The 123,809-nt window shown below is 33.1% G+C and overlaps 1 protein-coding gene across 7 annotated transcripts; it reads right to left on the reverse strand.

The window, feature by feature from the left end:
- Nucleotides 1-64,710: 64,710 nt before the first annotated feature.
- On the reverse strand, nucleotides 64,711-113,200 carry LOC143249527 (uncharacterized). 7 transcript variants are annotated; one of them, XM_076499532.1, is made up of 5 exons: nucleotides 112,572-113,200; nucleotides 111,990-112,199; nucleotides 98,520-98,609; nucleotides 87,765-87,839; nucleotides 77,789-77,933 (listed from the first exon to the last, which is right to left on the reverse strand). In XM_076499532.1, the coding sequence occupies exons 1-5, from the start codon at nucleotides 112,792-112,794 to the stop codon at nucleotides 77,797-77,799; spliced, it is 735 nt and encodes a 244-aa protein (XP_076355647.1). In that variant the 5' UTR covers nucleotides 112,795-113,200; the 3' UTR covers nucleotides 77,789-77,796. The 7 variants fall into 7 exon arrangements, 6 of the variants coding, with proteins under 6 accessions (XP_076355646.1, XP_076355647.1, XP_076355643.1 ...); XM_076499528.1 differs by having other exon boundaries at nucleotides 111,990-113,199; XR_013027817.1 differs by lacking the exon at nucleotides 87,765-87,839 and adding an exon at nucleotides 80,446-80,529 and having other exon boundaries at nucleotides 77,816-77,933; nucleotides 111,990-113,196.
- Nucleotides 113,201-123,809: the final 10,609 nt, after the last annotated feature.

Here is a 123,809-nt window from a genome sequence, read left to right on the forward strand (position 1 = left end):
AGGATGTAATTTCACCTCCCATGCTCACCAAATCAACTTTTATTCAAAATGCATGTGTTTTCTTCCACGAAAGCACTTAAATTTAATGTACAGGCCAGATGTGAAACTATTTCACGCGAATATTTTTTTCCTATTTAGCTAAAGATTGATTATCTTAATCCTCAACTGATGTACTTGATTCATTTAAGTTTGGGCAGTAACGAGCTGACTGTCATTAACTTCAGACACTGTCATTTTACGCCGTGCTAAATATCAGGTCGAGAATGACTGGATAACGGAATCTAAAACAGTGCAACATAAAGTTGTATAGAAACTGTAAGTCGTCCCTGGGGACTTAAGTTATCCACACACTTTTTCTCCTGAGTAAGTTGAGCCACTTAGAGGTCTTGCGCTTTTAATTGGATTTGTTTAATGTATAATTTATGTTTCTAATGATGCCAGAGCAACGTACGTTAAATGGCTCCTTCCAGTGCTTCGGAAAAAGGGCGTGTCAAACGAGTGCTTAATGAAACTTTGTACATTACATGCCGCCCTTTTAGAATTTAGCCAACAAAGAAAAGTTATGATTTTTTGATATTGTTAAACTTACTGATAATAATAATTCTCTTAAACCAACCTGCTTGGAAAGGTATGACAACGAGTTTACATATATAAAAAGAAAAACAACTGTTAATGGTTTCGTAATTTACCAAGAACTTTTTGAAGTTTTGTAAGCTCCAGTTGATTTTAAAAATATCAAACCTTATGCTTAGTTTTAAAATGCAATAAGCTCCTAGAAGAGATAGTACTTAGAAAGAAATTATAACACCTTGAAAACGACTCCAAGCGTGATTTAATCGTTAGGATATCTGACTGTGGATGTGCTGGTTCACGTTCCATTAACAGAAACATATAACGCTTTGTACATTGTAACCAAGAGAATCTTATGAGTTCAATGCTCAAATTCCATTATTCGGTCATACAAGAGTAGCTGAAGATCAGGATGTGAGTGATGTTGACTACTAGTTACACTTTATTCTAGTTTATCACGTCATGATTAGGGAGAGCTAACACAAGTAACCCATGAGTAGCTTTCTTCAAATATCCGATAACACATCAACCACGAAGACAAATTAGTCTAAAAATAAAATAACAAGGAGTTTATATTTAGATACATACAATTAAGTTTCATAAATACATATAGAACGATAAAGCACTATTTTAATGTCATACAAATTTTAAAAAGTAATTTAGCTTCAGCTCCTTTAGTTTCTGCTCACTTGGAAAGTAAATTTTTTTTATTAAGTACACATTTTCCAGTATATTAAGATAAGGATTGTTTTTTATCTTTTATAAAACACAATGCATTTAAACAGATGTCTAGTAAGAACTCAACATTTATTTTTATTTTTGAGTATCTATTTAATAATATGTTTAGTACAAAACACACTAATGTATTGTAAAGCACAAGTTAATTCATGCAATCTTTGTTTTTATCAGATGTCCAGCCCCCCGATGAAACAGCCGTAAGTTAACTGACTAATTACGATTCCTCACAGAGGACACAGCATATAGCCCAATGTAGCGTTGCTCTGAAACAAACAACAGCTGACGCGTATAATTCCCAGAATAGTTTTATATCTATTTTATGTCTATAAACTAAAAAGGATAAAGAAACCTCCCCAGGAGAAACCTAATTAGTTTTCTTTAATTTTTTTCCTTCTTTCATTTAAAGATATCTTGTTTGGAGACTGTTCTTCAAGACTTAGTAGATGGTGATATTTTTTTAATATTTCAAGTGGATTATAATTCTTGTATACCTCTTCAGACAGGCTGTCTTACGACAAACATTCAAAGTCGTACTTGGAAGATCTTTTGTTAATGAGTGATTTGCCAAATATTGTGTTCCAAAAAGTGTCATACAAGAAAGAGAATCACCCAAATAGCCATGTCTCAAAGGTACCATGTTAAACCTTTGATCATAAGACCTCGGGTTTGATTTCTATACCATCCCATTATAAACATAGCAGTTTTTATCAGGGTTACATCTGATAACAGAGTTAGCAGTTATAACGTAGCATTAAAATTTGTACTGTTGGCTTAGAATAGATTAATATTCATATTTTGAACTTGCATGGCACGTTGTGCGACAAAAAGGCTTAGCGGCCATCTAGAGACCCATAAAACTTAGCCATAGTCATTTCTAACTTAATACCTCTGATCAAAGTGCAAGTAACCAGTCAGCAGTGTCCGTCACCTATGGGTCTATTCTTAACCTAATAGCGAGATTGACTTTATGATTTACAATATTTCTCGCAGCTGAGTATGTGGATCTTATTTAACTGTCTATCGTGTCTCAAACCTTGAACATTTCGATTTGCAGCTCTTACTCTAAAAAGAAACATATTTTGTGGTGTGTATCCGTAAGCTGGCGATGAGTCATCAAATGTATTTCAGAATTAAATTTGGAAGCTAATTAAATATGTTAGTCTGTAAATTACATCAACTGCACGCGCGAAAAAGCAAACAAAAACAACAGCAAACTTCAATTTTCTGCAGAAAATATTAATTTAAACTAAGCTGTTTTAAAACCAGCTTTACGCTGGCGATTATACTATTTTCGAATATTTCGAGGTAAATCTTGTTCAGCTCTACAAACAAAGTTAAGGGTACAAGGTTTTACTGATACTTTATATAAACACAGCACATTTTAAATAACTTAGAAGGATAGAGTGACTCCTGATAAGTGAGTAGGATGGTATTACACTGCTGTGACACTATACAGAATCACACACTTCGCGAAATCTAGGCTACAGCTGTTCCATATGCTGTAAAGCTACTATTCGTACGTTTCTGAACAGATATAAACACTCTTAGGTCATAAAAAATACTAGCTTCAAGTACTGAAAGAAGTAAACAGCGAAAACACCGTAAAATCGCTATTTCTCTTGTTCTTGTAACTAAAGAGGCCAAACATATAGCGAACAAAAAAGATGGACTGGCAAAAAATAAAATTTCAATGATAGATATTAATCTGAACTAGAGATTAACAAATGACGAACATAAGACAACATTTTTAATGAATCATTTTAATGGTGAATGTTCCACACGACTACTATGTTAAAACAGCCTGCTCGAAGTTTTAGACACAGTTGCAAAATAGTGGTGGTCTAAAATCAATCATCTGTGTTAACAGCTTCTCATGGGTTTGTCCTTTACTACAAATTGTCTGGTTTTCATATCACCAATTTTATATTGCCCCTCCTTTATTGTAAAGTGGCTGCTTTTATACACTTAAATTTTTTGGATCAGATATATTCATTTTTATTAAGAAAAAAGTGAATTTACAGGTACCTTATTAAAACCATGAATTTGTTTTTGTAATGTTAGTAAAGTAATATGTTGATATGTTTCTTTCAACACGCCGCCTGGTTTAATAAATACATTTCTTCAAATAGGCATTTTTTTCTGTCGAAATTGTTTCAACATTATTATATTTGCACTAACACAAAACAATATTCAAACTCCTATGTATAATATATTTCGAACATAATACGTTCTTCTTCCCTCCACAAAAACTATTTTAAAAGAAACTCAAGGATTTTAAAGTTTGATGCTTTTTACAAAAACGTATTTTTTCAAAAATATTTTCCCAAGAGTAGAAGTTGAAACATTATCTACAAGTTTATCCATTTTTTGAGAGAAAAATGTTTTGGAATAACTACTAAAGTGCTATTAATAAAAATAACAAAACATGACAACGCCTTATATATCACATCAAATTTTATATTCGGATATATTAATAAAATCACACAACAAACACTGCAAGCAGAACTAAAAGCAAATACTGTAAATAATACGCGAGTGTCTTGTATAATCACTAATATGATACTTGTTTTGGAAATAAGTTTATCTGTTTAGTCTGAAATTACAATACCTTTTTTTCTTTCCTGTATCTAATATTCATCGATATGTTGTATGACCAAGTTCTTCAAGAAAGAAAAATCTTTAACAGATCCCATTTCACATATTGAGGTACTTACGACAATATTTTGATTTCTTTGTTTTTCCTTCTGTTTCATTTTGAAATTACACCAGTTGTTGGACTTTTCGTAAGGTAATATGAAACAAGTTATTTTGTTATCTAGATATATTTATATATTTTAATTTGCATCGTATGTTTATGTGAATTATATATTAAATTGATGAAATACCTTCAAGTTCTAAGTTTCAGTTATATATCAGTCTTTCGGTCTTCTATCTTGTTATTTATTTAAACAACTATTTGCTGATTGCAGTTACTTGGTTTGTTTGTTTATTTTTTGATTTTGCACAAAGCTACTCGAGGGCTATCTGTGCTAGCCGTCCCTAATTTAGCAGTGTAAGACTAGAGGGAAGGCAACTTGTCATCACCACCCACCGCCAACTCTTGGGCTACTCTTTTACCAACAAATAGTGGGATTGACTGTAATATTATAATGCCCCGACGGCTGAAAGGGCGAGCATGTTTGGTGCAACCGGGATTCGAACCCGCGACCCTCGGATTACGAGTCGAACGCCTTAACACGCTTGGCCATGTCGGGCCCACAGTTAGTTGGCGAAAGATAAGTACTCTTAAGGAAATGTAATTATAAAACATATTAATACAACTAAGTAGACGATACCAGACAGACCGGTTGGGTGATAAGTCGGCATCTTGTGTCCCATTATGATAACAGTCTTCCTTTAACAATGAAAATATTGAAATTACCCTCTACGTATCCACATTGCAGTCCTTTTAGTACAGTTCCAATAATGTAATATGAATCATAAACTCCGCCCTAACCACTGGTGTAACCTTAATGTAAATTCCATTAAACTCTAAGCTAATTTTTTTAAATCACGTGTAACCATATAAATTCTGGTAATCCGACTAAGTATTACAAATTTACGTGTGCTGTCTGACAATTGTACTTTAAATGTACAGAATTAAATAACGACGTTTTAAATTTATAGTAAACTAAAATGTAAAGGGCTCGGCGTGGCCAGGTGGTTAGGGTACTTGACTTATAATCCAAGGGTCGTGGGTTCGAATCCCCTTCATACCAAATATGCTCACCCTTTCAGCCGTAAGGGTGTTATAAGGTGAAGGTCTATTCCACTATTCAGTGGTAAAAGAGTAGTCCAAGAATTGGCGGTGGGTGGGGATGACTAACTGCCTTCTCTCTAACCTTACACTGCTAAATTAGGGACGGTTAGCGCTGAAAGCCCTCCTGTAGCTACGCGCGAAATTAAAAAAGAAACAAACCAAATCAGAATTTTAAGGAACATCCAGAAGTACATCTTCGGCTTATTAATTGTTTTTAAATCCATATATTCGTTTCTAATATTGAAGTAGATTTTAACACACAAATATATGTCGTAAAGAGCATTAGCGTTAAACACAATAATAATTGTTAGTTCTGTACGTAAAAGCGCTGTTTGTTTACGCTGAGGCTTATCTTCTCTGAATCCTTTCCCTAAGTGAGTCTCTGTGGGCGCATAAAATCTAGTAACGATTAGCGAGTAAAATTCACAAAGATTTCTTTTATTTTGAAAGTCATAGTACTACATGAGTTTAAGAGTTTGAGATGTATTTTTTATTATGACCTCTACACTCAACGTATGCAGCACATTGATGGCTTTTAATATAATATAAATAATTTCTCATTTGATGCCTTTTCAGGATAATTATGGCAAAAATTTGTAATACATTTAATTAATAATTATACTACACTGTGTAACTTTAGAACACAAGTAACACAAAAATAAAACTAATTGTACGATCTTTATGATACATGACATTCTGCTAGAGGGCTAACTAATGTATGTTTGTTTGATTTTGAATTTCACGCAGAGCTACACGAGGGCTATCTGCGCTAGCCGTCCCTAATTTAGCAGTGTAAGGATAGAGGAAAAGCAGATAGTCATCACCAACTATTGGGCTACTCTTTTACCAACGAATAGTGGGATTGACTGTCACATTATAACACCTCCATGGCTGAAAGGGCGACCATGTTTGGTGCGACGGGATTCAAACCCGCGACCCTCGGATTACGAGTCGAATGCCTTATCCCATCTGGCCATGCCAGGTGATGAATGTTATCTTCATGACAGCAAAATACATTAGTTGTAAGTGACTTCAATGTAAATAAAGCTAGTCTGACAGCACTACCATGAATAGATAATAGCTTTTGCTGAAACGAAAATTTTTCTTCAGTCAATAGACGATGGTCTTTTTATATATTGATCCAAAATCAAATTCTTTATCAATAATTGCATATAGTTTGTTCGATGACAGAGCGAATATTAATAAAGTCAATAACATTAGAGGAATATACAAAATTGATGGCAGACTGAATGCAGACAGAAACAAGCATGTCAGGGACTTGACCTGTGCAGCAAGGATTCACCTTCCCGTAAGACGTCGATCTCAAACACACAGCAAATGTGATGAATCAGCATTAGAAGAAAAACGTAGCTGACGAGAGCCATATCGGATATTTGGAACTAATGTTTCGTAATCATACATCAATGAGCTTTTGATCCAATTAAAATAAAAATACTGCTCTGTTTAAAAGAAATACAAGACACTAGTGCATAGTGTAAATAATTCACTTATATTTCATATTGTCTGGATTAATGTATTTGACTAATTAAACATTTACCATTTAGTTGTAGCTTCTAATTGTTTCCCACTCACATAACAATGTATCATCTGTAATTTTAATTACTATTTCAATTACTGCACATAATCTCTGTTTTTTGTTTCCAAAGCCCCACAGTGTAAATTATATCGACATAATAACTAACTGATCATTTAAATATTTCCTTCCTGCTTGGCAATTTTTATAGTTCAAAAAGAAACGTCTGTGGCACATGGTGAGGATTATTCTATTCACTCGCGGAGTGAGCCAATATTGGCTAAGTCGTGTTTATTAACCTCAAAAATCAGTTCAATACCTCAGAAGTTACAAGTAAAGTTTAATCTCTTCCCAGCAAAATATTTTTCATTGAAATGGTGTATGAAATTCCCTGAAATTGCGCTGATCGATGGTAAGTTGTAGATCAAATAACAGAATGAGGTTTTTTTTTTTCTCACAGGTAAAAATTATAAAGTTTATTTATGATATTAGCCCTCCAGTGGCACAGCTGTATGTCTGCATACTAATACCGCTAAAAATCGGGTTTCGAAGCCCGTGATCGGCAGAGCACAGACAGCTTTGTGCTTAATTCTAAACAAAGAAACAACATTTACGATATTAATTCTACTGACTCTTTAGTAATATATGTGAAGTTGTTTCCACAGTACGTCAAATCAAATATACTCTTATAGCAGAAAACTTTCGTTGATGAGAGCAAGTTCATTTTTATTAACAATAAGTATGCACTTTTAAACTTCCAAGTTCGTTTATAAGTTATTAATATTTCAGCTTAACACATACACATGTAAAAACAGATAACTGTATTTCAAAAGTGACAGTCTTTCCAAGTACCCCCACTTGGCACAGCGGTATGTCTGTGGACATAGACTGCTATAAATAAGGCTTCGATACCCGTGGTAGACAGAGCACAGAGAGCTCTTTGTGTAGCTTTGTGCATAATACCATAACAAAAAATCTTTAAAAGTATCTCTAACAATTTAGTTTGAGACATAAAATACGTGTTAAAAGAAAATATTAAACTTTCTGTGTGCAAAACTTAGATGTTTCAAACTAAAACGTTGATATTTTGAATTAAAACATGCTTTCAAAATGAGAGCAAAATTATATTTAACTCCGTGTTATGACTCGAGATGTTTTAATTCATACCGTTTATTTCACGTTGGACGCTTGTAAATAATTAAGTTTGCGTTTCCGAATGGTTTCTTCCTCAAAGTGTAGTTTCGAAAACAAGAACATACTACATAAAATCTTACTGGCCCGGCATGGCCAGGTGGTTAGGGTTCTCGACTCATATTCCGAGAATCGCGGATTTGAATCCCCGTCGCACCAAACATGCTTGCCCTTTCAGCTGTGTGCGCTATAATGTGACGATCGATCCCACTATTTGGTAATAAAAAGTAGCCCAAGTTGTCAGTGGGTGGTGATGACTAGCTGTCTTCCCTCTAGTCTTACACTGCTAAATTAGGGACGGCTAGCGCAAATAGCTCTCGTGTGGCTTTGCGCGAAATTCAAAAGCAAACAAAGATCTTACAAAGACACACCTTACAGTATAACGTATGTCTTCAAAACGAATGCTGTTAATTTTTGTTGTATAACAAATTGATTCTTTATGGTCTATTGTTGAATTTCTCATTATATTTTCGTTCAACAGGGAATTGTAGCGCAAAACTATGTAAGGTTGTCATCTTTATGATTGACCGTTATAAGCCTAAAGCTATATGAACTCATCATAGTTTTGTCATATCACTCGGATACAGATCGGTTATAGAGCTGTAACATTACTGAAAAAGTAGAGCCCATAGCTAGTTTTAAATACTGATTGTCTATGCTTATAATAAAAAAAAGGATTACACAAATCAATATTGCTACTGTTATGGAAATTACATGCAACAGGCCTCGAAAGAAAAATCGTTACAATATACGCTCATAATACATAAAGTTCGGCCCGTATTTCTAATTATTCCTATTGCTCAGGTTGTACAACAAAGTATTTAAATTTTACCGTGAAGACAAGCTGAAAGAGCGAGCCTGTTTGGTGTAATGGGATTCGAATCCGTGACCCTCAGATTGAGAAACGAGCGCCTTAACCACCTGGCTACTTTCCTCTTATCGCTATGTTCACCATTTTCTACCAGTATGATAGGCTTACTAGTTGACATCGGCTTTTGTCATACAATTGGTATAGTAAAGCACTGTCTTTTGTAAACATAACTCTTGTGTTTCACACTTTAAAGAAGAGTGATAAAAAAACGTATCTTGATCAATGTAGAAGTTTTCAACTCGACGCTTTTTTTGATGAAACATTTTATGGGTTCTGCATCTTTGTGTTTACTCATTTGTAACTGAACATTTGATCTTGCTCATCTCTTTAGTCTTGTCTTTACTATCCGTGCATTATTTATGTCTTATCTGCCTTCCTAGACTTATGTTTACTGCTCGTGTATTTTTTAGTTTATCTATCTCCCTAGACTTATGTTTACTATCCGTGCATTATTTATATTTTATCTGCCTCCCTAGACTTTTGCTTACTATCCGTGCATTATTTTTATTTTATATGGACCCTAAACCTATATTTATTAACCGTGTATTATTTATTTTAAATATTTTTCTAAGATTTTCTACCTAAATTTAAACTAACTGAAAATAAATTAAAAATTACTTAGTAATACTGTTGACATCAAAATAACCCTTTCTATAATACATAATTCATTACTTTATTAACTTATCCTATCCGTGTAAGTAAGCACCAATTCAATCGTGCCTCAGTTTTAGGTTTTTTTGTTTGTTTTGAATTTCGCGCAAAGCTATCCGCGCTTATCATCTCTAAGTTAACAGCATAACACTAGAGGGAAGGCAACTTGTCATCACCACCCACCGCCAACTCTTGGGCTTCTATTTTACAAACAAATAGTGGGATTAACTGTCATATTCTAACGCTGTCACAGGTGAAAGGATGAGCATATTTGGTGTAATGGAGATTCGAACCCAGGATCCTCAGACTGCGAGTCGAGCGCCTTAACCGCCTGGCTATGTCGAGTCTCAATTTTGGGATTAATCCTCAGAAGTATCTTAATCAGCAAGTTACTTAGATTTTAAATATATTATTCATGAGATAAGCAATTTGCTTAAGAGGAAATTTTACCGATATTAGACACATTTCTATAAAATCCTTTCGAAAGATGTTTAACATTCTTTCAATGTGTAGAAAGAAAAATAAATGAATAATAAACCTAACGTATTTTTTAGTGGAACCATAAAAAGTAGCGACGACAAGACACTTTTTGCAATTAATGTTAAAGAAAAATGTATTTTAGAAAATTAAAGGTTGAGTTAAAAAAGTTTGAACATGCACATTAGTAAATCATGTGACAACCACAACTGATAAAAAATCGGTGTAGAACGGCATGTTTCTAAATACAGTTTACATTGTTTGGTATTTCGTAGGTAATGTGATGCAAACGAAAATTAAGCGCTTCTGAAAAGGGTTGGTAACAACCCCTTCCCATACAAAATATTCATATATTCAAATCATAAAGATGTGTCGAGATTGAGAATTTAGATTTACAAGATAGGATATCCCGTGCAGTTAGAATATGGATCAACTGGTAGCATCAGAACTATCCTGAAAGGGAATCGATGGAAAAAGTTCAAAAGCAGGAATGAAGCACGTGGTTTGATGATATTAAACAAACTGGAGATGTGAATTCTTAATCAGAAAAGCTGAATCAGGCATCAAGAAATATAGAAGAATAATAAATCACGTTTGTAGACCTAAGAATAAGGAAGGGCATCATTACTATTACATGTAACATTCCTATGTATCTTTTCCTTTTGGATTACCTTTTTGTTTTTTGTTTTTTTTAGAGCAAAGTCACATCAGACTATCTGCTGAGCCCACCGAGGGGAATCGAACCCCTGATTTTAGCGTTGTAAATCCGGAGACATACCTTTTTGTATCTGTCATTTAATTCTTTACAGAAAACTCTATGGGTTTAGTTTGTTTGTTTAAAATTTCGCACAAAGCTACTTGAGAGCTATCTGTGCTAGCCGTCCCTAATTCAGCAGTGTAAGACTAAATGGAAGGTAGCTAGTCATCACCACCCACCGCCAACTCTTGTGCTACTCTTCTACCAACGAATAGTGGGATTGACCGTCACATTATAACACCCCCACGGCTGGGAAGGCGAGCATGTTTGGTGCGACCGGGATTCGAACCCGCGCCCCTCGGATTACGAGTCGAACGCCTTAACACACTTGGCCATGCCGGGCCCTCTACGGGTTCATATAGTTAGAAACTGTTTATCGCTTTTTCAAGGTATACACTAATGCATGTTTTCCAAGACATTTTCAAATTTATAGCGTAAAGTTACAAACCTGTTTACAAACTATCACATATTTAACTTAATCATCTGAATTTAGCGAAAACTTCTCTATTTCGATTATTTTCATCATAACTGCACCTTTTGTTCACTTACGTGTATATACAATCTGTTTCATAGATAACTTTTTAAGTTACGTTGCAGATTTATAGAATAGCCCAAAATATATTTCTAACACATGCTATCGTATCCATTATCATTACACCTAATTTAATCCAACTATCTGCAGTATGGATTCACTAAGAACAGTGACTAGGTGGAAGCTATCTTACTACCAATCTGAATGAGCTAATTTCATCTATCCAAATATTTGAAACAACTATTTTTTCTTCTTCAGTATTCGAGCTCTTTTCATCTTCTCATTCACCATTAGCTAAATCTTTCCTTCCAGGGCTAGTCTGTTTTAATGAAAAACTCATTTTAGATTAGTATATGTTTATTTTTGGGAGATACAGTATCATTATTCTTCTATTGAGAATGCTTAAGAAGTCAGTTATTTAATCAAGCAATATATTTGACAAAATAACGGCTTATTTTTGAAATTGATAGTGTTAATTTGACATATTTCACTTTATTAAAGTTAAAAAAATATCCGTTTTTTGTTAAGCACAAAGCTATTCAATGGGTTATCAAAGCTACGCTCACTAAGGGTACCGAAACCCGATTTTTAGCATTATAGGCCCACAGACTTGCCGCTGAACCAGCGAAGGGAAATATCGATCTGCCGTTAAATTTTGTTCTATTCAGCGGAACTTCGCCAACTCATCTAGTGATGAACTGATAAACGTGGTAAACATTTTATGATGTTTTAAAAATCAAAAGACTGGTAATTTGTCAATAACAATATAAACTCTTTCTAGGGCTATTATTGTTTGATTACATGAAATTATAATTAAAGATACAGTCGTAAGAAGACATTGTTCTGGGAAACAAAACATATTGTTCTGAAATGGATCTTGGCCTTATAGGTAATGTACTGGACTATGGATCTAAGGCTACCATTGCCACCAAACAATGCGCTCCGCACTTTGAGTCGACAGAAGCGTTAGAATAGTGAAGGTCAAATCCTATTATTCAATTAGAGTAGATCAAACAGTTGCGGAGGGTGCTGTTGAATTTACCTTTCCTCTACTCTGTTAGTCCGAAGTTAGGGATGGCTCGAGTAGATGACTCTTGTTTAACATTATGCGCATACCCCAAGCAATAATCATATTATCCTGTAGGCATCGTTGAGTTAAATGCAATGTTGGGAGTAGTGTCACTTGCTCCAAGTAAACTTAAGAACAAAACATCATGCTTAAAGCATAGGTTACTTATATGTTTTAAAAGTTTGATATTTTTATAGGTTTTATATATAGATGTGTTCACACTGTGAGTTAAGTTGCTGCTCATCCTTTAGTATATTTTAAAGTTAGTGTTTTATTGGAAATTCATCGAGTACTATTTTATTTTACTTTTATTATCTATCACATTCTGATAAAACAATGTAATTTATTAGTGCTCTAATGTTATGTAACTGAAAAGTATGTTTGAGCTTTCATACGAACTATCCATTAATCTTGAACTTTTTGAAGTTAGATAAACTCCACACCATAATGTTTGTTTAACTTTATTTAGGTTTGTTTGTAATTCAACAAAACAGCTACACAGACGGTTATCTGTGCTGTGCTCACCACAGGTACTTAAACCCTATTTTTGAGGTTATAAGTCCACTGACATACCACTATGCTACTGAGAGGATTTATTTGAAAGTAATATTTTTCAATTTCTGTTTTTAATTTCATTTTAAAATAAATGGTATTTGCCTCACCGTTAGGAGCATTTTTAAATTAGATTCGGTTTACATCATTTTAGTAAGTTATTTTCTGACCAGTTTATTATTTATATTAAATTCCAGTCCACCCCTTTCCTCACGTATTTTAATGACAAGTTTCTGTACTTACAATGCTCTATGCTTTCGATGTTCAATTTCCCACAGTGTAAAAAGTTCAGATATTTAATTATGTAGTTTTACGCCACAAAACTAAAAACACCATCGAATTCGAATATCCATATAATGGTTTAATGTGTTGTTTTCTCTGTTAAAGTCTAGTGATCAGCTTCTCGGTGAACTGTCCTATATACTTTGTTTGTAATGCTTTCTGTCAGTTCAGAGAAAAATGTTTTCTAGAATCTTATAGATAGTATTTTTTCATCTTAAACTTCATGAAATTATTTTTTCTTGGTTTGGTTTGTTTTGAATTTTGCGCAAAGCTGCACGAGAGTTAATTTTACGCTAGCTGTCCATAATGTAGCAGTGTAAGACTATTATTATTATGTATACAGCGATTTATCTTCGCTTTAGGAAATCATTTTACAAATTGGTTTGTAGTTAAGTTATAAAATTAAAAAAAACAACAGAAACCAATTTTTTTTCTTAGTATGGGATCTGCTACACGTGGCCCGGCATGGCCAGGTGGGTAAAGGCGTTCAACACGTAATCTGAGGGTCGCGGATTCAAATCCCCGTCGCACCAAACATGTGCGCAGATAGCCCTCGAGTAGCTTCGCGCGAAATTAAAAAAAAAAAGAAACTGCTACACGTCATATAACAATAGGAAAAAATACAAAACTTATAGTTTAAAAATGACTTGAATTTCGCGCAAAAATACACGAGAGCTATCTGTGACAGCCATCCCTAATTTTGGAGTGTAAAACTAGAGGGAAGGCAACTAGTCATCCCCACGTACCACCAACTCTTAGGCTACTCTTTTACCAACAAGTAGTGGGATTAACCGTCATATTATAACGCCCCAAGGATGAAATAACAAGTAGATGTGATGGTGATTCGAACCCGCGACCCTCAGATTAGGATGATTAATGAACAAAAAGCAATAACTTTGAGAAGTAGTTAAAAATAGTCAAAATGAAGTAACTGATCGATCAAAGTTATTAATTACTAAATGCTTGCAAGCAATGAAGGTAATTGATCAGTAGCATAAATTATAATCCAAAATTATAAATTACAGAATTGTTTTCACTAAAACAAACAGAAGAGGGATAAAGAAATCACGAAAATGATTGGTACTGCTAAACCTAATCACTGTTTACAGCAAATCGTAAAGAAAATAATATATTCAAGTCCTTCTATTGAAACAGTAATTATATTAATGAATTCATAAACCACATATTGCAGTTAATTCTGCCGGTTGAAATGAAAGGAGACTACAGTTGTTTGGTAATTTCTAAACATTACATTTTTAGTAGCATTTTGCGTATTTGTATAATGCGTTTGCTCCAGAGCAAAGTCACATTAACCTATATGCTGCTCTCACCTCGGAAAATTGAACCCCGAATTTAGTGTTATAAATTTTGTAATTTCTGAGCCTCATACGGACTATTATGTTGGTACTGGTTGTTATTTAAAGCATATTTTTTACATGTAACTTACGATTTTTGTAGTAAATGACAAACATTTCGAGTTGTATTTTGTATGTTTTGTATATACAACACTTGTTTTTCTGTGAAATTAATTGTTAATAATAATTTAAAGTCTTTTCATTACTTTTAGAGAATTTTCATTCTTTTACGACTCCTCTCCACTTCTCCAATATTTTGTACATTTCTGGAGCTAGCCAATGTAGAAGGTCAACTTGGTTCACTTAAACCTCAACTTTTTTTAATAATTTTTTTGCTTTCCTGATGAAATTCATTGTTTTAGTTTTTATTTTGGTTTTGATCAGCTTTATTGAACGTAACAGTTAAATGCTTTTTTTTAATTTTCTTACTTTTATACTTGTTCTATTTATGGAATCGACAAAAACTAACAAATCAAAATAATCTACTGGTTAATTAGTGAACGTAATTTAAAGTATTGTACTTTATAACTGATTTAATTCATTGAATAGGAGTTTTAGACACTGTTTTCCTCAAGCGCGCGCGCGTGTGCTGATATATGTGTTTGTCAACAAAATTTCTCGAAAGTAGCTAAATAGATTCAGACGAAAGCTGGTATCCTTTTGAACTATGACCAAACTTAGAAGCATTTAGGTTTTGGAGGTCAAAAGCAAAGTTTGTGGTCACAAAAATAAAGAAAAATGTATTTGTTAAAATTGGGACAGGCTTTTCACATTATTTTAACTCAGTGAAAAATGATTACGTTTTAATAAAACTTGTTGGACATATATAGAATATTATTCATCATTGGTATGCAAAACATGGCTTAAATTGTTTGTGGCTGTTGATAACGACAAACATAGGGACATATTTTCTTGTAATCTAAGAGCCGAACATGATTAAACCTGCGTGATGGAGAAAAGTGCTCTACTGAGTGCCCCTCCAACTTCCTTTTTGTGTATTGGAATATAAAGCAAAATAAACAATACAATAAATTGATATTTTGTATAGGTACCTCTCATTTATGCTTTATTAAAATCGATTATAATTTCTTTAAGAAATAAACATTTATATTGTTATGATGAATTCGTTTATTACGATACTACTGTTTGTTTTGAATTTCGCGCAAAGCTACACGAAGACTATCTGCACTAGCCGTTCCTAATTTATCAGTGTAAGACTAGAGGGAAGGCAGCTGTTCATCACCACCCACCGCTAACTCTTCGACTACTTTTTACCAACAAATAGGGAGACGGACCATCACATTATAACGCTCCCACGGCTGAAAGGGCGAGCATGTTTGCTGTGACGGGGATTCGATCCCGCGACCCTCGGATTACGAATCGAGTGCGTCAACCACCTGGCCATACAAAACCCGAAACTAGTGGAATGTCTCATCATAAAATCCACAATACAAAGAAATGGTCTCCCGCTCCAGGTGGCTGATGACGCTAAAAATTGGGTTTCGATTTCTCGCAGAGACAAGAACACAGATAGTTCATTTGTATCTTTGTGCTTAACAACAAACAACAATAAAAATAGGGAAAAAGAAACTTTAACAATATTTGAGTAACATATTTGATAGAAATTATAATTGCCTTATGAACATTGAGACGTTTTTATCATTAATGCATTATCCACTGAATCAGAAAACCTTAACAAGAGATAACTAAAAGAATTATCAAATACGTTTTCTTCTTTGAAAGACGTTTACATGTTCAGTACAGAAAGTATATTGATTTTATACAATTAACGTATATTTACTGTAAGTTAATTACATTTTACATAACATTCATCAGCTGTCAGATCTCAACGATCTGCTTAGAACATATACGGCAATAACAAATAATTTTTTTTATTTAAATATTCGTAATGTGTAGTATTAAATAAAGAACTAGGCACAGAAGACTGTAAAAAATAATGTAACCAACTACCATATTTTAAATGATTTCTCACGATTAGGCTTTGTGATTTTCATAACTATTCAGAGAGAGATTAGCATTGTTAGAAATTAAATTATAAGCAGTCATCAGAATTCACGAACCTGATATATCTATGAAATTCACAATTCATATTTAATTTATAGAATTAAATAAAAAGTTTCTTTAGTAAGTAAAACTACTTGAAACCCATAAAATGGAAAAAATCAAGCAAGCATAAACTTGCCTATAACAGTTTAATCAGATTCTTAAAACAGGAAATTACGTGATAAAGTAAATGATGTAACTCATTACATAATGTAATTATTACATTTAAAAAGTTAATAATGAAGAGGTTTATTTATATAATACTTTAAATATAAAACATTTTTATTACATTTAAAAAATTAATAATGAAGAGGTTTATTTATATAATACTTTAAATATAAAACATTTTTATTACATTTAAAAAATTAATAATGAAGAGATTTATTTATATAATACTTTAAATATAAAACATTTTATTACATTTAAAAAATTAATAATAAAGAGGTTTATTTATATAATACTTTAAATATGAAATATTTTTAAAACGTATTTTTATATATATAGATAACAAATATATATGTTTTGCAGATTAAAGCCTTTCTACGACATAAAAAATTTTATCTCAAGAAATTACTCAATTTGTAACTCACATACATAAAAATAAACTTTGTAATATAAGTTACGAGCTTGCCCATCGAGACTTCATCTTTGAAAATCTGAAAAACCCTCCATTTGTTGTTTCCTATATGCCGTTCATTCTCTTATTGTAATGAAAACAATAAAAATGAAGAGTCCAGGCAAAAACAATTAATAAAAAAATTTAGTGCTACGACTAGTTGCTCTATCACAACCCCTAAAACAATAAATATTAAATAAATACGGTATTTAATACCAGATAGTTATATTTATTGGAGCACATCCTTAAAAACAGACAATAAATTGTCAATACCACTGTCGATGTAACAATATATATATATATATATGTATATTATATATATTTTGTTTTCACCAAAGGTAAAATAGAAAGAAGAATCTATGACTTAGAGGCCTAATGTATTCCTTGATTGCCTGTACCCTCTGCCATGGACTGAAGTTTCGCCTATTCAAGGCTAATCAGAACAACCTGGGTCAGCAAATACAGTTAGATCTCTTATAACACACACAACAAAACAGTTGATTGGCTGTAAGATACGAATAACGAATTTAGGGCCATGCCATAACATTATTAATATACCTAAATTAGGTTAGGTTACTGTATGATGAAATTAAAGGAACTCAAAGCCCCATTAAAATCATAGTTTTATTTGTTGTTGTTTTTTTTAATTTCATACAAAGCTACTCAAGAGCTATCTGTTCTAACCATTCCTAATCATAAAGTGAAAAATCGGAGAGAAGACAGCTACTCAACATTATCCACTGCGTACTATTTGTTAGCAAGTAGTTCGACGAAAATTGCTATACAAATAGATGAAATTCGTTTACTTAAGTATGACCAAATTAAAAGTGACTGGCTTTTGGATGGTCAAGATTAAAGGTAAAGACCCAAGCAAGATCAAGAAAATCCAAAAAAATCCCTATCTCTTAACAAGAAGTCCGACTTTTCACACTATTTTTGTTCTATAACTCAGTCATAAATGATTGGATTTTGATGAAACTTGGGGTAAAAATGATAAATATTCTTCTTCATTTTCCTGCCCCAAAAATTTAGGATATAACAAACGCTGAGTTGTGGAGATATGCGCTCTACTGAGTGCTCCTCTGGCTTTAAATAAAAGATATTCTCAGTTTTGGATAAATTTATAAAACTGGATGTGCCAGAAAGATATAAGAATGAGTAATTACCTTGACATGTAGCAAGTTGAAACTCACAGGAATTGTTGGTTGTGTGAGGCATATTTTCTAATACTTAATTTTAGAAAAGCATTATAAAGAAGAATTTGAAAATTCTGTTGTTTATGAAAGCTTATGAGATAATATATCTTTGAAACTGTGCTTGTTTCAGGATAAAGGTGCAAAATGAGCTATTCACATTCTGAACTTCGCGGGACATTGACCTTCGTATTTTATCTTTGTAAGTCAGCAAACTTGCCCCTTAATAGGACAACGATATTTTTGCGGATTTATAACGCTAGAAACCGGGTTTCAATACCCGTGGTGGACAAAGTAGATCATTGTGCAAGTTTGTGCTTAACGCACACAAAACTGTTAACTTACCTCTAATTTATCGGTAACATTTTTGAAAAATTCAGAAAGAAACATTCAAAGATATTGAATATACAAAAGCTGGGATATTTTCTAAATAAATATATATTAGTCAAGTATATGAATTTCATATATATTTTTATGTTGACATTAAATGAAAATACTAATTTAAAACAAGTCGGCGTGTTTTCATATAAATAAGCCATCTTTAACTAGCTCTTGAATTCAGCGAGGTGAATCGAACCGCTCATAAAATCGTTGTAAGTTCGTACACTTATTACTGTACCAAGAGGAAGACGTTTGAAACAACCACCAGTTTCATATTTTAATTTTGATGTAAGTACAAAAGCAAAGTGGACTATTAATGTGCATCCTAGACTGGTATAATAGTCAAAATAGCTTAAATTCAACAAAGAAGACTGGCAAAAAAAAAGTGGTTGAAGAAAACAAACAAAAATAAACAAGAACGAAACTAAAAAAAAAATGTAAATTTTGATGAAACTAGTAAATGGTCTATCTGCAGTGAGAATACTAGAGAGATATAAAAAACGTAGTATTGTTAAGAAAATAAAGTCGTCTTCATTGACTGAGAGACTTAAACATTTTATCATACAATTAACATATTGAGAGTATTGAACTTGCTAAAGAACACATAGCATGAAAATTAGTGCAATAGTAACTAAAAATAATATTAAAAAATAAAGTTAAATAGTCCAGAAGAAGAATAGATAACGTGAAAAATAAAAATGATTAGTGGGGTAGCTATTGTTAGTGGTATCCGTTCCTAACTGTGAAGTGAAATACTAGAGGGGGGTAGAAAGTCAACACCACTCATTACAAACATGTGGGTTATGATAATCAAATAGCAAACTTTAAGCGTCGTTCTTATAAGTACGTAGCACGTGTTTTTTTTTTATAACGAGACGCGAACCATAGACCAATAGTCCAGCACCCTGACAACTAGGACGCTTTCGACCACAGTAAGTAGAAAGAAGGAACGTGAAATCAGTCTTATAGGAAACGTTTCTGTTCTATATCAATAACACTAAAATATATAGCAATAATAACCAAGAAAACACGAGCAACTAACAATCTAGCTGTATACCAATATCTACCAAGGATATAATGATGGCTATCAGGAGAATACGAACTATTTAATCAAGTTATATAAACCAGTAGATTTGCTCACAATACTTTAGAGTAGATTCCAACGTTACACGAATACTAAATTAGTACTTGTATATTTCTTGAATTCGGTAATAATAGTCGTTAGCTTATAAACAAAGTCAATGGATAAGCTAGCTAAAATTTATCAAGGTTAATGCTTTCTAAAGTAAAGGAAAAGGGAATTATTAGTGCAGCCTTCAAATAAAGATACTTACAATAACTTTAGTAGCTTTGAAGTAAGTAAATTCACCGGCATTACACTGGAAGTCTTGTAAAGCAGCTAATTCTTAGCAAGATTATGTAAACTAGTCTGTCAAAACCTGGATAAACCTTGCAAGGGGAAGATCGTCCCTATAGCCTTGTATCTGCCACTGGCATTCATCAGTTATAAAGTGATAATGATAAAAAAAACATAACGAACCACCAACTTAGTTAAACCAAACACCAATACGATACATAATGGTAGTAATTACCAATCTAGTTACCAATAGCTCTCAACCATATGAGAATAACAACAATAATAATGGGTACGAAAAACTATCAAAATAGTAACAAAAAGAGATATTATCAAGTATAATAACAAAAATTAGATTAATTAAAACAATTACTGACCTTATTAAATACCAGCCATATAGTTATAATACTGAAGAGTTAAGTAAATTAATGCAAAATCAAAAGGAAGAACTGTGTTAAAATTATCTTTATTTATATATATATATATATATAACGCCTAAACAATATGGGTAACAAACGTTTTACACAGTGAACGATGGACTACATTTATCTACCAAATATCAGCAATATAACAGGCATAGTTCACCACTTGTAGGCCAGGTATGGCCAGGTGGTACAGGCACTCGACTCGTTATCTGAGGGTCGCGGGTTCGAATCCCCGTCACACCAACCATGCTCGTCCTTTCAGCCGTGGGGACGTTATGATATTACGGTGAATCCCACTATTTGTTGGTAAAAGAGTAGCCCAAGATTTGGCAGTGGGTGGTGATGACTAGCTGCCCTCCCTCTTACACTGCTAAATTAAGGACGACTAGCGCAGATAGCCCTCGAGTAGCTTTGCGCGAAATTCAAAAAACAGAACAAACAAATCATTACTTGTAAGACATATAATATATTTCTTCAGTGTTCAGCTTTCCATTTAATCTATAGTATTTGTTTTTCATTTACTTTATGCTCTACTCCTTTGTTATTTAGACTTATTAGTTTAAAAAATAAAATATACAATTTTATTTTAGTTTTACACCTATAAATACCGAACATTTTTTAGTATTCTGACGTTTAAGTGTCTCAGAGGATACTAGTGCTTGTTTTAAACAGTCTTTTTTTTACCTTTAATACTCCTACCGTTGTTGGTATTTAACAGGAGAACAATGGCATTACTTTAGGTAGTGAATAAGTCTTCTAGGTGAGGTGTATACTTTCTCGACAGAGACTGCTATTATATTAAACGTTATTCTCCCAGCAGTTATGACCTATAGTTGTTTTATGTTTAGCCATTTTGGAATAATCTAGCATGTGGATCATTATAAAGTAATTTAGAAAAATCCTCAAATATCAGGTACTTGTTAGCTGTGATCTCTTATTTTCCTATTCATTCTTGATGATGAACAGTCCGCTCTATAAATGCATTCGTGTATTTGGTTAGATTGTTTTAAGCTCTTACACTAAAATAACAGTTATAGTAGAAAACTAGTTTAGTTATGACAATTATCCTAAAAATAATAATTTGTATTGTTTTGGAATTTTGCGCAAAGCTACACGAGGGCTATCTGTGCAAGCCGTCCCTAATTTAGCAGTGTAAGACTGAAGGGAAAGGCAGCTAGTCATCACCGCCCATCGCCAACTCTTGGGCTACTCTGTTACCAACGAATAGCGGGACTAACTGTCACATTATAACGCCCCACGGCTGAAAGGGCCAGCATGATCGGTGCGACAGGAATTCGAACCCGCGACCCTCAGATTAACCCACCTGGCCATGCCGGGCCAACAACAAATAGCAATGCAGAAACATTCAAGGTTCGATTGTCTGTGGTAGGCAGAGCTCAGTTGGCCAAGTGGTTATATAGTTACGATAAATCGCACTATTCGTTGGTGAATGATTAGTCCAAGAGTTGATAATGGGTGGTGATGATTAATTGCCTTCCTTATAGTCCTTCACCACTAAATTAGGGACGGTTAGTGCAGTTAGCCCTCATGAAGCTTTGCGGGAAATTGAAAAAAAGAAGATAAAATAAACCAATATCATGATTACAAGTATGAAGTCCCACTTGAAGTCCCAACTATCGAAGCCTGTAAGCTTTAGAACTTAACATCTAAACCCCAAAACTGTTAATACACGTCCTATGCAACAAATTAGCAACTATTATAAAATTCAATACTACCAAGATTACTTTATGTTGAATGACCAAAACTACTTGCGAATAAAGGCATAAGTATGGGTAGTCCCGTGTCACCAGTTCTAGCCAATATTTTAATAACACAAGACTGAATAGAAAATGATCAATTCAGCCTTACATCAACCACTATACTCGTACAGATACACTGCTGGCCAAAATTTTGAGGCCAATGAACATAAAGAAAAAATATGCATTTTGCGTTGTCAGACTCAACCACTTATTTGAGTCTAGCTTCAAAAGATGAAAATAAGAAAATGGAAAATAAAAATAAAAACTTTTTAGCATTTAACAGGGAAAATGTGAACACTTTGAAATTAGCCTAAATACTAGCTGATCAAAAGTTTAAGACCATACCACAACGAAGTCCTAAACAGGGTAGGAAATGCCCAACAAGAGGTTTCAGTAGTGAGTTGCACGGTCGTCATTGCGAATAACTTCAAACATTCACTTTGGCATGGTCCATATAAGCGTTTGCAGAAAGCTGGCTGGAATGTTATTCCAAGTGGTGAAGATGGCTTCACGAAGATCATGCACTGATTGGAATTGACGTCCATTTCTATAGACTTCCCTTACTATCCACCCCAAACATTTTCAATGGGGTTTAGTTCGGACAAACATGGTGAATGGTCTAAAAGAATCACGTTATTCATCATGAAAAAGTCCTTTATCCTGCGGGCATTGTGCATTGCAGCGTTGTCTTTCTAAAAGATCCAGTCATTTCCACACAAGCGAGGGTCCTCAATCAATAAAGATGCTCTCTCCAGCTGCTGTTTGACGCCCCTGTATAATCTGAAGCTCCATTGTTCCATGAAGGAGAAAGCACCCCAGATCATGATGGAACCTCCTCCACTGTGTCGTATAGAAAACGTTTCCGGTGGGATATCCTAATCGTGTCAGTAACGTTGGAAGCCATCTGGACCATCCAGGTTAAATTTTTTCTCATCAGAGAACAAAATCTTCTTCCACTTTTCTGCGTCCCATATTTGGTGCTTCTCAGCAAAGTTTAACCGAGCTGTTTCGTGGTGTGGAAGGAGGCGTGGCCTTTGAAGACGTTTACGGTTTTTTAAAGCCTTTCTCTCGTAGATGCCGTCTTATTGTTCTTGATCTGCATTCTGCGTCCGTAAGGGCCTTAATCTGGTTCGACGATCGGCTTGTGTCTTGTCGGACAACCCGTCGAATCTTCCTGCTCAACGCCGGCAAAATTTTCTTCGGCCGACCACTTGAAATTCTCGTTACGTAACCCTCAGAGTCTTTTAAAAAGTTTGCAACAGCAGTTTTACTACGCCCAATCTCACCAGCGATGGCACGTTGAGAGATACCTTGTTTTTGCAGCTCAACAATTCTGCCACGTTCAAACGCTGTCAACATTTTAGCCTTTGCCATGTTTTTTACCCAATGTAACACAAGAGATGTCGGCGAGAGTTGTTGAAAACGCGAATGCTTGAACACAAATGACTAAATTTTGTTACGTGTTTACTGATTAACGCTCCGTTTCAGTATGGTCTTGAATTTTTCACCAGCTAGTATCTAAGCTAATTTCATAGTGTTCACATTTTCCCTATTAAATGCTAAAAAGTTTTTTATTTTTATTTTCCCTTTTCTTATTTTCATCTTTCGAAGCTCTACTTAAATAATTGGTTGAGTTTAACAATGCAAAATGCATATTTTTTCTCTATGTTCATTGGCCTTGAGATTTTGGCCAGCAGTGTATGTTTGCTGGATTCACATCTACAGAACACACACTTAGTGTTTTCAACCATGATTCCAGTTAGTTCGTGTGAGCACGAAAAAACTAACCAAATAGTATTTCTCAACCTCAAGATCACAAAGAACCGATACACAATTCAAAACAAAAATCAATAGAAAAATTACTTATATTGAACTATACATTCCCTGGGACTCAGCACATGAAACAAAACTAAAACTTAAAATATCAATAAACCAAATAAACACAGCCACAAAACTATGTTCGCTTCATAAAATTAACGATGAAATCAACAAAATAAAATTTCATCAGCATCAATAAATTTCCTTGAAAAACCGTTGCAAAAGTTATACGCACGCACGTGGATCAACAAACAAACAATAATAAATTCAAAGAAACAACAAACTACAAAACATTACATTGATGCATACCATATATTACCAATATTAGTTAAAAAATAACCAACATTTCGAAACACTTGCACAACAAAACATAATATTTTAATAAATGGCGAAGTTGTCCCCGCTAGTTCAGCGGTAAGTTTACGGATTTACAACGCTAAAATCGGAGGTTTGATTCCCCTCGCTGGACTCAGAAGATAGCCTAATGTGGTTTTGCTATAAGAAAACGTCCATGCACAAACATTGACTTTATTCAAAAACCAGGTTCAAAACTAAAGTTTATACTATGTAAAAACTACCTTGCCAAAATAATACCAACATTATTTATAAAACACAATGTGACAACTGCCACAACTTCTATATGAGAGAAACAAGCAGAAAAAATGGAAACCAGATTCAAAGAGCACATGAAAATACCTTCGAACGTTTTTGAACACTGCAAATCAAATAAACACAACACAACCATAGAAAGCATAAACATACTAAGTAGAGAAACAAATACAAACAAACGCAAAAGCAAAGAAGTTCTACTTATACAACAACTTAAATCAAAATAAAGAAACATCTTTATACCTACAATAATTAATAGCCTGACATCCACCTGCAATGCCCCCTACAGTCCCGTACCCATTTATACTTTCGTCCCTAAGACATGGACCCAGAAACAGTCAGTTGCAAACTCTCTTTGTTAACATGAAGATGACCTAAGAAGGTCAAAACGTTGCTCTGTACTTTAATTAAACTTTTAATATCCGTACCAGCCGTCTTGAGAATACAAACCAATAACAGTTATTAGCCATAAAATAGAAATTTGTATTAATATTGCAACACTTTAGATATGTTGTATCTATATAAAAATATGTGAAACTGACAAATATTGATAATAGTTTATAATGATCTTCATGAACTTAAATAGAAAAGTCAGATTTTTTTGCAAGAATAATGTAAAACATTGTAGTCTTTTTGTTCGTGACGTTTTTTGTGTGCATCATTTTTTTAGCTTAGTAATAATTATTAAGTAGCTAATGCTTAGTTTTGAAACAAACAAACATGCCACTTAATAATTATAAATAAATAAACATTTCTTGGGTGTCAAATTACTTTTCTGAATCAAAAGAGGCGGTTTCTGAATATTAGAAATATAAATATCATACATCTTAATGTCAAAATGTGCTAATTTATTATGGTAAATACATATAAGAAAAATCTTAGTCGAAGGATAAAAGAGCACAAACACAGCAATTGTTAACATAAAATGCATACCATTTTCTTCAAAACTTTGTAAAAGGAGGTCCATGATGTGTACATGATACCTTAATTTATCACATACTTGTGTGAAAAAGTGTTTAACGTAAAGTATAGCTAAGGGCATTTGATGTACATGGTACATACACTACATAATTAAACAGATGGTCTTGTATAATTGCGAAAGAAACTTTAACCCTTTGCATCCAGAATAAATATCACCCAGTGAGAGAGAGGTAAGTTTACGAACCTCACAACTCTAAAATCCGAGGTTTTAATTTCCGCGTTGAACACAGAATGTTTTGTTCTAACGCGAAAAAAATATCAAGAATTTCGAACAACAATGGGGTGAGGCGACGTCAAGAAAAGATAGTTTTCATGGATAAAGCTGCAAGAAACCAACAGCAGCTCGACTCACTTAAGGGAAAGAAAAATGTTAACTTTCGTAAACAAGCTGCTAGTATTATATGTATACAACCAACGTGGTGACAATGATTGAATATATACCAATAAGATATTATGATACAGCTGTAAGAATCCCATAAGAACAGAGTAGTTCAAACTTCTCTTCATGACTGTGGTCTTTATTATTAATATTTAGAGAAACATATGTATAAAAGCACATATCGATACGTACAAATAAATAGAAGATTTTGTAAGTTTTCCATTTTTAACAGTCTTCAACCCTACTTAAATTTTCAGTTTCCTTGGTTAACTAGTATCAGTTTTACTTTCGATCTAAATCCCTTCTTCCCAAACAAAGGCATGTGGATTCTATCCGTTTCTCTTGCTTTGCCTAAAAAACGTTCTGCTTTGTATTTTGATTGCTTTCTCTTTTTTTTAAAAAAAAAGTGAGGCATTAGAGAACGTGTTCTTTTTCAATGTTTCTACTGTAATATTTCTTCTATTCTGGTGCATGTTTCTGCAGGGTATCTGGTTAACATCATATGTTGTACCACGTTGATTAAATTTCATTTTATTCAAGTATATATGTATATGTATACATATATAGTTGTGACGTAGCAAAAACTTTGTAATGAAAAGAGAATATTAAGGTCTTATGTCTCATCTGCATGACATTTTTAAAAAATTTAATTAAAACTAGTCAAATGAAAATAAGGAGAGCGTCACATATAGTACGTAATGTTATATTTATAGCGTTTTTCAGGAGTCGCCTTACAATTGAATTAGAAAATAGTTTTATTTGTTCTCGCTTTCAAGTATCCCCCGCTAGGACAGCGGTAATTATACGGATTTATAGCGCTAAATTCACGGGTTTGATTCCTATCGGCGGACACAGCAGAGAGCCCAATGTGGCTTTGCTATAGCAAAAAAAAAAAAAAAAAACACGCACGCTTTCAGGTATTTATGTGCAACACAATAAATTTGGAATCAACGTCCAGAGAATATGAAGCAATGTGAAGTAATGAACAAATTGAGAATACACACGTGTGTGAACTTCGAGTTTTGTAGTAAGTACAAATTGGTAGTTCTGTGAAGACATTTCCATCAGTGTTATTAGAATAAAGTAAAAGTAGAAACAGAACAACACATTTTTTTTCTCTAAATATTTGCGAAAAGAATGTTCCGTTTGTCTTTTTTGATTTTTCTAAATTAAATTTCTTTGCTCGAAGATTATCATCTTGAAATCAATCTTCCAATTCAAAAATCTTCAACTCTTTTAATATTCATAAATGTCATTATACGAAATATACAGTTATATATATAGGATAAAATCATCATAGACTAACGTAGGAAAATATAACTATAACGGACTCTCAAAACGTTAAACAATAAATTAAAAGTGCTCAAAAACTAAAAATTGAAAATGAATACTTGAATTGAAACTCTTGGAAATACTTTTAAATATCTTGTCTATTTGTTTGTTTAAATAGCAAGCTACAGAATAGGTTATCTGTCACATGTCCACCACGAGGATTCGAATTCAGTATTTGAGAGTTGTAAGTCCATAAGCTTTTCGTTGACATGCTAAGTGATAGTTCTTACCACATAAAAAATCTTAAGCAATAATAGGCAACTCAATGATGAAAGAATATAAATATCAGTAACTTTGAACTTATAATGTTGAAAAATTGGTTTGCCTACCCACAGTGGGCAGAGCATAGGTAGATCATTGTGTAGTTTTCCATTTGATAACAAATTATCCTTGCCAGGTATATCTGTAAATGAATTTTGAAAGAGAAGGTTACTTTATTTTCGCGAGGGGCTGAACAGAGAGATCTGTGATTCCCTAAAATTTATGTATAGCCGTCTTTAATTTGGAACTACTGACCAAAGAGAGAGAGGGTAACAAACGAGCAATGCTCGCGACCATAAACACTTTATTTGGTTTTTTGATCCGCGTAACTGGATTGGCTGTCACTTTAATAGCGTGCTTACAGCTGAAAGCGCGGATCTTTTCAGCAGCACCATTTCTTGAAATTTGAACCTTTTAATCCGTAGCTTGACATGTTAATCAATAACTTGGCAAATAAAATAATCAAAGATATCTATTTTATAGAATATAAAGTCTTTCATTTCGTTATTTTCATATCGTATTAATATGTAAAAGTAACTGACAAACTGCGGATAATGATTATTGAGAGATAAGTCTATATGTAATTATGGTTATTCTTTCCAATACTGTTTTGTTAACTAGTGTATAAATCTTTATAATAAGCGCTCCCTCACATTTTTCGATTGCACATACGTTCTCTGCTCATCACATGTCAAATCTAAGCGAGTTATTGGTTTTGTTAATGAATTGCCTTCTTCGTCTCTTCATTAGGTGACATCAAAATGAAGAATTATTATTTTTTATTTTTGTTAGATCTATTTTCCAAAGTTTTTGGTTACTGTGATAAACTTTTATCTTTTTTTTTAAATCAATTTGGAAAAAATGAGTAACAAATCTCTATTTGAACGTTCTTTAGAAGCATGAATTTCAAATCTCGTTTTGGTGATCTTTGAAATATCGTTTACAAATGAAAAAAAGCTTGGACCTAATTTGGAAGCAACAAAACAATTAAATTCACACTGCAACAAATGTTCTATTTTTAAATCTTAACAGAACTCACATATTTCTAACATTTATATAATACCCACTTTTCATAAATCGATTTTCCTTTGATTGTTTGTTTGTTTGTTTTTGAATTTCGCACAAAGCTATTCGAGGGCTATCTGTGCTAGCCGTCCCTAATTTAGCAGTGTAAGACTAGAGGGAAGGCAGCTAGTCATCACCACCCACCGCCAACTCTTGGGCTACTCTTTTACCAACGAATAGTAGGATTGACCGTCACATTATAACGCCCCCGCGGCTGAAAGGCGAGCATGTTTGGCGCGACGGGGATGCGAACCCGCGACCCTCAGATTACGAGTTGCACGCCTTAACGCGCTTGGCCATGTCTGGCCTTTACTTTGAAGTACCAATAAAAGTTTGTAGGTCAACAAATGTTGGTGTTTATCAATGACTACATAGATTTCAAAGTTTCATATATATTTTAATTTTCAATGAAGAGTAAAAATTAGCTTAGTAATTTTTTTTCTATTATGTGTCGAAACGCTTATCATTTTCATGTAAGGATAAATTAATTTATATCAGCATTTTAGCGCATCTTATTGAAAGATGGACCGGCATGGTCAGGTGTTTAAGGCACGCGGCTCGTAATCCGAGGATCGCGGGTTCGAATCCGCGTCACACTAAAGATGCTTGCCCTTTCAGTCGTGGGGGCATTATAATGTGACAGTCAATTCCACTTTTCGTTGGTAAAAGAGTAGCCCAAGAGTTGGCGGTGATTGGTGATAACTAGCTGCCTTTTCTCTAGTCTTACACTGCTAAATTAGGGACGGCTATCATAGATAGCCCTCGTGTAGCTTTGCGCGAAATTCAAAACAAAATAATGAAAGATTGAAGACTGTTGAACAAAAACATGTTTTATTGAGTAACAAATTAACCATCAGTGCTTCGCTTTTCTTTGTGATAAGAATTTGTTATAGTGTGTTTCGTTTCTATTCTTTTCCTACAGAAGTGATAACAAACTGTTTTAAGAGTCTTTACTACGTTTTCTTTTCTCTGAATGCTGGTCATCAGTATAAATACATATATATATAAAGTCAGACATAAAACTGTATACTTTTCTTCTCTCGTAAGTTTCTCAGTTGGTTTCAGTACTGAAAAAAAAGACGTTCCGGACGATATTCTGTTCTGCAGACTGTTGAATACTGGCTATAAACTTAACTGTTTTAAACGCTATAGCATAACGCGTTTACAGAGTTATAAGATTATGTTTATTATCAGTTTTCATGTTTTACCAAACTAACCTATCCAAAATTTTCTATATTTCATACTATTTTCAACATGATTAATTATAAACGAAAAGATGTTGTTTGTGCAGTTATAAATATTTAAAAACGTTTTCCCATACGATCACTAACAATTTCTAAATTCTTCCTATTTAAATTATTTCTTTAATGTTTTATAGTCTCTACTTACATCAAAAGTGACTCTACTTTTAACAGTTCTATAAATATTCATCATCGTACGCGTCAATGACTATTCTACTCAATCAATTGCTTTAATTAAACTTTAGTGTAATGTAGCTCGGGGTGATTCACTTTTCACTGTTATTTCAATTAAAATTCAGCATATAATGCAGGATGATCCAGTCAATAAATTACTTTTCAAGTATACTTTAGTTACGTTTCAGCATAGTGTGCGTAGATTATGGTTTTGTTTTTCTTAGATTTCAATTTATTTAAACCAAATGCAATGGATTTTATAAACTGGTTCTTAACGAGTTCAAAATAAGTTTTTTTTCGGACATTAATCTTTAAATCAGTTATAGTTTACAAAGAACGATATATGTCTGTCTATATTTGTGTTTATTATATAAGGTTTTAATTACTTTTACCAATTTAGATAATTAGAAACCCTAAAGTATTTGAGTGCGTTTTTCTTATAGCAAAGCCGCATCGGATTATCTGCTGCGTCCACCGAGAGGAATCGAACCCGTAATTTTAGTGCTGTAAATCTGTAGACTTACCGCTATCCTAGTGGGGTACTTTGAGTATTTCATAAAGATTATTCAGGATGACTGTTTTGATATACATGGAACAATGAAATTATTCTGGATGGTTGGTTTGATCCGTACAGCGTAATGATATTATATTCTATGATTGATTTGATATGCTTGTAACAATGAAATTATCCTGTATGGTTAGATTGAAACGTATGGAATAATAAAATTATTATGAATAGTTGTAAAATGAAATTTTCCTGGATGGTTGGTTTAATATACGTGAAATAATTAAATTATTGTGATGATTGATTTAATATAATAAAATTATTCTGGATGAAATGATTTGATGTATGTGAAGTAAATAGAATCTGGAAGGAGGTGCAACTTGTCATCTGTTTAATTACGAAAGTCCAGTTTCTGTGTAAATGGCAAAAAAACATTTCCAGTTCTTTCCCCTATTACATTTAGCAATTGATTGTAACGGATTTACCGTTTTTCGTCTATTTTGATATCTACGTTTTTTTTCGGTTTCATGACGTTTATTGTTGGATGTGTATTGTGCAAGTCTCGCTTGTTCTCTAAACTTGTAGAAGATTCCTGAGAGTAAGAATCAACAATATTTGTTTTAGGAAAACGCTAGCGTGTTCAAACATTGTTGATCGTTCTAGAACCTCGTCTTAAACTATATGAATCAACGACAAGAGAGAGATTATTATTTGTCAGCTACAGCCAAAATACTATAGGCCTCGGAAGCTATACTTGTAATTCACGCCTATTAATCGAAAAGCTTCAGAATTTGACCAGGAGCGTTTATAGATTTTGAGCATTACAATCCGTTTAACTTCAATGAATTAACTTCGGACTTCACTATTTCTACGAGGACATTAAATATCTTCGTCGGTAAAACTCAATTTATAAGCGGCGTGAGGCTAATCAAGCTAGCTACCCTAAGTGTGGTGGACCTGAATCGTCAAAAAATATTCAGTTCTAGAGTGAATATAAGACTCAGTATTGTTTGTAAGTTTGTAAAACTCTTGTATATAAACCATCACTTGTAATAACTATTAGTAATAACCATTATTATGAATGATATTGTTTTTATTTGTATATTAAAACATATTTGTGTTAAGAAGGAAAATTTTGTGTGTCAATCTTGTTGGCAAATATAATAAACTGGATACATACTAACATTTAATGAAATTTTGAATTCAAATTCAAATTTACAGTTATCGAAATAGTAATACACAATATACGTAACATAATAAATCGGAGGCGTGTCCGAAATAAATTTCAATACACAGCATGATTAACTCTAGTTGTTGCTGTTAATATTATTTCCTGAGGCCCTTTTACTATTGAAAAGCGCCCCCCGATAGTACAGCGGTATGTCTTCGAATTTACAACACTAAAATCGGGGGTTCGATTCCTCTCGATGGGCTCAGCAGATAGCCCGATGTGCTTTTGCTATAAGAAAACACACACAGTGTTGAGAAATATTTCAAAATAGTATATATTTATTTGTTTCATAGCGCTTCAAGAAGCTTAACCATTACAATTTGTTGTTAAATTTCAACTTTCATAAAAATTAGTTTTTAATCCAGGGTTAAAGGTTAAAATTTCTGACATTTAATTTTATTTTTCCTCTTGTGGATTCAGTAGAATTAGGTGTGTAGTGGATATTTTAACGAATTCGTTATATATTGATTTTAATATCGACGTTTGTGTAAGTTAAAGTGATATTTAGAAATGCATATAACTTATATAGAAGAGTCTGGAGTGTAAAAATCAACAATATACATGTGCAAATCGAAGCCTATAAAGAGATATAACAAGCTCGCATTTAAGTTGAAAAAGAAATTAAGTTAAAGGAAATGGAAATAAGATTGAAATCCGATCAACCCAGGTCAAATGACAACTTTGAAGTTAATTGATATGTTAAAGTACCACTATTTACTGAAAATAAAGCTGATAAATTCTTCCAACATTATGAGAAGGTTGCCCAAACCTTGGAATGACTCACCGAAAAAATGTCATTATAATTACAGTGTTTCAACTGGTAAAACACAAAAAATTGATGTCATTTTATCCCTAAAATATTCTACGGATTATAATAAGGTTGAAACAACTATTTTCAAGGTATGCGAGTTAGTGCCATAGACTTATTGTCAAAAATTTGGAAGTTATCGCAAGCAAGATAATAAATTTATATGGAATTTACCCACGAAAAGGAGGGTTTCTTTGATCGGTGGTGTTAGGCTATGCTTATTGGCAACAGTTTCGACAAACTAAGACAATTATATCTAATTGAGAGTATAAACATTGTGCACGTAGCGATCTCAAAACTTACTTGGACGAAAAGAAAATTAAAACACTACAGGAAGTAGTTAATCTTTTCAATGCTCACACCCTTACCCATTAAAAACACTTTTCATAAAAAGAAATTATCCTATCTTAACAAAAACTTGTACCTGTTAAATTCACTAAAGCTAAAAATTCTACTAAAGTATCTAGTTCGCAATCTGCGAATAAGCATTCATGAAAACTATCAAGGACTGTTTGTCATTTGTATAAAAACCATATTATAACCGACTGTTAATGTTTTAGAAAAAGAAAAGGAGACAATGTTTTCATGTCCACATATTGACGTAATTTTATCAAATCACCCGATGCTGTTGATTCGGCTACTGATATCAAAGCTGTTGTAGTGAGGGAAGAAGTTATACCTTTTATGTCTGTCGGTTCTGTGTCTTTTTAACGATAACACTATTGTTTGTTTGTTTGTTTTGGAATTTCGCACACAGCTACTCGAGGGCTATCTGTGCTAGCCGTCCCTAATTTAGCAGTGTAAGACTAGAGGAAAGGCAGCTAGTCATCAACACCCACCGCCAACTCTTGGGCTACTCTTTTACCAAGGAATAGTGGGATTGACCGTCACATTATACGTCCCCACGGCTGGGAGGGCGAGCATGTTTAGCGCGACGCGGGCTCGAACCCGCGACCCTCGGATTACGAGTCGCACGCTTTACGCGCTTGGCCATGCCAGGCACAATAACACTATTAAACTCATATGTATTCTTCCTTGATACTTTGGTGACTTAATTCTTGTTTTCGAAAGATATTTTGCCTTTATATTCGAGTTTTACCAAGTCTGTTATTGCTCAGGGTTTGAGAGTAGCTTTGTTACGGTCCCTCCTCATAACATTTATTTAGAATCAGATTTAATTTTGGGACCAGTTAGGATCGGAGTAAGATTTACTTTGCCGATTAAGGGTGTATCGTTATTTTTGGAAACAACTTGGCTGGTGAAAAAGTTGTTTTTGAACCTAAGCGAGCCAATCACTGTTTCATCTGTGGATAATGCTGTTACTCAAACTGAGTCTAAGAAATTAAGCCAAAAACAAATGATAGACACGTATTCAGAGGACAATATTATAGATTTGAGTCTAACAATTTTTAGATCCGACAGGGATCTGATGGATAATTGTCTTACTAACAACTCATTGGTGAATGGCAATGATGGACGAGAGGAAGATAGTTTACCTGATGAAGTTCTAATTGTTAGAAATATTTATTTAAATATGTACTCCCAAAAGATGAAATGGAGAAAATATCGAATGGTTATTTTTCAAAAATGGTGTGCTTATGAGGAAATAGAGACTACCACATATACCACTTTCAGAGGGCTGGACTGTAGTTCATTGTATCATTATTTCAAAACCATATCATTCTGAAATATTGAAAGTTGCCCATGAACGCTTGGGAGGTTATTTAGGTGTCAATAAGACATGTGACAAAATTATGAAACATTTATTTTGGCTAAAAATCGGGCAAAACATTTCTGAAATTTTGTAAAATTCGACATATGTTTCAATTGTCAGAAAACCTATCCAAAAACTTTATGTTGTCTTTTGAAATCAATTTCATCTTTTAAACAATCCTTCAGTCGTGTGATTGTGAATTATTTTTTACCTTTACCAAAAACTCTATCAGAGAACTAGTATTTGTTTACTATGATTTACGCATCTATTTGCTTCCTGGAAGCTATCACTTTGAGAAACATTTCATTTCCAAAACATTCTAATGCTTTGATTAATTTCTTTACTTTTGTTGGCTTCCCCAAGAAATTCAGTCTCATCAGGGATCAGATTTTATGTTGGGGTTGTTTCAACAGGTTGTTTACAAGTTTGGTGCTAAACAGATCAAATCTAGTTCATATCTTATAATATCCCAAGATGCTCTGGAGACATTCCAGTCTACCTGGAAAAATATTATGCGGACTTATTATTTTGGTAACGAGAAGGACTAGGATAAGGGAGTTAATGTATTATTATCTGCTATTTGCAAGTAGGTTCAGGTGTCGTTACGGTTTAGCTTATTAGAATTGGTTTTGGGCCATTTAGCACGTGGTCCTTCGAAGTTCTAAAGGAACAATGATTGCAACTGAGTGCGCTAAACGGATTACATTTCCAAGTTTTGGTCGAGACTTTCACGTAGTGGTGAATTTGCTCGAGAAAATTCGAAGTCACCCGAAGCTAAAATGAAAAACGCTTATGATCCCAAGACTTTAACTTCCGTGTAACTTCCGTCCTGGTGACATGATACTTAGCTTTGAGTGCATGTTCCATAGTGGGTAACAATACTGAATGGTTTAAATATTTTCGGATGAATCTCGGATGTGATATGGTTCCAACATATTAATATGACACAGGTGGGTAGTCGTTCGATGATTTTCTGATACTAATGACAGTCACTTTGAATCAGACACCCATAAGTTTGAATAATATGGGAGATAAATGCAACATCAAACTGAATAATTTTGATATTCTGGTCACTCTTGATTCAAAATTTGATCACTTGCTGCCTGAAAAGAAAAATCAAATTCCTAGTTTATTGACTGGATACGAATATATATTTTCAGACGTTCCTGATCAACCCAACATCGTCGTTCATGATGTAGTTATAGCTGATGCTTCTCCAGTGAAACAACATCCACATTGTGTAAATTCAATCAAGGCTGATAAAATGCATAAAAACATCTTATATGCTGGAAAATAACATCATAGAGTTCAGTGAAAGTGATTGGTATTTACCTTGTATATTGTTTCGTAAGTCTGATGGTTCAGTTAGGCTTTATACAGACTTTCGCAAAGTGAATGCTTTGACAAAGACAGATTCCTATCCCATTCCAAAAATGAAGGATTGTATTGATAAAATTCGAAAAGCCGGATATATCACAAAATGTGACCTGCTGAAGGGATGCTGGGTTGTTCCTCTAATGGATAGGGCAAAAGAAATCTCTGCTTTTTTTACTCCTGATGGATTATTCCAGTACAATGTAATGTCTTTTGGGATGAAAAAATTTCAAGCAGCTTTTCAGTGAATGATGAATCAATGTCTTAACAATCTGTCAAATGTTGGACTTTATGTTGATGATATTAAGATATAGAGTGACACCTGCAAAGAACATTTGTGTGTATTACGTGATGCTTTTGAAAGGATAAAGAAAGCCAATATCACTATAAATTTGGCAACGAATGATAATTGTTAAACTAAAGCTGTTTACTTAGGTCATGTAGTAGGGCTGTACCATTAATAATCCTACTGAAAAAACCAAAAGTCCTAGCATATTGGTATGCTTTTGAAAAGGTCAAAAGACTCTGCATTAATGGCACATGACTTTGATAAACCTTTCGCATTATCTGTTGATAACAGCGATTGTGGTGTTGTTGTAATTCTATGTAAATCAGACGATAAAGATATTGAAGATCCTGTTTCTTATTTTTCTAAAAAATTTAATTGTTATTAAAAGAACTATTCAAATGTGGAAAAAGAAACATTAGATTCAGTGTTAGCTTTAAAACATTTCAATGTGTATGTATCTGCATCATAACAACCTGCCGACGTTTTTGAAACAAATGAGAGCAAAAACAGAAAATTGTTAATTTGAGTTTATCATTACAAGAGAACGATTTGAAGATAATCTATGTTAAAGGTGTTGATAACATCTGTTCTGATGCACTTTCATGCGCTGTGTAACTTTATGATCGTAAGGCTACTTGTATTGATTGTGTTATTTTCTGTCATGATTATTGAAGTTGTGTAATTCGTTCACAATAGGCTCGGCACGGCCAGGTGGGTTAAAGCTTTCGAATCCCCATGGCGCCAAACATGCTTTCCCATTCGGCCGTGGGGACGTTATTATGTGACGGTCAATTCCACTATTCGTTGTTAAAAGAGAAGCCCAAGAGTTGGCGGTGAGCAGTGATGCCTAGGTACCTTCCCTCTATTCTTACACTGGTAAATTAGGGATAGCTAGCGCAGATAGCCATCGTGTAACTTTGTGCAAAATTCTAAAAAACAAACATCTTTGACAGTATATTATATTTAATGTATTATTCACAATAATACATATATAATGTATAATATCTTAGTTAAAATTGTGTAACGCCACTTTTTAATTATTCAAGTAAGAACATGTGACTGATTTACTATTATATATTAATTCTCAACGTTTGTGTAAGTTACATTTATATTTAGAAATGCATGTAACGTATGTTAAATGTGCATTGCGAAATTCTCGACTACTCTCTAAAATTGTAGAAGATTCTCGAGCGTAAGAATCAACAATATAGATGTGTTCGAAAGCACTAGTGTATTTTCATTATTGTTATGCAAGTTGAAATTTCTAGACACTTGTTTTACGCTTATGAAACGTAACCAATGCGACGCGCCAAAAGACAGTATAACATTGTTTGCTACCGATCATATACTATAAACCTCGAAAGTTATAACTGTGGTTAAAGCTTATTGGTCGGGAACTTCAGTTATATTGACCAGGAACGTTTATAGATTTTTAATATTACACATCATTTAACTTCAGCGGATTAAAGTCGAACGCTAATATTTTTGCAAAGACATTATATAATATCATCGGTGCAAAACTCACGACGAGTTAGCGAGTTCCCCATTAAGTGAATTGTACCTATATCAACTCAGAATTAATTGTGATTTTTGGATAAGATATTGAATTCCAAACCAGATAGAAGACTCAATATTGTCAGTAAGTTTGTTAAACTTTTATATATGAATTATTATTTGTAATAACTGTTTCCTATAACCGTATTATTGTTTGTTATTTGTTTTTGAATTTCGCACAAAGCTACTCGAGGGCTATCTCTGCTAGCCGTCCCTAATTTAGCAGTGTAAGACTAGAGGGAAGGCAGCTAGTCATCACCACCCACCGCCAACTCTTTGGCTACTCTTTTACCAACGAATAGTGGGATTGACCGTCACATTATACGTCCCCACGGCTGGGAGGGTGAGCATGTTTAGCGCGACGCGGGCGCGAACCCGCGACCCTAGGATTACGAGTCGCACACCTTAACACGCTTGGCCATTCCAGGCCCCGTTTAATTGTTTCTATGTTAAAATATATTTGTATTAAGAACGAAAACTGTGTGTATGAATATCGTTTACAGACTTTTTCATTTGTAATAAGTAACAATATTGTGGATGTTTCATTTGTAATAAGTAACAATATTGTGGATGTTTCATTTGTAATAAGTAACAATATTGTGGATGTTTCCTTCAATGGAAGCATAATTAACAGTGGCCATTCACAAAGTGTTGAAGCAGCTATGTAACTTTATGAAATAGTTTCAAACTGGTTATACATTTCGAGAAGAAGAGCTTCTTCAAATGCCTTAATACCTAAATGTAAAAGGGAAAGTAACTGAAATGCTAATATCCAATTCGGAATTTTCCACAGTACTTTCCCTGCTCCACCTGGTTAAAGAGATTTAACATAGCACATTCTTAGATATGGTCTTGATTTTATGACATAGTATATATATATATATGTGTGTGTGTGTGTGTGTATGTATTTTCAATTCTAGGCTAATAAGTAACCAACCAAATGTTTTGGTCCTTCTATCTTAAAATACTAAGACATTATAGTTCATTTCTGTTGTACACAACTTGAAGTTATCTTGGAAAAGTTTTTGAGGATTTCTTTCTGTACGGAAATAACTGCTAATTTTAACGGCAACTGACCATGATATAATTAATTATTAACTTATTTTCACCTTTGGTACCAGGTTATATGGACGAATTCTAAATGAAAAAAAAACTATAGAATTTCTCTTATTTTTAACGTAAAGATATGAAATGAGCTATCTGCGCTTCACCCACTGCGGGAACTAAAACCCCTTATTTGTTTTTGAACTTCGCTAAAAGCTACACGAGGGATATCTGCGCTAGGCGTCCGTAATTTTGCAGTGTAAGACCAGAGGGAAAGCAGCTAGTCATTACAACCCATCGCCAACTCTTGGGCTACTCCTTTACCAACGAATAGTGGGATTATCCTTCATATTATAACGCTCTTACGGCTGAAAGGGTGAGCATGTTTGATGGGACCGGGATTCAAACTCGCAACTCTCAGATTGTGAGTCGAGCGCCTTAACCACCTGGCCATGTCGGGCGAACCTCTTATTTAGCATTGCTAGTTTTAAACATACCCCTGATCTACCGGTAGAACCAACTAAGAAACAAGCTAGGACAAAATTATTTTTAGCAATTGGACGACTGATAAAATGTGGTTTTAAACAAGTAAAAGAAGACACAATTTAAGATATATATATATATATATATGTACCTTTTTACAGGTAATTAGTAATTTAATCCAGTTATAAATATGCCTATTTAAAATTTTTGTTCTTTCTGTGTTCACTATGTCTATTCTTCTTGTTTTGGTTTACTGCCTTTTTCAGTAATACACTATTCTTAATAAGCTAGATATATAGATTCAGAATGGCCCACTAGCTCCGATTTTCTTTAAAACTTGATGTTATGGATCATATTTAAGGATTTATTTGTTTATCCACCACGCGAAACAAAACCCGGATTCTAGCACTATAATTCTGTAAACTTACCGTTGACCCACCAGGGTACTAATGTTTAAAGAACTGGGATGACTTAGTGGGTACTTTTACATGGTTAACGAAGATTACCAGATAATTCGTGAAATTAAAAAAAATCTAATAAAAAGAATATTATGAAATATATTGACGCTTTACAAAAGGTTTAAACTTGAACAGAAAATACTTTTTTCTGAAACAACATAAAACAAATAAAAGTGTTAGTTGGTATCTGTTTATAAAGTGATTAGTCACTTCTTAATATATCTGCAGGAATTTAGGAAATGTGCGTGAAGTGTCAACAAAAGTCACCGTTTCAGAATTTCTAGTGAAGCTACACAAAGAGTTATATGATTACAGTAATCTCTAATTGTGAACTGGTAGATTAAAAAAACTGATAAACAGCAACCATCGTTAACTACTGTGGTACCCTTGTCTGACCAATAACAAGATTTGATTATTGCTTGCACTACCAAAGTGCGGAGCGCGTTTCTGCAACAATGCACAACAAACTTTGATCTCATGGAATTGTAGTCTAAATATGCTAAGCACTAAGCTACGCCCAATTCGAAAATATAAGAGATCAAACAAACACTATCAGGGTTATTTTTATAATAACTGAGAGAGACTGTTATTTTGAAAAGCAGATACACAGAATAACCAATTTTAGCTAGTTCAAATACGACAAACAACTTGTGTATGTGTGTGTGTGTTTGCTTATACCAAAGCCACATAGAGCTATCTGCTGAGCCTACCGAGGGGAATCGAACCCCTACTTTTAGCGTTGTAAATCCGGAGACATACCGCTGTACTAACGAGAAGCAACAACTTGTAACTGGTAAGAATTTTGTAAGCAAGAAGCATAAAAAAGGTACATAATATTACGAGAAATGGTAAAGATAAAACATCAATTACATTGTTTTAAGAACAAACCAGTAAATACTTAAATAATCATTAAGTGTCGGGCGCTTGTTTGTTTCATTTATATCACAGCTACTAAGACTAACTGCCGCTCTCTCTACTTTTCAACTATTATCTACAGGGAAGGCACTAAGCAGGCAGCACTCACCGCCAGTAATTGGGCGAGTTTCTAAAACGGATAGTAGGATGATCGCCACATTATAGTACATCCACGATTAACATGGCGAACATGTTTTGTGACCCAAAAACTGCGTGTCGAGTGCTCTAAGCATAAGGTCATGTTATTACGGCTCATTATTATTATTATTAGTTCAAGCATGTATGGTTTAAAAGTTAAGGTGTTTACTTTTAGAGTAATGACCTAGATCTATGATTTGGTCGTTTTCAAAGTTACTACGGCACAGAAAATAACCAGTAATGTAAATGCTTTTTCCGCATAATCGTTAAGGAATAACAACAACAAACCTTTATTTCTAACACTTTGTCAAATGTTAAAAATTCCTTCTAATTCTAAACGTATAATACATTAACATATGTATTTCCTTGAAGTAATCCTTCTGATTCTTTCTATTTCATTCTATAACTTCTACCACACACACGAAAGACTCCACCCACTACAGTATTAATCATACTGGGTGGATATCACTTTATTTTTATAGTGGAAGTGTACAAGTGCACGTCACTAATTAGAAATACGTGCGTGTGTATACTAATTATAGGTTCATATTAATCTAGTTCGAAATTGCCATTAAAATATTCAAGAAATAGGAAACTTTCCATGCCAGCACGTCATCTTTAGACTTCTGATGTTCCGTAAATCCAATGTATACACGTAACGCTTATCCTTTCCGTAAAGTAACAACGATCATCCAATCTACCCTACGATTTCTTTCCAAAACAGAAAAGTAAAAGTTATCATCGAACCGAGTTCTCTTGACTAAAAAATTGGGAAACTTAAGTCTTCGACTCGTCTGTTTTAGTACGCTTTTTATAAAAGACATATCAGTCATTGCTTAAATTTATTTTAGCAACACCGTTTATATTTCTCTTTTGAATAATTTAATGCATTTTGGGAAACATCAAACTGTTTTCTTGGAATTTTAGTAATAAGAGTAAAATGCTCTAATTTTTTTAAAAATCTACACGATTTTGTTTAGACTTTTTTTTAAAGACTCTAAGCTAGGTGATGTTGATTTTTCGATCAGTTTCCTTAATTCTGTGATCTAGATTACGTAAATGTTTTCATACATTTTCTCCTAAGACTCCAGGCTAGACCGTGTAATGGTTTTTGTAAATCTTTTCATTAACACAATGTTATTCTGTACATATTATTTAAGTTTGTTTTTTAGAGCAAAGCCACAGTGGCTACCGCTGTGTCCATCGCTGGGAATCAAATTTCGGATTGTAGCGTTGTAAACCTGTAAATTTAACGCTGTCCCTTCAAGGGACATTGTTCTTAAGACTTCAAGCTGCGTTACATAATATTTTTGCAATATTTCTCTTTAACGCACTGATCCAGATGACGAAATGTTTTTATACAAATTGAGGACTTCTAACTAGGTGATGCAAAATTTGTTGTTAATTTTCCTTAGGACTTAAAACTAGTTGAAGTAGGGTTTTCAGTTACTTTTCTTTGAGGTCTAACCAAATATATATATATATATTACTTTCTTTAGGATATTAAGTTGAGGTAATGCTTTCTGTTACTTTTTCTTGGAACTTGAAGACAGATAAAGAAATGCTTTTATTTACCTTCCTTTCACTTAGGAATGAACTCAGATGACACAATGTTTTGTGTTTGTTCGTTTTCCTTAGGGCTTCAAGCTAGTTGAAGTAGTTTTTCTCCTACTTTTCCTAAGGATTATAAGCTGAATGATATGGTATTTTGTTTTTTATTTTTTTAGGACTCTAAACAAGTGACGTAAAACGTTATTAGCTTTCCCTACGACTCTAAGCTAAACAGCATAAAATGTTTGATTTATTTTCTTAAGGTTCTAGATTTTCCTCAAGTATTCAAGCTAGATTACCTAATGTTATTGAAGGTTTTCTGTACGACTATAAGGAAGATGGCGTTATATTTTTGTTTATACCTTTTTTGGATTCCATAATAGATCATGTTATTTTGATATATATATATATTTACAGCTCGAAGGTAAACGACGAAATGTGTTTGTAGGTTTTCTTTAGAGTTTCAAGATACGTGGCTTGATATTTTGAGTTCAATTTGTTTAAGCCTTCTAGCAATTGGTATAATTTTATATAATTGTCTTCTATAGCATTTCAGATTAAATAGCGTAGAGTTATTCATTAGGTTTGTAAGACTTCAAGCTACGTGGTATAATGTTTTTATTTTTTAGGGCTAAATGACGTAATGTTCCTTTTCTCTTTCTCAATAACACATTGGCTTGGTTTTAAATTTTGTAACTAACCAATATATTAGTTCCGTTGTATGATTATTTTTACATTTTGAACAAATATACTGATTTTGTTGGTCCTCTGATTCTTTCGATATTTTGAACATTCCACAACTCCTATAGATTGCACTGCATATGCTGCTTGAAGTTATCTGCTTATACAATCACTTAGCTCAAATTACCACAAACTACTTTGCACAGACTATTACAGACCGCCCAGTACTGACTATTACAAAACACCTAGCTCTGATAAGTTTAAATCAAAATTAAGAGTAACAAATATTTTTATTTCTTGCATTTGAATTTCACGTGTCATGTTGTGTTGTGGTCTGCAAAGTGAAGAGTTCTTCCCGTCATTCACAACATGCGTACGTTTTATTGATGTCATGACATTACAAGTTGCAACGTTAAACATCCCTTGTGTCAAGTAAATTTCGTGTCTGCTGACTTACTGACAGACAATACACTACTGTACGATGATGTGAATGGTTAAAACAGGTGACCTATCTAGGCGGCCTTCAGGTTTTAATCATATGTTATTGCATGATACTCACTGTAGGATATTAATAGATACATTATATTACTACAGGTTAGTTCAAGCTACTCAGCGCAGATTCCAATAGACTGTTTGAAAAATCACTTCTAGTTTACGACATTAGTTTGTCACGTGTACTTTCTATTCCAGACAAAATCAAAGAAACAAGGCAGTGAAAGAGTAGTCGTCCGAAGTGTCATGAACATTTATTTTGAGCTACAAAGGCGATCAATATATATTAGATAAAGATAACTTTCATTCTCAGGCCAGAAACTCGACGTAAAATATTTAGAAAAAAAAAAGTGTATCAGAACGGGGAGGAGTCAACTTTGTAAGGTTGTCAGAAACAGCGGTTATGAATTACAAGCTCAAGCAATAAATCTTAAACTTGACACTAGAAATTTCACAGTCCAATCGCTCATCCTATAGTAAATGTTGAAATCTAACCAACAACAGACATGTTCGATTACAATGAGAAATACTGCTAGTTGCGTCTGATAAAAAACTAGATATGAACACTTTATGTATACGCAAAATGTTTAGTTTTTATTGAGATTACATGAAAATATCACAAATACATACATATATATAGAGAGTGTGGCGCAGTTAACATTCGTGTAAGATATACAGAAAATATTGACAGCAATGAGTCATAAACACATATCTCTATCTATTATAAAGATACAATTAAAATATTTTACCACTTGTAATTACGTACCTAGCTTGACAATACTTTGTAAAAAAGGTTAATTTCCTGTCTCGTGAGGTCTGGAGCATTATCATTTACATTATTAAAATAGGTCTATGTTGAATGCAGCGCACTCTAGTGACGATGATAGTTATTATAGGTGGAACCGATTCACGACTCTTGTGCTTATGGTTGTCGTTATGTTTAAATTACTAATAAACTTGTGGTTTTGTTTATAGACTTATGATAAATAGGTACTTGGTACCTCTGTGTAGAGAAGTGTACCATTTTCAATTTAAACATGATACTTCTTAATTTTCAATAAGCGTATATTGCGAAGATTGGTCTAGTGATTGGCAGTTTGTGCTGTAAAAGGTAGGGACCAAAGATCCAGACACGAATTGTTTGTTTGTTTGTTTTGGAATTTGTTAAGCATATTTTAATATTTATAAATAAAAATTTCTTTTGTTAGTATATACAAATGTAAAAGAAATACCGAAACTATAAAGAAACACAACAAAGAATAAATCACGTGGACAGTGTTTGGTACAAAATCTAAACTAATCCTAAAATAATTTATAAATTTCATTTTCAAATAATATTCGAATTTATATAAGCATAATACATGCCTAACATTTTCTGTCGGAATAAGTTCAGTGTAATACATCTTTTATTTTTCCTTTCTAGCCTTAAAAAAAAAAAAAGTGTTAGTTATAAATTCCAGTAATGAATTCCACGCCTTGAGAAAGTAGTTTCTAACAAAATATGTTTATCACTCTTCCAAAGATAGAAATGCTCTGTTATTTCTAGATAAAAGATGTGAATTTTAGATATTACTACTCTTCGCTTAATAACATAATATCTTCATTTTGCTGCAAAACAAGATTGTCTCTAAACAAAACACACGTGTAGTTTTAAATATATATTTTTTTATACATGTGTTTGGTTTCCAAGAATGAGAAGAAATTGAGGCTTTGAGACCCATTGCAAAACTAATCACAGGGGAGGTTTATTTAATTTTAATAAGAAACAAAAACAGGACAAACCATTAATTAGAAAATTAATAAAGGTTAGTGGAAAATTCTGTATAATAAGTATAATGCACTCAAACAGAATGGCTGGTGTCTGAGTTATGTTGAAGAATCATAAAATTTTAATAAGGAGCCAATATATGTTTAAAAATAAACTGGAGATTAATTTAAAGAAAATGAAAGCAGGGAATTTTCACAAAGCTTCCTATTAATGTGATAATACCATATGACATCAAACTCTCCTAAAAACATAACCAAGTTTCCAATGAATCTATGGTGTAAATAATGTACAGTATGAAAATGGTAAAAGGTCTGGAGAAATCAAGAACTGAAATTTCTATAGAACAATAAAATGCACAAATAATAATTAGTATAATGGTAACATTACCAGACCCACCGTCTTGGTGTTTTGATCCTTCGTGTTACAGTAATGTACTTCTCATTGAAAAATGCCAAGAAGTCATTTAAAATGACTTCAAAAGAAGAATACATATGTGATCGAGGTTTCATTCAATGACTATTCATGACATAACTTTTTTTCTCGTTATTGAAATTTTAAGTGTAATCATGATGTAATTATATTCTAGTTGCTACTTACCCTACTTTACTTGTGTAATATAAACTTTACAGTTTTATTATCAGTTTTGATATATTAATTTTGACATTGTTTCATTTCTCTGTGATTAGTGAGCACTTCGTTCTTCTGTGAGACAGACAATTTAATCTCTTTGCATACATTACACGTGGAGTGAATGATCTGTACACTAATCATATATAATCCCTATTGTCAGTATGTTCGCTAAAGATGGAGGCCTGGAACACTTGGTGGTCAGGCGCTTGACTTGTAAGCTACCAGTCGCAGAATCGAAACCTAACATCAAACATGCTTACCTTTTCAGCCGTGGAGGCTTTTTAACGTAATGGTCATTCTCGTTAATTGTTTGTTTGTTTTTGAATTTCGCACAAAGCTACTCGAGAGCCATCTGTGCTAGCCGTCCCTAATTTAGCAGTGTAAGACTAGAGGGAAGGCATCCAGTCATCACCACCCACCGCCAACTCTTGGGCTACTCTTTTACCAACGAATAGTGGGATTGACCGTCACATTATAATGCCCCCACGGCTGAAAGGGCGAGCATGTTTGGTGCCACGTGGATTCGAACCCGCGACTCTAAGATTAGGAGTCGAACGCCTTAACTACCCCACACGGCCATGCTGGGCCGGTATTATATTGTATTATTCAAGTAATAATGAAGTTTAAAGCTTATTTTGAGCTAATTAAAAAAGCAAACATACACAAAACTTCGAACTATCCTTTATATTTCGCATTATGCATGCTTTTAAAATTAAGCACAAAGCTAAACAGTGGGCCATCGGTGCTCTGCTCACCACGGGTATCGAAACCAGGTTTCTAGCGTTGTAAGTCTGCAGACATATCACTGTGCCACTGGTGATGGGGGTATTTGCAATATGTTTATTTACAGTCAGTAACGTGTCGTAACTGAAATATGAGTAAAGCGTTTATTACAAATAGAATAAAGGTCACTTTATGTTAGATCCGTGGAAAAGTTTTTGGAATGGTAGTTCTGGAGACTAAAACATAATCGTTGATACACTACATAGCAATGCAGATTTAATAATCTTAAAAAAATTGTCAGATCTAAAAATAACCTACACATTTTGTCTTTCAAGGTCTATGAACGTTTATTTCATATATTTTGTTTAGTTATGTTGCTTTTTTCTCAGGAAAACCCGAGTAACGTATTGTTGTAAGGGAAAACTATTCAAAAATACACCGTCAAAGGTCTTGAAATGGTATAAGACAAAAATTCTAAGAATTTACCATATAGAGAATAAGCTATGATGAAGGTGGCTACGAAACCTTAAAAATGTCACAACTTGTCTGATAACTTGATAATTTAATGATGAAATGCGTATTCTCGTTTGTTTTTTAATTAAGTTTCGATGTATGTGAAGAAATGGTGTTTTGTGTTTTAACTTTTCTTTCTTTAAAAAGGCAAAACAATTTGATTAAATTATAAATTAAGATAATATCCCACACTAAGACCCTCCTTGAGATGATGTTGATCCAGACTCATCCAAAGGGCACAGAAGCCGGATATTTTTCCTCAAGACCCATATCCAACTGGCACCCATGAGAGTGGCCTAAAATGTGTACGGAAGGTATTAAATAAGTACGGGACGTTTCGTCAAGTATTAACCACGGTTTCAATTATCTATCCGTATACGTGGCATCGTTACAAAAGCTGTTTGGAGTGGGGATAACATACCAATTCAGTAATGGCCCTACGTTGGCCTGATACATAAAATTACTGAGGAAAAAAGTATCGATATTACATGGAAATATCAAAATGCTCTAATGTTATACTCATACCAAGTTAACCTAAAAAACACATATATTTTTTTAGATTGTTACGTATTATAATTTCCAATAACCGAAAACTTGAATCTGTATTTAGAAGTTAATTAAATGTTAATATGTATCAAATTGATGATACTTGCCAACAAAAGTGATAAACACAATTTTCTTTTTTAACACAATTGTGTTTTAATATACAAAGAAAAAATAGTACACTTTATAATAACTAGTTATTACAAATGATGGTATATATATATATAAGAGTTTTAGAAACTTACATACAATACTAAGTCTTATATTCAGCCCAGAAATTAATGTTTTTTTTCGACTATCCAGGTCCACGACGAGCAAATTAACTCTGAGTTGATATTGTTACACATCTTGGTTTAGATAGCCAGCTTGGTTCTCGTTTGGCCTCACACCCTTACAAACTGACTTTTCTCGGCGAAGATATTTAATTTCCTCGTCGAAATAATAATGTCCTAAGTAATTTATTGAAGTTGAATGGTTTGTAATGTTCAAAACCTGTAAACGTTCCTGGTCCAATTCTGTAGTTTTTCCGATTGATAGGCGTTGGCCACAATTATAGCTTCCGAGGCTTATAGCACACTGACTCTAGTTTAACAATAATATTCTTCTTCTTCCGAAAAGTCGGTTTTATATAGCAATCATGCGAGTTTCTAGAAGTTTCATAAATGATTGAGCACGCCAGCGTTTTCGTGAAACAAGTATTGTTGATTCTTACTTTCAAGAATCTTCTACAAATTTCAAGAACAGGCGGGCGGGATTTGTGCAATACCCAGTAAAGAATATATGTAACGTGTAGAAAAGAAAACTATAAGAAATCAGCGTAGCCATTAAAATAAATGCACAACAGTAAATCTGTTACGAGATATAGTTCTTATTGTATTAAATGGTATACCAGACGTGGCATAATAGTTCATTGTACTTGATCTGTGATTGCAAAAATTTAAGGTACGCGTTCCGTTGCTGCAAAAATGCGCTCCGCATTTTTAGTGCTTTCTAAGACTAACTGTTAACTCCTACTATTCGATAAGAAACAAGAAAGTATCTTAACAGTCATGACACGTAAATTTCTTTTAGAAGAATAAGAGTAAATTAATCTATGAGACCTTTTTCCCCTTTTTATTAACAATATTTTTGTGCACCAGAAATGCCATTCATGGGGCGCGCCTAAACCCGATTCGATTTGATTGCTCATCAGGATCTCTATCAGTCTACTCTCAGATTGAAATTCCTTTAGGAAGGATTAGAATAAATTAACCTACGAGATCTTGAGGATGGTCAAATACATCTATAGAAATATCATACTTTGCACTTCTGAATAAAAAACTGTAATTAGATCCCAAAAATCTTAAGAGATGGCTGAGCTATAAACTAAAAGATTGTACTTGAAAAAACAAACAAACAACGATTCAGAGCCATTCTATGAGCTGCTATGTTGAGGGTGAACAATTAGCAAATTTTTGGGCTGCTCTCTTATAGTAGTTTTCCCTTCAGCTTATAGCGTCAACATTTGGGTTGGCTATGCACAGATAAACCTTTTTGTAGCACCAAGGAGAATCAATAGTTAATTTTATGGACTTCCAACGCTAAAATACAGGGCTCGATTTTTTGTTTGGTGGACATTGCTCATCCAGTTTATTTTGTGGATTTGAGCTAAATGAAACAAACCCTTTGTGCAGCTTTGTGTAAAATTCTATATAACAAATAAATCCTTAACAGCTAAACGGATAAATAATGAAACAGACAAACAGGTGAATGCTTTGTCATATACATTGTTGTTGTTGATGTATTTAATTCTTAAACTTGTTACCTGAGATGATCCAGCATGGCAAGATGGTTATGGTGCTGGACTTGTAATCTTAAGTTCATGGGTTTGAATTCCCGTCTTACCAAACATGCTCGCTCTTTTTGCCATGGGGTGGTTAAAATATGACGATCAATTTCACTATTCGTTAGTAAAAGAGTAATGGACTTAATCTACATTTTACTGAACTTTATTTTATTAATCAGATAGGCCATATTATATATATTGTTGTGGACTGATCCTGCCTTACGTTTGTTGGTGACAATGTTTTCAACTCTGTACCTCGTCTTTCGTCACACCTAGCAATCATAACTGTTAAAACTTGTAGTCAGTACTTAATAAGATAGTGAATACCTGCGTTGCTTAATACAAGTAATGGATAATCAGAATTTTTATATATACTCGAAGAACAAATACTTTTATTAAATAAAGTCAGTGGGAAACCTAGACTCATTTTTATGGAGAACCATCGTTGAGTGACCATTCATAGTCTGGGGTATGCAAATATCCACTGTTGTAATCCTTGTACACAAGTGATAACTGGATACTACAGACTGTGTAACTCAACAAATGATCGGAAAACGTTTGATAACATTTGTGAAAATATTATGGCACGCTCAACTTGAGCAAACTAATGAGCTAGTCCCAGTTCATCAACATTTCTTGGAAGTTAATTGTGCTGTAAGTTATTTTCCTAGAGCATGTCGTATATGTTCAATCAGATTGAAATCAAGAGAGTTTCCTACCAAATCATTCGCTCGATATCAGTCTTTTAGAAAATTGCTAATTAGTTGGTCACACTAGGGGCGCAATATATGATCCATTAAAAGAAATTTCTGATCAACTACACTTGCATATGGGAATACTAATGACGTGCGTCCCACTATCATGTGACTCTCGTAGATTGGTTGGTTGGTTTGGCGTTTTATGGCGCAAAGCAACTACGCTATCTCCGACGACTCTCGTAGAAGCATAAAAGTCAATGTGACCATCATATCACCGTTGTAACGATTCCCTATGGAATTAGGGTTGGCACAATATTTTCTTCAAATTTATATATATCTTGTACCTACCATCATTATGAAACGTTATTCCCATGCGAGTAAGACATTTTCTCATATGGCAGTTTGTCTAATTGATATGTTCTTAACACTACTGAAGAAAGGCTGTTTGCTAAAGACGGGTTAGAATAAGGTACACCATTGATCATCTGACATAATGCACCAATTTCTGATTGATTACATGCTGACTTGCAATCCAAACGTTGATTTATTTGGGAAACTGATGTTTTTGCAATTTCATCAAGTCTATATTGTGAAATTGCTTACCTTGCACAGTTGTTCAGAATAGTCAACAATGGACAGAATCTCCGACAAGATATTCTTGTAGTTCGAAAGTGAATCCACATGCTGCTGACCCCATTTTATCAGTTTTATAGCCATCCCACAAAGGCTTATTGTGTTGAGTAGCTTTCAACCAACCAATTACTCTTCATATCAGGAAAGTATACAAATGGTTTTGTGGCATCCTGATATATTTTAATATTAATTTGAACCTCTTTATAAGATTTGCTGTTGTTTAAACGGCTAAATGAGAGCGTGCTGTGTTTTCTTTTAATTTATATACCAGTATTTTTGTATAAATTTTAGTTCAGAGGTGTTGTTGGTATTATTATACCTCTGAGGAAAGACGCGCTGTTTTTTAATTTGTTGTAATTTGTTTTAATTTTTTTTCCTAATCACTTTTCAATCGACCACCATTCCTTCATTTCTCGAAGGACTGACTTGTAACCTGGTATGGCTATACCTTGATCTAATGCACCATGACTTGTAACCTGATAGGCCATACCTTGGTCCAATGCACCATGACTTGCAACCTGGTAGGGCTATACCTTGGTCTAATGCAGGGGTTCTCAACCGGTGGGTCGCGACCCCCCGGGGGGTTCAGCCTTGGCAGAGGAGTCGCGTAGCTTTGTTAGAAGTAGCTTGGGATAACATTAATTTTATTTCATCAATTACATTTTCAAGTCGCGAGTGCCAAAAGGTTGGGAACCCCTGGTCTAATGCATCATGACATGTAACCTGGTAGGACTATACCTTGGTCTAATGCATCATGACTTGTAACCTGGTAGGGCCATACCTTGGTCTAATGCACCAAGACCACTTTTTTTTTTTTTTCAATTTACGCCACTTTATGCGTTTTGTGGGACAGCAGGCCAAACAACCCAAAAATGTATATTTCGGCCTCTTGTGTGATCATATTCTCAGCAATGGTTGGTTGGTTAGTTTGCTGTTTTATGGCACAAAGCAGCTAGGCTATCTACGCCAAACATCTGATAAAAAGTTAAAATTAAAGTGAATTTAGTAAAATTTATAAAGGAAAATTAAGGTAAAACAGAACAAAATTAAAAAAAACCGCATAAATACCATTAAAACCAAATTCAGAATTAGTCTACAGCGGTAAGAGAAAAACTACAGTAATACAAGTTGTAAAGGACTTTCTGTAGCATAATTGTAAATATCATAATTCGCCAGGAAGACTAACAGGTAAGTTCAAAAATTGCATAGAAGGAACATGTTGCTTTCGCTCTCGAATTTGGTAACAGTAGTTATATCATGTCATATCTGGAAAATATAAAACTTCCATTACCACTTTGGGCAGAGTATTTATATTTTATAAGAATGTTTGATCTATTAATCTACAATGGTTTACTAGCTTTGGACATTTCAACCTTAAGCAGAATTTCGGCAAAATTTCTGTCCCTCGTCGTTCAGCCCAAATAACGAATTCTAATGTATAACGAAAGGTATCTTCAGTAATCTATATAGAAGTAAAATAGCTCTTTAGTTCTGAAACACCATTTTACGCACCTCTGATTTATAAGCCATAGTAGGCAAATTAATGAGAATACGAAAAAGAAGAGCTCCAGTTGCACTCCACTAAAACCGAGTTTCGATACCCGTGATGAGCAGAGCATAGATAGCACATTATGCAGCTTTGTACTTAATTCTAAACAAACAAACAGACCAAAAAGAAAAAAATCTGTAATTTTTGTGACTCTTATCATTATCACAAATGTTTGGCCTGTCATATCAAAATTCAACTTTTGTATATTTATATACCATAATATTCATTAGGAAATTGAATTAGATTTTTGTAGCTTCGATTTAACTGGCACTGAATTCAGAGAACTTTAAATATTTATTGAGATAGGATTTCTCAACCCGAATTACTCCTTTTTACGTAGGTGTGGTAAAGAGTAGAATTTAGAGATCCATAAGGTTCAGTTATAGCGGTCTCAGCCAGTAACAACCATCGTCACTAAGCCTTTGTTCGATCTTTTAACCGAAGAACGATATTGACTCTCACTTCTATAACTCGCCCACAACTGAAAGCGCGAAACATGTTCAACGGCTTCATGTCTGGAGTAATCTGAGGGTCGCGGGTTCGCGCCCGAGTCGCGCCAAACATGCTCGCCCTCCCAGCCGTGGGGGCGTTATAATGTGACGGTCAATCCCACTATTCGTTGGTAAAAGAGTAGCCCAAGAGTTGGCGGTGGGTGGTGATGACTGGCTGCCTTCCCTCTAGTCTTACACTGCTAAATTAGGGACGGCTAGCACAGATGGCCCTCGAGTAGCTTTGTGCGAAATTCAAAAACAAACAAACAATTAACGAGAATGACCATTACGTTAAAAAGCCTCCACGGCTGAAAAGGTAAGCATGTTTGATGTTAGGTTTCGATTCTGCGACTGGTAGCTTACAACTCAAGCGCTTGACCACCAAGTGTTACAGGCCTCCATCTTTAGCGAACATACTGACAATAGGGATTATGTATGATTAGTGTACAGGTCATTCACTCCACGTGTAATGAATGCAAAGAGATTAAATTGTCTGTCTCACAGAAGAACGAAGTGCTCACTAATCACAGAGAAATGAAACAATGTCAAAATTAATATATCAAAACTGATAATAAAACTGTAAAGTTTATATTACACAAGTAAAGTAGGGTAAGTAGCAACTAGAATATAATTACATCATGATTACACTTAAAATTTCAATAACGAGAGAAAAAAAGTTATGTTATGAATAGTCATTGAATGAAACCTCGATCACATATGTATTCTTCTTCTGAAGTAATTTTAAATGACTTCTTGGCATTTTTCAATAAGAAGTACATTACTGTAACACGAAGGATCAAAACACCAAGACGGTGGGTCTGGTAATGTTACCATTATACTAATTATTATTTGTGCATTTTATTGTTCTATAGAAATTTCAGTTCTTGATTTCTCCAGACCTTTTACCATTTTCATACTGTACATTATTTACACCATAGATTCATTGGAAACTTGGTTATGTTTTTAGGAGAGTTTGATGTCATATGGTATTATCACATTAATAGGAAGCTTTGTGAAAATTCCCTGCTTTCATTTTCTTTAAATTAATCTCCAGTTTATTTTTAAACATATATTGGCTCCTTATTAAAAATTTTATGATTCTTCAACATAACTCAGACACCAGCCATTCTGTTTGAGTGTATTATACTTATTATACAGAATTTTCCACTAACCTTTATTAATTTTCTAATTAATGGTTTGTCCTGTTTTTGTTTCTTATTAAAATTAAATAAACCTCCCCTGTGATTAGTTTTGCAATGGGTCTCAAAGCCTCAATTTCTTCTCATTCTTGGAAACCAAACACATGTATAAAAAAATATATATATTTAAAACTACACGTGTGTTTTGTTTAGAGACAATCTTGTTTTGCAGCAAAATGAAGATATTATGTTATTAAGCGAAGAGTAGTAATATCTAAAATTCACATCTTTTATCTAGAAATAACAACAGAGCATTTCTATCTTTGGAAGAGTGATAAACATATTTTGTTAGAAACTACTTTCTCAAGGCGTGGAATTCATTACTGGAATTTATAACTAACACTTTTTTTTTTTTTTAAGGCTAGAAAGGAAAAATAAAAGATGTATTACACTGAACTTATTCCGACAGAAAATGTTAGGCATGTATTATGCTTATATAAATTCGAATATTATTTGAAAATGAAATTTATAAATTATTTTAGGATTAGTTTAGATTTTGTACCAAACACTGTCCACGTGATTTATTCTTTGTTGTGTTTCTTTATAGTTTCGGTATTTCTTTTACATTTGTATATACTAACAAAAGAAATTTTTATTTATAAATATTAAAATATGCTTTAAGTACTTATGAATGAAGAAATAAGTACGTCGTTTATTTGTTTTTGAATTTCGCGCAAAGCTACACGAGGGCTATCTGCGGTAGCTGTCCCTAATTTAGCAGTGTAAGACTAGAGGGAAGACAGCTAGTCATCACCATTCACCGCCAACTCTTGGGCTACTCTTTTACCAACGAATAGTTGGATTGACCGTCACATTATAACGCCCCCACGGCTGAAAGAGCAAGCATGTTTGGTGCGATGGTGATTCGAACCCGCGACCCTCAGATTAGGAGTCGAGTGCCTTAACCACACTTGACCATGCCGGGCCAAAGTACACTGGTAAAGTAAAATCTAATTTTGTTTTTTTTAATTTATATGAAAGTAAAAAGGTTTTACAGAACACAAATTTTAAATCTAGGGCTCTTAAACACCTTACAAACTTCACCTTGTTAGTATTACTTGTATTTTATTGTACAACTTTAGTTATTATCCAAGTATCTTATTCTCAATTTTCGTTACAATTTTAATAGAAATAAATAATATGCCCAAACAGATCGACTTTTTAATGCCAGATTTTTTGTGTGAGGCCATTTGTTTAAAAGAAGATTTTTTTACTGTTTGAATTGAACAACGATTGGGCAACAAGAGTAAATTCACCGAGTTCATTTGAGCTATAATAGCAACAAAACTTCCTTCAGAGTATTTCGTCTTTGTTAATTTCCAAAAAGTTGAGTTTTACTGATTGTTTGAGTATCTTCTGTTCCTACGCTTCAGGTGAGGAAGCTTAATTTTTAATTTTTCTCAAAAGTAGAAAAGACAAAAGGAAAGAATGGCTGAAGTTCAAAAACCTAGTATAGCAAAACACTGGTGGATAAATAACACTGAAACACATTAAAAACTTAACACATTTTCATGTAAATACAGTTAAACAGAACGGTGGTTGAAGGTTTAATTTGTGTATTATGCAAATAACATGTATGCCAGTTGATAAGGTTAATTTTTTTCTTTACCGCTAATTCAATATAGTTACCTTTTATGTGATATGTATAGAGTAAATTGTTTATATCTCTTATGTATCACCATATAAAGTAGTTCAAAGAAATAATTTGATGTCAGTAAAATGTGAATAAAAACAGTGATTCGAATACAGCTAATTAAAAACTATTCAAAAATAAAATAAACTCGTACACAAACTCGGAGAAACGAAGTATTCGACGAAAGTTTATTGAACTTAAACAAAATTTATTTTTGAAGCGACAACAGATTGTGGAGGTGTTCGTCTAGTTACTTCAAAACTGGTTATTCAATAGACTGATTGTGTTCAAAAATTGCTTTAATGTGTGGATACCTAATGAATATATAAAGAGACAAATACCTGAAAATAACTGAATACATAACAAATAAATAATAGTTTGTTTGTTTGTTTTAATTTCGCGCAAAACTACTCGAGGGCTATCTGCGCTAGCCGTCCCTAATTTAGAGGTGTAAAACTAAAGGGAGGACAGTTAGTCATGAACACCCACCAACTCTTTGGCTACTCTTTTACCAAAGAATAGTGAGATTGATCGTCATATTATAACGCCCCTACGGTTGAAAAGGTGAGCATATTTGGTGTGACGTGAATTCGAACCCGCGACACTCACATTACGAGTCGCGTGCCTTAACCATCTGGCCATGCCGGGCCCAACTATTAATGACTGTTTTGTTTGTTTAGAACACGGTGCGCCCTAAAACTTAGACTAGTTATAAGGAAAGTTCAATATAATAAACCTGCTTGGGCCTCTGAACACACGCTGCGTTGAATACAAAAAAAAAATATATTATAAACTATTACTTAAATTGTTGAATTTAGTATTAAGTTATTCATCGGCGTATGAGTTTTATCAATAAAGGCGATCATATGATCAGAAAGAATCAATAAAAATTGCAATTTGGTTTCTTAAAATCCAGGGCATTTATTTGTTTTTACGTTTTGTCTATAAACTATTCAACATAATGATACTATTAGGATAAATGTTTCCTTTAAAATCTACAACTTCAACTTTTTTATATACTACCCGAAACATTGCATCTCCAGAATACCGTACTTCCTTCCCAACACTTTGTTTGTTTGTTTACAGAATATTCACACAAAGCTACTCAAGGGTTATCTACGTTCAGTTGTCCCTAATCTTCAACTCTGACTGGAGAGAGGGTAGCTAATGGAAGACAGCTCCCACCACCAACTTTTGGGCTACCATTCTCTGACCCCTCCCGTCAAGAGCTCACAACAAGGGATAATGACTCATATGCTGAATTTATTGTGTCGAATCCAGTTACATATTTCATCCTGGTTATCGCAGAATAACTAATGTAAATTTACACTTTTCTGGATCATAATAAAGCTTAGCATGTTAGCAAAACAAACATGTTTTAAATAATAAATATTGTAAAGAAAATTGTTTGATCATTTTGTAGGTTAATTGGAATAAGAAGATCTAAGAAACTACAGCACGTGCACAACACTTTTTATGATAAAATGTAACTAAAATCATGAAAAGTTCAGGTGTTTATGAAAGCGTTAAAATCAGGACTTGAGATCATATTTAAACAGATCTTGTTGGGTTCGTACTAAAACCATAGTTTTATATATTATTCTGTTATATAATGAAAGATATAACAAATTAACAACATTTTCAAACGGGTCACTTCTGTCCAACCCCTATACATACAACGTCTTTACTTTACTATGTCTGTCGTGTCTCAGTCGGCCTCATCAGCACTGGATATTTCATACGTAGTGTAGTTAAAATATTATAAAATAACCTCGTTTGTTTTACTCGTGGGTTCTTAGAATATCATAGAGGTTGTACATATAATCCCATATCTTACTGTTTTTCGTTCAACATAGGTCATCATGCACGACCCTTACGCACCAAGAAATGGCAGATGTGACATGAACATTTAAACTTTATTATTCATATAACAACTGAAAAAGTTTAAATGCCTCATATAGTGACCATCATACGTGAGACGTATATTTAAAGTTTTTCAACCGTTTGATTTTGTTTATTATTGAATATAAGTTAATGGACTGTGTCCACTGCAGCAATCGAACCCTAAATTCCAGTTTAATCAGCCCCAAAGTTTACTTTCGAATCACCGGAGACATTTATCATTTACATACCAAATAAACCAATTAAAATGACCGAAATTATTTAACATATACCGGCAATTATGTACTTATAACTGCTAATAGTAAGAAAAGCTGTGAAAATTCTGCTTTCAGTGTTATATTATACCCAAGTAAAGAAACAACGCGTATTTTAAGTACAGAGAATAGAGAATAGTTTAGTTGTTTTTTTCTTACTCCCTTCATTTCAAAGAGACAGTATCCATAAAAGGAGTTTTACTCACCTTTAGGGTCAAAGGATAAAGTTTTCTTGAAGAAGTATCTTAGACTTAAAGTCTATTAAATGAAAATGTATATTTCCAAATTCTAAAGGTTGGAGATGAATTTTAAAAAAGAAAGGATAAACATGATTAAAACTACATAAATATCATGCCAATACATAAGTTATCCCTACATTCTGAATAAATCATTTGCAAAACAAAAATAAAAATACGGGTACTATTTTTCACTAAAGAAAAAGAGCAGCTATCAAATACAAATCTTAACTTAATAATTCAGAGTCGAAAATTATATAAATTACTAACACTAAGAAGGTGTTTATGTGTAACATTTGTAACTCACCTTCTTTAAACGGTCGCATTTGATATTGTTAAGCCCAAAGCAACACAAAGAGCCCGATTTCTAGCATTTAAGTCTGCAGACATACCGTTGTGCCACGAGAGGGTTTTGAACCATCAAATGAATACAAGACATGCTTTTCGACTATGTTAAAAAGCTCTAATAAAATAACAACTTGCAATTAATGTAACATGAAACTAGTTTGATCAAACCATCCTGAAAAAAAAAAAAAGCTCCAACTGCAATCTTCCATAAGCTGTATATATGATCTATAATTGTTTCTGTTAATTTAACAACATCGGGTTTAGAATGAAGAAATTGCAATATTGAAGCCATCTGATTGTACACTAAAGTTGTTATAAGAGGAGACTAAACCTCCTCTTTGAAATATAATTGTCAGCAACTACACTGAATTAATAAAGAACAGTATTTACTATAAGAACATGACGACTTTCCATTAAAACAAGTTTTAAGGAACTTTTTCATTATCTTAAAATTCTAAATTACGTTTATTTGTTGTTATGTTTAATTTGTGTATTTTTTTACAAAAGGAGATGCTTCAAATTTCGTTAGGTTTTTTTTATTCTCTTTCTTGTCAGTTAATATAAGTCCATTAAAGTTATAAAAGGAACAAAATAAGCCACGAATTTGGCTTAAATAACAACAGATTAAACAGGAACTATATCTAGTTGTAAGCATAATATATTGCATGTAGTTATTAGTAAGTAGTGCACTTCTTATAACATGATTTTGAAGACTTATTTATAGAAAAACAAAACATTGTTTGTCTTTTTTTTTTTGGGGGGGGGTAGGGCAGAATGTTCCACCAGTGTAATTTGCCTAATATGTAATAATAGAACTATTAACACATTACACAGTTTTCCATATATTGATTGTAAGACTACTATACATTTAAGTTTTTTTATTACAGATTGCTTTACAAAAAGTTTAGTTTGTTTCGAATTTCGCGCAAAGCAGCACGAGGGTTATCTATAAGACTAGAGGGAAGGCAGCTAGTCATCACTACCCACCGCCAATTCTTGGGCTACTCTTTTACCAATTAATAGTGGGATTGACCGATACATTGCAACGCCCCCACGGCTGATAGGGTGAGTATAATTGGAGTGACAGGGATGTTTAGTACGAGATAACGCATAAACACCGAACTGTAGTACTTTTACTATTGTAGATGAAATATTTCCGAAATTATTAGTGGATTCTACATTTTAATGTCATGTTTAAGCTATTTAATACACTTAAAACATTAACAACAAAGCCTTAAAACGTTTTTGTAAAACACGTAAGAGGTAAATGTTATGCTTTAGATTTTATATATATATATATTCCCAAGAATGATATTATGAAATCTACCCCAAAGTAGCAGTGACTGTCTTCTATAGAACTTCTAAGAAAAACGTATACCTAGACAGTTTTAAAACTGTTTCGCTGAAATTAATCAAGGACATGTCGTGATCACTGTCACCGAGATCAGGAGGTGAAATAACTCTACCTGAAATTAATATGGTAATAAATAAAAAACAAGCCATAACCACTACTTAATATTCAGCACGCAGGGATTTCTCAAAGACTAAAACCTTTTTTTTTACTGAGTTATAAGTTTTCTCTGTAATAATTTTGTCATCAAATTTAGATCCAAATACATTTTACATTATTTCTGGTAAATGTTTTTAATTAAAAGTTATTATGTATTTACCCTTACTATTTTTATACAAAATTAATTAACTTATATACACAAATGCCAAAGTTTTGCTTTTCTCTAACGCCATTCATTACACAATGTAACACAAATTTTGTTGCTGGATAATGTGTGTTATTCTTTAATTGTTTACTTTGTGAAAGTACAGAAAATGGCCATTATTCCCTTCAAACTTTGCTTTTGTGACCTGGATAATGAAATTTAGAAATTAATATATTTTCTACGTAAAAACGGACAAATTTGCACATTTTCATTTACATAAGGTCTGAATAAAACAACATATGAATCAAGATTTACATGTATTTATACTAAAGTTATATAAAAATGAACAAAAATGTTTAGAAGTGACTAGTTTTTCGAGATTTACGACTATAATATAAATCACTTTCACGAATCAGCCCCCAAATATAGTCTCCTGTCATGTTTTCGTTATACACTCCCAGGTTACAGAAGCAAAGTTTGAAGAGGAAAATAGGTCTTTTCCATTTACTTTAAGCACAAGCAATTGGGAAATAACACTTTCTGTCCAAGAACAAGAAAAAGTAAAAATTTTGCTACATAGTGCTATCAATATCGTAAGCCATTCATTTTAAATATAATATTTTCTGAGGACTTATTTCCGTTAACTACAAGCGCCCAGCCTTCTTTAAAACATTCTCAGAGTATAATTATAAAACCATGTTCTCTCACACATTCTAATAATTATAACTATTTCCAAAGGTAAATTTCATTATGTGTGCGATAACACGGGCTTGTGATAGTTTTATATCATTGAAACTTTTACATGTTCTACAAGTAATTCATGTACAATTAATCTGAAAATGATATCCATTTTCCTCCATTATATACAGAATTTTCAAAGAGATAAATTCAAAGAGTTGGGTTGTAATAGGGACTTCAAAGCTCATTCCTTACACTCACATATTGACTATTTCCCTGACAATCTCGGTGCTGTCAGCGGAAAACAATGGAAAAGATATCATGATGGCATCAGGAAAGGAGGTGTCAGAGAAGGCAGAACGTCAGCGTGATAACTGATTACTACTGGTCATTGAAACGAGATGTTACAGGTGCAATACACAACACGTAGTTTTGAGACTGAAAAAAGTAGATTTTACTCACATAAAAACAGGATAAATGAGGATGCAATATGTTTGATACCAATGTTTTCCCTTTATCTTCAGTGTTTTTGTAACAAACATAATAATAAAAAAATAGTCATCTTGGTAATTGAAATAATAATTTGGTTTAAGTAAGAGTTTTTCTTGCCGATTTGAAAAAAAAAAATCATTACGCCATAGGAAAAAAAAGTTATTATTTTCCAAATCTGCACATCTAAATTTTGGAAAATCAGTTATTAAACCCAAAATAACTTTTATGAACTTTAAATTCGTGGGCCTACGTAATCCTTTAGTCCATTTCACTGCACGTATCTTTAGCACGTATTTACTCGGAATCAGTTACATTATATGTAAGTATTAATTGCCCGCTTGACCTCAATCATCATCTGTCATGACTTATGAATTTCATGTTTTTTAAAGGATGTAAACATCCTATACAACTATTAAGCACCCACGTAACATGGCTAACAAAGGATAATTTACAAATTCTAACGTGTATTAGCTCTCGATTGCAGAGATTACTGGTCTATTGAAATAGAAGAGAGAAGACAATGAAATCATAACATATATAGCATCAAACTGTTTTGCGTCAGTACACGTCACGGAGGTTACCAGGTGATTTATGAAATTATTCTTATTATTATCAGCACGAGAACATAATTCATTTGCATATATTTTTCTAATGATGGAAACTTGTGAATTTAGACATTATATATCAATCTAATGACTTTCTAACATTCACTATTATAAAAGGTATATTTATTAGTGCTACAGTGCTTCTGTATAGTTAACTTTTTACTAAACTCATGGCTTTTTTGTTTGTAATTAAGCACAAAGCTACACAATGGGTTATCGGTGCTCTGACCACCACGGGTATCGAAACCCGATTCCTAGCTTTGTAAACTCTCACTGAACTGTGGCACTGAACGAACGGTCTATACGATTAGTTTACACTGATGTATATACATGTTTTACTCATAACGAAGCCACATCAGGCTATCTACTGGGTCCACCAAGGGAAATGGAATCCCTGGTTTTAGAGCTGTAAATCCGTAGACTTAGTGCTATCCCAGCAGGGGACAGACTGATATTAATCATGCCCATTCTTTTAACAATTCGGTTTTACATATTTTTGTTGTAGTTTTGACAACTAAATTTTAATAAAACTTCACAACAGCAATATTTGTGAGTGTTACAATAAAATTATACGTCTTAGTTAGGATTTTCAATCCAAAATTTGACAGAGAAATTATGAATAGTACAATCCACGTAAATTACATCACTTTAGCAACGGTATAAGTTGAGCATTATATTTACCACAGAAAAGGTTAGTTACGCAGAATAGAATGATTTGCATATGCTATTGTGATGGTTTGTCGCTATGGAAACCATAATTAGTACTTAAATATTAATTCATGGAAAAATTCTCAATAATACACGTGCAATGCTGCGAAGATTAGACTTTATTTGTTTTTTAATTTCGCGCAAAACTACACGAAGGCTATCTGTGTTTATTTTTTTCATAATCAAACACAAATCTACACAATGGATTATCTGTGGTCTGCCCCCAACGGCTATCGAAACCCGGTTTTTAGCGGTGTGACTCCGCAGACATGCCGCTGTGCGACTGCTATTTGTGCTATCCTTCCCTATATTAGCAGTGTATGACTAGACTAGGGAAGGCAGCTAGTCATCACTATTTACTGCCAACTCTTTAGCTACTCTTTCACCAACGAACAGTATAACTTACTGTCAAGTAATAACACTTTCACTGCTGAAGGGTGAACATGTTTGGTGAGACGAAAATTCGAACTCCCATTTCTCAGGTTGCGAGTCAAACTCCCCTAACAATCAGATTATGTCGAGCCAAATTAGACTTATGGCAGAAACCATATTTCACGTGCCTTTCTGGTAACGGATCTGTTTAAAGCGAGATTATTAAATTATACCAAGCTAAATGACACAACATTTCAAATACAAAATTTTTTCTGTTCTAACAAAGCTGTAAAACTCGCAAAGAAACGAGTTCCCAAACTACACTCCTCAAACTTATCCAGAGTACATCATGAGGACACTATCCTCTGCCATGTTTACACCATGAATACATCATCATTTCCTATAATAAAAAAATAAGACTCTTAGATTAAAAATACCCTTTATATGAATCTGGGCATGTCTCAAGGTACCTTATACAAGATTATAAAGAACGATATGAACTTGAGAAAGACTAAAAGCCAAAAATATTACAGGCTTTCAGTGACTCTCTAAATGAACGACTCTTTTCATCTTGAAAGTTGGGTGAAGAAACTGGAAGCCCAAAAATATAATCTGGCTACACACCTACTCTGTCTTCAATTGTACCTTATTTGAATTCTTTGCTTTGGGAAACATGATCCGGGACGTTTACCAAAGAGTATGGTCTAATCCTTTGTAAAAACTTGTAGAGAAATATATATGCAAAAACAGCTCGTTTGGGTTGAGAAAATATTTTACGTTACCTTCTTTCTTTGTGAACCTGACGATGACCGAAGAAGGTCGAAACGTTGTTCGCTCTTCTACGTAAAATATTTTCTCAACCCAAACGAGCTGTTTTTGCATATATATTTCTCTACAAGTGGGTTTTCTCGACACCACTAATTGTTGCAATATGAATAGCGGTGTTGCGTAATAATAGGTAATAATGGTCATCTGAATGAGCATGATTGAACACCGAGAAAATAGTTAAAATGGTAGTGTGAAACCTGGAATATCGTTCTTATTAAGCACGTTTAATTCTCAGTAAATATAGTTCTTACTGGAAATATCAATTGAAAATTAATATTAAGAATGAACAGATAGGTTAACATAAATCAATGAGAACAAATTATTATTTATTAAGTGATTTTAAATTTTAGTAATCCTACTACTACCAATTTAAAAAACAACAAATAAAGTCTTGTCCTCTATACTTTAAGCGTGTCTCTCCTAGAAGTTTTAGTTAAAGACGTGAACAACGCTTTTCAAAATATTTTGAAATGATTCTCAAAATTATTACGATGAAAAGACTAGAAAGAAAGCAGCTAGTCGTCACCACTTTCCGCCAAGTCTTGGATCGCTCTTTTACCACCGAATAGTGAATTGACCGCCACATTATAACGCTCCCACAACCATGTTTGGTAGGACAAGGATTCGAGCCCGCGACAGGCAAATTGTAAGTTTAGCACCTTAACCGTTTTGCCATGTCAGGCCCCATAATCAGTTAATTAAAAACTATGAGTGGTCTTCGTCTAGTTTTATTTTAAGGTATCAAGAAACGTGAGGTATTACAAATTTAACATTTATTGAATAATCGGAAATAATAAATTGTTCAACTGTAGTTATATAAAATACAAGTGCATTTGACCTGGCATGGCCATGTGGGTTAAGACGTTCGACTAGTAATCTGAGGGCCGCGGGTTCGAATCCCCGTCGCACCAAACATGCTCGCCCTTTCAGCCGTGGGGACGTTATAATGTTACATGCCATCCCACTATTCGTTGATAAAAGAGTAGCCCAAGAGTTGTCGGTGGTTGGTGATGAATAGCTACCTTCCTTCTAGTCTTACACTGCTAAATTAGGGACAGCTAGCGCAGGTTGCCCTCGTGTAGCTTCGCACGAAATTCAAAAGCAAACCAACCAATAACAAGGAACAAACAGTCGTTAGAGAGAGAGAGAGAGAGAGAGAGAGAGAGTGGAAATGAAACTAGGTTTGTAGATATTGTTGAGTTGTATTGAACTGAAATATTTCGCTTTGACAGCCATATAAAAGATTAGAAGAAAATTTATAACAAACAACAATACAAAGACAACACGTTCACTGTTTTTTCGTGCGTTGCTGTTCAGGTTGAGAATTTTTTTTACCCACGTATCGGAATGATTATATTCTTGAATAATTAACAGAAAAGTTGTCGCTATTCCTCGATAAACAGTGCCTTGAAGTGTAATTTTCTGAACTGAAAGCTCTGTTTTTTCTAAAAACAAACAGAAGAGCTGGCCCAGCATGGCCAGGTGAATAAGGCACCCGACTTGTAATGTGAGGGCTGCAGGTTCAAATCCCAATTACACCAAACATGCTCGCCCTTTCAGCTGTAGGGACGTTATAATGTGACGGTCAATCCCTCTATTCGTTGGTAAGAGAGTAGCCTACGAGTTAGCGGTGGGTGGCGATGACTAGCTGCCTTCCCTCTAATCTTACACTGCTGAATTGGAGACGGCTAGCGCAGATAGCTCTCGTGTAGGTTTGCGCAAAATTAAAAATAAACCAAACAAGTGAATTTAATCGTTGGGAATTGTATCGTATTAGTAATGTTTATCGAATAAGTTAAACCTTTTAATACTGAAAATTAATGAATGAAATATGTGAAATAAAAACTGCAGGAACTAAATTATAAAGACATTAAACGAACAGCATAATAAACCAGAAGAAATACACTTTTCAATTTTCCATTGTTTATTTTGTATATATACACGCAAAGCTACAGAATGGGTTTGTGCGCTAGTAGTTCCTAATTTTGAGCTTATAAAACGAATATAGTTACTTAATAACAAGCATTTCCATCTAATGAATTACTGAGATTAAATAGTAGTGTTTCACTATCGTTATTATAATTTCCTCACGGTCCCAAAGTACGAGTGCCATTTTGTTTGCTTTTCTCTTTTGTTGTGTTAATGGGTTGGTTTGTTTTGAATTTTGCACAAAGGGTGAGCATGTTTGGTATGATGGGGTTTCGAACACGTGACCCTCAGATCAAGAGTCGAGCGCCCTAACCACCTGGCCATGCCAGACCAGGGATTGACCGTACGTTATAACACCCCCACGGCTGAAAAGGCATGTTTGTTGGAGGAAGGGAGGTAATGGGTTGACAATCACGGACTCTGAATGAACAGTCGGGATTGCTAACAAGCAGGTCACGCCCGTATCTAATTTAACGTGCATATAAAACGTCACACCCAGTTCATAATATTTGTGAGCTTCATTCAGCAATCAATAATATATGCTTGACCTCCCATTAAAAGAAAAATCTTTGTGTTTTCTTGAACTAAGTTGTTAATGTGCCTTGCTTTCGATTCAAAGTTCTGTAGTTCTAGGGAAAAAAAAAGTGCTTTCTACTTTAGAGCCATGGGCGTATTTTTAAAGTAACGCTCAAATCCCAATATTCGATTAAGAATACCCAGAGAGTTGATCAGCGGATAGTTTTGATCAGCTCCTTCCTTCTATTGGATCACTTCAAAATTAGGGATGGATAGGGTAGATAGCGCTCTAGTGGCTTTGCGCAAAATTCAACAAACAGCAGTTTCGTCTTGAACTATGTCTTCACTGGTTATAGAATATAGTTCCAATCTGTATTCTGTATCATACAATAAAAAATTATGTTTTCACTGTGGTTAAAATACCACTGTTCCTCACAAAATGAAAATTCAAATATGATATTTTTTAGTCTTAATGGTGATTCAAGACTGTACGGGTTATGATTTTTGCGATAACTATGTAAAAAATAATAATAAAAAGAGAAATAACGTCATTTGAGAAAAGTGTTAGATTTGGAGAAATGATTATTTTATACCAAGTTAGAATAACTCAGATAATATGTAGAGCATCGAATTCATTAATATTTGCGGATATGTAAGATTTTCTATTCTTATATACTATATTTATTCACCGTCTTTCTAAACAAATATATAAAAAAACAACATAGGAGGTTGATTACCCTGAATCATTACTAGCTTTTATTTTTATTTTTCTGAAACGAAGCTTTCATTTAGAGCTTTATTATCCAATAGTACCTGAAGAAATACTTCTCTCTCTCTCTCTAATTGCTGAAGTTTTATTGCTTTTATCTAGTGTACACTATCTAAGAACATTTGTTATCACGTTGAACACACTCTGACAGAAGAAAACGAAAGCTGGAGTAAGATACACAATGTTTTTCTTTCGGCTAGAATTTTATGTCTGGAGAGTTAAGCCATAACATTTGAAATGTAAGAATTGGTTCCTCTGACTACATCTCATAGTTATAAGTAAGAGTTACAAATAAAACAATATGTACACAACCACATCTCACAGTTATAAGTAAGAGTTACAAATAAAACAATATGTACACAACCACATCTCACAGTTATAAGTAAGAGTTACAAATAAAACAATATGTACACAACCACATCTCACAGTTATAAGTAAGAGTTATAAATAAAATAATATGTACACAACCACATCTCACAGTTATAAGTAAATATTATAAATAAAACAATATGTACACGACCACATCTCACAGTTATAAGTAAAGGTTATAAATAAAACAATATGTACACGACCACATCTCACAGTTATAAGTAATGGTTATAAATAAAACAATATGTACACAACCACATCTTACAGTTTCAAGTAAAATAAAGTCCTCAAAAAACACCCCCATTGGCGGGGCACAAGCAGAGACTCATGGAACTGATTCAAATACTCGAGGTAAGTACGAATAATAATAGGGTATTAGACAAGATATTTATTTAAATTGGAAAAAATGAACTCTGTGTCATGAAAATCAAATAAGTCATACGCAATGAGAGAAGCAAACAATCAGATAAGACTGAGCACGGGATGTAGAATTTACTATAAATATATGTTTTTTAAAAATGAGACATTTTTGTTAGATGCTACCAGAACTGGTGAGGAATCAGATTTGAAAAAGTAATAACCACAAATTGGAATACTTCACATAATAGATTATCAACCCCCATTTTTATATGGAAGATTAAGGAATAAAGAGACATGGGATTCTAGACTACATGATACACAAAATATGAAATTGAAAGAATTAGGAGATACAAAAAAAATCTCGCACAATTAGTAAAAATTAAATTGTAGTAAATATTCTGTGGAAACCTATTAACAGTCAGATAAGCACAATCAGTAAAAATTAAATTGTAGTCAATATTCTGTGAAAACCTATTAACAGTCAGATTAGGAAATAATGAGTAGATTTTATATGAGACCTTACAAGTAGTCCAACAATATTTAAAAAGTCTAAGAGAAAGGAAAAAAGGTCACAGCGCGAGTCAGTCAAGTTGTGAAACGTGTCTTATCTTTAGTTACAGAACTACATATACCTTGGATGTCATTACTATGTTATTCATTAGAAAAAATTTGATGTGTGGGAGAAAACTTGACGTAGACAACAAACCCACAATGAGTCATCTCTTCTGTGCCAATCGCAGCAATCAAACTCTGAATTTGAGTGTCACAAGTCCTCAAACTTACCACAGAGCAAACGAAGGACAGCAGTTTAACTTGAAAACAGATAAACTGAAAATTGAAATTCAAAATAAATGGCTTGGCAAGACCAGGTGGTTAAAACGCTCGACTGGTAATCTGAAAATCGCGGGTCCTAATCCCCATCACACCAAACATGCTCGTCCTTTCAGCCCTTAGCACTTAATTTGTTATTGTAGTGTATTGTTTATCTTATATTGTAAACTGGGAAAGTGTTAGTAAACCTTTATTATTTGCACCTTATCTCATTCTTTGAGAACTATCCATTCCAACTTATCAGGAAATATAAACCCAAGCCCGAGATCCGACAACTTCAGTCTGTTTTCGGGCCTGACTTTGCTCTAGTAGTAATTCGAAAGATACTAGAATAGCCTAATAAAACCGAGTGCTGATCTTTACTTTTTCTTGAAAAGTAAAACTGTATAAACTATTGAAACCACACTTTCAACTTTTCGAACATAATAAAATTGAAACGAGCGTAAGGAGAGTAATATACATATCAGAAGAAAAACTCCTTCAACCTTTCGAACATAAACATTTTAACAAAACTACAGTTTCAGTTTTATTGTTTCTCAAGTAAGGCTTGTATGTATTAGAAGAATCACAAGTCCAACTTTACGAACGTAAATAACGGCCGCCATGGCCAGGTGGTTAAGGCGCTCGACTCACAATCTATCCGTTGTTAAAAGAGTAGCCCTGCAGTTGGCGGTGATTACTAGCTGCCTTCCCTCTTGTTTTATACTGCTAAATTAGGGACGTCCAGCACAAATAGCCCTCGTATAGCTTTGCTCGAAATTCTAAGAACAAAGAAACAAAATAAACATGTAGTGATAAATAGTGATGACACTCTAACACTTTATTAAGTCTACGGATTTACAGTGCTAAAATCCGGAGTTCGATTCCACGGGGTGGATACAGCAGGTGATCCCATGTTGCTTTGTTCTAATACAAACAAACACACAAATCGTGAATGAATCACTCCAATGAGAATTTCACTTTTTTTTTGTATTACCAATTACGTTTTCAGAGATTTTACACAGAACAAGCCACTCTAACGATTTTTTAAAGAACATGTTAAGTTACATTTAAATCAGCTTTATTTTATAAGCTTTTACAATTTTTTGCCTGTCAAAACTGTTTAGTTGTTTACATTACAGACCTGAAGTGTAAAAAGTTGACATACATCATGATAGAAAAATATTTTATTAAAATCCTAGTAGTTGTTTTTTATTGGCAAAAAAGATGAGGTGGTCGTGACCAAAATTTTTTTAGCGCAAAGCTACACAATAACCATCTGATTTTGTCCACCTCGGGGGAAACAAATTCCGGCGTTTAACGTAAACTTATCGCTGATCCACCAGCGGACATGATAATGACTAAAGTATCTCAATCACGCTTTCGAGAAAAACTGGTGTTTAGAAATTTGACTACATAGTAAAGGGCTCTGGGCTTGTGGTTCCTCGCCTGCATATTCCCTACCCTGGTTCTCTGGCTTCTTTTTTTTATTATTAAATTAACGAACATTAGTGTTTCTTACGAACTTACGTGTGAAAAAGTGTGTTTGGAGTGTTGTTTGTGACAAAAGAATGCCAAGGAAATTGAAAATTAAATTTTGTAAGACAGCAGTCAGTTCACTTCTGTTATCGGGATCGGAAATGTCCATCGACAAAGAAAGAAGTGTGCTAGAAAGGACGGAAATGAAAGTGTTATGTTGGGTGAAGGGAATGTTATTATGGGATAGGATTATCAGTGATTGTATTAGAAACTGAGTTGGGATATCACAAAAACACGTAAAGCTAGACTAAGTTAGTATGAGTGGTGGAAAAAATGGAAGAAAATAAGCACATGAGAAGGATATTTAGAAAGCCAATCGAAGATAGAGTAAGACGGAAAAATAGAATAGATCATGACATGAGAGAGAGGGTAATGTAACGTTGGAGTACGTGGAGAAGGACTAGCTGAGGATCTGACCCCAAATAAGATGGGATAAAGTTGAATCAATGAAGAGTACCTCCAGGCAGTTACTTAACGTTCCAGCTCTAACTTTACATAGTAAAAAAGAAATGTGCGTTTCTTTAAAGATTTTCTCGTATGCCCCTCCCTAAGTTTGAACCGCAAAATTACGGAGAAGCACCCACCGCCAACTCTTGGTGTCTGACGGAATAGTAGGATTTGAACGTGACTCTTATCACGCACTTACGTCCGCAAAGCGGGCAGCGAGTTTTTGAGGTGAAGAGACACGAATCATGAACTCTCAGATCCACTTTTTGCATGCTAAACACTTGGTCACTATCGTCTCAAGTTGAGAACAGAATAATGTTAAGTCTCATCTGTAGATATTTGTTTTTTAGGTATAAAAAGCCTCTTTATTTTAATATATGTGTCAAGTAATTTCGTGACTAATATTACTTGGTGATTATTTTAATAATGTATGTGTTAAACTTATTTCATGATTAGTATTGTGTATATTAAACTTGTTTCGTGATTAATATTAGTTAGTGACAGCGTGACAGAAATTAAAACATACACTTCATTACATTATGTATAAACCACCGTTAAATAAATTCAAAATTCCATTAACAGCACACTGCCTTTAAGCCAATCACAGTCAACCAGGAACTAGTTTGTTTGTGGTTATTAAACAAAAAGCTACAAAATGAAGTATCTATTATCTGCCAGCCGCGTAGACCAAAAACAAGTTTTTAGCGTTATACGCCCTGAGAATCACTACTGAGCCATGGAGGATGAAGGTGGGAGCTAAGGAGATAGTCACAAGCCATTTCGGTTGCGCAAAAAATATCATTCCATACTGCATGGATGAAAATTATTATAGTACAAGTGGAAATTCTTAAGTGTATAAATGTACCATGACTTGAATATGCATACCTTTAAAAGGAAAAGGACCCTAGATTGTAACATCAAGTCAGTAGGTGTGTTTGACAGTAGAATTTAATTATTTTATTTCATGATGAGGTCAGGGTGGTCTCTCTTTTTATGATACTAAGTTGTTGTTTAGTTTTGAATAAAGCAGAAAGCTACTCAGAGGGTTATCTGTGCTCTGTCCACCACGGGTATCGAAACTCGCTTTCTAGCGCTGTAACTCCACAGATATACCCGTGTGCCAAGGGAGGGAGGTTGATACTAAGTAATAAATTATTTGTTTATAAAAAATATAATCACACATACCGGAGAACTGCACCGTTCTCATCACGTTATTTAATAGTCGAGTAGAGTATTAATTATACGTTTTATTTCATTTATTCGTATAAAAATACAGTATTTATAGCCAAGTTAATTGTGACATTAAGTAAGGACAATCATTTGTTAAGGAGCAATAACACTAAATTATAGATAATACACAATAAAATCTTATGACATGAGAAAGATTTTGGGAAACATTTAGAAACTGTAAATTTCGTCTAAGGTAGCAAACAAAATGAGAATGGGTTATATGGTTATAGCGAAACACCAAAAGTTAAATGAAGCACTGATTAAAAGTCAGCGTGCAGTATGTTGAATCATAAAAGAATCGCAATCAAAAATATTAACTGAAAAACTGACTGCTTATTTGTTGAATTTTCAAGCAAGGCTAGCCGAGGACTGTCTGTGATAGCAGTCCCTAATGTTTAAACGGTAGACTAGAGGGAAGGAAGCTAATCAAAATCACCTACCGTGAATTCCTCTTAGCGATGAATAGTGGGATTTACAGCTATATTATAACATCCCCATGGCTGAAAGAACAAAAATATTCAACAACGGGGTTCGATCCCGCAACACATAGATTGTGATGCAAACACTTCAACCACCAGGCATTTTCTAAACAGCTAATAATAACACCAGGAAAATGAATTGCAGGTATAAAATAATGTCAAAACAAAACTGAGCATTTAAACAAGGTTATTCTTTTCTGGAACAATACAAGTATGGAAAACTGTACAACAGCATTTGAACTGCTTTGTTCATTATATCCGACCGTGCGTGTTTTCTTATAGAAAAGCCACATCGGACTATCTGCTGTATCCACCGAGGAGAATCGAACCCCTGATTTTAGCCTTGTAAATCCAAAGACTTATCACTGTCCCAGTGGGGAACATCCGACCGCGGAATGCTATTACACACTCTTCTGACTGGGAAACCCATATCAAATGTGGTAAGTCTGATGTGATTAAAATTTTTTCAATCTTATTACTGCTGAATATTATACTTCTTCAACTACGATGTTTTGTACCTAAATCAGCTTAGAGTAAATCATATAACACACATAAAACAAGTTCGAGGAATACGTGAGGAAATAAAAAGTGATGAAGTACTTAAAGGTCTGACCAGATAAGTCACTAAATATGTTTGCAGAACACGAACAGTAATAGTATATGGGAAGTATGTTAAGAAAAAAATTATGGTCACGAACGAAATAATAAAGACGAAGAGAAATATTCATTATTAGAGTGATATATATTAAATTTGTGGTCAACACAAAATAAGCAACTTATTGACCCAACTTCGATTCGAAGGTCGATTGGTTTGTTTTGAATTTCGCGCAAAGCTACCATGGAGCTATCTACGCTAGCCGTCGCTAATTCAGCAGTGTAAGACTAGAGGGAAGGCAACTAGCCATCACCACCTACCGCCAACTCTTGGGCTACTCTTTTACCAACGAATAGTGGGATTGACCGTTACATTATAACGCCCCTACGGCTGAAAGGGTAAGCATGTTTGGTGTGACGGGGATTCGAACCCGCAATCCTCAAATTACGAGTCAAATAGCTTAACCACATGGCCATGCCGAGTCTCGAAGGTGGCACTCCAAGAAAAAAAACAAAAACGTCTCAAATGAATGTGAAACAAGGACGTCGTTGTTGTTGTTTTGAATTAAGCACAAAGCTATAAAAAGAGCTATCTGTGCTCTGCCCATCACGGGTATCGAAACCCGGATTTTAGCTTTGCAAATCCGCAGACATACCGCTGAGCCACTGGGGGGCATGTGAAACAAGGAACCAGGAATACAAAATGAGAAGTATGCGTAATCATTACATCATTATATCAATGCAGCTTAAGCAAGAATAAGAAAAAATCTTGGTTGAAGGTTAAACAAGAATAAAAAAAAAGAATCAAAACAAACACCGGAAGATCAAGAGTAGTAAAAACATCAGAAGCGAGAGCGTATAATAATGGTATAAATATACATCTATATAGACAATTTGGCAACATAGAAAATCTAAAAAAAGACCAAACAGAAGTGTAATCTATCATTCGGAAGGTTATTAAAGAAAAGGAAATATAAAAAATGAGAAATTATGAGGAAACGGGAAATACCACATGTAGATACAGACAGAGGACTATGTTCATGACAAAGTCACCCGCTAAGCGGACTGTCATACACGACCATATGTTAAAGATTTAATCATCATACCAAAGTCAGGGCGATTCGTGCAAATAAGAAAATAGTGACAGCCAACCATCTATAACATAACGAAATTAAGTACCTTGTCGGTGAAACGCTACTGGCAATACCAGAGCAGACACGAGAACTATAGTTAAACGAGCACTAGTGACATCTAGCGAGCAGTATAGGTATAAAGCTAAAATACACGTGATGGTTACAGCTACGACGTTAAACATATCAATTTTAACAATTTTAACCGATTTTATAAATTAAACTTCCTAATGACTTTCAAGTATCTGTGCTGTCAGCCTGCAATGAAAACCGATTACAAAATAAGAGTAAAATTGTCAAATGACTAACAGCTCAAATTATTTAATGATTCCATCAATAGCGAAAATAACCAAGTTCTAATCAGCTCTTCTATTTGGTTTGTTTTAAATTTCGCGCAAAGCTGCTCGAGAGCTATCTGCACTAGCCGTCCCTAATTTAGCAGTGTAAGACTAGACGGAAGGTAAATAGTCATCACCACCCACCATTTGGGCTACTCTTTTACCAAGGAATAGTGGGATTGACCGTAACACTATAACGCCCCCATGGCTGAAAGGGCGAGCATGTTTGTTGTGACGGGAATTCAAACACGCGACCTTCGGATTACGAGTCGAATGCCTTGAACACTTGGCCATGCCGGGCCTTCCAGTTCAGAAAATTAAACTTCAAGGTACTGTTTATCGAGGAATAGTGACATTTCTGTTAATTATTTATGAATATAATCATCCGGTGCATGGGTAAAAAAATTCTCAATCTAAATAGCAACGTACGAACAAACAGTGAACGTGTTGTCTTTATATTGTTTGTTATAGATTATCTTTCTAATATTTTATATGGCTGTCAAAGCGAAATACTTCAGTTCAATACAACTGAGCAATATCTACAAACCAAATTTGATTTCCATTATCTCTCTCCCTCTAACGACTGTTTTTTCCTTGTTGGTTAGTTGGTTTTTGAATTTCGCGCAAAGCTACACGAGTGCTATCTGCGCTAGATGTCCTAATTTAGCAGTGTAAGACTAGAGGAAAGGCAACTAGTCATCACCACTTACCGCTAATTTTTGGGCTATTCTTTTATCAACGAATAGTGGGATAGACCGTCACATATAACACACTTCCACGACTGAAATAGCAAGTATGTTTAGTGTGACGGGGATTTGAACCCGAGCACCTTGACCACCTGGCCATGCTGGACCAACTGTTCTTTGAAAATTTATATTTGTATCAACCTGTCAATGTCATGCTTTCCTAAAGTGAGGTTGTAGTCATTCCGTGAGATGGTACAAAGAATTGTTGAAGTTAAAATGTGGAGGGTTTATCCACCAGTGTACAATGGTACTGGAATATATTACGAGTCTTGCTTCCGTCTTCATCTTGTATGATTTTTATGACCCCTCTTTAGGCTTGAAATCACTCTCACCCCAAATATAAAAGTATGGCAGAATAGATACATTTCTTGCAGCATATTTCCTTCATTGCTCTTTTTGTTCCTTAATCTTTAATTTCCAAATCCATAGTGTACCCTAAATATCTTTAACTCTCCACAGAACATTCATGCACCCAAATACCACAGAATAAATTAGTAAATTACATTTTAGTGCTATGACCTAAAATCTGTTATTGAAGAGTTTAATATGAATGTTGTCCTTTTTCTCCTTAATTCTCTAACTGTGTAAAATTTGTACATAGTTATCAGGAAAAGGTACATTCAAAGACTGTTTACATAAGGAGAGATTACCAAACTGTAGTTGAGGTAAAGACATATCAGTGTTTGAAGGATCCAAAAGGTGGATCACTAACTACAGAAATCATGAATGTTGAACTTGACATCTGTTAGTTGCTTCTTATATTCACAGAAGGTGAAGAGAAGTCTTGAAGTTCCATGACTCATTGACATTGTCCTCTGCAAGACTCACAGTCACTCACTGACTAACAGTCAATGACTCAGGAAAGTGGTGGATACCAAGATGCTGGCTGTTTTGCCTTTTAGCATTTTGGATCTTTCAAGATCAGAACAAAGAGATATAATGACAAAAAACGTGCAGTTAGCATCTCCCCATGATTTTGTAAATATTTTGAATAGTCACAAGCTCTCCTGGCTGATAACACTCTGAAAACACATCAAGCAACCTTGTCTATAAGGAATGTGATGGCAATACATATCCGTAACATTAGTATGAGTGATCTGTTGTTCAATGCTCTAAAATATGCAGCAGATTCAACCCTGTGAATAACCAAACTATACATATGACTAAGTTTAAAGCCCATGAGAACACATCCATTTCCATGAACAATCTAGTGAGAAGGCATTTCAAAGCATGTATATGCTAATCATGGTGAAATACTCATTCACAAATTTACTGAGAGACTGTTAATTAAATCCATGTATCAGTACTTTGATTTCTGGGGCATTTCAAAGGTTATATACCAGGCCACGTCAAACCACATTTAAGTAGAAAAACAAGTTAGTAACAGTGGCAACTGTATACTTGCAGACTGCTCTGAAATAACATCAGGGTCTGTAACATAATACAAAGGACGAGCAAAGTTCTTACCTTTAGCTCTACTGCAGAAGACAATGAAAGGAGCCAAGGAGAAGCCACTATTGTTCCATTTTAGACAATGGGGCTTTCCAAGTCCAATTGCCATGTATGAACTACCTATGCAGATGTAAAAAGTATAAAGGAAAGAAATAATCCCTCCTTCAGATGTGGCTTTTTGGTCACTTCATTAAGGAATATCCATATCCTGTTGTTAAATGGGATTACTAGGCACAGCTGAGATCTCAACTGCTGTCCTAGCAAATATAGAAAAGGCAATAGAAAAATTTGTACTACCCAAAGTAGTGGAGACTGAGCAAAATTAGGCCACAAGCACAAAAGTTAGCTTGCATCTACTGACATCATGGATGATCTAGACATCCATAAACCTAGCATCACATGGTATATTCCTATAATGATGCAAGATTATGAATTTGACATTTTAGTTGATACTGGTACAGTCAAGACCTCACTCAATCTTGCTATGTATGTAATATTTTGAGTGAAATTGCCACTTTGGTTACTTAGCATGAACTGCATTTTGGCTAAGAGTGATATGCTAGATTTGAGTGAGTAGTTGCACCTTAATTTTTCCTTAGGAATGCCACTTAAGCATTGGAACCTTGGGGATGGACTTACTGCATAAATGGGAAACAATTTCACTTGTAAAACAAATGATGGAAATTCTGATAAAAACCACCCAGTGCTGACCAGATGATAACCAAACATAGTATACAAGGTCTGTTCAAAATACGCGGACTGACGTCATAAAACAAAATGTACTTTATTTAGAAGTTACAGGTCTGGGACCCCATAAAGTACTCTCCTCCCTAACGCACAAACTTATCCCAATGGTGTTTTCACTTATTGAAACAGTCCTGGTACGCTTCTTTTGTAATGTCCTCCAGCTCCTTCGTCGCATTTGCCTTAATCTCGGGAATCGTCTCAAATCTTCTTCCTTTCAAGGGTCTTTTGAGTTTGCGGAACAAGAAAAAATCGCAAGGAGCAAGGTAAGGTGAGTAGGGGGGTGGGGAAGAACAGTGATCGAGTGTTTGGCCAAAAACTCACGAGTTCTGAGGCACACATTTCGCAGCAACGCGGTGCATCTTCAATTTTTCGGTCAAAATCTCGTAACAAGATCCAACTGATATCCCACACTCTTCAGCAAGCTCCCTGACAGTCAGGCGTCGATTTGCTTGCACCAGGGTGTTGATTTTGTCGACGTGTGGGTCGTCAGTTGACGTGGAAGGACATCCAGGACGCTCATCATCTTCAATGGACTGTCGACCATCCTTAAAACATTCATGCCACTTGAAACATGCCGTACACTTCGTAGCAACATTATCGTAAGCCGTGTTAAGTATAGCAAAAGTTTCAGTCACAGATTTTCCAAGTTTAACACAAAATTTCACAGCAAGTCGTTGCTCTTTCAGGTCATTCATTCTGAATTCTGCCAAACAAAAAAATCGCATTTCACTTAAAACCACATAGCTAATACACAAATGAAGATATCTGCAATCGGGAAATGGCGTCGTAATCAGCTGATTTGTGCGAACCTAGCGACACCAAGCGGATTCCCCTGGAACCAACTGGAGCCGCGCAATTCAAACAGTCTGCGTATTTTTTGAACAGCCCTCGTACTGCATGTGTGCATTTTGAGGAGGAAGTTGTGATCTGGAAAGCAAGAAAAAACTTAATTAAACAAATATCTGTTCCTGTACTGATGTTGTACCTGTGCTAATTGTGACAATTATTAATATACATCTTTTCAGTTTCTAGCTGAATAGGTTACTTGAGTAGTAAAAAAATGAAGCAATAAAATAGAGCTACAAGCTATCACAAACATCAATACACCACATCTGAATACTAACATGCATCTTCTGGAGTAACTTAAGTCTATAGTTGAGAATCATTTTAATATTATAATTTTACAGAAACATGAGATTAATGGATAGGTCAAGGAGTTTAATACTGTGTTTCTCAGACCAAATGAACACTTGGATTACAAAACAGCCTTATGTCATCACTAAGATACAACTGATGTGCATTGAATAAAATAAACACTAAGTAGTCTTCTTTAGAGTGCCAGTACTAAAACTGACCAAAATATCAGAAATAAAATTTTATTAAAAGTGCTTGGCTATCTTCAGTGTCTATTATGAAGGAGGAGGTAGGAACATTAAGACTGTTAAGTTAAGATGGGCAAAAATGGTAACAGATAACATCTTCCTTTATCTAATAGAAATGTCTAAATGCACTAGAAACACCTATGGATTTAACAAGTAAGATCTAGTTCCAATTTACTGGACAGTTAAAGATGGTTAAAGTGTACTTAAGACTACTTTCAGCACTCAAGGAGGACAGTATGAACTGTGTCATGCTATTTGGTTTGTATAATGTATGATGCAGCTAGAGGTTCTCAGAGTTCTAAGATTATATATACTCTGTACTTTGTATAAAGCACGAACAAGAAGGCATAGAAGAAATTTATCAAAATGATAATATTGATTATCTGATCATTAATCAGTTTATTGGAGAATAAATGACTGAAAGTAGGGTTCCTAAATTATAAAACAAAACTGCATGATAAGATTTCAACTGTTTATCACAGATTTAAAACTGATTGACATATCAACAACTAATAGACATTAAATCCTTTTCTCCAAGATCTATTGAGCAATATTTGGTAGTGTAACATCAGTCTTGCATTTAAAAATAATATGGCAATCTAATTAATACATTTTGGTGTAGCATACAATACGATACTCACTACCCTCTACAGTATCCAATCCAACTTCATCTACCTTATGGAATCATGGGGAAAAAGAACCACCACCATATAAGCCAATGTCAACCAGTGCATTATAAAATTATGTAATGCCTCAAGATATAAAAATATAAGACTGATGTAAGTCTTGAGAGCAATATCAATGAATTTCGTAACCTAAAATTCTTCCTTAAATTTAAGAGAAACCATCACAAAGAAAACATGTATGCTTATAGATATATCTGTTTTAATTTGGTGACTTGTTTAGACTTAGGTTTTACCATAGTTTAATTTCCTTCTGTCTTTGAATGTTATTTGCTATAAGTTGGTTTATTCCAAATCTAGCTCATTGAAGTTGCAAAATCTAATTTGAGTTACATCATACTTCTATCAACCATAAACCATTATTTTCAGTTCAGTTATAATATTATTATTACTACTAATATCATTGAATTTAACAATTCTTATTTTTTATTTGTAGTTCGGTTTTGAATTTCTATTTATTTTAATTACTTTTAAAATTCATATTAATAATTGTCACAGAATGCTCTAACTGTGAACTTTGTTTGATATTACAGGTAATCAACTAGCAAGTTTTCTTTTCACAATTTTTAGTATCTTTATTTCAAATTTTCAGGTTAACTTTCATCAGAAAAATCATTCTTTCTTTTGTTTTTTTAAAATCTACAACTGGTCTCATTTAAACCTTTCGATACTAGAATGTGTAACCGATATTTCTCAATGTTCCTTTTCCCGTAGTGGAAATTGTATGAAACTTATTTCAAACTTTATAAATAATATTGTTTCTGTTCATTAATCAACATTTTAATTTTTTGTATTATTTTGCATGAAAGATCTTTTTATTAAAAAACTTTAAAAAAACCTCTTTGCCTTAGAATTTTAACTTTCCATTTTATGTATTCAGTTAACTTCAACTCGTGTGATATTCATTAACATTATTGTTTGATACTAAGCCACCTGAAGCAGTTATTTCCTGTTATAAATCACATAAAATACAACAAAAGTTGATAAAGAATTAACATTGACCCCCCCACCTTTGAAAACAGCTTCACTATTTTTTTTTTTTGACTAAGTACTTCAACATGTCAACAATATTATTGGGAGAGATATATTTAGTTTGTTTTTAACAAGTAATTAGCTCTTATATTTGCATCTGTTGTTTGAATATGATAAACTTAGCAATGGTATTGAACAAAACAATTTGAATCATCCAAATAGTTTGTTCCTAATATTTCAAATAGATATAATTTAACATGAATATACTTTCACAAATGTAAAAAGAGACTTTCCTAAGTGTTGAAAACTTTGCAATAGAATCCTTGGTTCATTTCTACAGGAAATATGGTACAGCCAATTTGTCATCAAATCATAAATTACTGCTAAAACCACATTACTTACTTTATAATGAAGTGCAAAAACTATATAACTTCTTTCATCCTATTGTTGTTAGTCACTAGCTATAGTAGTTTTTCAAATCACATGCTGTGGCAAACAAAGAAAACAAGATACAAATCATATTTTCAAGGGATACTAACTTCTTAAAAATACAAACTATACTTACAATTTTCTGAAAATTCCTAAAAACTTGATAAATGCAGAAACAAAAGTTACATTTTTAAAACTTTTCTTTGTGAATTATGTTATATATATGTTATACAATGATAAAATACAAATTCTGATTTATTGAGTAAACACTTATTCAAATAGAATAAGAATTATATTTCTTAAAGTTTGATACTTGGTGGGTTTCTGTCATGACATTATTCTTCAGTGGTTTATTTAAATCAGTGGTCAATTTGTTTTGGTTTTGATGTCACTGGCAGAGTAAGATTTGTTCTGTTTCACTTGTGAAGGATTAGGTTTTAGTATTTAACAATTTTTTATTATGCTAAATTATGTTGTTTCTATGAATTTATAAATGGCTTCTTGTAGGATTTGTAATTAACTTTCGCTTATGATGCAAAATCTTTAGTTTATATTTTGGATCACTTAGTTTTAATTTCCATTCATTTCATAATCAGTTCATTTGCTTTTATTTGTTTTAAGGTTTCAATTTTGTTTTTATTTTATTTGACCTCATTTTAATTAGGTTGACTTGTCTGATCTGATTTTAAATGCTAACTTTAAACTGGCCATTAGAATATTTTTCTATATTTAGTGTCCTGACATCATTGGGAAGTATAACGTGTACAGGATATTACAGCATTGTAACTAATTTGCAAGTTTGGTCTAAACACTCAGTTTAAAGCACTGGCCTAGGGAAGTCTTTAGATAAGGAAGGAGAGAATGTGATGGAAGAAAAATATGACATTTCACTATTCCATAACTAACAAAAATGTCTTTTTGAATATATTCAAGTAAGTTTTTCAAAACTCCCATCTAAGTATTCTGTATTTTGCTAGTTGCAACATCATAAGTAAGATACAGAAAGATTCTAGACTGCACTGATCTTCCAGCTTAAATTATTACATAGTGCAATGACTCCTTACAAATTATTAAACTTGTGTGGCCTTACTTGTGTACCATGTACTTTTATAGTTGATGGTGGAGTTAGAAACACATTCAACTCTATATGAGTAGCAAAGGTTATCTTCCTCTATTGTATAAAGAAAATTGTTATTAATACATTTCCAGGGTAGTTTAATATTGCACTGGAAAAAGTTACATGCTGGTGGCAAAGTTTGGGCACCCATTTATTTAAAGCACATGTTAACAAGTTGGTGTTTTACATTTTAATAATGATTGTGGCAAATGAATGACTTGAGAAACCTAACACATTGCAGGTCAACAAACAGACATTTTGAATAATTAATCAAATCTTTGGTTAGTCTGCATCAATATGATGCATGTAAATAGGCAATACATTCTTTCATGCACACTAACTTTATTTGAAAAAGGAGGGTTCTCTGACTTCTTGTCCACCTTGTACTTTGATCATAATTCTTGTTTCAATTATTGAATGAATAAATATTCCATCTATATTCAGTTGCAATTGCTTTATTTCCTTTAATATTAGTGTTAATTTTACTTTATGCTTAACATTACCTGAAGTTGCAATGTATTGTGGGATATTTACACTTTCTGGTAGTCATCATTGAACCTAAGTAACATAGTATAAACAGTAAGTTATAAGTCACATGTATAATATTACCAGTAAAATGGTTTTCACAACAAGCAGTTAATTAAGGTTTAGAAGATATCAGACACATAAGTAATAACAGTGTAATCACAAAACAAATGCAAGTGTTTATTATTGTGTACTGAATAATACAGGTACCAGCAAGATGAATATTTGACTTAAAAGCTCTTGTCAGTTCAGTATGACCCATCCTGTACATCAAATTAAAGTTAAGCATTAAAACAAAAGTTTTCCCACAGCATTTTGGAGAATATTAGAGTACAGAGTATAATGATCTCAACAATCTACAATATAGGATTGTTTAGAAGGAAGACTCAACAGTGATAGCCTCATAACTACAAAAATAATGTTTCTTCATTAACATTATCAATACAATGACAAAATAATTGCATTCACTAGTGTGCTAAGCTGATAAAAGTTAAGTAAAGAATATTTAAAAGTTCTTGTTACTATAGTTATTCTCACCTTGTAAGTTAAATTAAACCATAAAATGAAATATATTAATTACTATTAAATACCAGCTGAAGCTAAAGTTAAACATTAAAACAAAGCTAAGTCTGTACTCAAAAGTAAGCCAAAACAAGACTCATAAGAAGTTAAACTTACAATACCAATGCTGATATGAAAAGTAAAATCAGTTGGGCACCACTACATGCTACACTTACACATTTCCTATATTGAACCAAAAGGTCTATAATTATGCACAGGTGAAAATTAGCTTAACAATTAAAGGATTTAACAGTTAAAAGAAAAAAGGTTAAGTTTTAAGACCTATAACTCAATAAAGAAATTCATCTAATTATCTTAATAATCTCTCTTATAGTGGCAAATCTGGGTTTGCTATTCAATTTCACACAAAGCTACACAAGGGCTATCTACACTAGCCATCTCTAATTTAGCAGTGTAAGATTAGAGGCAAGGTAAATAGTCATCACCACCCACCACCAACTCTTGGGCTACTCTTTTACCAATGAATAGTGAGATTGACTGTAACATTATAATGCCCCCATGGCTGAAAGGGCGAGTATGTTTGGTGTGACTGGGATTCAAATCTGCAACCCTTGGATTATGAGTCTTGTGCCTTAACCACCTGGCCAAGCTGGATCCCAAACCTTGGTTTCCATATCAGAAAAAAAGACACAAACAAAGCCCTAATTTAAAATGAAGTTCACTTTACATACAAGACCTGTGTCCACTGAGAGGTGAGCCGTATTATATAGAAACTTGATCCTTTCTCAATTTGCCAACAAAATGTCACACACTATCTTTTATGTGGGAAAGTCAGTTAACTATCAATTACTAAACCCACATCTTACACACTCAAAACAGAAGTTCATAGCAATATTTAGAAATTCATAAAATTTTAAAGAGAGAAAAAGGAACTTATTTGCCCATCAAGAATGTCCCTTCCAGCTCCCAACAATAACCCCCCCTTACTACTCATGTATTCAGCCAATTGTTTCTTGAACTCAGTTAAATTTCTGCCACCACCACCACTGAAGGCAGCTCATTCTAAAAGCCAACCACCATATTTGAAAAGTAATACTGTCCAAACAGCAGAGGACTCCTATGCTGCCAACATATGAATTTATAACCCCTTGTCCTATTGTTTTCACTGCTGAACATATAAAAGTTTGATGGATCTATGTTATTAATACTCTTAAATTCCTCAATCCAATACCCTCTCATCCTTCTCCTCCCCAGAGAAAACAAGCTTAGAGATTTTACTTTCTCCTCATAGGATAATCCTACCATCACAGTTATCATCCTAGTGGCTCTTCTCTGAACCTTCTCCAACAGTTCAATGTCCTTCTTGAGTGAGGGAGCTCAATTCTGTACACAATACTCTTAAGTGAAGCCTTACAAGTGATTTATACAGTGAAACAATAATATCCCTTATCTTGTATTTAATATTTCTATACATGCTACCCAAAATCCTGTTAGCCCTACTGCTAGCTACAATGCACTGTTCAGATGACTTAAGTAATTTTTCAGTCACAATACCAGTATCTTTTTCCCTCAACCATAGTACTTACCATATTACCATTTAAGTCTCAACAATGAATTGACTTTTGAAAAGCTACATTAATCACATTACAATTTGAATAATTAAACATCATCTGCTACATATTAGCCCAATGCATCAAATGATCTAAATATTCCTGTAAGTCTGCACCATATTTGATACAGTTAGCCACCACAAAAATCTTAATGTAACTAGAAACTTCAAAATGTTTTGTTTTAGTCATTAATATAAATCACAAACAGCAAAGGACCCAGGACAGAGCTCTTAAGGCACACCATTTGTAACTGCAATCTAGTCAGATCCAAATGTTTTACTACTTCCTGCTTTCTACTCTTCAGTCAATTTTATATCCAATTTAATGACATTTCTCCTACACCCAGATAATTACTTTTTGTGACAAGTCTGTTGTGAATATGTACTTGAACAAATCTGCATGTTCAAGATGAGAACCATGAAAAATGTACATATTAAATAAGAGTGGTAGCAAACAAGTAGCACCATTCTGTACTACACATGTAACAATACGCCACCATTTAACAGATGGGTAGTTAGGTAAGCTTCATGGACTGATTATTTAAAGTTCTAGCAAATCACAAAAAACAACAATTTTTTATCTCCAAATCAGCCTGAAGCATAAAATCTGTCAAAGTAAAATACACAATACATAAAGCAAAAAAGACCTGGCATATATGACTACATAAATTTAAAACAGATTAAGTTTGGTTAAGAGCTGAATAAATAAATATTACTACCACTCACACAAAATCAATGTGGTACTTAGTACCATTTACTCATCTCTATTACATAACAGTGAAAAATGGAATAAGTGGGAAGGGATGAATTATTAATCATCTTATAGGCTAGCATTCAAATTACAAGGAAGTATTAATTTTTTTTCAGTTTAACTCACAGATAAATTTCATAACATTTTCAAACCTTTTCACTTGTCTTTATATTCTACATATTTTCAAATTATTCTTTTAAACAGGAGAATGAATTGTCCCTCATGTGCAAAACTGGTGTTATCAGCTGTTAAAAAATGTTGACATTTTTTCCAGGTATATATTCACAGTCTTAGGTAACTTGCAGATATTTTAGAGCCATGACTAGTAGAGTAACAGTTATGTTTAATATGCATAACCAATTTCACATACTGACTCTAGTTTATATAGTGCAAGAATTATACCTCTTTTCAATACATTAAATGCTAAATCCATGAAGATTAGACTACATCACTCAAAGGTTTTGGTTAGAGAAAGTGGCTGATTATCATTATAGCCTAGACTTTCAGACTAAATTTTTTTTTCAAATCTTTTCTAGGCACGTTGTAAGTTCTCAATGAAACTTCCTACATCTAAAGCTGATTCATTACTATAATATTTGTTCAGAGGAGACATTGTCTCTGATAGAACTGAACTCAGCAATAAGATACTAGAATATTCTAGTAATTATAATGATTCTCAACTGGTGGGCTGTGAAATGTACATTTATGGACTTCTGTGGGCCAGGACAACTATGACTTCCCTGAATTTATAATTTTCCAATACTGAAAATGCGGTATACATAAATAAATATTTTGCACATAGAGGGCAGCACTTCACGAGAATAGCTCATCTTGAGAGAGATGTACTCTATTGGAATTGACAAATTATCAACTAAATATGTGGGCCTTTCCTATTATGTCAAATACCTGTGGGCCTTGAAACGTAAAAGGGTGAGCATCCCTGCCTCAAGACCATACAAGGTAGGGATCTGCTAACAGCAATCAGTATACAGCACCTACCACTTCTACACTTGCTTGAGTCATAATTGCAATGATCAGTACAATTCATTGATCAATACAATTGCATATACAAGTGTTTTAAGGAAGCTGTCAATTATTGAATGAGCATTGTGTGGTTTACTTAACAACATGAAGGTAACATGAAATGTGTTATGGATTCAGACATCAATCAATCTTGAAAGCTATATGAAGGAAATATCAATAGCAAAACTACCACTGCAGTAATGCAGTCTTTTTCAACCAAAACTCATATTTGTAAAGGCATAGAAACAAAGTCACAGTGTTCAACTTGTATTGCACTCTAAATAGGTTTACTACATTCAGTGTAGGTAGCAAATAAAAGGGTTAATCTACCGATATTTAAAGGTATAACTATAGTAGATCTGTACAGGTCCATTCTGAAATTTCAACAAGTTGCACACACAGCTAAGCATTATACTGTTTACTGCTTGTCTGAATAACCTAACTGTTGAAGACTAGCTGGAGAGTTAGGACTGAATAACTTAATAGTTTGGAGGCAGGTTCAATTTGAACTCTATATAGCACTGGATTCTTAAGGCCCTACAAAGAGTCTACATGCAGACTATATAATTTATATGATATAGATTCTCCATATATGGTTATGGCAGGTAAGAAAGTAAGTCACCATTTGTTCTAAGTGAAGAACAGTTCAGCTTCATCTCACTGTGAATGACAGTGGAAAATGGAAATAGTTGTAGCTGATACTGGCAGGAGTATCATCATTTCAAGGTTAGACTTGTTGCAGAAACCACTAACTAGAATGGTCTATAAAACAGATGAATTGTGGCTCTATGGAAAGATAATCAAATACCAGTTTAGTAAAACTTAGAAACAGTGGACAATTTAAATGTAGTTTGAAGAAGTTACTTTTACTGCCAATGCACAAATATTATTTTATGGGAAGCTTCAAATGCTCTTTCTTGTGGACCACTTTTATACAGGACAAGCCACACTTTGGAATAATGGTTATATCCTCTAGTTCAAAACATGTACCAATAATAATGTGTAATTATGAACAAGAGATTATATTCTGACTAGTTTCATTGTAAGTATGGGGTGTGAACAGGTATCCAAAACCAAGAGGTGTTGTTTTTCATTCACATCTCATTTGAGAACAAATGCTGGTTAATAACAAATGACAAGGTTAACAATTTTGATACAAATTAACAGAAAAACCTTCTGTGAGTTGCTGGTACAGCAAGCCAGTTTTTGCACAACTGAATGATTATCTGGGTAGACCAAATTTAACCTCACATCACAAGAAATGCATAATCAAAATACAACTGATTGTGAAAATTAAGAATACAGTTAATGTCTAATTACACTAGATGTCAAAAGATGGTAGTATATACAATCATTAGACAGAGTACAATCAGTGACATTAAAGAAAAATTGTCAGGTAAATGGCAAATTGCTTCTGACATAAGGTAAAGAGCACAAAGTTATCTAACGAAGCAGAGGATTGTGTGCTGGATAGATAGATCAAGAATCTGCTCCTCTAAACTGGCAAAAGACTCCATGTATTGGTGTCAAAGAAAATAAAAGAGAGAGTGACTTTATGTAAGGAAATAGGAATCAGAGAGGCAGGGAGGAAAAGGCATGAGGTTAAGTGAATGAAGTTGATTGACAAAGGAGTTGGCATCAATGGATATATCAGGGAAAGAGAAACAAAGAAACTGCAAAAGGAAGAGATATGTAACAATAAACAGGAAGCATCATAGGTTATAGGGAACAGAGAAATAACATACCTGAGTAACAAGGTTCTAGAAACCAGAAGAAGATTGAAGTTGTCCTTATAAAAGTATGGAGGTACAAGGCAAAGCCTGGAGATGAAAAAAAAAAAAAGACATCCAAAATCATTCTCATCAGTATCAGAGGAAGGAAAGTGTGTGGTAATGAAAGTACTATAGGCAACATGGGCCCTACAACATCCTGCACAATGGCTACCATATCTTTTACAGATAAACGACTTTCAGAATTAGTAATTTGATCAGTGTGAGTGATATTTTTATCCACATAGCTTGAAGGAAATTAACATTAATTACATTAAAGCACAATCAAAGTAAGAGAAAAACAAAGTTATTTAACAAACCTCAGAAGACAAACATGTTTTGACACAACTGTGTTACAGAAAAGGAGAATTCTTGTGAATAAATGTAAAAGGCCAATTTAAATAAAGTATATCATACTGACATTGGCTGAGGATTTTGCTGCATATGTTATGTCGTAGTGCAAATTCATGTGAATTTAGGTGAGAATTATCACATGACTGGTGACATGCAAGTCTCCTAAGCAGATAAGAATGACTTAAAGAAAATAGGTATTTATGTACAAAGTTGAATGTTTGTTTCAAAATATTTCTCAATTATTACATCTGGGTACTTTGGTACCATCATGTAAGTTAATTACAGAATCTAATAAAAAGAAATACTAAAAAAATACCTTGGTCTTGTAGAAACTTTTCAATTAGTTTAACATTGTAAATTTTACTAAGTATATAATTTAAAGTGACAAACACCAAAGTTCTACACTGTTTCCTTACTATCAAGATGGTGGACTGTTGTGCTCAACAATCCATATTAAGTTCAAAAACTTAAATTTAACTTACTTTAAGCAAAGCTTTATATTAAAAGAAGAAATGTATGATGACTAGCATACTGCAAATGTGATGATGGTTACTGGGTTAAACACTTAAGAGCTCAGCATTTCCAAATGAGCAAGAACCCTTAAATATTTTTTTTGTTTTAACTTTCTTACAGAAATAATCTGAAAACATGTATTCTTGGCTTTAGGATCTCAAATGTTTGGATGACTTAAAGGACACTGGAGAAAGCTGAAGTTGCATGATTATCACCAGTGTGATAAAAATAAATGAACACAATCAACTAATCTTGTAATGTAAATTCAAAATTTATAAATTCTTTCAGTAAAATGAATTATTTTTAAATAATGATACAATTTCTGGAGTTTAAAGTTTGTGTGTGTGTTTTATTGTAGCAAAGCCACATCAAAGTATCTGTTGTGCACATCAAGGGGAATCAAACTCCTAATTTTAGTGTTATAAATTCATAGACTTTCCACTGCCCAGTGAAGGAATTAAAGCTTTTGATAAGCAAACAAAAAAGAAACAGCAAGGTATTGGTATTTATATCTTGAGAAACAACTAAAGTTAATGAAATGTTGATAAAAATGAGAAGAATGCCCTTTATTCAGTCAAACTTTATTATAAACAACAGAAACTAAAACAGTAATTACCCTTGATAGTTTATAGTAAAACATACAAGTTAGCAAAATAAGAGCATTCATTAGGTTTAATAAAAGTGAAGAAGTCAATTTGGATTGTACATTTTAACCATATTCTCTTAATTACTTCATATGTTAATTTAAATTAAACAGGTAAAAAAAATTAAATTATCATTTGTCTTTCACAGTTTAGGATCCAAACTCAGTTATTTGGACTAACACCACTCAAACGTCTTGTAAAAAAAAAAAATGCAACACAAGAAACTTGGTCATTAATTAAAATCAGAGAAATGTACATAAATAGCAAATAAAATATATATTGTTCATTTCTCTTGTACATAATGTACAGAAATGTACATAAATAGCAAATAAAATATACATTGTTCATTTCTCTTGATTACTAAACCAAAAACTCAAACTTACTTGGTTGCAAATTTGAATAAGTACATGCATTTGGTTCTTCTCAAAAGACTTCCTCATTTACATAAGTGAAACAAATTTATTGTCAGAGTTTATTTACTCACAACTGTGTGGGACTAAATAAAATAGTAGCAATTTGTTTCATTCTGTGAATGATGTTTAAAGTCCAAATGTTAGTAAAATTGATTTTGTTAGTAAACTGTGAGAGTAGTTTCATCTCAAAAGCTTCTTTTGGAAAAGTCTCTTCAATAGCAATATCCAATATGATTGGATATTTCATGACTTTGAAAGACTTCTGCAATGTTGAAACATTCATTTCGAAATATAAACCACAGAAATGTATAAAAAAAAACAATCTAAATGCACACATGCAATTGAATCAGAATCCTCAGCATCTTATGTTTTATCATGTTACAAATCTCCACAATATTTTAGATATTAAATTGATACTTACATCTATAATGCAAAGCCTGGTTGATATTATATATTTTAAAAGTTGTGTGTGGCGTGTAATTCAATCTGGATTAATCTTACTCTATTTCTTTAAAATTATAAGTATGATCATCTGAACATCTCTAAACATCAGAACTATAAATATGTCAATTAACTTCTACTTTAACATTGCCAACAAAAAAAACGTGAAACTGGATCCTGCAAGAAAAATCTTTTACTAGAAATATTGACTGAATGTAAAAAAAAAATTAAAAAATTGATTTTTCGTGCTCAATGAGTTGTTAAAACTTGTGGTTTCTTTGAATATATTTTTGGCACATCTTTAAAAAATTCAGTTGTACAAATACACTGTAGGAATGATCAGTTGTTTGTGAAAAAATTTGATGTTATAATCAATTTGAAGAATAGCTATCTTGTAGCGTGAAACAAAATCACTTAAATTTAGAAATTCTATATGATGATCAGATGAGAAGTGAGCTTTCAAGCTGTAACGTTTTACACCAACTCAGCCAGATGTAGGCTTTCTTATACACACCTTTATTTGTCAAATACACTTAAGTGTGAGATAACCCAGAATAATATAGAATCTCCTCAAACTTGCAATATTATTCATGTATATGTATCATGGAATAAGTCTTAATCAATTTACGCACTTAGAATTCAGTTTAATCTCAGAGATTTTCTGTTAGAGGCTTTAAACCATTATTAGTTGCTGATAAACTTTAACTTAAATACATTTACTAAACCAAGCTGGCTGCTATGTGATAATCAACCTTTTCACCAAATTCAGTGCAATTTTAAAAATATTTTGTGAAATGAAATATTGGGAGACAATTTGTGTCAAATGACCTACAGTGTAATTACTGAAATCTATTTAGAAAGGGTATGATTGTTTTTTGTAATCTACCATTTTGGTCATTTAAAAGTTATAATTTTTCTTTACTGAAAATGAATTTCTGATAGGTACTTTCCTCTTTCACATAAATATATATTTTCATCCAGTGTTGCCTTTTATATGGAAATGTTTTTGTATTCAACAAACCTTGAGCTCCCATATACACCACATGGTCAACACAGTTCAACTTCATCTCATGTGTAAACCACTGTGTAACAGCCCTCCACCAACAGAAGTGCAACACTCTCCTGATGCATACAACTCCCTCTCTTCAATTCTACTGAGCTATCACTTCAAGTTTTGGCAGCAAATAGAATCACCAATTTTCAAACAAGAGGATGGGTGGTAAGTGTTAGCATACAAAAGTACCTTTTGAAAATACATTTTCTACACAGTAGTGCATTAACTACTCTTACATAAATAGCTAGAATTCCACAATGAATAGATGTAAGAAGTGATGAGCAAAAAAGGAAACATCCTTTGAAAGTTTCCAAAGAGCACCCTGAAAGAAGGAAGTCCTTGAAGTAGAGGATTATGTGCATGAAAAGAAGTTACATAAACATGGGTAAAAAAAGGGAGAAGCAACTCCAAAAGGGAAATAACAATGGTTGGACAGAGATCTAAACCACCTGATATCTGAATCTCAAATCCACAGATGACAGTTATGTGAGTGAGGTTAAAAGGATATGCTCCAAGGTGTAGAGTGGCTAGGATGCAACAGACTGTATATGACTATTCAAATGCATCCAGAACTCAACTTATCAGGAACAGACATCCATTTAGTGAAGGAAAAAGGGTCTTAACGGAAGCAAGTCACCTGTAATCCACACCCACCCTCCCTTTTTTTCATCCACTTTGAACCACCTGTTAGCAACAAACATGATGTCAAATGAATGTGGAAACAGAATCAACAGTAATACATGTAGGAAGACTTGTATTATTTGGTCCTGCTCTGAATCTAACACCCAGCTACTGGGAAGTGATATCAAAATGGGGGTAGAATGAAAAACCCCAATTTCAATATTGGCAGCTCACTTCAAAGCTATAACACCCCTCAAACAGACCTGTTCAGAGATGAAACATCAGATTGGAGAACACCACCATCCTACTCTTAACTGACTGAAATCACTATTTTTTGTGTTGTATATTGCTATTGCATTCAAGAGGATATCTTCATGGTCCACCACCCAAGTGGCTTGGAACAAGAAAGGGATGAGGATTCTATATTCCACTGGCAAAAAAAAAAAAAAAAAGGAAGAAGAGAAAATTCAGTAGAGAGCCTGGAAGAACATCAACACCAGAGACAGTGCAACAGATGACCATGCAAATACTATTTTACAAAATTGTTGACTCGTGATTTATTAAATCTGAGTGGCAGGGATTGGCAGGTATCCCCTTCTGCTTTATGCATGAAGTTCATGGGTCAGCATGGGTATATTAATAAAGCAGATATATCATGAGGAAAACTTGCAAGTAATATTGTGGAACACCTCATCTTAACAGTATGCATTTAGTTGCCATTGTTAAGTCAACAAGGCCTTACAGTGCAGATTTTACTAGTTTAAATATACCTAAACAGACACCCTTCACCACAGAGCAGGAATCAAAGAAGAAAATGGACCATGACCATGAAAAATAAGTAGATGGTGCCCTGATTAGGAAGAAACAGCTACTCATATCTGTAATAGGATATAAATGTCTGCAGTGCTTGATGGAAAATGTACCCTAATGCATAATGGGTATGAGATGAAAGTAGAAGAGAGGTGTCTGATGGAAATGAAGATACCAAAAACTGATTATGGGAAAAAGGAGAACAGAAAAAAAACAATCATAAAACAGTGGTGATAGGTAATGAAATAGCAAGAAAGAGAACCAACAGAAAGTAGCTTTGAAGATAATGAAACAATCCAGAGTATGTACAGGGCACAGGCAATTGAAATCAGACCAGGAATAAAGATGGAATATGGAAAAAGACAATCAAAACAAAGAAAAAGAAAGAACATGAGGCATGAGTTGACAAAGTGTAAGATAAGAAAATTGGTTCAGATAAAAAAAGGGCTGTGCTGAAGCAGTTTAGAAAATTGTATCTGTCAGCCAGGAAGAATCACTCTGAAAGACCCAACACACAATGGTAAGAATGAACGAAATCACCTCAGAAAGATGACAAATGGGATGAGAAAATAAAGGTATTAGCTGGTTCTGAAACCAAGGCAAGTGGATGGAAAACTAGAGACAAGGACCAACAAATCTAAAACAAAATCAAAGGGCAAGTCACAAAACCGGTGCCTAGCCCCATAGTGAAAAAACACCTAAGTTAATGACATAAGATATGAGATAAAGGAATGTGAATATAAGAATATGAAACTCAACTTAGACATTCTCAGCTCTAAAAAAATAACCCACCAAAGTGTGATACCAGACAACATAGTAAAGAGAGAAAGGACTAAAAAGTGATTCAGGCAGAACACATCAAATACAGAACTGCAATTTGCATGGAGAATGCATGAATTACAGAGGTAAATGATGGATAGGTGCCAGACATAGAAGATAAGTAAAGAGACACCAGAGCAACCAAAAAATATAAAAAAAATCAAATGTAGGAACACGGATACCCCCCACATGATGCTAAAGTCACAAAACACCCCTCACCCAAAGAAACAAAATCAGACCAATGGAGTAAAAGAGCCATCTGTAAGTACCAATTAGAAGTTGAAGAGGAAACAAACTTGGTTTTAGACAGTGTCACAACTCGGAAGATTCAAAAAGCAAAAAAAACCACCCATGTAGAGAAAGAGCCAAACAATGCAATCACCTCAAATTATGTGAAGGCAATGAATAGGAAGGCATTCCATGAAGATCCCAAGGAATGGTGGAATGCTACAAAACTAAGGTGCATGACAGAAAATACCAATAGAAGAAGTAATATATTAAGGAAAAGGCTTGAAAAACTTGTGTAGGGAAAAAATATAGAAGTAACAAAATATAGGATTGATATGTTAGAATTCACAAAGATAAACTTTGTGACCTCAAACTTATCAACCTATATACTGAATGCAAGGTTTAATTTCTTGTAACTTTACATCTTGAACATGTTAAGGGCAGTCACTGTTGTAATATTGAACTTCAAATTACCTTTTTTTTTTTTTATATTTACCAGTCACTAATAGTACAGAAATTTATGTTTTTGTATGTCACAGCATTTCGTGTAAATAACTGACCATATACTACCAACTTTTCAAACAATCAATGTGTAAACATCTTATTTACCATTTTATTTTCAGTGGTTTTAATAATGAACATAATAGTGTCACACATATTTCACAGTAACAACTTTATTTTCCTCATTAACTATGGTTATATGTAATCTACAGTTTGTAAATTCGATATTTTTTTGGTTGATGCAATACCAAAATATACTCACATAAGTATTATTAACCTTTCCAAGTTTACCGAACACTATACAATATTAATAGGACTTTTCTCTACATTTGTAGACTAAATACTTTTTTGGAGAGCATAATTATATTTCTAATATTTGAATACAATTTTACCAATTCTTTAATGTACTAAAAACAGTCAATTACAGTGATTACAACTAATGAGTCATTTTTAATATTTATACTTATTTGAATATGATTTATAAAAAAATCTATGATGCGCATAGACTTTTAGTGCAGTTTGAGAACTCATTAATTATTGAGCTTAATCTATTATATTCAATTATTTTTTGCAAAATTTGGATAATGAGAAAAATTAACTAGTTAATTATTTTCTTGAGTCATGACACTAACTGATTATGTTGAACAACCTTAAATGAATGAATAATGATAAAAGTCATAATGGCAATATTTTGCTTACTTGGACAACTGAAACAGATGAAAGCAGTAATAGAAATACTAATTTTGGTTAATTGATACTCATAGGTAATTGATTACACTAAATAACTGAGTTAATCACATAGCTCTATTGGAGTAGAATTCACACAGAAATAAACAGGTCAAACCAATATCTCAAATAACAGTTCTAAGTTTACTTTTATATAAGTTAATGTAATAAAATTCACAATGCATGTAATGCACAAACAACTGTTTGAAGTGCATATTCATAAATTATCATATGCAAGATCTTTGAAAATTTCAGATTTCACAAATAACCTAATTTACTTGTTCTACTGCTTTCTACTCACTGTATAAGTGCAAATATTGTAGAACTTAAAAATTGTGATTACTATTCTGACAAAACAGGAACAATATCCAATGTTTTAGCCTTATATAAGAATTCTTGACAATATAAATCATTTTATAAGAAATATTTGAATACAATTTCACCAATTTTTTAAAGTTTACATCCCTATTCTTATCTCATCCTTTTAATTAATTACAGGGATGTGGAATTTATATTACCCAATACTCAGGACAACAAATTTTATCATAATGCTTTGCCCATTGGATAAGTATCCCCCCCATAGTATTTTTTCGAGAAAAACACTGTTGTTTCCAGAAAGCAATGCAAGTTACTGAATATTTCAAATCGTAGAAGTTTACTACAAACACATGAACACTTAAAAATGCATACCTAAACCTCAAACAAAAATTATGTACAAAAATACATATATATCCCTTTAATTCAAAAACCCTCAGTCACACACAGCATAAAAAATATTTAAATCAATGCAACACTATTATGACATAGGTTTTTGTCAGTCAAATTTGGCTAACTCTAGAAAAATATACAGCATAATAAAAAATTACATAAACCTGTTAATGTATATATATTAAATACCATTTTAGTTCATGGCAGCATTAATGTAACCACATGATTTCGGTATAATTCATGATGCAAACTAATATCATATTAACTAAATCTTAAACATAAAAATGCAGGAAAACACACAAAAAGCTCAAATGCAATACATGGTATATGCTACTACTTACATAACTGAACATTAACCAGCATTATGAAAATGAATACAAAGCATTTTGCCCAAACAAAATTAGATTTTGCAAAGTTTGAAATAAACTATAGATTTTAAAGAATCTATGATAATTTGTGGTGGTTTTATTTAATAAATAGATCACTTTGATTTTATAGTATCTTTAGTGAAAGCTTTAGAAACAAAAAAAATGATTTCAATACACAACAGACAGAAAATATAGTAAAAAAAATATCCACATTAAAATCTTGTATCTTATGAATCAGACTTTTTAAAAACACTTAAGCAATTTTACTAACTTGTCAATACATTTTATCTCGCAATCTCTGCGATACGTTATATATATATATTATTATTATCATCATCATTACTCTTCACTGTTAAGTACAACAAAATTGTACAAGTTTTGTTCTACATTTTTGTATTTTGTTGGACTTAGAAGGGACAAGTAAATTTTTCTATCATCTTGTCCAAAGGACAAGAAATCTTTTTTCCAAAATTCCACATCCATGTAATTATTTTCATAATCTATAATAAATGTAACTTAACTTTTTCTGTCATGACCATTCCATTATAAATCAACTGCAGACCAAAGGGTGGTCTGTACTAAAAATAAGAATCAGTTTGAACAATATACTATATACATCAATTTTACTTTTTCTTACATCATTTTATAGACCAATAAAAAAAGCATTAAGCTTGAAACACCAAAAATACTAAGAAAATTAATTACAGATTTTTTTCTATTACAAGTGTGAAATGTAACAATTTTTTAAAAATATTATATGAACAATTGCATTATAAATATCTATTGTAAAATGGAAAGCTATCTTACTGGAAAATTGTATCCTGGATACTGTAACACTTTATTTACATGTTAGAAAAATATCAACAACACATTTTTGAGCCTCTTTTACACTCATATTGTTTTGTATGTTTAAATATATATGAAATGTTGATTTGAAAAGTTTATTGCTTTCACTAAAATTTACTTTACTTTATAGATTACAGAAAAGGACTGTTAAGAATTATACCTATGAAAAACAACTTAGGCACTTGAACTTGTACTATTTAGAAAGGTGCATATCCAATAGAAATTATGTGGTTAAACAAAGTCTGCTTCATTGAAATATAATTTGATTATGAGTTTTAAAGAACTTACTAATGAAACCTGACTTAAAAATAATATACAGTATTCAAAAAAGGATGCTGGCAGCAATTGTCCTCAGACAGACACGTTTACCTTACACTTTCTGAGCCCTATCTGACCATGTTTATAAGGGCTATTAATCTTCATTTTCAACAACCTACTGGTTGAATTTGTGGATGGGCATACACAACTGTTTTGTAGCAAATTTATCTGGAAAGATTTTGATAATACTCTTTTTTGTTGTTTTTTATTTATATTCACAAAATTGGGAACATTTTCAATAGGCAAATGTGTGTAATAATAATCAGTACACAAGACTTAAAACTTCACAAAACAATTATTACAAAGTTTGCTACATAAAATATTTTAATATCTAATGTAGGATGAATGAATACACACTCAAAACACGTGAGGTATTTAACCTAAAACTTAAAAGTCAGTATTTTTCAAAAAAAAAATTTGAATTATGTAAATACATCTACAGATGCTGATAGATCACAAAATATCTATGAATGTACTGAATAAATCCAGGTCTCATTAAAAAAAATGATGCTTATATAGTTATGGAAAGCAAATATTAAGTAACAATAAGCTTCAGATAAGCAAAGTCAAATACATAAGCTAAAACATTTTTGATAAAATGGATACATGAAAAGCATATAACAACCTTTTGTTTTACCTAAAAGTTTAAAAACATAAATACTTTGATTAAAGAACAAGTTTTTAAAAAAATTGCAGCACAATAAAATTTATATTTGATACACAAAAACTTAAGTCACAAAAAACAAAATGCAAAAAGATATGTGACTAATGTGTGTAGTTATCCTATAAAAGATACCATATGGAGATACAGATACGTATGAGTAGACCTGAATGTAGAAAAAAAAAATTATCTCACTGAAAAACAAAATGAGAAATTTTTAGTCTCAATGTAACATAAGATATTTGATGTTCTTTTAACATCTTACCATAGAATTAGAGTCAAAAGACAAAAACAAATGAGCCTATTCAATGCTAATTTCTGGTAGATATGACAGTTTTTGTACACCTATTTAATTTTTCAGTTTTGTTTTTAAATTTCCCCAACTAAATAGCAAATCTTTATAATAAAGTAATGGAAGAACAGTGTGGTAGTACAAGTACTTAAATGAATATAATCATTAGGCCTACTGTAAGTTACACCAGGGAACCACTGCTATATCAGTTTTTGGAATATACCTATTCCTTAGAGATGCAGGTCACAATAAAGGGTGCAGCTGATGGACTTGCTGATGAGCTATCATTAAAAGAACACTCAGTTTTACTGGGTGCTTCAGGAAATCGTTTCTGACATCGAAACATATGCTTGCTCAAATGATCACTACGCATAAACCTCTTCTGACAAAGAGTGCAGATGAAGTTTTTCTCACCTGTGTGGGTCCTGTAATGCCGTGCTAGTTCATCTGACCTTACAAAACTTTTTCCACAACCTGCCCATGAACAACTGTATGGCCTTTCACCTAGAAGTTAAAAAAAAAAAAAAAACAGCACCTTTAAGATGTTTTGTTCTTATAAAAAATACAAGTTTATAAAATATTCAGACAAATATCTCAATATGACTTGAAAACATATATCTAATATATGTAAAAAAACAGTTGAGTTTTGGAAATTCTCCATTCTTGTGTTGCTAAACAGCAACACTGACTAAATATTGTTGTTTTAATTATATAACTTCAAATGTTCCTGACTGTTGGCTTGAATTCCACTTACTTCAGATCAATTTATTTTTTACTCTATGCATATACTTACATATACATATACTTACCTTGACAATGAAATTTCAACCTTTATGGTGAATTGATGACAGTACATGAAATTAATATCTAATGTATTTAACCCATAAATTTAAAATAGATCCTTTAAATTATGTAAACATGCTTATGGATAATATGTAATATTTTGTGAATGTCAAAAAATCATTAACAATGGTACATCTTAAAAATCACTTAATTTAACCATTATTCACACACACACAATAACTGGTTTTGATACACTAAAAATGTATATACTGAAAATTATTATAGAATTTCTATCATAAACCTTAGACTTACCAGCTTTGGGTGCTTCATCTTTTAATCCATAGTTATGTGATGTAATTAGACAAATGTTCTGGTACATGTGAAGTATTGATGAATTTGTGAAATTTTCCATTACCCCAGAGCCTCTTAAGAAAACTTCATGAAAGAGACAGATCTGGTATACTTTAAAAATTTTACTGGAATGTTTGGGTACACAAGGTTTGGTTGATAAGAAGTTAGTGAGGCCTTGAATTCCTACTCCTTAGGAGTATTTATAGCTGTCTCAGATAAAAGAATGAATAGTTAACACTCCTACAAAAAGTGGGGCCTAATAGGCCCCAGAGCAACTTGAAAGGTTATTAATATTAGGCTAATAATTTTGTATTTAAATGAAATTGCCATTTCATTAGCCTAATATTAATAACCTTTCAAGTTGCTCTGGGGCCTATTAGGCCCCACTTTTCGTAGGAGTGTTAAAACAAAAACTATTTCAAAATATTGCCCAATAGAGCTATACCAGTAATTTTTCTAGGTTCAGCAAAGTTTGTTCCTCTCTCTCTCTCTGTGTGTGTGTACTTGTACTTTTAACAATTACATATCACATACACACAGTTTTCCAACCATTCTTTGGCATACAAAAGTCTGGTAAAAATTACAAGTTTCTTGTACACAAAAATTTAGATTTTTTCAATGAAGTATTTTTCTACAAAATTGTCTGTGAAAACATGGAGTCTGTGTTATTAGTAGTCTGAATGTGAAATGATTTTCTATTATGATTAAAAAATTATTTTGTTCCCAACATCTCAAATATTATTTGTGTTATCTCTAACACCTCCTAAATACATTTCAAATGTAAGACTATATATACATGTATATATATATTGCATCATTTTCTCTACCCTATGTGGGATCTGTCAATTTGACCGACCTCATAATCATCATAAAAAAGATTCAATAAATACAAATGTTTTTTTCATGCAAGAATGACTGCAAACTATAACACAAAAATGCAAATGTTCAGTAAAAGTAGCTTAAGTCTAATAATGTTATATATTTATTACTTTTCATTGTATCAACCTTCAAGTCACGTTTGGCTAACATTACATAGCTTTCATTGATGCAGTGCATGTGCACTCATGGTACTATATCCAGTAACATAAAACTGACCTCTAGTCTTTACAAAATGGCCATCTTGGCTGTGTTTTAGTGAAATAGTATTTTGTAATATGTCATATTTAAATTATTATACATTATATGTGTATATAATTCATTTCTGAACATTAATAACCTACACTTATGTTTCTTAAAATATAGAACAAGAAAGAAGTAAAGCAAAAAGACATCTCTTCCAGCTATAACCTTTGAACTTGATTGCAATTGAACATAGGTTGCTAAGCATTTTAAAATTTTGCATGTGGAGGATATGACACTTTCTTTTTGGGTTTCATATAAAGTTGAATAGCCAAACAATTATAAATTATGATATCAATACCATAAAATTCCACTATAATTTACCAAGCTTGATAACTAAGTTGTATTTATGTTTAAAAGAAAAATCAAAACTTGAAAAAACTAAAGACACAACCTACCTCCTCAAAATTTTGCTTTGAAAGAAGGTGATAGCCCTTTTAACAGATTAAAATAGGTGAAAAAAAAACACAATGTGGAGGTTTTAAACTGTCAATTTGTTTTTCATGTCATATACTGAAGTGTATCTCAGGGACCATTTGCAGAGGTGAACAGAGCCACTGGGCTTGATTTAGTACATAACCCATATTTTAGCAAAATAAAAAGGTGAGGTTATTTTATATTCTACCTCATCATTATTTGTAACTTCTGTTCCTAATTCATAGGAAACTATACACCTGGTATTCTGGCATCACAAACATCTAATTTTAATCACCACTGCATTCAACATACATTATTAAAAAAATTGATATTCAGGTGTATTATTTTAATATTTATTTTTAAATGAAGAAATTAACTCATAAATAACACACATTTGAATTACAATCTACAAGTTGATACTAAATTCATTGATATAAATTCATAAAACAGTATTTCAGTGAAATTTTGAATGCAAGTCAACAATTGAAGATATGGGTTTTGACCCTTGACCCACTGCAAAAGGGTTAATTTACTTGCAAACTGAGTTTTGGCTGGTTGGCCAACAAGTTGTAAAAAACAACAAATAGAAACATTCAAAACTTCAATGATTTACCCTTCAAATGAACCACATTACTGTCAATTACAACTTGCTTTCTCCTAAAAGAAAGAATAAGAAAAGAATTATCTGCATAAATGGTTTCCAATGAAAACATTAGATCTTATTGCACTGAAGTGCTTCTGCAAAATCACAATTCTAGTTGTATCTTCCTCAGTCCTTACTAGCTAATTGCCCTGTACATACATGTATTCCTATCAATATTATGGCCAAACAGTTTGTTATGTAATGTCAATATGAACCCATTTTCCTCCTCTTTTATAAAACTCATCCCATATTCTCTCCACATTTAAAAAAAGTCTGTGGAATCACTTATTTTGCAAGCTATCAAACTCACTTCAATAAAACCTTTGTCTTAATTTATTAGAAGGAAAATAACTTCAGCTCCCCCATCAGTATTTCTAACTAATCTATTACTCCTGTGTATTCCAAGATTTGCTACCATAAGCTTAAAGATTACTGTATCTGTTGCATTTTAATATATACAATTACACCATATTTCCACCGTTTCAGTATATTTGGTCAAAATATCCACTAAGTTGATTTAGTTTCAAGTTACTTTTATTCTTGAAAGCAGATATCTTACTGAAGGCAAATAACTTTGCTTAATATGATATTTTGTGCAAGAATTTCAATAGTAATGTCCTTCAATTTGTTCATTTTATATCTAGAGGTCACAGTCTCATCTATATTGTAATGAGAATGATTATTCATATTGTAGAACACTGTTTCAAGAAATACAGTTTGTTTGGATACTAAAAAAACTGCATTTAAACAGCTTGGTATATGGTTTCAGTTTAAAGAACTGGAGGAAAAAATGAGTAAAAGCAATCATCCATGGTAATTATAATTTAGTAAAGTTTTCTTTCTCATAATAAAGATTGTATATTCTGTTTTATAGTTCATGTCCATTCTCCATTTCATTTATCAAAGTAAAAGCTTTATTATTACTCAACAGTTAGAATCATCAAATTTACAGTTTACAAATGGATCCATCCAAAATCAACTATTACTACAGGTAATGATGAGTCAGAGGGCATGTAATCACATTTATAAATTTACATTCAACATTTCTTGAACTATTTTATGAATGTATGACAATACATTTGGAATCAAATTCTAGATTATAATTAAAATTTAAGTATTATACATTATTTAATATCTTAAGTTAAAAATAAATATAAAAATAAAATTGCTAATTATAGTTTTTTTTTGTCATGTGGTACTTTGTTTTATTAGATTCAGATTAGCTCTTATGTGCCTACACTATAACATGTATAGTTTCTCATGAATTCAAAACTCAAATTAACATTATTGACAAACTAGAATATCAAATAAGAATGTTCTACCTTTTATACTTGCCAAGATATTATATTTATCAAATCCACCATGGTGGCTCTGCCCATCTTTGCCACTTATAGAAATGCTTACATATGCCCACTTCACTTAATTACTTATTACTTGTTTATAACTTATTGGAAGTAAACTTTCTAATCTGTTTACCTCTAAATGCTTTATAAAGGCTGGTTTTAGAGTTGTCAATCCATAGACTTAGTGAAATTCCACAAGAGGACAGGCTCATGTGTCAGTGGAGGCAAGTACTATCTGAATTACTCAACTGCCAGTTGTTTTTTTTCATCTGAGAAACAGTCTGATTTATTGTCGCTTGCTCCACTCTTTTATACCCACTTAATTTCCTTCAGCAATAATCATATCATGATACACTACACCAATGTCAATGTGCCCTCTATCATGGTACAATATACAAGCACCTCATTCTGAAAATCTTATAATTATTTTGAGAATGATACCATCTCAGTCTCTAACACTGGCTCTTAGTGGGGAGGAAGTGTGGGGGAGTATATAAGCAGAGCTAAGTATTATTGGAAATACATTTTCAATTTCGGGAAATGTTAACTTCCAAAACATACTTACCTCCCTCTGCCACTTATAGATAGAATTCTGTATGTAGAAGGGAACATTATCCTTACAGAAAGCAGCTGCATAGATCAAGGGTGCATCAAGATAAAAGTGGCACCCAAATAAGAGAACTGCACTACATCCAGAACAGGCATACACTCTTCACACTGAACTTTGTTCCTGTCTCAAAGATGAAATTAATTATGCAAGTGATCATCACTGTGGGCCAGCCCCAATCAGACAAAGTTCCATAACTCAGGGTTGGAATTGAGAAAGTAGTCAACACCAAAAGGGACAGATCTTCCTTTACACCTGAAAGGCAATATACCAGACTTGAAATGATAGGATCATGTATGCTTTACTCAACCAAAGGAGCAGAACTTGGCTGGTATAGAATTACATACATTCATCCTCTCTCAATAACAGAGTGGGCAAGAAACCTTCCACTTGTCCCCTGAATTATAGGGAGAATGTAGAGCAATGGTTATTAATCAACAACCCAGAATGAGACCATTCCACATTCAAAGTTAGAAGGAAAAGTGGACATCCTTCCATGAACAATACATTTATCCAATCTATGTCAATCAATATAGAAGGGCCATAGACTTCCCAACCAGATAGCTAAGCATCAAATCTAAACCAATATTACAAGTAGGCTGGTGCTGCTCTAATATCTTGGAAAAAATGTCCAAGGACCCAGGTAGAAGAGCCCCCAACTTCACCCTCTTCTCCAAAAGTGGAAGAATTTACCTAAATACTCTGGAGGAAAAGCATCTGTCTACCACTCCAGTGACTGGAAACTAGGTTTGTTAATGACTCTCTAGCTCCACTAGCAGAATGTATGGTATAATGTGCATTGGGGAATAATGAGGAAACAGTGCAATACATAAATCAAGTTTCCTAAATTTTTAAAAACAAACTGACCCAGATTAATTCAATCTAATGATTGGCAATACCATCTGGTGAGCTCCTAGGTGATTTTATGACTCACCTCATTTCTACAGTGTTGCATCTGATAATAATTAGTAAAATAGTGGTTACTAATGTAGAGTTGGTTTGATAAAAGCACACCTGTCTGGGCAAAATTTGCCACTGATGAGGCATCTTGTGAAAGAAAGTAAAGCACTTTGAAAGGTAGAAATACAAATACTCATTCCATTGGATAATCTAGTAGAAATAGTAACTCCTCAGATGAAGAGACTGCCAGATCAAGCAAATAATGCAAGATAAAAGTATTCAGAGAGGTCCCAGTCTGCACAGTGACTGGGCTACTAAGGACATAGAAAAGAGAAATCTGATTAGATGTAACTCACAAGATACCTCACTTAACAAATCCAGAAAAAAAATGTTGTCTAGTATAGCTAATGGTATAAGAGCAGGCAACAAAGCCTTCAAGACAACTCATTGAACATATCTAAGATTGAAATCTGATTGTACATAGAGAAAAAGTGAGATGATGAATTGGAGAAAAGGATCAAACCCATTTTCTTTCTGACAAAGTTTTGGGTAAGAAAAGCTGGTCTTGGGACATAGAGACGACAAAAGAGTGGTATGTGGATAAACAGTGCAACTGGAAACTACAAAGACTTCATAGCATTGTAAATAGTAGCAGTCACTGTTTTTTTGTTTTTAATCCACTGTTCTTTGTGTTAACAGAAATATACTAGTTTAAGAACTTATTTCTAAACATAAATAATATGTATGATAATCAACATAACTATTTCATGAAATACATGTACCATAGTACAAAATTAATGCAAGTTTTATGCTATTTGCTATGGTAATGCAGCACATGTCCAGCAAGATTTACAACTTATACAGTTCACAGGTCAATAAAACAAAAAATTAACAAATAAATGTATACTATTACAAGATTTAAGCTATTTAGAAAAAAAAAAGTGGGTTCCTGTTGCAATTTGTAGCTATTCTAGAAGGATAAAAAAATTGTAATTTGGGTTTCCTAATTTTGTTTTATTGGTTAGAAGGTCAGTCAAGCTAATCCATATTGATAAAAAAATAACAGGCAACATCCAGTTTTCTTTTAAAAAAGCATTTGATTCTTTTGGGGGCTATAGATTTTGCAAATGGTAATTTTCATATGAACAAAAGTATTTTTAAATGTTATCAAAATTACTTTGCATATTGGACAGTGAACTTTAAAAAAAATTCTACAGAAACAAATTTTCAATTAAAAAATCTTAATACTTAATTAGAAATATGGTATTTTGTGTATAATAACTTATAAAAACTACTGATAACCTACAACATTATGATAAATGTACATAAAAAGTGACAGTGTAACTGCTCTCTTGGTTACTCTGGTAGATACAGGCTGGGGGGAATCTATCCATACCATAGTATCAATTTCTAGTCTTAATTAATATCCAAAAAAGGTTTTCCTTATTGTCAAAATTTATGCTAAACTTATTTCAAACACTCCCTAGTAAGAAATACTGCAGTTTTCAATCATTTTGTATACAGATCACTATGATGAAAACACCTCATTTCTATCTCAAACCTGTCCAACAAAGTTAAGAAATTTAAGTAGTAATAAAATAGTGTATATATTCAGTTCTCAAGCATTAGGCTTAAAGGTGTCATCAGTATACTACTTGTATTTAGTTGATTATTCCAATACTACAATGGTTACAAAATGTAGATGTAATGAGTACAAGAAATGGATTTTATCCTGGAATTCAGAACTGTCACGTGTTTTTAAAGAAGCTGGTAGTGAAAACTTGCAGTTTGTCCAGAGAGTTTACAAGTTGGAGAATGAATTGAAGACTACCCTAAACAAGCTATAGGTGATGGAAATAATGAAGTCCAAACAGTGGAAAAGGGCATCACAGTTTAAAAAGGAAGATTAATATTTTCCCTACCTGAAAATATATTTCAGATAGTTACTTCCCTATCTCCATCAATAAGAGCTATTAACTTATGTTTAACTACTATGGAATTTTCTGTCCATACCACAAGGAAAAGGTTCTATTAAGTAACACATTTCAGCCCTTAGATTGAACAGATAAGGAGCTATGAAGAATAAAATAAAATGAATTGACAGAAATGTTAGGTATGAGTGAGTTGATGTATGCACACATCAATGTATTCCATAATGTATTTTGCTTTTCCTGATCACCAAATGAGTTTCACTTGTACAACATACCACACGTCTTTTGTGATGCATCTTATGTAATAATACACACTTGTCAAGAGTCCACAAAATCTGGATTATTTGTTGAGCTAGTAAAAGCCACTGTAGATGACTCTCACATTCTGAAACATTTGTCACAGATAGTACACTTTTATATTGGGTAAGAATAGTTTGTTTGCAAGGGCTATTAACTTAGCTGTAAGGGTACTTTGTGTATACAAGAACTAGACAGTGGTGTGGGCCAGATAAATTACACACAGATTAAAAAAAGATGCAGAGAAAAGTGTAATGTAGGGAAAATGTGCAAAGTAATTTTGAGGGTGGGTTGAATTGTTACTAGTGTAATGCCAAATTAAGAAATAAAGCAGATACATTTATAGCACTAGTTAGAAAAGAGGATCTTGACATAATGGGTATAACTAAAACTTGGTGAACCCTTTCACAAAAGGCTTGGTATAACATACAAGTTCATCTACACATTAGCAGATGTTAAGTACTTGTACTACAGCTTTTGATACAGGATGTGTATTTTCACAGAATTTGGTAGACTTTTAGTAAAGATTATAATATTTTGATAAACAAAAAAGCAGATTTTGCAATAAAATATTTGCCAAAAATTTGTTTGTGAAAACAGTGTGTGTTTTGTTAGTAATCTGAAAGCAAAATGATTTCACGTTATGATTAAAAATTTCTTCTTCATCCAAAAAATCAAATATTTAAGTAATCTAAAACCTCCTAAATACATTTCAAATGTTTGTTTTCAGTAAGACTGTTTTATTATTTTCTATAACCTATGATGGGTCTGTCAATTAACCAACCTTACAACCACTACAAAAAAGAAAAAGGAAATAAATATAAATTATGCTTTTTTTCTCATGCAATAATAACTACATATTATAACATGAAAATACAAATATTTAGACAAAATAGTTTAAGTCTCATACGATTAACATATCCAATAATATAAAACTGGCCTTTAGTCTCTCCACTCTTGGCTGTGTTTTATTGGACTAGTATGTTTGTAATATACACTCACATTTCAATTATTATACATTACATATGTATGCAAATTATTACTATTTAGAAAAAGTTACCAAACCTCTTTTTCTTAAGATATTAAATAATAAAGAAGTAAAGCACACAATTATCTCTTCTAGCTATGACCTTTGAACTCAGTTGCTGCTATACATAGGTTGCTAAGCCTTTTAAAATTTCATGTGGAGTATATCAATTTTTTTTTATGTAAATAACTATAATTTTACTATATAATTCCACTATTTAATAATTTCAGTAATTAAGCTGTATTTATGTTTAAAAATATGAAACTCAAGCAGATACAGACACAACATATCTTCTTGAAATCGTTTTGAAATAAGATGGTAGCCTTTTCACAGATTAAAATGGCTAAGAAAACTAACAAGGGGATACTACAAGCTGTTGATTGGTTATTCAAGTTACATACTGAAGTGTATGTACGGGATTCAAAAATGGAAAGAGGTGAACAGGACCAATATTTAATTCAGTATGCAAGCCATATCTCAGCAAAACAGAGATACAAGATTCTTATTTCGTATTCCAGCTCATCAATATTGGTAATTGGAGCTACACAAAACCATTCTGACATCACAAACATCTAATTTTAAACTGCTGCATTTTACATACCAAGTTTCTCACTAATATCTATATTTAGGCATATTCTTTTAATATTTACTTCTAAATAAAGAATTAAAACATGTGTAATATTAACATTATTTGAACTATAATCTTCAAGTTGATTCCAAACTTAATGACATTAATTCCTAAAATAGTAATTCAATTTTGAATGCAATTCACCAATCGAGATTACATTGTTTTTGACCAACGACACGTTTCATAAAAGTTAATAGGCACAGAATACTAAAGGAGGAGTAGAGCTAGATGATACAATCAGTCAATCAATTATCTATGAGCAATTACATGAACTAGTCTCACAAAAATAATTAATTAATCACAATTAGTGTGACTAGAAAAAGTACCTTCCCCTAAAGATGCAAAAATAAAAGTTAATTTATTTCATGGACTTTAAAAGGTTAACTGTATTGCACTCTTGGTTCCACTCAGAGCCAATGATCTGTGTGACTTACCTTGAAAAGTAATTGTTAAAAATGGTTCTTTTGAAGTTTGAACAAAACTACACGAGGGCTATCTGCACTAGCCATCCCTACTTTTGCAATACAAGACAAGAGAAGGCAGCTACTCATCACCACTCACTGCCACCTCTTGAGCTGCTCTTTTATCAATGAATAGTGGGATTTACCATGACATTAGAACCCTTGAACCTCAAGTTGTGAGTGAAGCACCCTAACCATCTAACCATGCTGGATTTGTAAGCCATAACTAAAGAACTGCTCAAAAATAACATATGGTAAGTTTACATTTTTCCTTCCTAAATTACACCACATTTTGCAATGTGAATTACTGAGTTAATAGTTCCTAACAATTTAGTGTAGAAATCCTGCTTGTGAAATACAATTTGGCATCAAAATTATTCATGCTTGTATTCCTATCATTTAAAAAGCGAACACTGAGCTTTACAAATGGAAGACAGCTGAATGTTTGGACAGACACCACAACCTGCAATGAATACAAGATTCCTACCATCCAAGTAATTATAATTTTGCCATTATTTTTTTCCTTATTAAGCAGAAAGCTAATAAACAAACCATCTGTGATTTGCCTACTGCAGTTGTTGAAACTAGGTTTTCAGCATTGTTATATATTTTTAGATCTTAAATGAGAATAATGGATTACTTTTTTTGGCCATCTTATGAAAATAATCAATCAGATAATTGTAATTGATAAATAAGCCTCAACCCAACATTTATTAGATTAGCAAAGTCCACTTATTGGCCAGCTTTATGAAGGAGTGGCTTTATATATAAAAAATGAGTTAAATCCTGCTGTGGATATCAAAGATAATAGCAAGTAGATTGAATCTCAAAGTTTCTACTAACCTTTCAAAAAATTTAGTTTTATAAGCATATCATACTATAATGGACTTTTTGCTTCTATGATACTGGAAAACTTTTATTACACAATGTGTAACCCCCATGTTCACAAAATGTTTATCCTGTGTGCATGTAGATTTGCAATAGGTCACAATTTTTCCAGTTTGCCTCTGTTTCCCATCACAAAGAATTTTTTCTCCATTCCCAGGGTGCAGGTATGACATTATGAACATGTCATACATGGAATTAATTCACTGACACTATGGGTAACTGGCTAGTGCTTTCTAAAAATCTTTCTCACAGTAATATCAAGTCTCCAACATACTGTATTAAAATACTTAATTTCTGATATAACAATAGCAGTATTTCACATCCAAATATCATGCATATGAACATTGGTACAAGAGATACTAGATATCTCAAAACTGTTAAGTTTGTGGATTGTTGAATATTTAGACCCAAAAATATTAACTTGTTAATGACAATACAATATATACTTTTCCAGACATTATTCCACTTTGAATTCAAAAATTGTTTTACTTTCTTATACACAAGTTTATGAAAGTACTAAAGACTTAAGTGTTGTACCTATAACTACACAGTTATTTAAAACTCTTTGTAATCAATCAAAAGAAGCAACAACTTAATTTACTAAGCAAATGCATGCTTAACCAAAGCAAAATTAGAGTATTTTGAAATTATCTAAGTATTGTTGATTTAAAGTAAAAAAAAAAAAACATTACAGTAATAAAGTTATTTTATAAAATAAAACTGTTGATAATTAAATCTCCATCTTACAAAAATAGAAACCAATAGAGAATGAACAAAAAAATTATACTAGGAAGTCTTTATTGTTTTATTTTTACAATAATGATGTGTCAAATTTAAGTTACTAAATTTGCAATATTTTTTATATGTAACAGAAACTTCCAATATAATATAGTATTTCTTATTAATCAGGATGAACAATAAAATAATAATCTACACAAGTCAAAGTTAAAATCATGTTACTACATTACATGATATTAAAAGCTTAAATCGATCTTTAAATAAATGCATAGAGATTGGGAATAACAACATTTGGGTCACATATTTTAAAATGTATGCTATAAACCTTATTATGAGATGGACAACTGAATTAAATCTGGGTACTGTACAACTATAGAAACTTTTCAAAATTCAAGCTAGACACGTTTCTTATAACAAAAAAAAGGTGATGACAAGTGAAAGGACAAGATTGGTCCATTAAGGGTATAAGTGAAAAAAATTAAAGAAAGGTATGGGAAATGTAAGGAATTTATAGACATGAAAGAACTTTTGAAGAAAAATAAACTTAATTTTTATTCTAACAGCCCTAAAGCAACTTGGCAACTCTTTGAACATGGTTAGTAACTTATCATACAAGTTATTATCAGTCACAGCTGGACAATTAGTGGAATCTGATAACTGAGTCATCAAGCTCAATGTTTACATAAAACTTGTATAGTTGGAATAATCCAAGACAGAAATAAATGGAAACCGTAATTCTGTTAGCTGGTTATTTTCATGAATTATGACACTAATCAATTAAGACAGACATGCATTAATTAATCAAAAACAAATAATAATTAACCATAACATTTCAAATTAATAGTTGGAATAATTACAAATCAAACTAATTTTGTGGTTACTTTTATGACATTAACTGGTTTAAATCACAATTTTGAATTTCAAATACTTAACATTGTACTAACTGATATAATCAATGCTCTTAGGTGACAGATTAATCAAGTTAATCACCAAATTCTATCACTAATATAACTACTACCACCTTGCAGGACAAAAGCAATACATTTTAGTTTCTACCACTAAGCTCTTCTACATTCAAAACTTTAGCAACCAGTGAGCAATCCTCCTTGTTTTCCAGTTGACCCACTGTTTGTGACATGAAAGAATGTTGAAATACAAATCAAGCAACAGAATTCAAAAACAAAGCATAGTCTACAGGTTAGAGAGAACCACAAACCACTTTTATATGTTCAGACAACATTTCTTGGGGAGGGTAGGGTATTTTGGACAACTCTAGAGATTGTTTATGCAACTATTCTACATAATATATTTGAATATACTTAACTGTTGAGTCTCTCCCTAAAAAAAGTATATGAATAATTTCCTTCCATGTCCTTACCATCAGCCCAAAGTTGAAATCTATTTTGGTTTTTTTAGTTTAAAATAATTTGAATTATGAAAAAGGTTTACATATCTAGAATGATTTTTTTAGAATGCATGAAACAAACGATAAAGAAATAGATCAATAATTGTTTATAAAACTATAGATCTTTGATAAACATGACTAAAGATAGTCTTAAAGTTTAAAACCTGAAATTTATCAACCTAATAAACGTACTATAGTAATACTATTACTACACTCCAATAACCTATATTAATATCCTTACTTCTGATTACATTTGGGATAAAAAGTACTTAGTATTAACCGCCAATTTTGTTCACATGTAAATATCCAGTTTATAAACACGTATATATATAAAATTTATATTTACCTGTATGTGTACGAAGGTGATTTTTCAGGTGAGAACTTTTACCGTATGTTTTTGTACACCCCACAAATGAACAAACAAACAGCGTCTTCTTTGATGAGCTGGTACCATTTTGATTTTCCAAGCTTCTACCAACTTTTTGTTTCACTCGTTTAGAAGATATCTTCACACAATTTTCTTCTATTCCTCTACTTTGCACAGGGAGTAAAATATCTGAAGGTGAAACAGATGAATCAACATTTTCATCGATCACAGTGAAGTATTTTTTATTAGTTTTAGACATGCAATGATCACTTAAAGTCTTTGCTAGACTTTTAGTTTTACTACAAGACTTCGTTCTTTCTTCTACCCTTTTACCACAATAGGATTGTTTTTTCTTCAAATGTTCATCAGGTCGTGTTACTGAACTTTCTGTGACTGAAGATGTTATAATGGGTGTTACATCAAGGGCTGGACTTTTTCGATTCACAACGGAATTTGAGTTTTTCTTAAGTTGAGTTAAATCGGTTAAAATCTGAGCAATCATGTTAAAAGGTTCATTAAACTCTTCTTTGGATAAAGCGTAAGAATGTGATTTATACTCACTGTTAGTATTCTGTAAATATATTTCATTGTTTGTTTCCATGTTGGCTGTAGCCTGCTGGTTTCCCTTGTCTTTTTCCCGCGTTGCTTTGACACAATATTGTTCCAGCTCTGTGGACCATCTGGTATCAGAATCACAACGTGGCTTTGAGTTCGACATTGCCACTAAACCTTCAGCAGCTAAACTAATTAGTTTATCAGAACATAAAGAATTGTTGAACTCCATTGCTCTGACGATAATTTTCACAGCCTTTCATATGTCATACCTACTTCTAAAATAAATTTTAATGATGGTGGCTAGGCGCAATAATAAATATATTTCGTAAACCTAACGGTGCTAAAAACCTTCCCTGAAATCGAAAGTTATCCTATGTGCTTTTTAATATTTACGTATAAAATCAGCAATAAACTTTATACGTTTTAATTCGTTGTGGGCTATGATTTTCAGCAAAAACCTATACAACAGTGTAACCTTGCGTCATTTACTAGATAAAATCATAGAAACCTCAACTACTACGGTACGGCCACTCTTTGTATATTGTACGACACATTGCAGCAACGACCAAGATTTCTTCAACCCGAGGCTCTAAAACTGGGCGTGGCAACAAAACCTAACACGGTGAGCGAGACTAGAAATGGGGCACCACGTGCGAGGTAGCTATGATTGGCCAAGCAAAGAAAGCAGCTGGTAACCTTGCCCATGAACAAAGAAAAATAAAATAATGATTATTGTTTAGCATTTTTTAAATTTATTTGTATTTTTTGGCAGGAGAAGAAGTTTTATATATATATTTATACAGCCACTTAGTAAGTTTATGATTTCGGGAAAACTGATGTTTGCGTCTTGAAATAATTTATATTTTATGATTTGAAAAATAAAGCCAATTTATAATTACCATGATTTGTCTATATACTATGTAGGTTTAAAGTAACATCACAAGATATCGAGATAAAATCACAGTCAAATTATATATATATGCCTGTAACTAACCAAACGACCAATTTCAAGATTTAATACCGAGATGTTGACTTTAGGCTTTCAGCTGTTTTGCTAACTTTTTTTAATACCTTACTTTTCTTTGTGCAGTATATTTAATATAATATTCACGACGAACTACAACAAAAGAGGGAATCATACAAATAATCCTTGACTGGTCAAAAAAAAAAAAAGAGTATAAATTGTGTGGTATAAACATGAAGCAAGACGAACATTTAAAAAGCAGTGTCTTTTACCTTACTATATACTCAACACGCTAAATCGTTTTTTACTAAATTGAAAATCAAAAATTTAACCTTAACTATTTTGCAACTAACTCGACATTACAATCAAGTTATATACACAAATTTATTTAGTTCGTTATATTGTGCAAAATAAACAAACATAATAACTTAAGTGCGTTATAAAATACGCATATATTTTACGCATATAGAGGGTAGATTGTCACACAAGAAAGGCCTGGCATGGCCTAAGGCGTGCGACTCGTAATCCGAGGGTCGCGGGTTCGCGCCCGCGTCGCGGCTCGCAGCCGTGGGGTGTATAATGTGTCAATCCCACTATTCGTTGTAAAAGGTAGTCAAGAGTTGGCGGTGGGTGGTGATGACTAGCTGCCTTCCCTCTAGTCTTACACTGCTAAATTAGGGACGGCTAGCAGATAGCCCTCGAGTAGTCGAAATTCAAAACAAACAAACAAACAAACAGTCACACAAGAAAGGCCTGGCATGGCCTAGCGCGTAAAGGCGCGCGCTATGTAATCTGAGGGTCGCTTGCCAAGCCTTGCCCTCCAAGCCGTGGGGGCATTATAATGTGACGGTCAATCCCACTATTCGTTGTTAAAAAGAGTAGCCCAAGAGTTGGCGGTGGGTGGTGATGACTAGAGCTGCCTTCCCTCTAGTCTTACACTGCTAAATTAGGGACGGCTAGCACAGATAGCCCTTGAGTAGCTTTGTGCGAAATTCCAAAAACCAAACCGTCACACAAGTGAGTGGATAACGGGTAATTTCAAGGCCTTTACCGTATCTTTACGAATTTGTTTTCATAATATATGTTTTTGGGTGTGTTTTTTTCCCCATCACTGTGAATGTGCGTTTTTCTTTTAATAAAGCTACAGCAAGCTATCTGCTGAGCCCACCGATGGGAATCGAACGCATGATTTTAGCGTTTTAAATCCGTAGACTTAACGCTGTAATAGCGGGGGTTGTCACTATGAATTGATCAATTGTTGCTCATTTATATAAGCATTTGATATGCACTAACCCAGAATGCTTTGTTATGTTTTATTATTTATGTAAATTTCCCATTTTATTTTCCACTTTCTTCCTTTCTTGTTGTCTTTCTGAATTTTATATAAATTTCTTAAAGGAACTTTTATATAAATTATTTGTTTATTTCCTGAATATTTTCATGTACTGAAGTTTCTATAGTGATTGTTAAGTTTATCGTATTGAGAATCACGATTTGTTTAAAACGGAAGAGTTTCAATAATCACTGATATAGGGTTAGAACCGTGATTCCCAACCAGGGGTGCGAGTTTGCGTTCTAGGGGGTGCGAGATAGCATTTGTTTTGGCCACCTTTACCTTTATTTTTAAATAAATAATTACTGTGAGGAATGCAAGAACAAATTAAATTTTTTTAAGGGTGCGGGGCATAAAAAGGTTGGGAACCACTGGGTTAGAAGATACCAAGCGTCAATAATAGAAGTGTTTACTATGGTCTACATATATAATAACCTCAAGAAAATAAATAATACGTAAAATATAAATATGCTTCCAACGTCAGTTCTGAACACCTGCAAGGGCCTAGCATGGTCAGGTGGTTAGGGCGCTCAATTTTTAATCTGAGGGTCATGGGTTCGAATCCCTGTCGTATTAAACATGCTTGCCCTTTTGCCTTGTGGGTGTTATAATGTGACGGTCAATCCCACTATTTATTGGTAAAAGAGTAGCCCAACAGTAGCTTGTGATGTCAAGCTGCTTTCCCCCTAATCTTATACTGCTAAATTAGGGATGACTAGCGCAGATAATAGCCCTTGAGTAGCTTTGCGCGAAATTCAAAAAACAAACAAGCAATCTTTCAGTTGCATATTTTACAACTGAAAGATAGAGAATCGAATCCCTGATTAGATCCTTGTAAATCTGAAGAATCACCACTGTCCCATCGGGAAACGGAAAGAAGAGGACATCGAAGTAAAAATTGAAGCTTTAATAACATACAATATGTTTAAAAACACGTTTGTCGTATATTTAATCAATCCATTTTGAATAACATTCTAAATGGTTATGTGCTGACGACGCCTATCATTTCCATGCTATATCGATGCGAACTCTTTAATTACACTTTCTATAACATAAAACAACTTTCGTGAAAAATATTGAATAATTTGTTAAATTTATTGCTTTTCTAGTAAATTTTACCAAAAATTGACTTATTATTTACTACTTACAGTTGATAAATGAATTCACGTAATTAAATCGAGACTATGTAAAAGTTTATTGAGAGATTACTTGTTTGTTTGTTTAGAGCAAACCTACAATGAGCTAGCTATTTGCTGCGTCTAATGTGTGGAATCGAACCCCAGATTTTAACGATGTAAGTCAGTAAATATACAGCTATCCCATCAGGGGACGCTAATAGGTTAAAGAAAAAGAAAAATGATTCACAAAACACCGATTTATCCAAGAATGAGATCTAGCCTAATGGTAGCGTATTGGGATACGTTTAAACAGTTCCAAGATTCGAGACGTATCAAACTCCTAAACATACCCCATGTTTTCCTTATCCGTTAATGTGTGAATTTATGTTCATCAACTAATGAGGAGTCTCAGAGCTCCACATTTTCTTGTAGACGTTCTGACAATTTCTGTCTTATGATTAGTCATACATTAGATCAACTGGGAGTATAACTTTTCACTTGAATATTAATAAGGCCATGTTAGGCTTAACTGTAGGAGAAGCAAATTCTTGTACTTCCTTTGCAGATAATCATCATATTTAGTTTGATTTGAGCTCAAAAATTTAAAAAGCATGCATTTATGGTTGTATTTTAACCATAAATTTAACCGAACAAGCAGATTAAGGGTGATAGTGTGGGCTATGTATTATCAGGACCTCATACATTATCAGGACATAATGTGGCTAACAACTGATTTCTGAAGTTTGTATAAATCCATAGCGTTTGATGCTGCTAAGTCACTGCCCTATGCTGCTATGTCAATTTTTATGAGGGTTTAAGACTCACAAAACAGATCTGCTTGCTGTAATATACGAGACATAATTCCTAAAACTCATATAGGTTTTGTCAAGTGCTGGAAGCATTCGCGACTTTATTTTCCAATAACTGCAAGGACGATGTAATGAACTAAACTAATGGTATCATTCCAGTACACACAGACATTTTGCAGTGTGTGACAGTGAAAATACCTTTAACATAACCCACTTTCACCCCTCTGAAGTCCACTCTAAAGAGTCTAAGTGATGACTAGGTTTTGTCTGAAGGATTTAGTCTATCTCCAAACTGGTCACATTCTTGGCAAATGCTTTAAAGGATTTATATGTTTTAGTGTTTATATATTACTGAGAAATGTTTTCTTCCCAGCCAGAAATATTCTGTAACTAACTCTCATAGATTTTACTTTTGATTTGAACTAAGATAAACTACAAAGTCTTAATCCGTCTACATCAGATTCATTGTCAACTGTGTATGTTGTTTGTAGCAGCTGAATACTACTAGCTGCACTGTTAGTTGCAGTCGCTACTTCTTTCTGTATCACATCAATAATTATTTCAGCAGCAATGTGTACTGTTTGTTCACTACAACCATAAATTGAAACCAGAATACATCTTTCTTTTGGAGTTATAAATGTTTTAACAACTATTATTGTTTTTCAAAAAAAGCTGTGTTTCTCAAGCGCCATTCAGCGATACTGTTAGGTGGTAGTGCAATTTAAAATTGTATTCACGGAATATCTTAAATATCAATTATGCATTAGACAGAACTATAATAGAATCATATGTGTGTACCAATGTCATTCATTACTACTCTACATGTGTTCTTCAACGTTTAATGTTTTATCAAAAAGCTATATATTCCTGGTCCTGAAGCCATACTCACAGATAACCTTTGTTGCAAATCTTAGCATAAATACTAACTCTTGAGCTAAAGTGCATAATATTAATTCCTAAACATTTAATATTTAAATCAATAGTGGTTTAGACAACAATATCAACTAGAGATTTACACTTTTACCTGCATCAACTAAAATTTCTACATCTCGTCTCTATGTTTTCAAACGAGTATACTGAGACATGTCAGTCCTGTAGACATCTATTACACCTGAAGGAGCAGACGGACAATTGTTCTTTCCCAGACTAGTAGTCAGAATACTTTATGTTCACTACTTTAAATAAAATAATTTGATAATATTTGTACTCGTTCTTTGAACTTGGGGCTTGCGATTTACCAATTTTGTGTACGTACAGACTCTTGTGAAAGCACAGAAAAGGGACATTTAAGACATCAGTGACAAAACCTTTTATAGTTGGACCAACTAATTCTTTTACCTATGCTCTCCTCTTCTCTTTCTATAAGTATTGTTTTCTACATCATCAGGCCATTGTACTTGTACTGTTTAGGTGGCAGCCATTTGGGTTGAACAGAGTCACTTTATGATATTTGCATGAGTGATGTCATCTATTGTAGTTTCTCATCAGTTGTGATTGGCACACATGGAGGATCATTCGATGGCAGAGCCATTACAGCTACCACTTCAGATTTCTTCAACTCCAGTAAATTTGTTAAGGTTACCACTACAGATCTTACTCCTTACAATACATCTGAAGCTAAAGATGCAATGTCTCTAATAATGCCCAAGTAGTGTTATATAGACTTGCTAGGAAATCTTTTAACAAACTCATCAGTCATACTGTTTTTTTTGTTTGCCTAAAAATATGCTGGTGTACAATTTACAGTGAAAGAATCATGCCAATTGCCATACGTAGCAGCTAAGATTTCCTCCTCTCTGCCAGAAGTTTTACCTGATCACAGATATATTACATAGAGCAGAAAGAGAAACAGTATGGAAAAATCGAAAATCAAAATCAGCTACTAAATCCTGCTCGACGGCACAATAGTTTCGCCTCTATTGAGGTAAGCTGTGATATATAAAAAAAATTAGAACAGTTATCTGATCTTTTTGTTAACGGGAGATTCATAAACCTAATATGCAGAAAAAAAAAACGGAGAAGCTGTTTATTGCAATTTGAATGAAAAGTAAAATACAAAGTATGAAGATTAACTAATAAAACTTTAGTGATGAAAGAATACAGAAGATGGAGTATTGGTTGATCATAAAGGTGGTGAACTATTTTGTTACCGAAAGGCTAATCTAAAGAATATTGCAAACTTTATTAAATTGCAACAAATAAATACTTTATTTGACAAAAGAGAAAGTAGGATAGCTTTTACTTATAAGTGAAATTTGTGGTTGAGTTTCTTGGAGAAGACGTTTGTGTCTTTTACAGCAAAATATATTAAAAATGTTAAGAAGTTTCCAACTAGAAAATTGAAATTACATAGTATATATAAAAAGAAAAAGAAGAAAGTTTGCTGTGTGTTTTTTGAGATAAATAAGACATTATAACTTAAAGTAAACTATATTTAAACATTTGTATTTACGATCTCATGATACGTTTGTCCTGAGTTACAATAAACTGATGTCTTCATTGTTTGTTGAATTTCACGAAAAGCTACTCGAGGGGTATCCTCCCTAATTTTGAAGTAATTATCCAGTGGAAAAACATTCAGTCAATGTAACCCACCGTTAATTTGTATGCTGCTTTTTATAAACGAATATTGAGATTGACCGTCCAACGAGTGATAAGACAAACATGTTTGTGGACGGGTTTTCAATTCCGTAACCCACAGATTGAGAGTCAGTCCATCATGCCTTGAAGGACCTAAACTGATTTTTTCGATATTTTTATTCCACATGAGCCTGATGACAGAATTAAACCTCAACTTATGTTTAAAATTTTAATAAACTTTAAAGATGTATGACTAAGAAAGGATATTATTCTGTCCATATTTGATGTGAACTTATTTCAGAATTTAAACTATATCATCATTTATTCTATAAAGGACGGTAAATATAACAAAACGACTTTGTGTTGGAGTGAAAGAAAAAAAACCGACATACAGTCATGTGAAAAAGTTAGGACACCCTGTGAAAGCCTGTGTATTTTTGTAACATTTTTGAATATATAGATACTTAATCTCAATTTTAACAATACTGAGATATTATAGGAATATAACTAAACAGTTACAACTGAAGAAAGGACTTTTCCAGGTCTTCTGTAAATGTAATTCTGTAAATCTAATAAAATGTTTCAGTTCTTTAAGTTTCTAAACCTCATGACTCTTCTTTAAGTGCCAATATCAATCACAATTAGCTTGTATTAGATAAATAAAATGTATTTTGTGACCAGATATGAATTTTAATTGTTAAATTCTGCGAGCTTCTATTAACCTAACTGGTTAAATTACCACTTAATGGAATATAACATAATTTGATGTAATATAGGTCGGAATTGCGCTCGGTTATGATGTGGATTTTGGGAGTTATTATGTTAGATATTATACGCAATTAATATTTTGTTTTAAGATTCTCGTAGGTAGCCATTTATTTTATGCTCTTTCATTTTAAATGTAATTTTAAGTAAACTAAGCTTGTTTCTGTCGTTATAAAATTACCAAATAAATGTCTCCGTCAAAGATAGCCTTCTTTCTTCACTATTAGTTGTTTAACATATATATGTATTCAACTTTTTCCCTCTTTATTTTTCTGCTATAGATGAATCACTTCCTGTTTGTAGTATTTTATTTTTCAAACGTTACTAAACACTAAACAGCGTCTAATTTCGTAATCTAACCAAAACTAGATTAGATACTTTTATTTGCAGAGTATAGAATTGAATAACGTATTTCAAATGTTTTGTGTCACCTTGTATTTTGTAAGTACTTGTATTTAAGTTAACTTCTGAAGGAACATAGTTTTAGTTGCCATTTTTTTAACCTCTTGTCTGGAACCAGTTCAACAAATACCTGTAGTTTTTTCAGCGCGTTAGGAAAAAACCTTTGACAAAATTCACATAAATTTTCCTTGTAGAGTCCATATTTTGAAAATGATTTTAATCGTGTATCAGTTTTAACGTTATGTGGTAGCTATAGTTATGGCCGAAACGTTTGCATATCCTATAAGAAATAAGATCATTGTTGTTCAAATGTAATACAAATACACTTAAAGCTGTCAAACTGAAAAGTACGTGTTATATTAAACATTCACCTATTTCTATAATAAAGCAGGTTCTATGGACATCATCAAAGATTTATTAGGGCCACCAAACAATTTTATCAAACGCTTATAGAAATATGTGTAACTCAGCATTTCGCCCATCATAACAAAACCTTAACAAAATATAATGTAACGCTATTATAAATGGCGCTTGCAATATTATACAAGTTCAAATTAAGCATTCAATACTTGGTTGGTCCTTCTTGCACTCTAACAACTTCTGCAAGGCGACGTGAAACGCTGTCTATGAGGTTTTTAATGTAATACACCCTTATATCATCCCCACTTGTCACTAGAAGGCGCTGTAACTAGGTTATAGTAGCTGATTTAGAGTTCTGGTTAGCAATTTTCCTCCTCAATTCTGCCTAACAATTCTCAATGGGATCACAGTATGGAAACTTTCCTGGCCATGGTAATATTATAATGTCTTTTTGGTCGAGATAATCCTGTACAATACGTACACTGAGGGCAGAGGCATTGCCATCCAGAAACACAAAGCTATTGCCAAACCTTGTCCTACCATATTGCTTAAATATCGTATCCATGTGATGTCTGTAGGAAGTGCCATTGAAGTTTCCTCGTACGATACGCAGAGCAATTTTCCATCATGATAAATAGCTGCTCAAATATGTATTGTACCACATCATGTATGTTCCCTGTGGAAAGAACAGTCTTCCCTTATCTGTTATTCATAAAAACGACGAACACAAATCCTACTATCAGTTTTAACAAGCCGGAAATAGGACTCATATGAAAAGATGATCTGTAGCCAGTGTTATAAACGTACGTTAGCGTTCTGTCTTGCTTCAGTAACAAGGTAAAGACAGTGAATTCTGATTAACGTCGGTGTTCAGAAAGACTTTCACTGTTCTTTTGGATGCTTTGCAATGAATATGTTCATGCCATTCCTGTCGCAAGGTATTGCAAGACTTCCTTTGACCTCAGCATATTAACCTGATCAAAATACGTTTATTTCTGGCAGTAGTTTTCCGCGTCTACCAGTAGACTGTTCTGGTACAACGACTTCTGTAGACCTATGACGTTACAAGATACATTACGTGAGGAGTGTCTTACCATTCCGGCCATGCCTGTTTGCTTCATACTATTTTTGGACAGTCGAACATTTTAAAACCATATAATTTTTAGTACACTAGGAACAAATAAATTGTCTGAACAAAGCGTTTTAAAACCATATAATTTTTAGTACACTAGGAACAAATAAATTGTCTGAACAAAGCGTTAATCTGTTTCGATAATGATTATACCAAAAGTACATCTTTTTTATGCAAAACAGGTGTGTATGTGTATTTTGACAAACACATGCTCAAAACAACTTATTAGGACTAGAATATCAACACGTACATTTCTTTTTCCATACCTTCTTTGTTACTGCTCGGGTATTTCTCAATAACTAATCAATGTAGACAATAGCATCAATATAGAAAAGTATTCAACTATTTTAGCAGAGACACTATCTATTGTTTTAAGATTGGTGAATTTTTATAAAGTATGTTTGGAAGCACTTGCCATCCTGTTTGCTTGTTGGTAGTTAAGAAAAAAGTTACACAGTGGGATATCAGCGCTCTGATCACCACAGGTATCGAAACATAGTTTCTAGTGATATAAGTCCTCATTTTATCACTTTTTACAAAGAAAAATAAATAAATCCTTGAAAGAAAAAGATCTGTTTTGTTTGTATTTGTATGTAACGTCCCAGATTTAGTCTGTGTTTAATCTTTGTCATTGTTTTATTATTTTTTAAATTATCAATTTATTTACTCTGATTTTCTTAATTCCATTTTGTATTTTATATTAACTTTAAAGGAAAACGATTATTTTCAAAATTTTGCCTTAACGTTTGGTTCATATATTCCTTCGTTTTAATATCAGCTCAGATCATTTTCATGGAAGACCAAAATGCCAAAGTTGAGTTTTAATTTGACATCCTAGTTCTAATATTCCAAAAAAGTATGTAACCTCACTGTATAAAAATATTAGGTATACTAGTATTCCACACTGTGTATTCATGTCTAGGTGGGAAATAGCAGATGTTACTGAATGGCTTTTGAAAATAACAAAATTTTCTGCATTTTAAACGTGAAGTTAGTTATTATTTAGCGTCATATCATAAAAGAGAAAACAGTACAGTTAAGTGAAACAGTACAAGTACGCTCGTATATGAATTTAACTCAGAATATTAACAACTGTAATGCTTGCAGTTTATATCCTCAACCTGAAAATATATTTTCATCTGAGGAGTATTTAAATGCTGGCTATAATGAGTAACCAAACGATAACAAAGAGGGAGATGAAGTTTAATAAGATTGTAATTGATTCTAAGCAAGAATGATAATGTACGATAACGATCTCAATATCAACTGAAAAAACTGATATTCTTGTAGAAAAAACTAAAATAATAGTAAAATAACACACTGGGTAATGTTCTCCTCTTATTGAGAATAATGGATTCAAAATATGTTCACACCTCAGTACCACAACTACATGTTGGAACTGACGGATTTTATGTCTTACAGATTTCAGGTATCAAATGGATGGAGTAATGCTTTTTGGCTGAATGGTTGGTCATTAACAAAGAGACAAGAATGGAAAACCTGAGAATTCTTGTTGGATTTAAGATAGACGGAGAATAAGCACTCTATCTAAATAGTAGACTATATCTTACCAATCGTAGTCAATGAATTATGCCAGTAAGTAAAGAAAAAAAAGATCTACCACCTGTCTTAGGACAAGGAAACAATGTCCTAAAGGTAGAAATCTGTGACAAAGATAAATATGGTTAACCTCATACAATGTAACCAATATGCATTAGTAGTCTTCCAGTTCATTAAAATACATTATAAGCTCTACTCACAATATACTCAAGACTCCTGTT

Source organism: Tachypleus tridentatus, chromosome 4, assembly GCF_004210375.1.
Source record: "Tachypleus tridentatus isolate NWPU-2018 chromosome 4, ASM421037v1, whole genome shotgun sequence".
In the NCBI taxonomy this organism is placed as follows: domain Eukaryota; kingdom Metazoa; phylum Arthropoda; class Merostomata; order Xiphosura; family Limulidae; genus Tachypleus; species Tachypleus tridentatus.

Coding starts and splice junctions, on each gene's coding strand:
- LOC143249527 (XM_076499528.1), bottom strand. CDS start 112,794: ATGGAGTTCAACAATTCTTTATGTTCTGATAAACTAATTAGTTTAGCT. Junction 87,840..98,519: donor GCATTACAGGACCCACACAG/GTGAGAAAAACT, acceptor TTTCATCTCCAG/GCTTTGCCTTGTACCTCCAT. Junction 77,934..87,764: donor TCTAGAACCTTGTTACTCAG/GTATGTTATTTC, acceptor CTTGCTTTCCAG/ATCACAACTTCCTCCTCAAA.